The sequence below is a fragment of the Mesoplodon mirus genome (genome assembly GCF_964341445.2).
Source record: "Mesoplodon mirus genome assembly, chromosome: 4".
Classification (NCBI taxonomy): Eukaryota; Metazoa; Chordata; class Mammalia; order Artiodactyla; family Ziphiidae; genus Mesoplodon; species Mesoplodon mirus.
The window spans coordinates 43,334,810-43,456,705 of NC_138979.1; the positions used below are offsets into that span (position 1 = coordinate 43,334,810).

General features: G+C 43.3%; 1 protein-coding gene across 1 annotated transcript; it reads right to left on the minus strand.

The window, feature by feature from the left end:
* Positions 1 to 2,552: 2,552 nt before the first annotated feature.
* On the minus strand, positions 2,553 to 113,035 carry MYO5C (myosin VC). Its single transcript, XM_082618869.1, has 41 exons — positions 112,954 to 113,035; positions 98,826 to 98,936; positions 94,462 to 94,627; positions 93,734 to 93,878; positions 90,294 to 90,450; positions 87,970 to 88,113; positions 87,141 to 87,222; positions 85,904 to 86,011; positions 78,686 to 78,792; positions 75,118 to 75,383; positions 70,694 to 70,775; positions 68,286 to 68,426; positions 66,538 to 66,663; positions 62,389 to 62,472; positions 60,403 to 60,537; positions 59,795 to 59,892; positions 58,805 to 58,891; positions 58,241 to 58,352; positions 57,248 to 57,459; positions 54,760 to 54,925; positions 53,269 to 53,415; positions 51,166 to 51,330; positions 49,849 to 49,942; positions 46,618 to 46,681; positions 43,761 to 43,941; positions 41,752 to 41,845; positions 41,429 to 41,492; positions 41,269 to 41,349; positions 39,880 to 40,060; positions 38,166 to 38,259; positions 37,427 to 37,490; positions 34,945 to 35,113; positions 33,719 to 33,806; positions 23,594 to 23,692; positions 22,166 to 22,320; positions 19,537 to 19,626; positions 16,969 to 17,119; positions 14,641 to 14,923; positions 6,417 to 6,591; positions 5,822 to 5,902; positions 2,553 to 4,608 (listed from the first exon to the last, which is right to left on the minus strand). The coding sequence occupies exons 1-41, from the start codon at positions 112,978 to 112,980 to the stop codon at positions 4,456 to 4,458; spliced, it is 5,229 nt and encodes a 1,742-aa protein (XP_082474995.1). The 5' UTR covers positions 112,981 to 113,035; the 3' UTR covers positions 2,553 to 4,455.
* Positions 113,036 to 121,896: the final 8,861 nt, after the last annotated feature.

Here is a 121,896-nt window from a genome sequence, read left to right on the forward strand (position 1 = left end):
ATATCCATCAACTGAGGTATGGATAAAGAAAATGTGGTCTGTTCATACAGTAGACTCTTACTTGGCAATAAAAAATGATGAAGTTCTGATATGTGCTATATCATGGACGAACCTTGAAAACTTTATGCTAAGTGAAATAAGCCAGACACAAAAGGCCACAAATTGTGATTCCATTTATACGATAAGTCCGGGACAGGCAAATCCATAGAGACAGAAAGTAGATTAGAGGTTACCAATAGGTGGGAGAGAGGGGGTTGGGAGTGACTGCTTAATGAATACGGGATTTCTTTTTTTGGGGTGATGGAAATGTTCTGGAATTAGATAATGTACATTCTTGTGAATATACTAAAAACCTCTGAAATGTATGCATAAAATAGAGAGTTTTATATTGTGTGCAAGCATATCTCAACACAAATTATTTTTTAAGTGCGCAAAAGACTTGGACACTTCACAAGTGCAGATATTCATATGGTCAATAAACAGATAAAGAGGTGCTCAACATCATTAGGCATCAAAGAAACGCAAGTTAAAACCACACCATGAATCCACTACTTACCCACCAGAATATCTAACAGTAAAAAAGACTGATGATGTGAAATGTGGGTGAGAATGTAAAGAACTGGACCTCCTCTGCTGGTGGGAGGATAAATTGGTACAACCACATTGGAAAACTGGTTGATAGGACCTACTATAGCCACACATACATATAATTCTATTCCTTGATATATACTCAACAGCAATGCATACTTACATCCTCAAAAAAAACCCCATGAACAAGAATGTCATAGCAGATTTATTCATAATAGCCCCAAACTGGAGAAACTCAAATGTTTATCATTATACACTAGATACATAAAATGTGATATGTTTATGTAATAAAAAAGAATAAACTGACGATACATATGGCAGTAAATGGATGAATCTCACAGACTTAACTAAAATTATGTGATGTTTAGTGTCAGAAACCTCTATTCCATAAGCTGCACTCAAAGGTTTACTTTAACATGTGAAATGTTACGTGGGTCAGTTTTTTTTAATATCAATTTTTTTGGGGGCCGCACTGAGCAGCAGGTGGGATCTTACCCCAACCAGGGATCGAACCCCGTGTCCCCTGCAGTGGGAGTGCAGAGTCTTAGCCACTGGACTGCCAGGGAAGTCCCATGTGGGTCAATTTTTAACAGATTAAATAATTGTAAATATGCTTAATTTTCCGCTGATGCCAATACTAAATATATTTTGAAAACAAAGCACCTATTTCAAAAGATAAGCATGTGTATTGTGGAAAAATTAGAACATACAGACTAACTACCATACCACCCCTCACCCATACTCTTTACCACACAGAAAGACCACTGTCGACATCTTGGTATGCACACACCTGAACATTTTTCTGAGCATTTAAGGAAGCCTGAGTATTCTAATTTAATGTTAACACATACATACCTTCCAGAGACTCAACACATGGAACCGATCAGCAGACAGTGAGAAGTTAGAGCTGTGGCTCCAAGTGCTAAGGCAATTGCATCCCATCTAACTAATCTCCTTACCTGGGCTTGACAGCTCAGCTGCTCCCTCCTTCCCACCTGCAGCTCCGCGTTCACGTCTGAAGCACGCACTGCAGTTCGCATCACTCACTCACCCCTTGAATCTTCTGACCATCCACGCTGCCAGGTGCCGTCAGAACTCGCGTTGACCAGTTTCTAGGGCTCAGTTCTCTGCCCTTTGCAGGAAGCAGAGTTCAGCAGGTTTGACCCCCGTAAATTCAGACCCTGCTTTACTGAGCAACCCTGACATTCACCTGTAACTGAAGGTTATCAGCAGCTCCCGCCTCTTCACAGTCCTCACCCCGCCAGCACCTCGTTGTTTTGGCCCCTCTTGCTACGTTCAGCTTTGTAGAGCCGATCAAGACTGTGGGGCGAGGGCTCCCCTGCCCCCTTCTCCATGCATAAACTTTTCAGGCTCTGCAGGTCTCCCCATCTCCAAACAGGATCTACTCCTTCCCAGGACTGAACCCTCACAAGCCCTGCCGCCTCCAGTAGGACTTTGCCCCTGCAGCTCTGCTCGCCACATCAGGATGACCACAGGGATGAGCAGGATGGGGACCTGCTCTCCAGGAGCTCACAGGGTAGTGGAGGGAATGGCCAGCATTACTGCCTTATAGCCCAGGATAAATGCTGTAAAACAGACAGGAGCCCTGAGTTACGGGTGCCAAAAAGGAAGGGTGATGGTCTCTTTGTGGCATAGGGGAGACCTGGAAGGGGCATGGAGAAGGCAGTCCGTGTGGACCAAAACCCAGCCAGCTCTCCACCAAGTAGCCCCTCATTCTGGCACAGTCTGGGAGCCCCATGCAGACAGAGCCTGAGCCAGGACTGAAGGCATATTTACTTCCTCTCTAAAAAATTTTATATATGTTTCATGAGATATTATGAATCTATAAAGATTCTAGCATCTTCAAGTATGACCCTTAAAGAAAGGCATAAAACTTGGGCACTTAAAAAAACTGTAATCTCCTAGCAATTAAAAGAATCTGGCCCAATTCATTTGGTAATTTATTTTATTGATTAAAATGTCACCAAGTTCTACTTCTCATTTCTTCATATACAATGTATCTAAATGAACTAAATTCAATCATTTGTAATATGAAAAGACATTACATATTAGTAGGGTGATGTTGCTTCATAATCATGTATTATTTCCACTCCTAAGATACATGCCCATGTTACAGAATCACAGCTATGGCCTGTGACTTTGGGGTGGTACAGAAGAGGCCACAGGCCAGGAGTGCTTATCAAATGATATTTTATGCTCTGAAAGGAAGAAAGGAGAAAACTTGGGGGGAACAAGTAATAGTTCCCACAAAACTTGGGAAACAGATTTCTCAAAAGGAGGAACTGACAAAATTCTTCAGTTATTTTTATGAGAAAATCTAAAAACATATTTGAATGCTGATAAGATAGAGAAAATCATCTATGTTGCCGTTTCAAACTTTTTTTTAAGTTATTTTATGAAGGATATTAAACAGTGAAAAATTATGGCAAATATGCTGGCAGATAAAATTTAAAGAAATCTTCTGGAGGAGGAGATGATAAATGGCGTGGAAATTAAGCTTGAATGATATATTAGTTTTTTTGGTTTTTTAGTAAATTTATTTATTGTATTTATTTTTGGCTGTGCTGGGTCTTTGTTGCTGCACGCAGGCTTTCTCTAGTTGCAGTGAGCGGGGGCTACTCTTTGTTGCAGTGCGTGGGCTTCTCATTGTGGTGGCTTCTCTTGTTGTGGAGCACGCGCTCTAGGCGCGTGGGCTTCAGTAGTTGCAGCACGCAGGCTCAGTAGCTGTGGCTCACGGGCACTAGAGCGCAGGCTCAGTAGCTGTGGTGCACGGGCTTAGTTGCTCTGCGACATGTGGGCTCTTCCTGGACCAGGGATCGAACCCGTGTCCTCTGCATTGGCAGGCAGATTCTCAACCACTGCACCACCAGGGAAGCCCTGATATATGAGTTTTAAATGGATATATACATAAAAATACTTCTAGGGCTTCCCTGGAGGCGCAGTGGTTGAGAATCTGCCTGCCAATGCAGGGGACACGGGTTCGAGCCCTGGTCCGGGAAGATCCCACATGCCGCGGAGCAACTAGCCCCGTGAGCCACAATTACTGAGCCTGCGCGTCTAGAGCCTGTGCTCCGCAACGAGAGGCCGCGATAGTGAGAGGCCTGCGCACCGCGATGAGGAGTGGCCCCCACTTGCCGCAACTAGAGAAAGCCCTCACATAGAAACGAAGAGCCAACGCAGCCATAAATAAATAAATAAAAATTTAAAAAAAGGCAAAATTCCTTAAAAAAAATACTTCTATGATTCATTTCAGATTGAATATTCTCTTAAAAATTGGAGGGGCCTGAAATAAATATTTTTTTTATGCAGGAGCGTTCTTAGTAAAAGGAGTTGGTGAAACACCTCTGCCCCATCAAGCAGGCATGGGGTGAGAGGACTTTGACAGACCGCCATGGCCAAATGGGATTATTTGGAAGACTCAGCCCTAGAACCCATTTGTGGCTTCATAAATGTATCTGGGCTTCACATGAACTTCAGAAAACTTAGGATAAACTGTGTCCCTGGGTCTCACTCCCTCTGGGTGGACCCCTGTCACAAAATAGATCTAGACAAGAGGCACCTGGCAGAAAATACAAAACTTGCAGGAACTCTAGTAAAAGCTGGCTGAGATTCCAAAGGTAGCAGTGGCCTTTCCAACCTCAGCTGGCATGTGTTAATTCTTACAAGATGACAGTGGCAGCACCATCACCATGAGCAAGAGAAGATGTGGCCCATTTGGGAGAATTCTTATTTTCTTCCTTAAATCACATTCCAAAGCATTTCCAGTTCCAATTAATAAGCCACATCCTTCTATCTGACCTTCATTTAGCTTTTGAAAGAAAAGTGCATTTATTCTCTTTTTTCCTGCTATAATCTATTGAGAAAGCCTAGTTTGAAACTGCTGGGGATCTGGATCATTTCCAGAGCATGTGGAGAGGGGCTAAAAGGAAATGTGACTTGAAAGACATATTTGGTATCCAACATCAGGTGTGATGAATCCTCTCGGCTATTGAGGAGAGCCTGAAATGAGAACCAGAGGAAAAATGAGTATGGAAACCAGGGCACTCTGCTTTATGGCTGTCTGGAAGTCAAGAGCAAGGAAAACACAACAACTCTATCTCCAACGAAAAACTCCTTGCAAAATCATGTGAGATAACACACAAAAGGGCTTTTCAACAGCACAACTCCAAGGTGAAATGGTTTATCCAGGTCTTCCAGATCAGCTCTCATGAATACTTAACTTGCTCTGTTTCACTTCAGAAGTTAATTTCCCACAGGATGGACTGACTGTAAATCGATCTACTTTCTATTCTTACCTATTCTCATGGCATAATTCTAAGACCAAACAAGAGTGGAGCTCAGTATTAAATTGTTATTGCATTAATATTTCTTTTTAGTTCAGTGGTTTGCAAACCTTTTTGGTTTCAGGACCCCTTTATACTCTTAAATTACCAAGGACGCCAAACAGCTTTTGTGCATGTGGTTATAACTACTGATATCTATCATATTAGTAATTAAAACAATACTTTTAAATATTTATTAATTCATTAAAATAACAAGCCCAATACATGCTAACATATTTTTATTGAAAAACAACTACATTTTTGAAAACAAATAAAAAAACTAGTGAGAAGTGGTATTGTTTCATAATTTTGTAACTCTTTTAAATGTCTGACTTAATATGACAGGTGGAATCTTGTATCTGCTTCTGCATTCACCTCTAGGGATATGTTATTTTGGTTGAAGTGTATGAAGAAAAGTCTGCCTCATACAGCTATGTATTTGGAAAAAGGAAGACTTTGCAGACTCCCTGAAATCATCTCAAGAATCCGCCCCGCCCACCAAGGACCCTTGAACCAAACTTTGAGAAGTGCTGCCCTAGTTCATTGGGCAAGAAACTTCAGGGATTAAAATAAGAGAAAATGGGTACACAGGTTCTCTCTTTCCATTCAGCCTCTGCTCCCTTGCATATACTCGAAGACTGATGAGAAACAAGACATGCTGAAGGAACACAGAATGTGAGTCACGGTTTTGGTGTTTTTGTTCCCTTTCTACCCGGGCGAAAATGGGTTCTGAAAACAGGGAATTTGACAGGGAGAATTCCTGCTGCTTTTCCTGGGTGCCTTTCCTTTGTATATTTGGTACATGTACTTTAATCCTGAATTTCTATAATGGTAATTAAACAACACTGTCTTATACTAAAAATTAAAAGGCACATCCTTAAGGATCTCACCTGTACTTTGCGAACAAAGGATGGAGTCACTCTTTTCTCGAAGTCATCTATAGGTGTGTATGAGTTAAGGATCTTTATGATCTGCAAACAGTACATAAGATGGTGTGAGGCCACAGAAAAGGACAACTCTGTCCATGAAATAATGGTTCCAGTGGTCTGGGAACAGTTGGGAACCACAAGTGGTTCTTTTAGACTATAATCTGGCTCTAGGAACCATGTGTTATTTTTTTCCAAAAGAGAAAACAAGCTGAGAAGAGCACAGAAGGCAGCAAGGACATTGTATAATTAGATGACCTTAAGAGAATTCCCCATTTCCAGCCTCCTTCCCCGCTCCCACCCCCTCTCCCCACACATACACATATGTGAGTATAGCGGGCAGGGAATGTGTCATATGCACTTTTATGTTTTTAAGGCCTAGAGTTAGTATTTAATAAATGCTTGTTAGATAAGAGGGCAGCCCACGGGAGATACGTATGCTCCCCAAAGAGCACAGAGAGATGCAGATGCACCCCACAGCTGGCTAAGCCAGGAAAGGCAATGCCAATTACATGATCTGTGGGTGAAGATCAGGGAGACACTCAGCAAGGCTGGTCACCTGCACAGCAGACAGGGAGGTACAGCGTTCGTAGATCTCCTTGGCATCGCTGTCTGTGGTCTTCTTGACCTGAAGCAACCAGGCTGCCTGAGAGAGAGCTTCCAAGGTTTCCCTGGCCAAGCTGTTCTGCAAATTCTTATCTTTAAGCCATTCTTCTAAGTAGCTGATGTTGCACCTGGAGTAAACGCCAGAGGAGCAGACAAGAGGGGTGACCTGCTTAGAACACTTTAGGGGAGGGTGCCGAATCCTCCAGTGTGTCCCAGCATGGTACCAGAGCTCACTGAGATCCTTAGGACTACAGCCCAGCAGTTTCTTTATTTGTAACAAGACAGAGTTGGGCCAGATGATCAGCTCTCACGATTCATGGTTCTTAGGATCATGATGGTCTAGGGTGAGGGGCCATAACAGCAATAAACTTTGGAGAAAATCTGAGCAAAGAACAGTGACTACAATAATTTATAATCTATTCAAGTACCCTTAATAATAGATTGAAAATATATTAAAGGAAAAAATCATAGTGGTATTTGAAGAGAAGACTTACATTGGTATAAAAATTGTTTGATCTCTTTTCCCAAATTAGCAGAAAATTTTCAATTGGTAGAGGCTTTCTTTTAGTCCACTGGGGTTTTTATTCTTGTTTCTGTCGCTGATTATCATAGGTTTATGAGTTAAGAGCCATGGGTTTTAATCCCACCAATCCGTTGTGTGAGCCTGGAGAGTTACTCAACCTCTCTTGGTAAATCAGAGTGTTGAGAACACTCATACATTGCTAGTGGGAATGTAAATGGTACAGCTGCTAAGGAAAGCAGTTAGGCAGTTCCTCAAAATGTTAAACATAAAACTACCTTCTGACCTAGCAACTCCACTTCTAGGTACTTACTAAAGAGAACTGAAAACATGTCCACACAAAAAATCATACACAAATGTTCACAGCACCATTAATCATTATAGCCAAAAAAAGAAAACAACCCAAATGTCCACCAGTTGATGGATAGATAAACAAATTGTGGTCTATCCATACAATAGGATATTATTCAGCAATAAAAAGGAGTGCGGTACTGCCACATGCTACCACAGCGGGGAGCTATGAAAACATGCTAAGGGAAAGCAGCCAGTCACAAAATACAACATATTTATGATTCCATTTATTTTAAAAATGTCCAGAATAGACAAATCTATAGAGAAAGAAAATATATTTGTTGTTGGTTAGGTTGAGGGGGAGGGGACTCCCCAGTGGGACTTGGGTAGGGGATACGAGTGGCTGCAATTGGGTGTAAGGTTTCTTTCTGGAGTGATGAAACTGTTCTAAAATTACATTATGGTGATGGCTGCATAACTCTGTAAATATACCAAAAACCACTGAACTATACACTTTAAATGAGTGAACTCTATGGCATGTAAATTATATATCAATGAAGCTGTTTAAAAAATTGAGTGTTGAACTAGGTGATCTCTAAGGTCGGTTCCAGCTCTGACCTTCCAGATTAGCAACTCCCCATGGGTTATAACATTGGGACAATAATGCTGAATTAATGTATTCTATAGGGATGTAATGAGTGTGAGATAACATCTCTTGCACTGGTTACCCCCCCTTTTTTTGCATTGTCAATTTTGTCCCACTAGTTCTTATTACAATAGATTCCTAATGGGAATCTACTGAATTTTGAGCATGTTAATCCTCCCACTGAAAACTCTGGGCTGGAGTTCTGGTTCTTGGTAAGATGAAGCGAGCACTCCATTTTGTTTCTCCCACTGAATGCAGCTATAAAACCTGGATGGAATGCCTGGAACAGCTATTTGAGGACTCTGAAAAGTAAACAACAGTAGCAGGTGGACTGGGAGAGAAGACCAGAATTTGAAGTATCTCCAAATTGACAATGAGTTTACCAGTATCTTTCCCTCTGCTATTCATTGGCCTGAACTCAAAGCAGCCTGAAACTCAGTAGTGGGCATGGGTGCCAACAAAGAGCTCCAGGAGGAGCCCTCTAGTTCTGGCTCGAGGTGCTGAAAAGGGGTGTCCTAATGCTCTGAGAGAGGGTGGAAATTCTGTTTTTCTTTTTTCTCCTTTTCCTTTCTTCTTCTTCATTTTCTCATGTGCAAGCCCCAAACAGTCCTATGGTTGTGGCAACAGGGTCCAGTAGGAAATTAAAACTCTGAGAGAGGGGAACTTTCTTCAGTTGGAGGAGTTGTGGCTCAAGAGGACGGCATGAACTCTCCTTGCTCTTCCTCTCACCACTTGACCCCAGGTGGGGACATTTGCTGGAAGTGCACCACACAGCGAGTTAAGTGAAGCCCCAGTTTTCTGTCTGGAGGACCAAAGAGGGGACCCCCAGGTATCTGGAAAGTACCAGGGGTATTGTGGAGAGGAGGAGCTTAGGAAAGTGACCCTTAAAGTTATTTATGAACTCTTGGACACACCCCTGAGCCCAGGGATGGATCTGACCCTCAAGAGCACACATAAACTTTGAGGACTAAACTATAGGATTGCACACCACCCAGGTTTCAGACTGGCCACTGTGTGTCACACACAAGACAAAACCAAATAGCATTACAAAGGCTTTGAAGACAGAACTGACAGAGGAACCACAACCTGCAGAGCCTGAACCCAAGTGAGCTGATTACCTGATAAAAGTATCAACATTCTCCATAGGATTTAAAGACTCAGTGTCTCATAATATAATAATAAAAGTGTCCAGAATACAATTCAAAATTACTTGGCATATGAAAACCAGGAAAATCTTAAGTCACATTAAACAAGGCAATTAATAGTATCAACTCTGAGATGACACAATGTTAGAATCATATGACAAAGACTTTAAAGAAGCTATCACAAAAATGCTCCAAAAAGTAAGGACAAACTATCTTGAAATATATGAAAAAATAGAAAGCTTCAGAAAAGAAACAGAAGATGTTTCAAAAACATGGAAATTTACAACTGAAAAATAACTGAAACAAAAGAACTCACTGAATGGGCTCAAGAGCAGAATACAGATGGCAGAGAAAAGAGTCAGTGAACTTCAAGGGATCAATAAAGACTATTCAATCTGAAAAGTACAAAGAACAGAACTTTAGGGATAACAAAATAATGAAAGGTCTAACATTTGTGTCATTGAAATTCCAGAAGGAAAGGAGAAAGTGTGATGCAGACAAAACATTTGAAGAAATGGCTGAAAATGCCACATTTGGTGAGATCCACAAACCTAGAGTCAAGAAGTTCAGAGAAGCTCAAAGAGGCTAAACCCAAAGAAATCCACACGCAGATGCATCATAATCAAACTGTGGTAAACTAAACACAAAGAAAAAAAACCTTGGAACTCAGTCAGAGAAAAACTATGCATTATTTATAGGGAAATAATAATTCAAATGACTACATTTCTCATCAGAAACCATGGAAGCCAGAAAAAGTGGAACATTTTTAAACTGATGAAAGAAAGGACTGTCAACCCAGACATTGGTAGCCTATAAAAATACACTTTAGGAATGAAGGTGAAATGAAGGTATTTTCAGAGGAAAGAAAGCTAAGAGAATTTATCATCAGTGAACCTGCTCTAAAAGGACTACTAAAATAATTTCCTCAGGCAAAAGGAAAATGAAATCGAAATGAGATTTGGGGGGAAAATGAGACTTGAAACATTAGAAATGAAGGAATAACAGAAATGATAAGTACCTGGGTAAATACAATAGACTATTCTTCTATTAAGTCCTTTAAAATATGTTGGATGGTTTAAAACAAAAATTATAACATTGTCTGGCAGAGTTTTTGATGTATGTAGATATAATATATAAGACAACAAGCAAAGAGGGGAAAGGGGTCTATGTAATGGTAAGGTTTCTACATTCCACTTAATGTGATAAGATACTGATTCTAAAATGACTGAAAAAGGTAAGTATGTATACTGTAATTCCTAGAGCAGCCATTAAAAAAGATACAAAGAGATACAGTGAAAACACAATAGATAAATTTAAAAGGGGTACCAAAAATGTTCAAAGAACCCAAAAGAAGACAGAAACTGGAAATCAGAGAAACAAAAACCAGAAGGAACAAACAGAAAACAACAAAATGGTAGACTTAAATCTGAGTATACCAATAATTACATTAAATTTAAATGGTCTAAAAACCCCAATTAAGAAGCACAGATTGTCAAACTGGATGAAAAAATAAAACAAAAAACTGGACCCAAATATATGCTGCCTACAAGAAACTCACTTCAGATATGATACAGATAGGTTAAAAGTAAAAGGATGGAAAAAGATATACTATGAAAACACTGATCCAAATAAAAAGTAGACTTTCAGACAAAGTAGACTTCAAAGCAGAGAAAATTACCAGGGAGGGACAAAGAGAGATCCCACATAAGGATAGGAGGGCTAACTCACCAAGAAGACATAACAATTCTTAGTGTGTATACACCTAAAAACAGAGCTTCAGAATACATAAAGCAAAACCTGACAGACTGAAAGAAGAAATAGACAACTCCATAATTATAGTTGGAGACTTCAACACTACTCTCAATAATCAGTAGAACTAATAGACAGAAAATCAGCAAGGATCTAGAAGAAATGAAAAACACCATCAACAAACTGGGTGTGATCTACATTTATAGAACATTCTACCCAACAAAAGCAGAATATACATTCTTCTCAACCCACTGCATGGGGAAGATTCACAAAATAGACCTGGGTCACGAAAGCAAATATTAACAAATTTAAAAATAACTGAAATCATACAAAGTTTGTTTTTTTCAATGTAAAAGTATTTATAAGTTTTTGTTTTTGTTTTTGTTTTTGTTTTTTAGGCCACGCCATGCAGCAAGTGGGATCTTAGTTCTCCTACCAGGGATCAAACTCATACCCCCTACACTGGGAGTGTGAAGACTTAACCACTGGACTGCCAGGGAAGTCCCAAAATATTTATGTTTGTATTTTAAAAATAAACCTGGGATATGGGAACAGATGTATATGTATAACTGATTCACTTTGTTATAAAGCAGAAACATACCACTGTGACGCAATTATACTCCAATAAAGTTGTAAAAATAAATAAATAAAATAAAAAATAAAAAAATAAAAATAAACCTGGGAAAGTCTCGGGCAAAGTGGGATGGTTGGTAATTCTAGTATCACAATCTATGGTACATGTTAACCTGCATGTACCTTGAGATTTTTTTAAAATTGTGGTAGAAAACGCATTACATAAAATTACCATCTGAACTACTGTAAGTGTATAGTATAGTAGTGTTAACTATATGCACCATGTTGTATAACAGATTCCCAGGACATTTTCACTTTGTAAAACTGAAACTGTACATCCATTGAATGAACAACTCCCTTTTTCTCTCTCTCCTCGGCCCCAGGAAACCACCATTTTACCTTCTGTTTCTAAGAGTTTGACAAAGTATGTTCTTCAAGCACGATGAAATTAAACTAAAAATCAATAATAGAAAGGTAACAAGAAACTCTCTAAACACTTGGAAATTAACACACTTCTAAATAATCCAAGGGTCAAAGAGTAAGACTCGAGGGAAATTAGAAAATATTTTGAACTGAACAAAAATGAAAATATAACATATCAAAATTTGTGTGATAGAGTTAAAGTAGTGCTTACAGAGAAATGTATAGCATTAAATGCTTATGTTAGAAAAGAAAGGCCTCAGAGCCAATAATCCAGGCTTCTACTTTAGGAACCTAAAAGAAGAAGAGAAAAATAAATGCAAAGTAGGCAGAAGGAATGAAATCATAAAGACAGTAACAGAAATCAATTAAATTAAAAAAAAAAGACAAAAATCAGTGAAACCAATACACCTCTAACAAGACTGACCAAGGAAAAGAGAAGTCACAGATTACCCACAGAGGAGTGGAAGAGGGGATATCACTACAAATTCTGCAGAAATTAAAAGAATAACAAGGGAATATTCTGAACAGCTCTACACACATAAACTCAACTTTGATGAAGTGGACCAATTCCTTGAAAACCAAAAACTACCAAAACTCATCCAAGATAAAATATATAACCTCAATATTCCTACAACTATTAAAGAAATTGAATTCATAGTTTAAAGCCTTCTGAAAAAGAAAAAACAAAATCTGTGGTGGCTGCCACTCCTGAGGGACTAAAGCATGCATTTCTCATGCTGGCATTCTGCTTTGTCCTTCTAACCCATCTTTCTAGGTCCTCCCATCGCTCCTGGTGCTCCTTTCAAAGGGGGCTGTTCATACCCTGCCCTCAGTTTTCCTTCACTGAGGTCTGTGTTCATTCCTCTGGTTCTGGGTCAGCTGAAATCCTACTTGTCCTTCAAGACCCAAGTCAATGCCTTTCGTATTCCCCCCAAATTCCCTCAGGCCAGCAAGCAATGTTTGTAGTTGGGCCACATTATTCTGGTTCCTAACAGAACTGTCTCCGTCTCCAGGACCCCTACCAAGGTTCTTATCAAAGATCCCTGGGCAAAACAGCCACAGTGGAACTTGCAGCAAAAATGCTATTGTGGAGATGGTGAGATAAAGTTCCACATGAGATAATATTTTTACAATTCATGACTACGCACAAAAAAGAATTACATACTAGGAAAATCTTTATATCTTCCCAGGAACTGGTCTGCCTCACCAAGCCAGATGAGACCAGAGAGCTATGACGTTTGGCTTTTTCTCCTGGCAGTCAGAAAGCCCAGAGCCAGTTTTCAAGCTACTCTGTCTACTGTTTATGTTTTTCTTTTCTGTGGTTTTGATTTTCCACTTGTGTTCATGTTTTGTTATTGTGTTGCTTGTGTTGTCATAGTAAAGTCACTGTAAATCCTGGTGCGCCTTGTTTATGGCAGGAGCTGAGTCAATATCTGAATGAATGAATGCCTCTTAAATGCATGTACTACTTACTCAGACCAACACACTGGAAAGTCAGTACTTCTCTAATAGCGCTTTCAATTGGTGAGAGGAGAAAATACTGAGCACCTATGGGGACAGATGTTCACTCAACTTGGGGACCTACTGGTGGAATGAGAGTTTTTAGCAAAGACTCTGGTGGCACATGAGGTTTATGGCTTTACTTTAAATAGGCCTGAATCCTACCTCAGAGGGCTACAGGGCATCTGCTCAGTGCTCGGGAAATAAACAGAAGTCTTTCCTCTCTCAATGAAGAGGAAAAAAAGCCCAGTCCTCCTGAATACTCCCTCATATCTGAAAACGACAACCTGGTATCATGAGAATTTGCCACAGTGATTTGTAGGGATGTCCACCTCTAATGCTAAAAAGATGTAATGGATGCCTCTTGTTTATTTCTTGGCTTAATAAACTTTTTTGGGTCACTTTTCATTGTATCACTGCCATCATCACCATCCCAGGTTCTCCTATCACCTACAGGTGTCAAATCCCTGCACATATTATAAAAATCTTAAATATCTATCCCATATTATATGCTTTCTAATAATGTGACAGTGTTAATTCAAACAATAGCTAATGGTCTGTGTTTCCTTGGTTTAGAGACAAAGAGAAGTCAACACACCTCAAAACTGGATGACCATGTCCACAGGATGAACTCCCAGTGCTTGGCCTGGCATTCCAGACCCTCCCAGTCTGGGTCCAACTTACCACTCTACTGCGGACCTGTTGTTCCCAACACAAACCTCCGCTTAATCTAGACGGAGCTATTTACTCCTGCCTGAGGATGGTCCTCACTCAGTTCTACCACTGTGCCTTTGCCCACTCATTCCCCTGCCTGAAATGTTCTCCCATTTTTAATCACTCACACACAGTTTTCAGGCTTCTTTAACTTTTCTGTCCACGATAATCTCTCCTCTCTGAAGCACTTCCCTCACCACTTGTTTGTGACTTAATTCTAGTGGTTTTGAATCATCATTTAGCTTCTCAATGGCAGGGATCAAATCACCCTTTCCTCTGTTTCCTGTGTCCCCCACCAGCAGTGCTAGTCACAGAAGTGGTGGTCAATAAATTCTGGTTGAGTATATGATAACCACAGAGGGCCAGAATTTAAAATACACAATTACTAGTTCTTAGTAGAAGACATTCTGCCAGACCGTCAAGTTATCATGGGGTAGAGTGATGGGAAGAGGGCCTGGTATCAGATGGCTGACATTTCCAAGGTTCTAAGAGTCATCTTGCACACCCTCCAGCAGTGCAGCTCTTGTGGAGGGAGGGCAGAGTGTGTGGCCTTGGACTTTAAGAGCATCCTTTCTGGCCAGTCTCTCCGGGATTAGTGGTGCTTTATGGGTCTTACCTTATCTGCATGCCTTTTCTGCAAGAGCACATGTCCTTGCGCAGGAAGAGGCTGTTCAGGGTGACCGCCCCAATCAAGAAGAAGAGCTGCTTCACTGCCTGCCTCACGATCTCGGGGTCCAGGCCGTTCTGGCACATGGTACTGTAAAAGTAGCTCAGCTGCTGCAAGATGGAGGTCATTGTGTAGGCATCCGTGTCATCTATGCTGGATGACCGCTTCCGGAAGCCTGTGGGCTTCAGGCTGGAAATGCCCTGCAGACTCTCATACTCCAGCATGCCTGGCACTATGGAGAAAAACAGGAAGATTTTCTTGCACACACAGTGGGGACACCCAGAGAACATTTCCACTGCTCTCATGTGTCTGTGTCAGGAGGTGGGACATTTTCCACACAAGTTAGTGTGGATATAGCTGTGATAGAGGAAGCAGAAGAATGGAGGGCTGGGGAGCACCAGGATGTTAGGGGTGGATGGGGATGGACCGTCATCTACAGCAGGGCAACAGCTCCTCTTCTTTCAACTTCACAGGAGAGAGAGCTGGTTAGCGTGACAACCCACGGTCTGGAACTACTTAAAGCCTAAAGTATTTAAATTTCAGAAAACTGAAGAAAGTATACAAGAATTTGAGTGAGGCTTTAGAATTTCAAAAATACTTGGCTAAATTTATAAGCAGCTCATGCAGCTCAGTAACAAAAAAACAAACAACCCAATCCAAAAATGGGCAGAAGACCTAAATAGACATTTCTCCACAGAAGATATACAGACTGCCAACAAACACATGAAAGGATCCTCAACATCTTTACTCATTAGAGAAATGCAAATCAAAACTACAATGAGATATCATCTCACACCAGTCAGAATGGCCATCATCAAAAAATCTAGAAACAATAAACGCTGGAGAGGATGTGGAAAAAAGGGAACACTCTTGCACTGCTGGTGGGAATGTGAATTGGTACAGCCACTATGGAGAACGGTATGGAGGTTCCTTAAAAAACTACAAATAGAACTACCATATGACCCAGCAATCCCACTACTGGGCATATACCCTGAGAAAACCATAATTCAAAAAGAGACATGTACCAAAATGTTCATAGCAGCCCTATTTACAATAGCCCGGAGATGGAAACAACCTAAGTGTCCATCATCGGATGAATGGGTAAAGAAGATGTGGCACATATATACAATGGAATATTACTCAGCCATAAAAAGAAATGAAATTGAGCTATTTGTAATGAGGTGGATGGACCTAGAGTCTGTCATACAGAGTGAAGTAAGTCAGAAAGAGAAAGACAAATACCGTATGCTAACACACATATACGGAATTTAAAAAAAAAAATGTCATGAAGAACCTAGGGGTAAAACGGGAATAAAGACACAGACCTACTTGAGAATGGACTTGAGGATATGGGGAGGGGGAAGGGTAAGCTGTGACAAAGCGAAAGAGAGGCATGGACATATATACACTACCAAACGTGGGGTAGATAGATGGTGGGAAGCGGCCGCATGGCACAGGGAGATCAGCTCGGTGCTTTGTGACCGCCTGGAGGGGTGGGATGGGGAGGGTGGGAGGGAGGGAGATGCATGAGGGAAGGGATGTGGGAACAGATGTATGTGTATGACTGATTCACTTTGTTATAAAGCAGAAACTAATAAAAAAAAAAAAAAAAAAAAAAAAAAAAAGAAAGAAAGACAAATACTGTATGCTGACACATATATATGGAATTTAAGAAAAAAAATGTCATGAAGAACATAGGGTAAGACAGGAATAAAGACACAGACCTACTAGAGAATGGACTTGAGGATATGGGGAGGGGGAAGGGTAAGCTGTGACAAAGTGAAAGAGCGGCGTGGACATATGTACACTACCAAACATAAGGTAGATAGCTAGTGGGAAGCAGCTGCATAGCACAGGGAGATCAGCTCGGTGCTTTGTGACCACCTGGAGGGGTGGGATAGGAGGGTGGGAGGGAGACGCAAAAGGGAGGGGATATGGGAACATATGTATATGTATAACTGATTGAATTTGTTATAAAGCAAAAAAAAAAAAAATACTTGGCTAAGAACCAGGATTAGCCACATAAGTAGCAGCAGTTCTCCCAAGTCTTTCCCTTCAGGATGGATTCCCCCTTACAGAAAGAAAACTATGACCTGTGTACTTTTATATATGTAATCATTTTAGCAATCAAAGAATAAAAAAGTGGATATTTACATCAGTAAATCTTCTTGTTTTAAAATTATGTTCTTTGCAATTACACATGCCGTGCACCAGATTTATTGTTTTAAGGTCTCAATGTCATTATAAATATTTCTTGGTCATCGATTCTTTTCTTACCTATTATTGGTTGAATGTTATTTTCCATTACAATAATGAACTGATGATATATTTGTATAGCCACATCACTAAGAATCTGTCTGTATTCTGAAAGGTCAAAATTGTTCAAGCAATTCTTATTCTGTTGTAGACTGTTATTCTTCATGAATTCCTGGAAGTAATTTTGAACACAAATATTAGAATAATGTAGACATGTAGAAAATTAAAATACTATCTCTACTAATGATATTATAATAAGCTTCTACTATAACTCCTATACTTTAAAACTTAATGTCTGATTTATATCGAATGAGTTCTTGATGTTTGTGGTAGCCTTTATTTTCTATAACTAACTATACTTGACGCTTAAATGACATGGGTTTGAACTACATGGGTCTACTTACATGCAGATTTTTTCACTAAATATGTACTATAGTACCACATGATCCACAGTTGATTGACTCTGAGGATGGGTCAACTGTAAACATTACTGTCCTGTTTATTTCCCTGACAAATATGTGCCTCCAGAGCTAGACTACATTGGAAAACAACTCCCATGGAAGCTCACAGAAAAAACTGCAAAGCACCCAAGGAAATAAACTGCTGTAAGAGGTTGGTAGGTGAATAAATGAGATTCATAACTTTATAATTAGAGTATAGACCAATCTGAAATGTTTTAAAATGTGGGTTCTGGGCTGAATATTTGTCCCCCCCTTCAAATTTATATATTGAAGCCCTAACCTCCAGGGTGGCTGTATTTGGAGATGGGGTCTTTACGGAAGTTACTAAGGTTAAATGAAGTAATAGGGTGGGGTCCTGATCTGATAGGATTAGTGTTCTTACAGAAGGAGACAGCAGAGAGCTCAATCTCTCTTTCTACCCCATGCACTGAGGAAAGGCCATGTGACTACATAGTGAGAAGGTGGCTGTCTGCAAGCCCAGAAGTGAGCTCTCACCAGTGAACCAACCATGCTTGCACCCTGATCTTGGGCTTCTGTCCTCCAGAACTATGAGAAAAAAAATTTCTCTTGTTTAGGCCACCTAGTCTGTGCTAGCAGGCCAAGGAGACTAATACAATATGTTTACCATGTTCAAAGAGATAAAAGAAAAAAAATTAAGAATAGGACATTATAAAAGGCAGAAGTGAAAAAGAACCATTGAAATTTTAGAAATAAAAATACAGTAATTAAAATCCACTCAGACAGAGACAAGAACATTGTATACATGGCAGAAGGGGGTAAAGAAAGGATTTGTTTAAATGGTGTTGAATAATGCCTCCCATTAAGGCCTCACAGATGCCAGTTTGTCTTAAATGGGCTGGTCTTCCCCCCTCCCCCAATATTCCTTTTGGTTAGAGGTTGGATTTTCTTTACTTATTTCTCCTTTTATTCAATAGTACCAGTAGGATTATTTTTATATTTTATTTTACTTTCTCTCCATTGGGACAACTGGCTATCCACATGGAAGAAGATATGAGAAAATTACCTCACATGTCAACTTGGGACAAATAATCATACCAATTTTGGATAAAAGCATAATTATGATCTCTAAATTTGAATTATCAGTTTAGAAGAAAGAATAACTTCATGATCTCAGGGTAGGGAAGAATTTCTTGAACAAGACATTAAATCAGGTATCATAAAAGAACAGGACTGATAGGTTTAAGTACATCAGAATTCAAAAATTGTGTCTGACAAAGGACTCCATAAGGAAAAGTAGAAGATAAGCCACAATCTACCCATAATATGTAAAGAACTCCTGCAAATCAATGAGAAAAATAATCACCCTTGAGGAAAATGGAGAACAGATGTGAGTAGGCAATTTAAAAGGCAACCCAACCGACTAGTAAGCACATGAAATGATCCTTGACCTCACTCGTGATCAAGTAATTACAATTTAAGTCAACAAAGTATCATCTTATAGCCATGAGACTAATAAATAATAAAATGTCTGTCAATACCTACTGTTGGTAAAGGTATGAGACACTGGAACCTTTACATACTACTGGTAGGACTATAAAATGGTATAACCGTTTTGCAGAGCAGTGAAAACCCTGAAAGCCATTTTTGCTATTTTAGGTCAATGAAATATTGCTCTGTGAGTACTTGGAGGTGAAGAGCTTCTTTATGATGTCAGCCCCTTGAAAGCAGAGTCAGAATGGCAAAGGATTTGCGGATTACGGAGGAACAATCAGAATCTCATAGTGAGAACAGCTATGAAGAAACAGGCATGCTGAACTAACAGCTGTATTTTACAGTGATAATACTAAAAACTTCAGAATTTTACAACCAGAAGGAAAATGAAAAATCACAGAATCTACCTCATGAATTTTAAGTCAAGAAAACTGAGGCTTAGTACCATGCCCGAGGTCTATACTTCTTTCTAGAAGTTTTTCTGCCTGTGACTTCCATTCAGCTGGTGATGTGAAGCTGGTCTCCTGGGTAAGGGGGGAGTGAGAAAGCCAGCTGGAGCAGAAGCTGCCCCTGGAGCTGGGCATCCCAATTCCTAACTCCTATGGTGAGTTCTGGCTCATGAGGAGGTAGGAGACTGGCAGTCAGCATAGAACACAGAGTGGGCAGGCAATCCTACCTCTTCTCCACTGTACTGCTTCAGGCAATTGAGGAAATGACAAGTATTGGAAAGCCAAAAGGACAGCATCTCAAAGTCTTCTAAATGTTCCTTTAAAAAAAAAAAAAAACAAGAAAAGACAAAGTTGGATTTTGGTGTTGGATTTGGTACCTCTGAGCCAAGAACAGACACATCTTACCTGTTTGGTTAGCTGGTGGCTTTTGACCAAAAAGAATTCTTTTTTTATTCATTAAAGACTTTATTAAATTTATACTATAAAAATAAGCTCTTATATTTATTTAGCACGTTATGGTTTGCAAAGTATTTCTGTACAGGTTGTATCACCTGTTATGATGCTTGAAGCAGGCACTGCAGGAATGCCTGAGAAATGTCTCAGTCCTTGCCCTCCAAAGTTCACATTCTGACTGGTAAGACAGACATGACATATATAGGACACAGTTAAATAGGTGGCCGACAGCCTACATGATGGGCATAGACTGTGCCACAAAAGCTCAGAGGATGCAGAGATGATGTGGAACGTGGACAGCTGAGAAAACCTCGGGAGAAAGGTGGATGACCTCCTTGAAGGAAAGGGGTGGATAGACAAGAGCTCAGGATCGAGGACTCTGTTGGCAAGAACACCCCCGCTTATGGGGCAGGAAGGAGAGGAATGAGCAAAGGAAGCAGAGGTAATAAAGACCAGAGAGATAAAAGGAAAACTGCGAAAGTCCTGGGATTTGAAAGACAATGTCAGAGCATTTCAAGGAGATGGTGCTACTGTTCAGTCCATTTAAAGAGAATAAAAATTGGGCTTCCCTGGTGGCGCAGTGTTGAGAGTCCGCCTGCCGATGCAGGGGACGCGGGTTCGTGCCCCGGTCCGGGAGGATCCCACATGCCACGGAGCAGCTAGGCCTGTGAGCCACAACTACTGAGCCTGCGTGTCCGGAGCCTGTGCTCCGCATCAGGAGAGGCCACAACAGTGAGAGGCCCGCGTACCGAAAAAAAAAAAAAAAAAAAAAAAAATTAAGAAAATACCATTGGATTTAGCAAGAGGAATTACTTGTGATCTTTCTGTGGAGTAATGGGGGTAGAAGACACATTGCAAGGGGTGAAAAAAAAAGGCACGGTGGCCAAGGGGGTATGTGGACCAAGTGAGGGTTGCTTTAATGTGCTGTGCACTGGAAGGGGAGGGGTGGGAAGCCACTGAAGAAGCTGAGATGGAAGATGCTGGCAAGGAAGGATTTACACTCCTCATGCCATGTGTCTTTCAGTTTCTAAGTATTTAAGCATTCCAGAGCAGCAGGATGTGGCAAATACTGTGTGCCCACGACCTGGAACATAATGCAAATGTACCCTGAGAAAACCCAATTTATGAAAATATGGACGGGGAAAACATGAATTTATGGAGGTCTCTTCTAAGAATACAATGGTAGCTCCTGTGAAGACAGTGACTATAAAGCACCCAGCACCAAATCAATGTTAGTTTTCTACTCCTAACTCCTGATGAATACTGGATTCTTAGTATAAAATTTGGTGCAGGGGGGGGATAGGGGGAAGAATTATCCATGCCCTGATGCACTCACTGTTTTTATTCTTCCCTTTTCCTAGAGTATTTAAAATAGGATTTAATTGCTCATGACTTTTCTAGAACACATATTTTAGTAAAAGTGAGATAGGACTTCCCCAACTAAAAAAATTAAATATATCTCAAAATCAAACATTACTTCCCATTTGGAAGGGGAATGAAGAATAATGGGTCTATATTTTACTGGTCCCTTACATACAGCTTATCTTCATTTCTGGGCTGAGAATAAAAGTACATACTGTGGTTTTATAAGGGAGAATTACATAAATGCCAAGGGAAGAGATGAGTAATTTTTCAGTCCTTCCCATTCCTTGGCATTCACACTTGTTATCTGGATAGACACATACTCCTTGCAGCCAGCCCCTCTTTGCAGCCCCGGGGGACAGAAGTGGTGGGCTGGTGGCTACCAGGCTGTAGTCTTGCAGGTAAGGATTTGGGGTCCACTGGCAGATCCCTACCCTTAGGGCTCTCTGACCTAAGTTGTCTTTTCCTAACAGCTTGGATTCTTTTGCTGATTGGGCCTCTGACTGGTTTGAGGAATCATGTGGTTGACCAAAGACTGGAGATGAAGGATGGGAAAAGTACGGGCATCTGGTCATTCCCACAGGTGTTCCTAAGCACCTTTTTTTTTTTTTTTTTGCAAGTTTTATGTGTGTGTATTTTAACACAATAAGAAGGAGAAAAAAAACCCCCAAAGTACATAATATGTACTTCACAGTGCCAATCAGAGCAGACTTTCAGCTGAAGTCCTTTCCCCATTTGCTTCCTTCATAAGTTCTTTCTCTGGTGTGAACTTTTTGGAGCCAAATGAATGGAAGTTTTGGCTATAGACTTTCCAGCATTCACTTCACTCAGAAGGCATTTCTCCAGTGTAAATTCAACAGTGTTTAACAAGACCAGAGTTGTATGTAAAGATGTTCCCTTATTCGCTGTTCTTATAAGGCCTCACATCAACGTGAACTCGCTAGTGTGTACTGGCTCTGGAGTTTTACTACAAAAATTTCCCACATTAGCTGCCCTAAAGTAGCCATAATACCAAGGGCCATGTCAAAGGTAGTTCCTTACCTTAACCACCTGCTTGATACCATTAATGGTGCTGTTCATGAGGGACTTGAGCATGTTGGCGTCATTTAGAGAGTCTGCGTAGCGTACACACATGAACAGGATGTGAGCTGGCAGCCCGGGAATCATGTTCACCACCACACCGCGGGGCTTCAGGTCTGGAGCAGAGAGAGTCAGTGAGGATTACAGCTGACGATCAGCTCTCCCGATAAGGAACCTATAATGATGGGGCAGGGGGTGTCTGCTTTTCTGTACTTGATGCAGTGCCTGAATGCATAGGGATGTCTTTTCCCTTTGAGGAGTTCAGGCTGGCAGTTTTCTTGGCAAAAATATACATGCAGGTGCCACCTGCTTCTCTTACTTCTCATTTGCAAAGTACCTTCTCTTTTCTAAGGTTGAATAAAGGACAGAATTTCATATCTCCAAGGTAACAGAGGAACCCCAGTTCCATGCACCCTCACTTCAGCCTCTAGGATGAGGATGGAATATGATCTCAGCAATCACATGCATCTGCCTTGACAAGGGAAAACAGGTACACAGCAGTCCTGCAGAGGAGGACCAGCTGGTCTTGAGGAGAAGAGAATGGCTGGAAGGCAGAGTGGGAATGAAGGGAAGATAGAAACTTTATAGAACAAGTTAAGGTAAGTAAACACAGACCTCCCCATGTCTGCATTAAGACAGGGGAAAAAAGAGGCCCCACAGCTGTGCACCAGTGAGGGTGGAAAGGAAAGGGTAGGGGTGCTCATGTCCTCTGAAGGGAGTCAATTAGGACAAGAGGAGTAAGGCTACATATGGGCTTTCTGCTTTGAGATGTTACAATCCGCTGATAGGGAGGCAGCTTTTCTCCTTTTCCCTGGAAAACCATGTGGTTTTCATGGTGAAGACAGTCTAGTAAGATTGTTTCTAAGACCACCAACCCTAGAGTGTTCCCACTGGGAGATTCCTGTAACTGAGGTGTGGCTGGAAAGCCTCCACCGTACTGCCTGCAAATAAATTTCTCAGCAGAAGTCAGATGGAACAAAGGAACCACAATTACTTTTCCCATGGCTCCTGTGCTGAGACACAAAGATGAGGAGATGTGTCTTCTACCCTGACCATGTGATGAGACTTGGGAAGAGGTTAGGGCAGTACTTCTCAACTGAAGGCAAGGCACCCTCAGAGGGCATATGGCAACGTCTGGAGGCATTTCTTATTGTCGTGGCTAGGGGCTGCTACTGGTTTCTACAGAATAGAAGCCAACGACACTGCTCAATATTCTACAGTGCAAAGCCCCTCCCCACCCCAAACAAAGAATTATGTGGTCAACAGTGGGGAGGCTGAGAAGAAGCAGTGGAGGAAGAAGAGGAAATACCCCTGCCCAAGACTGTAGCAATGGCTGATGCTCAAGTTCTCAAAGAGAGAGCGAAAATTCAGAGTTCCATGTTTCACTACCAAGAATGAGGTTTTGGATGAGCTTGGCCTCATCTTCTCTCTTGTATTCCAGCATTCCAAGGTACTCCTTGGGTCCTGAGGACAGGTGCACATCATCGGCTGTAGGCAGAGGCAAACGATCAACTAAATACACAAAAACAACTTTCACCAGCATTATCATGAGACTACCCTGTCTCTTTCCATCCCATACTGGCTGGTTTGCCCATGAATTCCTGTGGCTTTCTGATAAATGCAAACTTTATTAAATCCTGAAGAATTTCTTCTGGTAGTGATTCTTATCTGTGAGTATATCAATGAGTATGGCTGCTGGTATATATCCTCATGAGCATCTGGTATATATCGAGCACGGTGGGGATATGAAAACAATCCAAGATGATGCTCTTGCCTTCAGGACGCTGAGGTTACAGTTAAAAAAATGAGATTCACAAAACATGTGGTGTGCAAAACACCAAACTGCATGATCCCAAGGTGGCTGGCCTAGCTTCCTATGTGCCATCACAAGGTGCCACAAACTCAGTAGCATAAAGCACAATTTAAAAATATATATAATTTAAGGCTTCCCGGGTGGCGCAGTGGTTGAGAGTCTGCCTGCCGATACAGGGAACACGGGTTCGTGCCCCGGTCCAGGAGGATCCCACGTGCCGCGGAGCGGCTGGGCCCGTGAGCCATGGTCGCTGAGCCTGTGCGTCTGGAGCCTGTGCTCCGTGGCGGGAGAGGCCACAACAGTGAGAGGCCCATGTACCGCAAAAAAAAAAAAAAAAAAAAAAAAAAAAAAAATATATATATATATATATATACATAAAATTTTAAAAGTTTCACATTTCTGGAGGTCATAAGACTGAAATAGATCTTACACTGCTAAAATCAAAGTGTCAGCAGAGCTGTGTTTCTTCTGGAGGCTCTAGGGGAGAACTCATTTCTTGCCTTTTCCAGCTTCTAGAGGCTGCCCACGTGATTTGGCTTGTGGCCACATCACTCTGACCTCTGCTTCTCTCACCACATCTTTCTCTCTCTGCTTACACTGTCATATCAGCTTCTCTCACTCTGTCACTCCTGCCTCTCTTTTAAGGTCTTTTGTGATTACTGTACCTGGATAATCCACCTGGATAATCCAGGCGACTCTCCCCATCTCAAGATCCTTCACTTAATCACATCTGCAAAATCCCTTCTGCCATATAAGATAACACATTCACAGGTTCTGGGGATTGGGACATGGACATCTTTGGGTGGGCCACAGTCTGCCCTCTGGTCTCCAAAGATTCATGTCCATTCTGAGAGGAGAAGATGTACACAGAAGCACAGGTTAGAGAGTCAGAAAGATTTTAAAGATTCCATGCTACTGAATTCGAAGATGGTGGAAGAAGCCCATAAGTCAGTACAAGTGGGTGGCTTCTAGAAGAAGAAAAAGGCAAGAGAACAGAATCTCCCCCTAAAGCCTACAGAAGCCCTGCTGACATGCTGACTTTAACCCAGTGAAGACCATTTTGAATTTCTGACCTCTAGAACTGTAAGACTCGTGTTTTATTAAGCCACTAATTTTATGGTGATTTGTTAGGCAGCCATAGGAAATAAATACAGGGGACACAAGACTTTACACATAGGTAGGTTGGAACTGTTGAAAAATTCTTCTTGAAGGAGGCAGCACTCCAGCTGGGCCAAGAAAAGTGAGTAGGCTCTGATGGATGAAAAAGAAGATAATCCAGATAAAGAGTTAACAGAACTCTCTTCTACTGCATGAGAGTCTGTCCTGTTGATTTACTAGCTCTGTTCCCTTGGAGACGGATAAAGGTAGAATGTTAACTGTTTTACTAAGCAACCTGCTTATGCTAAGAATAAACTCTGATTGCTGAACTGCATCTGGACTGGGAAGAACAATAAATGAAGCAGAAATACATGATAAGAACATCATACTTTGGGTATTCTTAAGTGTGGTCACTTGTATCTGACAATATTCCTTGGGAGCTAGTGCCACCTATGGAGTGTCCAAAAGGTACTGGCTTCCAGGCCACAGCCATGTGAATGAGCTTGGAGACAGGCACTCCAGACCCAGCTAAGCCTTCAGATGACTGCATCCCTGCTGATGACTTCATTGCAACTCAGAGCCAGGACCACCCAGCTAAGCCACTTATGGATTCTTGACCTTCAGAAACTGTGTTTTGTTTTTTTTTTACATCTTTATTGGAGTATAATTGCTTTACAATGGTGTGTTAGTTTCTACTGTATAACAAAGTGAATCAGCTATACATATACATATGTTCCCATATCTCTTCCCTCTTGCGTCTCCCTCCCTCCCACCCTCCCTATCCCACCCCTCTAGGTGATCACAAAGCACCGAGCTGACTTCCCTGTGCTATGCGGCTGCTTCCCACTAGCTATCTATTTTACATTTGGTAGTGTATATGTCCATGGCACTCTCTCACTTTGTCACAGCTTACCCTTCCCCCTCCCCATATCCTCAAGTCCATTCTCTCGTAGGTCTGTGTCTTTATTCCTGTCTTACCCCTAGGTTCTTCATGACCTTTTTTTTTCTTAGATTCCATATATATGTGTTAGCATACAGTATTTGTCTTTCTCTTTCTGAATTACTTCACTCTGTATGACAGACTCTAGGTCCATCCACCTCACTACAAATAACTCAACTTCGTTTCTTTTTATGGCTTAGTAATATTCCATTGTATATATGTGCCAAATCTTCTTTATCCATTCATCCGATGATGGACACTTAGGTTGAGAAACTGTGATTTTTTTTTAACATCTTTATTGGAGTATAATTGCTTTACAATGGTGTTTTAGTTTCTGCTGTATAACAAAGTGAATCAGCTATACATATATCCCCATATCTCCTCCCTCTTGCGTCTCCCTCCCACCCTCCCTATCCCACCCCTCCAGGTGGTCAAAAAGCACCGAGCTGATCTCCCTGTGCTATGTGGCTGCTTCCCACTAGCTATCTATTTTACATTTGGTAGTGTATATAAGTCCATGCCACTCTCTCACTTCGTCCCAGCTTCCCCTTCCCCATGTCCTGAAGTCCATTCTCTACATCTGCGTCTTTATTCCTGCTAAATTTTGGGATAGTTTGTTATATGACAATAGATACATGATACAGGAAGGAAAGCTGATATATTCCACTTTAGACACACTGGGTTGGAGGTGATAATAGAAAGGTGAAGGAGTAGTCTTAGAGGCAAAAAGGGACTGGGACTCAGGAAAAGTGAGGAATGGCAGGTGGATTTTGGAAGTCCTTATGTAGCGATGGCAGTTCCTTCATTCATTCCAACAACGGGGACACCACTGGGCAATGGGAAGGACAGACATGGTCTCTGCCCCCATGAGGGCAGACTGACCTTTATCATTAATTATTGAAGCAGAAAGATCCTCATTTTGGTTTTGGACATATTAAATGTGAGGTGAGAGCTGAATAAATAATAGTAAAGGAGCTCTTCAAAGAAAGGAATATAGTAAAGAGAACAGAGAATTGAAGATACAGCCTTAGTGATAAAGGTTGGGAGGAAGAAGCAATACTGAACAAAAGAGTAAAGGGAGTTAGAAGAGAGAAGTCAGAAAAGTTCAGTGACACAGAAGTGGGTGAAGGGAGAGAGACCTTCAAGATGGCAGAGAAGTAAGACATGGAGATCACCTGCCTCCCCACAAATACACCAGAAATACATCTACATGTGGAACAACTCCTACAGAACACCTACTGAACGCTGGCAGAAGACCTCACACTTCCCAAAAGATATATATATAAATTTTTTCCTTTTTCTCTTTTTGTGAGTGTGTATGTGTATGATTCTTTGTGTGATTTTGTCTGTATAGCTTTGCTTTTACCATTTGTCCTAGCGTTCTGGTTTTTTTTTTTGTATAGTTTTTAGTGCTTGTTATCATTGTTGGATTTGTTTTTTTGTTTGTTTGTCTGGTTCTTTGTTTTTTTGTGGTACGTGGGCCTCTCACTGTTGTGGCCTCTCCCGTTGCAGAGCACAGGCTCGAGACGTGCAGGCTCAGCGGCCATGGCTCATGGGACTAGCCGCTCCGCGGCATGTGGGATCCTCCCGGACCGGGGCACAAACCCATGTCCCCTGCATCGGCAGGCGGACTCTCAAACACTGCGCCACCAGGGAAGCCCTGTTTTTCAGGTTTTTTTGTGGTATGCGGGCCTATCACTGCTGTGGCCTCTCCTATTGTGGAGCACAGGCTCCGGATGTGCAGGCTCGGTGGCCATGGCTCACGGGCCCAGCCGCTCTGCGGCATGTGGGATCTTCCCAGACCGGGGCATGAACCCGTGTCCCCTGCATCGGCAGGTGGACTCTCAACCACTGCGCCACCAGGGAAGCCCTGGATTTGTTTTTTGGTTTGGTTGCACTCTTCTTTCTTTCTTATTACTATTTAATTTTAAAATTTTTTAAATAATTTATTTTTATTTTTTATTTTAATAACTTTATTTTTTTCTTTCTTTCTTTTTTTCTCCCTTTCTTCTGAGCCGTGTGGCTGACAGCATCTTGGTGCTCCAGCCAGGTGTAAGGCCTGTGCCTCTGAGGTGGGAGAGCCGAGTTTAGGACACTGGTCCACCAGAGACTTCCCGTCTCCATGTAATATCGAACGGCAAAAGATCTCCGAGAGATCTCCATCTCAACGCTAAAACCCAGCTCCACTCAACAACCAGCAAGCTACAGTGCTGGACACCCTATGCCAAACAACTAGCAAGACCGGAACACAACCCCACCCATTAGCAGAGAGGCTGCCTAAAATCATAATAAGATCTCAGGTACCCTAAACACACTACTGGACGCAGTCCTGCCCACCAGAAAGACAATATCCAGCCTCATCCACCATAACACAGGCACCAATCCCCTCCACCAGGAAGCCTATACAACCCACTGAACCAACCTTACCCACTGGGGGCAGACATCGAAAACAATGGGAACTATGAACCTGCAGCCTACGAAAAGGAGACCCCCAAACACAGTAAGTTAAGCAAAATGAGAAGACAGAGAAACACACAGCAGATGAAGGAGTAAGGTAAAAACCCACCAGACCAAACAAATGAAGAGGAAACAGGCAGTCTACCTGAAAAAGAATTCAGAGTAATGATAGTAAAGATGATCCAAAATCTTGGAAATAGAATGGAGAAAATACAAGAAATGTTTAACAAGGACCTAGAAGAACTAAAGCAAACAAACAATGATGAACAACACAATGAATGAAATTTAAAATTCTCTAGAAGGAATAACTGAGGCAGAAAGGATAAGTGACCTGGAAGATGAAAGAGTGGAAATAACTACTGCAGAGCAGAATAAAGAAAAAAGAATGAAAAGAATTGAGGACAGGGCTTCCCTGGTGGCACAGTGGTTGAGAGTCCGCCTGCCGATGCAGGGGACATGGGTTCATGCCCCGGTCCGGGAGGATCCCACATGCCGCGGAGCGGCTGGGCCCGTGAGCCATGGCCACTGGGCCTGCACGTCCGGAGCCTGTGCTCCGCTAAGGGAGAGGCCACAACAGTGAGAGGCCTGCATACCAAAAAAAAAAAAAGAATTGAGGACAGTCTCAGAGACCTCCGGGACAACATCAAACACACCACCATTTGAATTATAGGGGTCCCAGAAGAAGAAAAGAAAAAGAAAGGGACTGAGAAAATACTTGAAGAGATTATAGTTGAAAACTTCCCTAATATGGGAAAGGAAGTAGTCAATCAAGTCCAGGAAGCACAGAGAATCCCATGCAGGACACATCCAAGGAGAAACATGCGAAGACACATATTAATCAAACTATCAAAAATTAACATCAAAGAAAAATATATTAAAAGCAGCAAGGGAAAAACAACAAATAACATACAAGGGAATCCCCATAAGGTTAACAGCTGATCTTTCAGCAGAAACTCTGCAAGCCAGAGGGAGTGGCAGGACATAGTTAAAGTGATGAAAGGGAAAAACCTACAACCAAGATTACTCTACCCAGCAAGGATCTCATTCAGATTCGACAGAGAAATTAAAACCTTTACAGACAAGCAAAAGCTAAGACAATTCATCACCACCAAACCAGCTTTACAACAAATGCTAAAGGAACTTCTCTAGGCAGGAAACACAAGAGAAGGAAAGGACCTAAAATAACAAACCCAAAACAATTAAGAAAATGGTAATATGAATATACATATCAATAACTACCTTAAATGTAAATGGATTAAATGCACCAACCAAAAGACATAGACTGGCTGAATGGATACAAAAATAAGACCCGTATATATGCTGTCTACAAGAGACTCACTTCAGACCTAGGGACACATACAGACTGAAAGTGAGGGGATGGAAAAAGATATTCCATGCAAATGAAAATCAAAAGAAAGCTGGAGTAGCAATTCTCACATCAGACAAAATAGACTTTAAACCAAAGACTATTACAAGAGACAAAGAAGGACACTACATAATGATCAAGGGATCAATCCAAGAAGAAGACATAACAATTGTAAACACTTATGCACCCAAATTAGGAGCACCTCAATACATAAGGCAACTGCTAACAGCCATAAAAGGGGAAATTGACAGTAACACAATCATAGAAGGGAACTTTAACACCCCACTTTCACCAATGGACAGATCACCCAAATCAATAGAATTGGTTCAAATCAATAGAATTAGAAATGAAAGCAGAAGTAACAACTGACACTGCAAAAATACAAAGGATCATGAGAGATTACTACAAGAAACTCTGTACCAATAAAATGGACAACCTGGAATAAATGGACAAATTCTTAGAAAAGCACAACCTCTGAGACTGAACCAGGAAGAAATAGAAAATATAAACAGACCAGTCACAAGCACTGAAGTTGAGACTGTGACTAAAAATCTTCCAACAAACAAAAGCCCAGGACCAGATGGCTTCACAGGCGAATTCTATCAAATATTTAAAGAAGAGCTAACACCTGTCCTTCTCAAACTCTTCCAAAATATAGCAGAGGGAGGAACACTCCCAAACTCATTCTATGAGGCCACCATCACCCTGATACCAAAACCAGACAAAGATGTCACAAAGAAAGAAAACTACAGGCCAATATCACTGATGAACATAGATGCAAAAATTCTCAGCAAAATACTAGCAAACAGAATTCAACAGCACATTAAAAGGATCATACACGATGATCAAGTGGGGTTTATCCCAGAAATGCAAGGATTCTTCAAAATACGCAAATCAATCAATGCGATAAACCATATTAACAAATTGAAGCACAAAAACTATACGATCATCTCAATAGATGCAGAAAAAACTTTCAACAAAATTCAACACTCATTTATGATAAATACCCACCAGAAAGTAGGCATACAGGGAACTTACCTCAACATAATAAATGCCATATATGACAAACCCACAGCCAACATCATTTTCAATGGTGAAAAACTGAAACCATTTCCTCTAAGATCAGGAACAAGACAAGATTGTCCACTCTCACCACTATTATTCAACATAGTTTTGTAAGTTTTAGCCACAGCAATCAGAGAAGAAAAAGAAATAAAAGGAATCCAAATCAGAAAAGAAGAAGTAAAACTGTCACTGTTTGCAGATGACATGATACTATACACAGAGAATCCTAAAGATGCTACCAGAAAACTACTAGAGCTAATCAATGAATTTGGTAAAGTAGCAGGATACAAAATTAATGCACATAAATCTCTAGCATTCCTATACACTAATGATGAAAAATCTGAAGGAGAAATTTAGGAAACACTCCAATTAACCACTGCAACAAAAAGAATAAAATACCTAGGAATAAACCTACCTAAGGAGACAAAAGACCTGTATGCAGAAAATTATAAGACACTGATGAAAGAAATTAAAGATGATACAAACAGATGGACAGATACACCATGTTCTTGGATTGGAAGAATCAACACTGTGAAAATGACTCTACTACACAAAGCAATCTACAGATTCAATGCAATCCCTATCAAACTACCACTGGCATTTTTCACAGAACTAGAACAAAAAATTTCGCAATTTGTATGGAGACACAAAAGACCCCAAATAGCCAAAGCAATCTTGAGAAAGAAAAATGGAGCTGGAGGAATCAGGCTCCCTGACTTCAGACTATACTACTTAAAGCTACAGTAATCAAGACAGTATGGTACTGGCACAAAAACAGGAATATAGATCAATGGAACAGGATAGAAAGCCCAGAGATAAGCCCATGCACATACTGTCACCTTATTTTTGATAAAGGAGGCAAGAATATACAATGGAGAAAAGACAGCCTCTTCAATAAGTGGTGCTGGGAAAACTGGACAGCTACATGTAAAAGAATGAAATTAGGACAGTCCCTAACACCATACACAAAAATAAACTCAAAATGGATTAAAGACCTAAATGTAAGGCCAGGCACTATAAAACTCTTCGAGGAAAACATAGGCAGGACACTCTATGACATAAATCACAGCATGATCCTTTTTGACCCACCTCCTAGAGAAATGGAAATAAAAACAAAAATAAACAAATGGGACCTAATGAAACTTCAAAGCTTTTGCACAGCAAAGGAAACCATAAACAAGACCAAAAGAATGGGAGAAAATATTTGCAAATGAAGCAACTGACAAAGGATTAATCTCCAAGATTTACAAGCAGTTCACACAGCTCAATACCAAAAAAACAAACAACCCAATCCAAAAATGGGCAGAAGACCTAAACAGACATTTCCCCCAAGAAGATATACAGATTGCCAACAAACACATGAAAGAATGCTCAACATCATTAATCACTGGAGAAATGCAAATCAAAACTACAATGAGATATCATCTCACACCAGTCAGAATGGCCATCATCAGAAAGTCTAGAAACAATAAATGCTGGAGAGGGTGTGGAGAAAAGGGAACACTCTTGCACTGCTGGTGGGAATGTAAATTGATACAGCCACTATGGAGAACAGTATGGAGGTTCCTTAAAAACCTACAAACAGAACTACCATGCGACCCAGCAATCCCACTACTGGGCATATACCCTGAGAAAACCATAATTCAAAAAGAGTCATGTACCAAAATGTTCATTGCAGCTCTATTTACAATAGCCAGGACATGGAGGCAACCTAGGTGTCCATCATTGGATGAATGTATAGAGAAGATGTGGCACATGTATACAATGCAATATTACTCAGCCATAAAAAGAAACGAAATTGAGATATTTGTAGTGAGGTCGATGGACCTAGAGACTGTCATACAGAGTGAAGTAAGTCAGAAAGAGAAAAACAAATACCATATGCTAACACATATATATGGAATCTAAGAAAAAAAAAAGGTCATTAAGAACCTAGGGGTAAGATGGGAATAAAGACACAGACCTAATAGAGAATGGACTTGAGGATATGGGGAGGGGGAAGGGTAAGCTGTGACAAAGTGAGAGAGTGCCATGGACATATATATACTACCAAACGTAAAATAGCTAGCTAGTGGGAAGCAGCTGCATAGCACAGGGAGATCAGCTTGGTGGTTTGTGACCACCTAGAGGGGTGGGATAGGGAAGGTGGGAGGGAGGGAGACACAAGAGGGAAGATATATGGGAACATATGTTATGTACAACTGATTCATTTTGTTATAAAGCAGAAACTAACACACCATTGTAAAGCAATTATACTCCAATAAAGATGTAAAAAAAAAAAAGAAGCGGGTGAAGGAAAGAAAGGCAGTGGGTCCTTTTCCCAGGATCTCATGAGGACACTCAGTGTGCAGTTCAGTCCATGTTTAGGGCTGCTGTCCAGCTTCTTAGTTGTCTATTTCTTTTTTCTAATAGAAACTGGGATATTGATTCCATGTCACTGAGAGAGGAAATAAATTTTAAAGCCATTAAAGTTGAAACTTTTTCAGTTTCATTTTTACAAGGAGAGAGCTAACAGAGAAAGAGGTTAAAAGTAGTCATTCCAGGGTGTCCCTTACAATTGCATGAGCATATCTGGTATCATCTGAGAGGTGGTGAGCTATCTTCCTGCCTTGAAGGATCCTTCCATTAGCCCATCACTGAGCCCCAAATCCACCAGTTGAGACCCATTCCTTTGGTTTTCAAATTCTTTGGACCACATCAGGAAATAACATGTCAACACATGTGGACCTTAGCTGAAAGTTCAAAAAATAGGAAAGTGAATGTTATTTTTCCTACCTTTTTCAATTGTCTTGGTTAGAGTCTTCACTTGATCTTGTAACTTTTTAATCACTCTGTCCTTCATGTCTAACACTTCTTCAAGATCCTACAGAAATCAAAAGAAACAAGGACATGAGCTCAGAAGCATCTTAACCTATTTATTTTTATTTTATATATATATATATATATATATATACACACACACACACACATATATATATATATATATATATATATATTGTGGCTGTGCTGGGTCTTCGTTTCTGTGCGAGGGCTTTCTCTAGTTGCGGCAAGCCGGGGCCACTCTTCATTGTGGTGCGTGGGCTTCTCACTATCATGGCCTCTCTTATTGTGGAGCACAGGCTCCAGATGCGCAGGCTCAGTAGTTGTGGCTCATGGGTCTAGTTCCTCCGCGGCATGTGGGAACTTCCTGGACCGGGGCACGAACCTGTGTCCCCTGCATCAGCAGGCGGACTCTCAACCACTGCGCCACCAGGGAAGCCCCTACCTTATCATGTTTTTCTTGTGAGATAGGAAATGGGGGACCCTGACGACAGGGAGCAGGGCCCGTGGACATGTGTAGGCTGACCAACGCCTGGGTGAGCCCTCCCCTGGTCATGGTCTTGGAGGTTGCCAGGCCAGGAAGCGGCCTGTGAGCATCCATCTCCCAGGAAAGCACCCAATCTGCTACTTTGGTGCTTCTCATTCTTGTGGGTTTCACACACCAATAAAATTTCAAAAGAACTGCCGGAAGCTGACAGAGTTGCCAAATATCATTTTGACAAGGGCATTGACAATCTGATGAAGATTTTCACAAGTTAAAAAGTTAGTCATCTACTATCATGACCATTGCATAGAAGAACATTTTGACTCTGAAAACTGCAGGAAGGGCACACCCCCCAGAAGCAAGCAGAGGCCTTTGTTGAGGTAAGCTCTGCTCAGAGGTCACACATCAGCCTACCACCCTCAAGGTGCTCTGGGCCAGGGCGTCATCATCTCAGATGGGTGCCGTCGATGGGACAGTGCTCAGGTCCTCACCACCCATCCTCTCTCAGCCCTTGTCAATCCCCAGGCTCCCCTGAGGCAGCTGTAACCTCAGAGACCACCTGTCTTTTGAGATAAGGAAACAGACTGCTCTGGTGGGAGGCAGATGCTGCTCATTGGATGCTTTAGGTGGCCTGACCCCCTTCAGTGATGCCTGCATATGCAGGCATCGCTTATCAACAAATGACAAAACTCCTCACCGTGTGCTCCACAGTTAGGTAAGATGCTTCCTGCCGGAAACTACTCTTGACTTCACTTTCAGTTTCAAATTGTTTCCTCAGGTGCTTGCTGGCCTCCTGCATTTCATGAATCTTATCCATCAGCTTCTCTTTCTCTTTGGTATGCATTTCATTTGGGGCTTCTATGGTTCTGAGAAAAGGATTAGGAAATTTTGGTATCAGTTTGACCGTCATGGAAATGTCTCTCATTGTCATAGCAAGCAGTGATATTTCCAAAGATGGCAAAATACTTTGGCCACTTTATGTGTAAAGCAGGTGGTACCTGAATAGGGGAGTGCTCAAAGTGGGAGGAAGAGATCAGGGTTCATGGGGTATAAAAGTCCACGTCTGCTCCAGTCTCCTTAACCTGATAAGAAGTTCTTGTCCCCACCTGCCTACACCCTTTGACTGCTCCCACAGGACATCCATACCCACTTACACTCTTATGACCAAAAGCTCGCTAATTATCTCCTTTGTGAAAAGAATGGGAACAGGTACTCCAAAACCCAGCGATCAGACAGAGAAGAAAAACCCATCCAAAGAGTTCCAAAATGGTGCTCACCACTTTCTACTGTTTTGGGCCCTCATTTTGCCCCAATCCTACCAAAGAAGTCACATGATGAAAAATGCTCCCTGGGACATAGAGTGTCCATTTACTGTTCTTAAAATCAAGTATCTCAAGGATTTTTAAATTGGAATGGAACACTGATGACAAATTTGACATCTATTCCTCTGATGATTTAACTAATGATATGGGAGTCAACTTTAATCTGATGAGGATGACTTAGAAATGACTGTGAATAAAATTCACAGTGACGAAGTCAGGGTAACTGACTTTTCTGAAGATTATAAAGTTTTACAAAATATTTTGACCATACAAAACTGCAATCTAATCTAAGTTATAAAAACTATTATTTGTTATAAGCAATGTTTTGTGGTATGGAAAAACACTAGGATGTAAAATGGTACCTTACTAATGAGTGTGAAACTCTAAAACTGTAATTCCAACTTGAGTTACGTATAAATAAGTAAATCTATATTTTATTACAAAAGCATTGAATTAAAATAGCTTCAAAAACATTTTTAGAAAAGGGAACCCTCTTGCACTGCTGGTGGGAATGCAAATTGATACAGCCACTATGGAGAACAGTATGGAGGTTCCTTAAAAAACTAAAAATAGAACTACCATACGACCCAGCAATCCCACTACTGGGAATATACCCTGAGAAAACCAAAATTCAAAAAGAGACATGTACCAAAATGTTCATTGCAGCACTATTTACAATAACCAGGACATGGAAGCAACCTAAGGGCATTGACAATCTGATGGACACCTAAGTGTCCATCGACAGATGAATGGATAAAAAAGATGTGGCACATATATACAATGGAATATTACTCAGCCATAAAAGAAACAAAATTGAGTTATTTGTAGTGAGGTGGATGGACCTAGAGTCTGTCATACAGAGTGAAGTCAGTCAGAAAGAGAAAAACAAATACCGTATGCTAACACATATATATGGAATCTAAAAAAAAAAATGGTTCTGACGAACCTAGGGGCAGGACAGGAATAAAGACACAGATGTAGAGAATGGACTTGAGGACATGAGGAGGGGGAAGGGTAAGCTGGGACGAAGTGAGAGAGTGGCATGGACATATATACACTACTGTATGTAAAATAGATAGCTAGTGGGAAGCAGCTGCATAGCACAGGGAGATCAGCTCAGTGCCTTGCGACCACCTAGAGGGGTGGGATCAGGAGGGTGGGAGGCAGACCCAAGAGGGAGGGGATATGGGGATATACATATGCACATAGCTGATTCACTTTGTTATACAGCAGAAACTAACACACCATTGTAAAGCAATTATACTCCAATAAAGATGCTAAAAAAAAAAAACCCCAAAAACAAAAAACCCCACCATTTTTAAAAAAGTATCTCAACAAGCTGGTGGCACAACATTTTCCTCACAAGGCTCTACCAGGCCCTCTGTTGGTCAGGATTTAATTTGGGGGGGTTTATCGATGAAGATTCTCTATCAACATGGATTTTAAGCCTTACCCTAAGTGGTCTGCTGAGAGAGAAACTGTTCTCTTTCACATGATCTTATGTTATCAATTTTTTCTGAAGAGATAATTCATGCGTATGGCATGATGTTCTAAGGGTATAAAAGTCTACACAGTGAAAAATAAGTCTCCTCCCTCCCCTATGCACCAGCCACCCAGTTACCCTCCCTGCAGGCAACCAATGTTTTGTTTCATTTCTCATACACTCTCCCAGAGAAGGGTGTGTGTGTGTGTACACATGTATTTCTTTTCTTCACACTTGAATGCTAACAAATTATATATCTTAATTAACACCTTGCTTTTTTGGTTTAATAACCTTTCTTTGGTATCACCCACAATTTCAGAAAAGAAAAGCATTACATGAACGTGAACCTGAGGTACATGCACGATGATACTTACTTTCTTTGCGTTCCTTCATCTTCCTGATTGTGATTCAACTGATTACACAACTCTTCTAGTTTTCCTATAATGAGAAGAACTATCAGTCCTTTGGTGGTCATGTCACTGCATTCTGATTTGGGTTTGGTCATATTTTCATATTTTCAGTTATCAGGGGTTCTAAACTGTACCCAGCTACAGATTAGGTTTTATGTGGTCTGAACAGTGTTTAAAAACTTTTCAAGCCATTATTTAAAAATTGTGATATTTCAGGGCTTCCCTGGTGGCGCAGTGGTTAAGAGTCCGCCTGCCGATGCAGGGGACATGGGTTTGTGTCCCCGTCCAGGAGGATCCCACATGCCGCGGAGCAGCTGGGCCTGTGAGCCATGGCCGCTGAGCCTGCGCGTCCGGAGCCTGTGCTCTGCAATGGGAGAGGCCACAACAGTGAGAGGCCCGCATACCGCAAAAAAAAAAAAAAAGTGGTATTTCACATAAAAACCTGGATTTCTGGTTTTTCTTTAAAAATAGGAATATCAAGTAATACTGGGGCCCAAATTCTTACTTGCTAACAATCAATGGACCCTGGAGGCAGCTGCCGCCTTTAAATGCCTATGAACCTTGATGTACTGTCCACCCAGCCCATTTCTCACATTTATGTCACCTGCCTGGCTCCACGGAGAATCAGTCTGATGATGATTTTTTGGTCATTTCCTGGATACAGGAAACCATTCTCTAAAAGCAGCGTCATGGTTTCAGTTACCTTGCATGTTTTCAGCTTGTTCATTCAGGCGGATTTCAAGATCTTGCTTCTCTTTCTGCAGTTCTGCAATTTGCTGTTTGAAGTCTGGGATCATCTTTAGAGAAGAATTAGAAATATTAGAATACTTTCACGTATAAACTTTAAAATCTCAGAGCTGCTCAGAAGCAAACTAAACTGTCTAGGTCATTAACCCCATGGAACATACGTCTAGTATAGTTGTGTAAGAGGGTTAGCCAAAGCATAGACTGGATTGATGGAATGTTGGGTTTTTTTTTTTTTACCTCAAGACCTATATAGTCACAAGAAATACCAGCATGCTCAGGGTGAGCGGTTCTCACATAGCTACAACCCTCCACATCTCCAAGGTCTCCTGGAGAGAAGGAAGTGTACATCTGGGAGGGCATACGGGAATTCTCTGCTGAGTTGAGGGAGGGATGATGTGACGAAATGGCAGCCAGTCTCTTTGGTCCAGGCCCAGAGACATTATCTCTTCATCTAGAAACATCTCAAAGGGGTCCTACCGTGCCCTCTGAATTCCAGGCTGTGCACGGCTCTGTTAGCAGAGGTCTGGAATGATCCAACATGTTTCATAATCCTCTGTCTTTGTCTAGCTAATATTTGTTTAAATGTCCATCATTTCCACCCCTAGTCACATACGGAGAGTTTTTCTATTGTGCAAGTTTATGAAAACACCCGTGCCTCTGAAGTCCAAATGAAAAATACTTGTTTGACTGTGCAATTGGATTTCACTGCAAATTCCTCATTAAAGCATCACCCAAGGAATAAACAAAGATGTGCAGGTCCTTAACTACCGTTCCATACGTCCGCTGTGCCCAGGGTCACATATGCTCACGTGTTGACACAGCACTGAGATTTCCTAATGCTTCCAGGCTATAGGGGGAGGAGGAGGAACCAGTAAAGAAGTAGAGAAGCAGCAGCCAGCGAGGCGGGATGAGAAGCCTGGGAGACCACAGTGTCCTGGAAGCCAGCAGAACAGAGGAGGGAGAGGGAGTCATTAACATCACCAAGTGCTGCTGAGAGACTAAGGGTGGAAAGGAACCCTCTGTGCTCAGCCCTGTGCAGGCAGATTCAGTTAGTGGGAGAGGCAGCCCACAGAATGGGGTGGCCACAGAGTAAACGGGAGGTGAGTGGAGAAATCACAGCCAGGTGGCATGGAGAAGTATGGCCAAGTCCCCCAGAGAAATGGGGTGGTGGCTGCAAGGGGTGTGGGGTTAAGAAAGGATTGTTTTTGTTGAGAAGGTTCCTAAGGTATTTCTTCATGCCAATAGATATGACTGAGAAGAAAGGATGAGACAAATGACCGTGGGGAAGAACAGGCATCACAGAAGAAGGAAGCTGTTGAAACAGTGAGATGAGGGGCATGAGCAGGGCGACTGACCTTCTGAATGCACACCCCTCTCAAGAGGTACCTTTTTACCTTAATGCTTTTTGTTACTTGCGAAGGGGTTAGGGCTAGATTTAAAATGGATAGATTTAAGAGCACACACATCACAGAATTTGGACCTATCCTATGGTAAACCCTCTTAAAATGCTTTCCAGCCTGGGGTAATTTTATAGTTTTATCTTCTGAACCAGCTATTTCACTCCTGGGAAATGTAATCTGTTTTACAGCTGAGACACCGAATTTTATTCCACTAATGCATAATATCTCCGGAATAACGGCCACGACTGGGGCCCGTGGCTGAGACCATACCATGTTTTCTGATGTTAGCCTGGTAACTTCATGACGGATACTTTCATTGATGTCATTCTCTTCTCTAAATAATTTCTGAAGGTGGTTGATTTCCTGACTTAGATGCACCACTTTGAAGTTCAGAGCTTCAATCTCCTTTTCATAGCAATCCTTCTGGGACTGGAGATGGCTCTCCAAAATGCTGTTAGAGGAGGGGTCAAGAAGTTAACTGCAGTCTTTCTTCTGCTGATGACTCAGAGTGTGTACTTCTGCAGCAGTTATGAAAACCCACAATTAAGAGCCAGGCGCTAAGCACATAAAGTTTACTTGTGTACACAAGGTTACAAGCCATGGAATTAGGAACATATAATTATAAACTCCTTCTAGCTGGTTAGGAAGTGTTATGTGGTGTTAACATGCAGTTAGTGATAAGAAATTTTATTTTGGACATTATTAAAATTATATTTTTACTCTAATAATTAAAAAAATATGTTCTGTGTGATGCAACAATGATAAAGATACACGTTATGATACATTTTCCAAAACCCATAGAAGTGTACAACACCAAGAGTAAACCCTAGGGTAAACTATTGACTCTGGGTGATAATGATGTGTCAGCGTAGGTTCACCGGTTTTAAAAGATGTACCCTCTGGTGAGAGATGTTGATAATGGCTGTGCGTGTGTAGGGGTAGGATGTATATGAGAAACCTCTGTACTTTCTGTTCGGTTTGCTGTGAACCTAAAACTGCTCTAAAAATAGTTTACTAATTTTTAAAAAAGCAAACGCCTTAAATTTAAACATATCTATAAGGACTTCCCTGGTGGCACAGTGGTTAAGAATCCACCTGCCAATGCAGGGGACACGGGTTTGAGCCCTGGTCCGGGAAGATCCCACATGCCACGGAGCAACTAAGCCCGTACACCACAACTACTGAGGTCACGTGCCCCAACTACTGAAGCCCGCGTGCCTAGAACCCATGCTCCGTAACAAGAGAAGCCACCGCCATGAGAAGCCCACGCACCGCAATGAAGAGTAGCCCCCCCTCACCACAACTAGAGAAAGCCTGCGCACAGCAACGAAGACCCAACACAGCCAAAAATAAAATAAATACATAAATAAATAAACATATTTATATATCTATAGCAACACTGGCTAACTTATTTGATATAGTCAGTTTTCACTGTATAGGTTATGGGTTTTATTACTTGGCCAGTTATCCCACAAAGAGATTGTTCTTCATTATTAAACTAATTTACTCAATCTTCAAAGAAATATTTCCAGGGACTATTAGACCATTCTACTGTAAGGAATTTATTTTGTCTATCAAATCTATGAAAGATAAACTTTTGAGTTTCCAATAGTACATTATCTCTGAAAAATCACAAAGAACCTGAGGGAAATTTCTCACCGTGTTGCTTTCTTTAGTCCTTCATAAGCAAACCAAAGTTCTCCATCCTCATTTAAATGTTCCAAATCTTCCGGAGAGAGCCTGCAACATGAGGAGGGTAAGAAAATCATCTTTCATGTGTTACCTTTTTTTGAATGCTTGGTAATGCAAAAATGATTACCTGCTTCTTACATCTTCAGTGTTGTAGCTCTCAAGAAGTTGTTTGGTGATTTCTGACATCTTTTCTGAGAGAAAAAGGCAGAACTGGTATAAATTACACTTTTTCCTAATTTCACTTTTCCCATTTCCTTTTTAAGGACCCAGTTCTCTAGCCCTTCAGACTCTCCAGCTAACCATCTCATCAGCTGACTAACCTACCAGCTATTCAACCAACCAACTAACTAACCAGCCTCAGACCAATCAAAGGACACACTGCCTTAACACTGACACCTATGATAAATTCAGCCCGCACCCCAATGGACTCAGTGACTCATATTTTCGTACCTCTCATTTCCCGTTTCTGGGACTGCACATGTTTTTCCACGTCTATCTTCTGTGTCTGAAGTAGCTCTATCTCCTTTTCAAACTCAGAGACTGTCTGAATCCCAGCAATGATGGAACCAGGTGAAGAAAAAACAGCTATCGTGATTTACATCAGACAAAGGGAACACTATTACTGTATTATTTATCTATGCAAGTTGTCCTAACTGCAGTTTCTCAGTTAAAATCTTGTTAAACCATCACTGCCCATAAAGCTTGGCCTTAAAACCTTGTTTAACTATCTAAAATACTGTGCTTCCCAGATGTACTTGGTTGTAGCAATAGAATTAGCTTCCCTACTATAAAAAGGGAAAAAATAAGTACTTACTACAAGCTTGGGGAGGGGAGGGAGAGGGGAAGGAGCTGCGAGAAGTCAAGCACAGGGGCTAAGCTCTCTCTCACTGTATGATGAAATCTTGGATGCAAGGAAGTGGGCAAAGTCAAGGGTCTGGGCTCCAGCTACGTTTAGATGTGGCCCAGTGGCAGGGGCAGGGCATGCTCTGGAGGTCTGGGAGTTGGCAGTGAGGGCATGACCCGGGTCCAAGAGGGGCAGCTCTGGTTGTGGGGAAGAGGCTGTATTCTGCCTCTATTCACCTGTGAGCTCAGGTTTGTGCTTTTGCAGCTATGGGAGCTGTTCAGAGGTGAATAACCCTTCCTGGATATTTTCTCAGTTAGCCTAAGTGTTTTAAAGGTTAAAGCTCTTGTTTCCACAGGGGGTGAAAAGGCAGATCAAGTTGGCATTTACTGATCATTTTACATACACGACCTCATCCTTGTAACAGGCCTATAAGGTGAGTAGAATGACCTTTTATAGATCAGAAAACTGAAGCTGCATAAGCGTTACACGGCACGTTCAGGGTCACATGGACAGTTGACAGGGGACCCAGGACTATCCACCCTCAAGCCCAACTCTTGGTAATGTTTCAGTAAATGTTCCAAGTCATATCTGTATTTACTTACCGGCTTATTATAACATGTATCATGATGAAAATGGGTTTATTTTCTTTGAAAATCAGACTAATCTCCTTAATATACCACATTGGAGAGTGTGGATCATAGTTTTAGCTACCAAAGAGGAAACGAGTGACAAATATTGGTGCCGTACTCCAAGGGCAGCCACATGATTTCCCAAGATATAGACTGCAGCCAGATGACGTGACTCCCAGATTGACATCAGTCTTATGTGGCTGCTAAGAATGTAGGACTCATAGGCATATGTGGTCCTTCCAGATTCCACAGTCCAATCTACTACTTTCAAAGAATAGGAAACTAGGGCCCAGAGAATACTGGCAGTTCTGCTAAGAAATTCAGAGGCAACCCAGGTATGATTCCATGAGAAATCTCCTAAACTATGCACAGGTACTCCTTGATGATTACAGAGGATATTTGTGTAATCATAACAATTATTCTACTAACATGTGTCTCACATATCTAGTGGAAGCTTAAAAGCTTTCCAACCTTACAATAAAATGGTCTGCCTTAAAGAATGGAGGGACAAACAGGTTTGTATTTTCCAATGGGGAAGGAATTTAGTTAAACCTTGATCGTCCAGGCATGGACCACTGCTTGTGTAGATTATCTGATAACACTTTTAAATGGAAGATTCTGATATGGTCATTTAATTTTAATACCGGTATTAACAGATATACAACGTGATGGATTATATAACAGGGGTTCACATCAATTTATAATTTAATATGGAAGTATTCTCTGGGTCAACATACTTGAACTTTATGTAAATGTAATTTTTACAAAGTTAGAAAGCTGACTTTTAAAACATAAAAAAACAGTATTGCTAAGTCAAAGGCAGCGGTGGGGTTTATACTTGGAAGGATTGGAGGAACTGGGGTCCTTTGGCTTTCTGCCCTCACATGGGTACTGTCAGCTGACCCTGCAGGGATGTGGAGTTCCTCCCTCTCATGCAGGTCAGAGGAGTCAGCCAAAGAGCTTGTGGGGGAGTGAGCAGCTCCTACCTTTGCCTGCTTGCTCAGCCGGGCCACCTCCCCTTTCAGGCCATCAGAGGTGGCCCGCTCTCCCTCCAGCTGATGCTGCAGTTGCATTTTCTCATCTCTGAGAGCTTCCATTTCTTCTTTCAAAAACCGGATCTGCTTCTCATAGTCTTGCATTTTCAGTTCAAAACTTTTTTCAAGAAGTCTAAGCAGCAAAAGAAAATTTTGAACCGTCTCTAAAGGCTTTTACCCTGAAGTAGAACTACAGATCATTTGGAAAATCAGAGGCTTTTCCTTCAGAAAGGAAGAGCCAAGTTAAGACCTATTGTGAGGACAATGGTCTTCTGTTTAGCAGACTGCTTTCTGTCCCCTTAGGTTAAGGCAGCTTCTTACACCTTCTGATCAGAGAAGTGTGGCTCTACAGGGGTCACTCCGAGGACGCACAGGAGAGGGAGGCTAAATGTAAAGACTCAATGCTTGCTGGGGGTCGTGTATCCCCCAAGCCGCCCTGGTTCCCCGTGGTCCCCTAAAGGGGCCACTTCACTCAGAAAAGACCGTGGCACATTCTGCTAAGTCCTGTACCCTGCCTCGAACCAAGGATCCTTGGAGCAGTTTGGCTTAGTCCTAAACAAGTTAATACTTAGTCCTAAGCCAGTTAAATGGTTGTTAAATTAATAGCCATTTAATATGTGAAAGGGTTCGGCTCTTCAATCATTTTAGAATAAACTGCAGCAAACCCAGGTGCCCAAAAGGCCACAGAAAGCCAATTCCTTGTACGACGACTGCTCAATTGAGCCCAAGAAAGATAACCGAAGAGAGATACAGAGCCTAGACCAGCCCTACACAGCTCACAGGGGCCCAGTCGGAATTGAAGCCATCCTAGGAGCTCTGTGAGTTTAAGAAATCATCTTCCCACTTGCTGGGCTGTCAACTCAGTCCATTTTATGACTTGCTTTTATAGCAGAAAGGGGAAAATCCTGAAGAAGAGAGTCATATTCCCAATAGGTTTTTGTTTCATTTCTTCTTACAGGTATTAACAAACTTTTAAACTTTGTTTTCAGATTAAAAAAAAAAAAAACTACAGTGCTCCTAAGAGGCCAGGAAAATACATTTGATGAAGCAAACTGCAACCAGAAATCTTATGTAAAGAGAATCTCAGACGTGTAGCCTAAACTGACCAGAAGTGTGTCCACTGACTGTGGCACCTCTGAGCCTCTCAAGGGTTGTGATAGGACCAAGTCTTCCCCAGTCAGCTGACCAGGGACCAAAAGGAGCTGCAGGTGAGGGCTGATGAGGACTGCAAAGGGGTCAAAGTGACTTGGCCTCAGGCTGGCTCTCTAAGCCCCTGCTTGAAATGATCACTCCTAAGTGGCCCCAGAACACTAGCAGATGCCAACAGTTGAGCTCCTCTATCCTAGAGTTTAGAGTTCACTGAAAAACAGACTTTTCAAGGTAAAGAGTTAACTATCCCTATTTAAAAACTGATGTAAGTATGACCCAGCAATTTCAGTCCTAGGTATATATCCGAAGAAAATGAAAACATTAATTCACAAGGATACATGCACGCCAATGTTCACAGCAGCGCTATTTACAATAGCCAAGATATGGAAGCGTCCTAAGTGTCCATCAACAAATGAATGGATAAAGAAGATGTGGCATATGTATACAATGGAATATTACTCAGCCATAAAAAAAGAAAATTTTCCATTTGCAACAACATGGATGAAACTGGAGGGTATAATACCTTAGTGAAATAAGTCAGACAGAGAAAGACAAATACTGTGTGTTATCACTTATATGTGGAATCTAAAAAATAAAACAAATGAATGAATGTAGCAAAACAGAAACAGACTCACAGAGAACAAACTAGTGGCTACCAGTGGGGAGAGGGAAGGTGGAGGGGCAAGAAAGGGGTAGGGGATTAAAAGGTACAAACTACTATGTATAAAATAAATAAGCTAAAGGATATATTATATAACACAGGGAATATTAGCTAATATCTTATAATAACTATAAATGGAGTACAATGTATAAAAATTTTGAATCACTATGTTATACACATGAAACTAATATTATAGATCAACGATACATCAAAAAAAAAAAAAACAACTGATGTAGGATCATGAAACACTCTATGTATCTGTTAACTCTTGGAGATTTTCAGTGACACTCCCTTCCCCTAACTGCTTAGCATCCTGCCCTCTTCATCCAGACCCAGGTTCTCCTGCTAACTAACTTCACAGGGAAGTTGTATATCCTGCCACCCAGGCAGCCCTGTGCCTTCTAGCCTTGGACAGAGATATGCAAGAATGTTCCATCTCTCCCCAACACCCTGCCATGAATCCCTACCTGGAGATCTAAAAACCTGTGAATTGACTTCTTAAGAGAGGGGGGCACAGACTGGAGCCTCTAGACCTTAGCAAAGGATTTGACAGTGAGACAGGAAAGGCAGGGCTGGTACAGTACAAGCTCATGGAACCTGTCTTAATTTTTGTGAGGTGGGTTACACACCTTACTGTCTGAGACAAGAGTCAACTTTACAGATAAAATGTGGGGGGGTGAGGGGAAGGAAGGGAGGTTTATTTATGAGGCAATAATTTTCATTCTTGGACTTGATGGAAGGTGAAGAGGTGGCAGTCTCTGAACTTCTCACTGTTTTGGCAATAAAGGTCCACTGTGCCCACAACTCCAGAACCTGTGCAGTGTCTGAGAGGTGCACACTGGGGACTTAGCTCTCACAAAGCTCAATCTCTCACTTCCTAAAAATATTCACACCCTGCTCTCCTGTATCTGTGATCTGCTACCTGCAAGCTGAGAAGCAAAACAGAAAACAGCAGAGAGAGAAAAAAGCAGTGGCTTTAAGGCAAATGAGGTTTCATACATTCTCTGTCGTTCTTCTTTCTGCACATCAGCAAAGAGCTGCTTGGTGAGGCTGTCCATTTTTTCTGTGAAAAAGAATGAATGCTCTTTGAAATGTGTCTGCAAAGCAATGCCTTGATTGTTTCATGTCACGTTTAAGAAAGTGAGAATGTAAGAACAATCATGTGATATTTATGATTAATGGGACTTAAGATGAGAGTATAATTGTCTTTTTTTTTTTTTTTTTTGCGGTACGCGGGCCTCTCACTGTTGTGGCCTCTCCCGTTGCGGAGCACAGGCTCCAGACGTGCAGGCTCAGCGGCCATGGCTCACGGGCCCAGCCGCTCCGCGGCATGTGGGATCTTCCCGGACCGGGGCACGAACCCGTGTCCCCTGCATCGGCAGGCGGACTCTCAACCACTGCGCCACCAGCGAAGCCCTATAATTGTCATTTTTTATAAGTTTGAAATAGATAAGGGGGTTTCAAAATAATAACCCTCACAAATTTGTTGTGTTGGAATCTATAAATAGTTTCACTCAGAGTACTTTTATTGGTCTGAATACCATTTGCTTTATTAAAATAGATATGTTGGCTTTGAGACAATAAATATTATTATTAAAAATAAATAGAAACCCTTTGGGAAGAAGATGATCAATTTATGATGGGGTTCTCAATCTCAGCACTATTGATACTTCGGGCTAGAGAATTCTTTGCTGTGGAGAGGGGGCCATCTTGCTCATTGCAGGATGTTGACTGGCGTCCCTGGCTTCTACCCACTGGAGGTCAGTAGCACCTCTGCTCTAGCTGTGACACCAAAAATGTCTCCAGACATTACCAAATGTCCCCTGGCGGGGGGTGGGGGGTGTGTGAACAAAAGGGCCTTGGTGGAGAATCACTCATTCATGATAACCAAGAAAATAATAAAGTGTCTGTCTTCATCTGGGGAAGAGGAAGTCTAAAAAGCCACTGTTGCATTTAAATACAATACAAGAATCTAACACAAAGTGTAGGTTAAGTGGGCACCTACCTGACCACTGGGAAACAATCACTGGGGTTCAAGACAGTCTCTGGTTAGGACAGCTCCACGTTCCCAATGTGTCCACACACAACAGGTGCCCTTCAGAATGGGCACAGGATTAACAGATGCAGCCCATCAAAGCCTGACAGCCTGATATGTGCTTAGCTGACACCTCGTCCTTGAGTTCTACCTCATTTCTGAGTCCTGCCCCAGAGGGGAGCCCAGGGATGAGGTGACAAGAGTAATCCTCCACATGACTTTGTATTTAAAAAATTTAAAAAAGCCAACAGTTTAATAGTTTGTCTAATGCAGTGTAAAATGTTGCTGAATCAAAATGACTGCTTCAGAATGTCATGAGTCAGCCAGAAAATACTAGGGAAAATGCTTAAGCTTTAATTTCGAAGATACCGTATTTGGTATAATTTAAGTGTTTAATTCATTCACAGAATTGACTTCAATTCTGGTGTTTACCATCTTGGGCTATTTGCAAATGGGCTAAAGAGGCTGCCCAAATGGGACTTTCTTCCCCAAAGCAATGAGATTTTGCCCAAGGTGGAATCTCAAAAAGGGGAAACAGCATTCGATAATATCCTTGAGTCCCACGTCACAAGAGTAAGTGGAAGTTGGTGCTTTTGTAAAACTCAGTTTGCCATGTGTAGGGAGACCCACGGGATAAGCAGTTTATAAACATGGGGTGTGAAAGCTTTCAGGCACTTTTTAGAAGGAGCTATAAAATTACCCACCCAAACATGTCAATGCTGTCAAGAATATAATTTTCAGGATATACTTGTGGGAATTTAAAATTTTTTGTGGGAAATTCCACTTAAAGAAGTTAGAAAGAAGGACAAACACTCAAGAGGAATGGATTGTAATTAAAAAGCCCTTACCTAATTCAGGTTCAAGGTTTACTCACAGACCTCTAACCTCTTCCTGTCCAATACTGCCACGTACGTAGGCCCCAGCACCCACATCATCAGCCCTTAGAGACAGGGTGCAGGGCACACAGTATCTGCAGCAGGAGGTTATGCTCATCCTGGGCATCACCTGAACACCCTGCCTGCTCTGCTGGCCAGGTCTCAGGATGTTTACTTCCTCCTCCTGACATGTGCTTCTCCTGCACTCTGACCTGAACCCCCAGGGCTTAGTGCTGCTCCAGATGCTGGCACATCCACCAACAGCTGGGCCTAAGGTGTGTGCTAGATCCCCAGGCCTGAACCCTTGCGCTCTTGCCCCCATGCTGGAGCTTAAGGAATAGCTCCTGGACACGACAGATAATCCAGTGTGGTGATTTAAACTACCTGGTGAGGAACCACTAGGCTCATGTTCCTGCTGCCTTCTCTGGGATTTAGCAAGGGCCTGCAATTAGAATTTGGGTCGGACAAGTACAGATGGACAGAGCTAGGCTAAGGATGGCTGCTCCACACTCCAAAGGAAAGTGTTACTGCTGGTCCCAAGGGCCTGCATCTGACAGCTCAGGGCTAATGTAGCTCAGTGCTAAGCAGGGCCCTTTGTTCAGGGCCAGGACAGTGGCAGAGGACCTGGGTACCACTTAGACTAAGTAACTTGGACAGAGCTGAAATCTGAGTGCAAATCCTTGGTAAGCCACAAACATTATCCCAACACTGCCCTGGACAATGTATCAGAATGACTACAAGGTTTAAAAAAATACAGACTCTGGGGCTTCCCTAGTGGTGCATTGGTTGAGAGTCCGCCTACCGATGTAGGGGACACGGGTTCGTGCCCCTGTCCAGGAAGATCCCACATGCCGCGGAGTGGCTGGGCCCGTGAGCCATGGCCGCTGAGCCTGCGCGTCTGGAGCCTGTGCTCCGCAATGGGAGAGGCCACGACAGTGAGAGGCCCGCGTACCGCAAAGAAAAAAAAAAAATACAGACTCTGAACCATACCTGCCACCACCACCCACTGATACTCCCCCACCCCATCTTCTGATATCACAGCTCCAGGCTGACGGCCCACCCATCGGTACTTTGTAAATGGCCCAGGAGGTTCTGAGACAGGGATGGCTGTGCTCCAACAAAAGATGGAAATAAACCAGATGAATCTGTAGGGTACAGTTGCCACGATTTAAATAAAGTTATCCTCTGTGGAGTGAAAGTTTTCTCATTATGCCAGAGCCTCCTGGTCCAGCCTGAAACTCAGTTCCCACCCAGTACCTATTTCCTGAATGACTGGACTTGTGAACGGGTGAATGTGTGTCGGGTCACCTTGGGCTTTACCTTTCAACTCCTCAGTCTTCTCTTGAAGCTTCAGCTGTATTTGTTCTTTTTGTATTTCCAATTCTGAATTACGCTTCTGAAGCTTTGCCAATTTCTAGCAAAGGGAAGAAAAAAATGCTTTTTTGAAAACCTCGCTTTGAGTTTTGTCACCACTGCCTGTATATTTTTAAATTAGTATTTTTTGGTCTCGGCTCCCATCCATAGGTAACAGCCGGCACCAGCCCACCAAGACGTTGTGTTTAGCTCCACGTGCAAGGGCTCCATGTGACTTCAACAGACACTAGTTCCCAGTCTCGCCCCGAAATGGCTGAAATCAAGGAGAAAGAACCAAATCCAAGGTCTTCCCAAAGTCAAGGAAACTTCTCTGTCTTTTTCTTGGCCAGGGTATTTATATATTTAATATAAGAAATTTATGATATAAAGTGGATTCACACTTAGAGACTCAGGAAGGATGTGTGATCACGACCTAAGTTCTCTTGTAAAGTGCCTGCTGGGCTGGCAGCTGGGGGCCCCTGGGTGCTGACGGCTGGTGACTGGCAGTGAGGGGGATGCCAGCAGCCGTGTTGGTGCAGCCAGGCATCTGGTCGTGGGGAGGGCTAAGGGATGCCCTGGGGCTCCAGGCTGCCACTACGGTGGCTGCTGTGGCACTTCAGAAGGTGCAGAACGGATGGTAATAAAGACCACCTGCTTAGAAAACAGCAGTTCACGCTTTTGCAGGGTTCTATGACAGTCACTTAGTTAAATGATTTTATCTGACAATTTTATCTTCACAATAATTCTGTCAGTCCCTTTTTGTTATTCCCATTTTACATATGAGGAAACCAAAATTCAGAGAGGGTAAGTGACTTGTCCAAGGTTGCCCAGAGAAGATTTGAGCCTGGGATATCTGGTTTTTCTGTCTACTGCTCTTTTTACTACACCACAGAGACGAAAACCTGCCCATGCTTTGCACTGCTGCTCTGGGGACGATGCTTCCAGGATGCACACCAGGTGGACAAGTGACAGGAGATCAAGGTCATGCTGGAAGAGAGGGAAGCATCTGACCAGGGCTCTTTCTCAGGCCCTTCATCACTTTACAGACGTGGGAAGGAAGAGGAAACCTTATATTGTGCTTCTTGAAGCATTAGCCTCCTCTTCTGCCCCCCCACCCCAGACTCCAGGCCTCAGATTTCCCCTCCCCTAGGATGCAGGCTCTCTTCGGTAATGGAAGCCAATGGCAAAATCTGATTTGCTCTGCAGAAGTCTACTCTGTGGGAAAGTGCTGCACTGTGATCTCTTTCACGGCACGACTCACAGCCTACGCCCACAGGCACAGACCTCTTCCACGGAAGCCTTGTACCTCCTCCCCTTCTCCTCATAATTCTGCCTGTGGGTGGCTGCTCTGTCCAGCTCTGATTCCAGTTTCTGAATCTTCTCCACGTCACCGGCCTGAAGAGCAGCCAGGCTGGTCAGCTTTTCCACCAGCCCATGGTTCTCTCTGTTCTAGAGGAAAGAAACATCCTATACTTAGGGGTTTAACAAATATAAAGAAGCTGTTCCATTTGCTCCTCACAACTTCTCATCTAAATCGGAGGTTTCTTTACACTGACCCCAGTTATCATTACAATGGCATGTATGAGCACCTTCAACCTAGTGAAATAGGGATGCAGAGCTAGTTAGGCAAATGCCCTCCTGAGCGGGTGGCTCTTTTAGTGCAACCCTGGAGTTCCAGGACAGCCCTAATGTGGTGGGCTGAGCTGTGTCCCCTCCATCCCCCCAAATCCACATGTTGAAGTGCTAACCACCAGTACCTCAGAACGTCACTGTATTTAGAGATTGGGTCTTTAAAGATGTAATTAAGGTAAAACGAGGTCATACAGGTGGGCCCTAATCCAGTATGACTGGTGTCCTTATGAGAAGAGATTAGGACCCAGACACACACAGAGGGAAGATGATGTGAAGACACAGGGAGAGGAAGACCATGTGTAAGCTAAGGAGAAACCCCTCGGGAGAGACCAACGCTGCCAACACCTTGATCTTGGACTTTCAGCCTCCAGCACTGTGAGAAAATAAATGTCTGTTGTTTAAGCCGCCCAGTCTGTGCTGGCTTGTTATGGCAGCCCTAAGCACATGAACACCTAGAAAGGAGCTCAGGGTGTGTGGACACTCCCACGGGCCCTGCTCCCACTTGGCCAGGGCTGTTTTTCAATGCTGTTCTCCACAAGCTATATAACATGCAGGCCTGCTGCACAACAGCACAAGGAGGGGGAACTTTAACAAAACCTACAGTTTCTTGTCTGCACATTCATCCATTCACCAACGACCCCTAGGGCTAAGTTTTTTTTTTTTTTTTTGGACACATGCTTTTTTTATTAGTTTATTGTAGGAGAATCTCAGTATTATTTGAGACAGATGCAGGAGTAAGTTTCATAGAACTGGACACTGCATATTCCACAGCTCTCTCCCACTGGCTGAGGATATATGAAGTTTTTTCCTATCAATGGGAATGGTATGGGGAATTTTCCCAAACTTGGCAGGGCTGTAGCTAGACCACATAGACCTTTGGGCAAGTTAGAAAACGGCAACTTCTCTGGGCCAGTGCAGCTCTGAGGGAGCATGGCTTGGCATGCAGGTAGCATCTTTGTGCAAATTAGAAAAAGGCACCCATGCCTCAAGGCAGTACAGCTTTATACCAAGACTCATGGGCTGGCAAGTGAAGCCAGACAGGATTTCAGCCCCACTTGCTCTCTTGGGCAGGTGCCCTTGTGCAGTGTGCAACCTACACAACCATATGTATCAGCCCTTCACAGTGCGCTTCTGTCTCCTAGCTCAGTTGGTCCATGTAAGCTGTTTGAAGCTCCTAACATGGGCATAAATCTTAACAGTGTTGACAAAAAAAAAATAATTAATCAATATTCAATCTAGAAAAGAAATAAAGTATTTTATTCGAGCCAACCTGAGGAGTATAACCCAGGAGACAATCTTTCAGAAAGCTCTGAGCACTGTTCCACCTGTTAGAGGTCAAAGCACAGTTTAAGTTTTTAAGACAAAGGGCTATACGTCAAAGTAATATATTGACAGTTTACATAGTCCAACAAGACAAGTAGTGGATCACTGTGACCCTTTACAGGATTAAGGAAGGAAAGTTATCTCTTAAGCAGCTACCTTGCTGGCACCAGGAGGAAACTGCTTTTTTGGGGAGGAGGGGGTGGGTAGGCATTCCTGTGTCTTCTAAGAGGATCTAGTTAACATATAATGCAGATGCACAATGCACGCTAAAGGGGACAAGGTTGTGGCTCAAATGGCAGAGAAAATTTTATGTTCAATTTTTCTTGTCCTGCCTTAAAATAATTTCATCAACAGCATAGCTAAGGAACTGGCCCAGAGCAAAATATATCTGTTAGAAAAAGTAAATATGAAAGATGCGTTAGGAACATCTACCTGGTCTTCTAGCTTTTTCTGCAAACGTTGAACTCTGTAAGTAAGCTGAATGTTGAGCACGAATCGTCGGATATTTTGGAATCTGCGCCTGGCCAGCCATGCCCGGGCATACTTCTGAAGGATCACAGCCTTGTGTTCCTCCAGCATCTTTAAAACAAGATTTTGTGAAACGCAAACTGGGTCTCTACTGTTTTTCTCATCAACTCTTCCAGTGTTGGGAGATATAACTACCAAAATATTCCTACAGGGTAAAATTTGAATTTCTTGTAATCAACCCACAGAGCACTATTACCTATCTTTTTTCAAGTTCTTTTTTACGTTGTAAATTACAATTATTTACATTGTAAATAACTATTTACAATGCTGTGTTTGTTTCAAGTGTACAGCAAAGTGATTCAGTTATACCTATATATATATTCTTTTTCAGATTCTTTTCCATTACAGGTTATTACAAGATATTGAGTATATAGTTCCCTGTGCTATACAGTTAAGTTCTTGTTGTTTATCTATTTTATATATAGTAGTGTGTATATGTTAATCCCAAAGTCTTATCTATCCACCTCCCGCTATCCCCTTTGGTAACTAACCCTAAGTTTGTTTTCTATGTCTGTGAGTCTATTTCTGTTTTGTAAATAAGTTTATTTGTATCATTTTTAAAGACTCCACATATAAATGAAGTCATATGATATTTGTCTTTCTCTGTCTGACTTACTTCATTTAATATGATAATCTAGAGGTCCATCCATGTTGCTGCAAATGGCATTACTGCATTCCTTTTTATGGCTGTGTAATATTCCATTGTATATATACATATATACATATACATATATACACATACACACACACACACACACACACACATCTTCTTTATCCATTCCTCTGCTGATGGACATTTAGGTTGCTTCCAATGGCTTAGCTACTGTAAATAGCACTGCTATGAACATAGGCATGCATGTATCTTTTCGAATTAGAGTTTTCTCTGGATATATGCCCAGGAGTGGGATTGAAGGATCATATGATAACTCTACTTTTAATTTTTTAAGGAACCTCCATACTGTTCTCCATAGTGGCTGCACCAATTTACATTCCCACAAACAGTGTAGGAGGGTTCCTTTTTTCTCCACATCCTCTACAGCATTTATTATTTGTAGACTTTTTAATGACGGCCATTCTGACAGGTGTGAGGTGATACCTCATTGTAGTTTTGATTTGCATTTCTCTAATGATTAGCGATGTTGAGCATCTTTTCACATGCCTACTGGCCATCTGTATGTCTTCTGTGGTGAAATGTCGATCTGCGTCTTCTGCCCATTTTTTGATTGGGCTGTTTTTTTGATATTAAGCTGTACGAGTTCTTTTGCATATTTTGGAAATTAATCCATCAGTAGCATCGTTTGCAAATGTTCTCCTACCTAGACTTTTGAAACAATAACCAAATCCCACCTGTAGTGGACATGTACGAACAGACATTCACATCCCAGAAAGCCGCACCTTTCGATACCTCCTCCTCGCCAGGAATCCTCGGGTGTAGGCCTGGATGGTGATGGCGGCCACGCGAATCAGTTGGTACAAACTGCGGACAAGATACGCACGACAGTACTTCTGAATGATTATGGCTGCCCACGCTTCTTTTAAGGCTGTGGCGGTAACAGCTTTCCTTGGTTTAAAAGAATATAGAGTAAATCTGTTACCCACAGGGCACTGACACCTACTCCAGAGCAGCAAGCTTGTGCAACACCTCTTAACTGAGGCATATTCAAATGTTTTGCAAATCTACACATTAAATGCTGTAAGTGGTTTATGCTGATGTCTACTCAAGATCAGTGTCATTACCTCTCCTTTCCACCCTGATCCGAACTGTGGACCTGTTCCAGGAACGAGGCACCACGTGGGAACTGCCACACTCTTCACATTCAGGCCGATCACCCCACTGTCACTCATATACCCACAGAGACCGTCACAACACAACTGTGCTTTGGCATTGCACTCACTCACTCTTCTAGTCATTCTTGTGGGAAATCACGCTGGAGGCTCTAGATCAGGGGTTGGAAAACTACGGCCTGGGGCCAAATCTGCAGCCTCCCACTTATTGTCAACTTTTGTTGGAATGCAGCTGCAACTATTCATTACAAATGGCCCATGACTGATTTCACGTTACAAAGGCAGAGTTTAATAGCTGCATGAGAAACCACATGACCCCAGAAGCCCAAATATTTGTCCCTTACAGAAAAAGTTTTTTGAAGGACCTATCTGAAGGACCGGAGGTGAACACAAAGTTCTTACCTTCAATGTTTGCAACCTCATGAAACAGACAGACTTAGAAATGGTCAAGTGGGAGAAGAAGAAAAGTAAAGTAACTACTAAAAGATCTGTAAGAGAGATCTTATTGAAATATCATTCTGCTTGGGAAGAGCTGAGATGTCAGCCAGCCTGGATGGAAAAGTAGGATTTCTGTAGACACTGAAGGCTGGAAAAGGCATTTCAGACTAAGGGACCAGTGAAGGCATGAAGGCCTAACAGTGCCTGAAATATTCAGAAAAAGGGAATTTGTCTGGAATTGCTAGACTATAAGACACATGGAGAAAACTGGTAGTCTGTGAGGTGAGAAAGATAGATGGGGACAATTTGTTATTTAAAAAAAAAAAAATATATATATATATATATATATATATGTATGTATGTATAGAACACCTACTATGTGACAATCACTGTGCTGGGTCTTACGTATGGATGCAGTGGGAACCAGACAAGTATGGTCCCTGTCCTCACAGAGCTTCCATGCTTATAACTGCATCCAGGCCATGGGGGAACATGAATACCATGTTGAAACCTGAGTGCTCCTCTGTGGGAAACAGGGCCCCCTGGAGGCATTCACGGCAGGAGCAGGGCAGGCCCTGCTTTAGGAAGATGGGAGAGAAAGGCAGCAGGTGGAGGGCTGTGCTGTAGAGTGAAAGGCAAACAATGATGAAGGCCTCATCCAGGGTAGGGGCGCAGGAATGAAATGAACGGGACAGGCACAAGAGGCAAGCGGGAATAGAATCCCAGGCCACGGTGATTCCCAAACGGAAAGGGACTATGAGTTTGGGGAAGAAGCTAACTCTGGAGTTTCCTGCCCTGGAGACTGCTGCTATTAACTGACACCAGAGGCTCAGGAGGGCAAGGCTGGCTGTGTTTCTGTGTAAGATGGTTGCCTGGGAGGAGAGTGGGCTGGGGTGGGGGTAGGGTGGTGGAATGGCGAGTCCAGTTTGGGGTGTGCTGAGACGAAGGCTGTGGTGTGTCAGCCACGTGCAGAAGCCCAGATGCTGCTGTCAGGCTCAAGCTTGGGACAAGGGAGGCTGAGCCACACAGCCTGACCCTTAAACACCTGCGCCCTCAACTACCCTCAGAGCAAGCGAAGGAGGGAGGCAGGGCAGACACAGAGCCACAAAATGCTGTCCAGGGGGGATGCCCGTCTTGCTGGCCAGGCCAGCATGGCCTCCTGGGAGCACTCAAGGAGGGGCAGGGTGGGCGTGGCCGGCAGAACTGCCCTCCACTCAGGCAGCCCCACCCAGGGGCTTAGTGCCTGCGGGCAGAGCCTTGCCATGGTCCCCTCAGGCATGGTTTGCCCCACCACCTGCAAGGTACACTGATGTCTTTACTCTGACGCTTCACTTGGACCTTGATCACCTTAGGTGTTTTCAGTTCCCATGGACCAGCGGCCCAGCCCCTCTACCTGGTCTCACCAGGGATTCTGACCCTCTTCAGCAGCATGCTGATCAGGGCTTCCTCTCTTCAGGGTCCTGGTTGTCACCTCTGCCACGTAGGGACAGCAGGCAGTCAGCACCACCTGCCCCCAAGGACACCCCATCTCACCTGGAGGCTCACGGCCACCTCGGGGGACGCATCTGCACCCGGGTCCCAGGAGGAAGGAGGCCTCGCCCCCCGAGGTGACAGCGAAGAAAGCCAAATGATGGCACACGTCTTCTTGGTTCCAACATACCTCACGGTTTGCTGACCCCGGAAGTACTGCTGGATGATCAGGGCCGCTCGTCTCTCTCGGAGGAATTTTTTCCTCTGGAGCCAGCCACGGATGTGCTTTTGTATCACAACACAACCCTGCCTCAGTTTATCCAACCGGAGTTTCTCTAAATAAGCCACTTGCCCTGCTCTGAAGAAAATTTTGGTTTTACCAAACTGGTACTGATTAGAATCCTGGAAGAGAAAAATGACATAATCAGAAACAAAATCTTTCAGATTTTCTCTAGTATTTGGAAAAGATGTTTAGAGATCCAAACATGCCACCAACATGGTTATTCTGACATCTCTTTGACATAAAGCAGAAAAGCTCTGATTATGACCTAGAAGTTTATACTTTGCCTTGTTTAAAGCTTCTTTCTGGGGAAGAAATGGACTTGAGGGTGAGGCATCCGTCTGTGGGGTGGGAAGGAGTGTGTGCATTGTTGGCTGGGCTACCGGGGAGCTCCAGCCTTTCGCAGGTGGTTTCCACAGAACAGCAGAGGCACCTGGAAAGGCTTGGTTTCTGTCTTCCTTTGGCTTCTCTTCACCACCCATTCCTGGCCATCGTAACTGCTTCCCCCCCCCCTTTTCTGTCACAAGTCATGGCTTCAGCAAACCTCTAAGTCCACACTGAGGGCCATGCCTGGAACCCCCGGCTCAGCGACCGTCTAGCTGACTGTGTAACATAAGCTTGGCCCGCAGAAGCTCCCTAGGCTGTGGGAGAACACAGCAGGACAGGAGGACATGGTGGCAGTGGAGGCCAGGGTTTGAATTCGGGTCCCTCAAGGTGTCTCCTGCTGTCAGGAGATGATGCCCCATGAGTAGGTCTGCTCTGATCTCCTTAGCACACAGACGCGCAGGGCACGTTTCCTTTCTGCTTAGGCATTCACGACAGTTACAGCCCTGAGCCAGAGCCAGAGCCAGAGATGAGGACAGTGTCTGCGAGCCCGTGGTTCCAGGAGAGAGCAGGACTGACCTGGATGAGCCTGTGTAAAATCACTTTGCACACCTCCTTTTTATCGCTGAATGAAAGCTCCTGCTTGGTCATGAGGATCCCAAAGCGGCTGTAGAACTCGATATACGTCCACCTGGAAAGTCAAGGCAGACCTAAGGAGGCGGGCCGGAGGAAACGCATGCTGCCTGTGGACCCCAAGGGCTTACCTACCACTGTTCTGGGGACAATGACCCTGACCTTTGACCCCCTGCCCCCACACCTCACCTGAGCACACCTGGATGGTTATGCTCCCTGGATGCTTCCTGTTAACGTTCCGCTCCGACAGCTGTCTCCCCCTCCAGCTCCCTTTCTCAGGGGCACCGGGGAGGCGGCAGGCAACCCTCACTAGTGCAGAGATGAGGGTGGGGCGTGAGGGTGGGGACGGTGGCCTCTGTCTCACATGCTGCTCGTTCATCTGGCCTTCCCACAGCACAGCGGGACATCTTATGAACATATCTGATGAAAACGCGGCAGCCCCTCCCTTGGATCTCAGCACAGACCTGAAGTCGGGCACTTTTCCCCCCAAACAAGGAACTGACAACGTACCGAGAAGGGTAGCTCTGCGCACTAATGCGAATGGTTTCTAAAACGCCACAGGCTCGCAGCTGCTGAACAATTCTTTTGGAGTCAAACCTGAAAGAAGACGATCTGATCATGTGTTAAGCCATCGCAGTTGATAAACAGGCCCATGAACAGTGTAGCGGACCTGCCCCAACCGTGAGCTCCTGGGCAGCAGGATCTGCCTGTGTAATCCCTGAGCCCAGCAGATACTTAATAAATATGTGTTGCACGTCAAACGAAGATAGCACCTCTGTGAAACAGTTCAGAAAGCTTCACTGAGGACACGGGGAAAGAAGCAGCTGATTCTGACTGAGGGAGGCAACAGCGAGAAGTCTTGTGGGGAAATGGCCTTTGGGCTGAGCTTCGAATGACAACCAGAGTGGAAGAAATGTCCAACCTCACCCATCCCAGTGCCTACTTGTTGCTGAGTTCCCTTTATAAGACACCCCACAGGTGGCCCTCTGGCTTAGGCCTGACCGTCGGAGGGCACACAGACACAGTCACCACCTCCAGACGGACCACTCCCTTAGACACCTCTCAGCTTGAGTCAGCTAAGAGGCTCTCTATAACTTCCACTCGTGGGTCTGAGCCTTTTCCCTGGGGCCCCAGAGAACAAGTCTAAGTAAGGCTTCATGGCGTGTTTGAAGACAAAACTTCAGACCCCTCTACAGCATTTCTCCTGCAAACACATACAAATTCTTACCATCAAGGAAAATGTTCTGGCTTTCTCAGTTGCGTAACCTTTAGCTGTAGAATAATTCTTTCAAATCTAACCCTTTTGCTTAATCCCAGAGATGAGATGGCTTAGCCAGAGGGGTTGTGCTAACATTATATGTAGAGGGCAGGCTTGTTTTGAAATCATTTAAAAACCGAGAAACAGTAAAGTTCACGACAATTGCAAGCAGATTCTCCAACATCAGACAGAAACCATTTCCTCGGTGTTTCTTCCCCACTCTGTTGCAAAAGAACACTTACTCAAAGGGCAATTTCTCATCATTTGGTTTGATGCATCGAACGTAGTGGGGCATGGTGGCATTGAGGGTCTCCATGAGCAAGTACAGAGAGCTGCGGAACTAGGAAACAAGGTCAGGTGACAAACATCGTGCTGAAATTTAATGCTTAGATCCGGGTTAAAAGGAAAAAAAAAAAAAGGTCCAACCTTACTGTAAAGCAATTATACTCCAATAAAGATGTTTAAAAAAAAAAAAAAGGTCCAACCTTGATAAGTTACTCAAGAAGAGGAAAAGTTAACTTCATGCATAAACATCTATTATGAAAGGTTTTAGTCTGTGACTGGGTTTATCAGCATATCCTGCTCTTGTGGACGCAGTTCTCCATCCAATACTCTCAAAAGCAAAGGACTTTAGTGACTCGGGTTACTATGCAAACATATGGTTTGCTCAGATGTGTGTAGCCTTAGAGGTTGAGGCACTATGATGATGAACTACTACTTTTCTTTGCATTTGCATTTATATTAATAGATTTGAAGAAACCCAGCACCCGTGTCCAGGCCCGGAATGGGTCCCACCCATCCCTGGCTCCCTGCCCTCAGCCCCCTCGCCCTCAGAAAACTCTCTCAGTACCTTGCTCCCCACGGTGCTCCGGAAATGCTTGTTGTTTGGCTTGATGACTGGCTTTGCAGATTTAACTGTGATCGCTGAACCGAAAGGTGAAGAAGGAACCGGGTTTTCTTGAAAAAAGTTGGCACAGAGATGAAACTGGGAAGAACAAAGAGGGTTTCAATGTCAAAAGTATTCGCCCACAGTCCTCAGCTGGAACAATCAAGGAAATGGTCACAACAACCACGTCTAAACCAGTGGCGGGGGGTGGGGGGGTAAAGTAACAATCTTGGCCAAAAATCTCAGCTCCACAAGGGGGTCGTCCTCACTCGGGATGACGGTTTCTTTCCCAGGAATGGGAGCAGAAAGGAAAGCATGTGAATGTCTGTAGGTGGGTATCACTCTAAGTGTCAGAACAGGAGAAGCATTTATTCTTCCTCCCTCTGTGCTCTGGCTCACGTTGCTTCTGCACTTGGAATCTCCTCCCTCCTAACCCCACGTTCTCATCCCTGCAGATCCAAACCCTACCCATTACTCAAGGTGCTATTATAATATTCTCTAGCCCCAACCCCTTCACAATAACTTCCCTGGTGTCCCAGAGCGAATTAATCCCAACTTCCTCTGAGTTACCTTAATCTTTCATCTGTACCTCTTTTAAGACACTCACTACTTTCTACCTTGCATCACTTATTTCTTTCAATGTCTTATCTTCCCTCTTGGAGAAGACCTCGTATTTTCTTCTTTTAAATCAGACATTGAGAATCTTCTTTGGGGGAGAATTCCTGCCTGATGCATCCTGTAACCCCTGTGGAACAAGTGAATCTGAAATTCCCAGACCTCTGACAGCTTGTGGGCTTAGTGCAGAGACCCATCTGTGCTTCACCACGATCTGTGTCCCTCTTCCAGACTGGACTCCAGGTAAACAATTGGTGAAATACATCAACTAATTTTGTACACAAATACAGGCTATTCCTACACTGAATTCTCTGTCATAAATCAATTTTAATAACTGAAGTTGCCATGGCCTGTGATTTACTTATGACCATTAGTGGGAAGTGCTCAGGCTCATTTGGGAAATTGTCAAAATACTCGAGCATCTGGTGCTCTGTGATGACCTAGATGGGTGGGATGGGTGGGGAGGGAGGTCCAAGAGGGAGGGGATATATGTATACTTATAGCTGATTCACTTCACTGTGCAGCAGAAACTAACACAACATTGTAAAGCAATTATACTGCATTCAAATAAAATTTTTAAAAAAGAGAAAAAAAATACTTGAGCATCAGCAAAGGGCTGGGGACCTTCTAAAAGAAGGAAAATAAATATGATAACCAAATCTTCACAAAAAATGAAGGACTGTGTATGATATATCCTTTTTCTCAAATTTTAAGAATTTGAATTCTTAAAATTCTTAAATTGAAAGAAATGTTTAAGGAGGAAAAGAAAAAGCCAGAAGTCACTCTTATGGTGACACTTCATCATACAGATCCGTGGATTCAAGGAGCTCACATATGCAGAGCAGCACTCCATCTTGCTTTGGTTTTCCTTGAGCACTTACTTAGCACTACCTACCATTGTTTGCTTTCATGTGTAAGGTATGTTGCTCCCTCTGGGATGTGAGCTCCATGAGAGCAGGAACCCTGTCTGCCCTGTTCACTGCTGTATCCCCAGAATCTAGGACAGTGCTTGGCACATAAGTGCTTTATAAGTGAGTGAATGAATAAAATGTGAATTATGATTCTTTAAATGATTGTATTATCTGTCCTTCGTCTCTGTCATCTGCATATTTGATTTCTGATTTTGCATACAGTGGAAATTTGCATGCTTTCAGAAGCTAGAAACATATTTTAGTACCAATTCCGAAATAGTCATTTTTTGTATGTAGGAGCTACAATTCGCTGCTACAAGACAGTTAACACATACACACACTTCTTACTCTTTCCTGATACACATCTAGATCCACATCAAGTACACAATGAATAACATTAACGACCTCTTAGGACTTTACAAACCTTGCTGGCTCTCAGGATTTCAACCAGCATGTCATAGACGGTGTCTCTGTTCTTCTCAAGGAAACCTTCACATTTATACTCTACCTATGCAAAGAAAGGAATTAGTTCCAAAGAGGCAAACGCAGACAGTGTCTAAGTACCACAGGTTTCTTTTCTTTTTAAAGAAAGATTAATGAAGGGGCTATAAAGGCAATGTTTTAAAAAGAGATTCAGTTTCTGTTTGTCACAGCAACGCCATTACAGAAAGCTTAAAAAGCTGAGAATATGTCATCTGATGCAAAGCGCCAGGCTCTCCCACTGCCTGGACTTCTCACTGGCCGCTGGTCACTCTACACTCACCCATTAGTTCCCACTGGACACAGGTGACTGATTTTTCCCTGTAACATGTGCAGCTAATACAAGAAGACCTGGTTTAGGGTTCCCTTTGCCTTTGAAGCCACCAGGAGGAGGAAAAAAGCTCAGTGGTGTCCTTTGAGTCAAACAGAAATGTTTTCCTGAATCAGCATTAATGTGGCAGAAAGGAAAGAAAAATTGACCAGCTGATCACAAAACCTTCCAGGACCACAAAACCCTTAGAGTCGTTTAGAGTGGGTCAGTGTTTGCCCTGACTGAATTAGGCTTAGAAAAACCCTCTTTGCAGCCCTTTCTGATTCATGAGGCTTCTCAAATCCCTCAAACAACATATCCAGGGTGGCTGCTTAAACATTCAACTCTCCAGTTAATCACAAAGCTACAGTCATCAAAACAGTATTGTACTGGCATAAAGACAGACACATAAATAAATAGAACAGAACAGAGAGCCCAGAAAAGAACCCACATTTTTATGGGCAATTAATCTACGACAAAGGAGGCAAGAGTATATAGTGGGGAAAAGACAGCCTCTTCAATAAGTGATGCCAGGAAAACTAGACAGCTACACAAAAAGAATCAAACTGGACTACTCCCACACCATGCACAAAAATAAATTTCGGGACTTCCCTGGTGGCACAGTGGTTAAGACTCCGTGCTCCCAATGCAGGGGGCCTGGGTTCGATCCCTAGTCAGGGAACTAGATCCCACATGCATGCTGCAACTAACAGTTTGCATGCCACAACTAAGGAGCCAGCCTGCCACAACTAAGACCTGGCACAGCCAAAAAAATAAATAAATAAATAAATATTAACGAGTTAAATGTGATCGCCTTTCAGTGCTTGGAGTTTTTCAGATAGGCTCCTGAAGAGACGCACATGAAATGAGTGATGATGTATCAAGTCATATTTTCTAGTTGTTGTCCTTTATAATTTCACAGTTGTGATCCCAAGGGGAAAAAAAGGATCAGACTTCACGTAAAGCACATATGGGATTTACTTCAAGAGACCCTCTCTATAGTACATGGTTTCTGTACGTTTAATTCTTGTCACCTGGCACTTCCAAGAAGACCGTCTTAAAAGAACTAACAGTGCAGCATTTTGTGTGTACTGTGGATTGGTGAGAAGAAACCACACACACCGTAGGGTCAGCTTAGGTTCTCAATTTCATTAGCCAAGGAAATAAAATGGTTTTGAGAGCGAGGCAGCTGTGCTTAGATGCAGAAAATCAGCACACTTTGCCATGGTCCCCAGTGCCCCCCAACAGAGCCACTCAGGTACCTGCTACCCTGTTCCTGCAAACAGTCTCCTGGGATTGGGAAGGCTCTATATTTGTTACGCCTTTGCTCATTTATACTCGTGGCTCACACACCAGCCTGGAAGACTTTATACAACAGTCCACGTGCTGTACTCACAAGGGCGTGTTTCCAGACAGGATTAAACAGTTAAATGTAAGACCTGAAATCATAAAACTTCTAAAAGAAAACACAGGCAGCACGCTCTTTGACATCAGTCTTAGTAATACTTTTTCGTAAATGTCTCCTCAGGCAAGGGAAACGAAAGCAAAAATAAACAGATGGGACTGCATCAAACTAAAAAGCTTTTGCACAGTGAAGGAAACTATCAACAAAACAAAAAGGCCACCTATTGAATGAGAAGTTATTTGCAGATGATATATCTAATAAGGGATTAATGTCCAAAATATATTAAGAACTCCTACAACTCATCTCCAAAAAAAGAAACAATCCTATTAAAAAATGGACAGAGGATCTGAATAAACATTTCTCCAAAGAAGACAGATGTCCAACAGGCACATGAAAAGATGCTCAACATCATTAATCATCAGGCAAATGCAAAGCAAAACCACAATGAGCTATCACCTCACACCTGTCAGAATGGATAAAGTCAACAAGACCACACATAACAAGTGTTGGTGAGGGTGTGGAGAAAAGGGGACCCTCCTGCACTATTGGTGGGAATGTAAATTGGTGCAGCCACTATGGAAAATAGTATAGAGAGTCCTTGAAAATAGAACTAACATTTGATCCAGCAGTTCCACTCCTGGGTATATCTCTGAAGAAAACAAAAACACAAATTCAAAAAGATACATGTACCCCTAGGTCCTCTGCAGCACTATTTACAATAGCCAAATCTCTGGACTATGTATTTTAAAATGTGATATATATTCTTCATAAATAAAAAAACAAAAATTTACAAACTGTGAACAAACAGGCTTTCAGGGGTGCTGGAATATGGAGGCAGAGAGGGTGTTCAGGGACCCCAGGGCAAGGTCTCTGCTTTGTCCCCTAGGTAGGAAAGTGTCCTTCCTGGTGCACAGTTCGGATTATGAACCAGGAACACTGGCTGTCTGGAAACACGCCCTTGTGAGTACAGCACGTGGACTGTTGTATAAAGTCTTCCAGGCTGGTGTGTGAGCCACGAGTATAAATGAGCAAAGGCGTAACAAATATAGAGCCTTCCCAATCCCAGGAGACTGTTTGCAGGAACAGGGTAGCAGGTACCTGAGTGGCTCTGTTGGGGGGCACTGGGGACCATGGCAAAGTGTGCTGATTTTCTGCATCTAAGCACAGCTGCCTCGCTCTCAAAACCATTTTATTTCCTTGGCTAATGAAATTGAGAACCTAAGCTGACCCTACGGTGTGTGTGGTTTCTTCTCACCAATCCACAGTACACACAAAATGCTGCACTGTTAGTTCTTTTAAGACGGTCTTCTTGGAAGTGCCAGGTGACAAGAATTAAACGTACAGAAACCATGTACTATAGAGAGGGTCTCTTGAAGTAAATCCCATATGTGCTTTACGTGAAGTCTGATCCTTTTTTTCCCCTTGGGATCACAACTGTGAAATTATAAAGGACAACAACTAGAAAATATGACTTGATACATCATCACTCATTTCATGTGCATCTCTTCAGGAGCCTATCTGAAAAACTTTAAGCACTAAACGGCGATCACATTTAACTCTCTGGCCCACAAAGGTTATTATGGCTGGCTGGCTGGCTGTCCCTCCACTGCCCCTGTGGGCATTCAGGTACAACCAGCAGACTGACCCACAGCAATAGCCTCTAGGACAGGCGAGCACAGGCTGTCCCCATGATCCCCAGGCGCTGGCCAAGCCACTGAAGTAACACCCAACCTGGCAATAACACAGAGGGCAGGAGTTTCCTTATGGAAGGAAAGCAAGATGAGAAAGCATGTTTAGGGCAGGTGGTTGTGGTACATTTTCTTTTTTTTTCCTTCCATTTCCTAAGCTTTCTGTAATTTGATTAAAAAAACTTTTTTTTTTTTACTAAACATTTTTTTCATAAGAAATTGGAGACATATAAAGAAAATAAAGATCACTTAGAAAACCCATCATCTTGAGTCAGTCTCTGTTACCAATGTAAAAATATATTATGACAATAAGAAAGGAAAGGGTCAACAAAAAGATATTCTTTTCAATATAGGAAACAACTATGCTGTATTGATTATAGCAATTTCACGGAGATAATAAACTGATAAAAGGTTAATGAACTCACAATAAGCCCCAAATCAGAAATGAGGTCCATTGGCAACACGTTTATCTTTAAAGCAGTACAACTGAAACGCATATATTCTGTGATAAAGACAAATTAAGAACTGTTACGCTCACACACGCGTGCATACACACAGGTATCCTTCATCAAAGCTGCGTGCTAAGCGTGAGGGTTCTGACCAGCAAAGTCCCTGGCCTGCTTGCTCCTCCCAGGAGACAGCTGTGGGCCAGGGGCAGACAGCACTGCTCCAAACTCTCACTGTATGTACCTTATCAGCAAAGTGCTTGATGATAAAGGATGTGTTTGACATTCTGGGTTTTTCAAACAAAGAGTTCTTGTTGACAAAATTATTATACAGCTTTTGAAGCCAGTTTTCGTCAGTCCCATGTGGTAACTGGAAGAGAAAAGCAAACCAAATAGCAAGTAAGAAAACAGAGGGGGGCTTCCCTGGTGGCACAGTGGTTGAGAGTCTGCCTGCTGATGCAGGGGACACGGGTTCGTGCCCCGGTCCGGGAGGACCCCACATGCCGCGGAGCGGCTGGGCCCGTGAGCCATGGCCGCTGAGCCTGCGCGTCCGGAGCCTGTGCTCCGCAATGGGAGAGACCACAACAGTGAGAGGCCCGCGTACGGCAAAAAAACCAACCAAACAAACAAAAGAAAACAGAGGGGAGGAAAAGCGCTAATTCTAAGAAACCAAGATGAGCTGCACCTCAGAGTGAACTGCTCTACATGAGAGGCTCCTGTTTCAAATGCAACTCTAGGCATAAATCTGTCTTTGATCTTATTCTTTAGAGTGATATTTAAATGGACATATCAGTGCTCTTTTAGAAGAACAAAATGTTATTGATGAAAAGGAAAAGGTCATATAATGACGTAAGAATGCAGGATTTTATTTCTGCAAAATTGGCAGTATTTTAACATTTCTTCCTCCCAAAATTATGTGAACGTGATTTTTATTCTTGGTTGAATGGGGGAAGATTGGAACCCAAATGTAGTCCTCCCCACCCCCTGCCTCAGGAAGAAAGTGGTTCTTTTATTTTACTGCCTAGTTAATAACTACCTACTTAAACTAAGCTAGCTGCAAAACTTGTTCTTGATACTGGTGATTGTGAAGCTATCAATTATATTCAGCCTGAACTCTGTGAATCTAATACCCCATATAGGCAATAACTCTGTAGAGTGTGTACAAATATTCCTAGAGGTTACCTTGGCCTCTGCCCCCTGCCCCCAGTAGACCAGTCCAGAATGTTTGGCCCTGATGCCTGTCTTTTAATCTTACATCACTGAAGGGGCTAAAGCATAGGTGGCACCAGAAAGGCTACTCTGGGAGAAGAACCATGGAATTGAGAATTCTAGGGAGAAAATACCAGTAAGTCTTCAACGCTACAAGCATTTGGGGCTGGGGGTGGTAAAAATAAATCTTTGGAAAAGAAACAAGATGTGTGTTTAAACATTAAAATATAACCTTTAAACCAAAAAAAATGAATACTGTCCTAGGGATTATTTTTTCCTGTGGCCTGATGAAGGACACTGCTAGGCTGACTCACTGTAAAGTTGTTCCTCCCAGAGGGTAATAATAGTAGGAAAATTCCTAGAGACTCTTTTGTCAATTGTATGATGTTGATTTTTCAGCTGTACCTCCCAGTGGGTGACTCATGGAATCAGGAAGTAAGAGAAAACTCAGTTCCTATTAGTCATTAACAACTGGTGTGTAGTCACTTGTTGTTTCCATGTCCACTCTATACATACGCCTAACGACAGCTTCAAAGGGCTCCTCCCTGCTGGCCATGACCTAAGAGGTCATGCATGTTACCCAAGGGTGGGCTACACCTGCTGAGGGCGGGAGGCTCACCGGGCCCTCTGGGGCTCCTGCTATGGACTGGTGTCTCAGTATTAACATCCAACCAAATAGTAACACGTCAGGAATGTACACGTACATTAAAAAAAATCCATTTTGCAATATGCTCATCTATGACTACTCAGAAGTTGAAAACAACAATTATTTTAAAAAGTTACCAAGCATTCTTCATCCAGTAACTCCAAAATACCCATTCTTGCTTCAATCAGGTCAATAACTGGTTGGTTGTCATAAAAATCTATCAGAGTCCAAGGAATATCTTCCTTCATATACTCTTCTTGTTCAAGTTTAAAGACATGCTGGAAATCCAGAAGTCAACATAGAAAGTAAAAGAGAATATTAGAGTGTGCTTCTGAAGAACAGGACATAAACATTTGGAAGATGTAGATATATGACTGATTTGATGTTTATGGAAGACCCTTAGGTGCATGCCACCCTCCTTACCCACGATCAGTGCTGCTGAGGTCCTAACGTGGGTGTAGCTGTCATCGTCCAGCCCACTCGCAGCAGGTCCCCACATCCTGGGGTGTAAGGCCTGAGCCAGCCTGCCACCTTTAGCACTCAGGGTGGTCCTGGAGCTCCTTCCTGCTCAGTCACTCCTGCTGTCCAAGGCAGACCCAGCCTCTTTGGCCAGGTGGGAACCAGCCCACCTCAGAATGTTGGCTCTGGGGCCAGTATGAGAAGCTAACAACTTGGAGAGCTTTGTACACTACTTGCTCGGGCCATGAGGGTACCAGGGAGGCTTCCCAGAGGGCTGGCTCAGGGTCATCCTGGCTGCAGGTGGCAAAGGGGGAAGGGCTACGAGGAGAAAGGTGCCCACAGGAGAATCCCAGTGGGAATTGCACAGAAGCCCAATAGGTGGTTGAGAACTGAACGGCACCTGTACAGGCCAGAGAGACAGCACAACAGTGATGGGTTGGGGGGCAATGGATGGGACTGCAAAGGACAGCAGAGGGGAGATGACACCAGCCCCCTGTGGACCCCCAGAGAGTCTCAGACCTGTGGCCTTTTCCTAGGGGCAGTGAGGACCCACAGAGTTCATGATAAGACCTAAGTTCTGGAAAGATAACTTGGTTTGGGGGTGGGGATGGCTTTGAAGAGGGCAGGACTGGAGGCAGAAAGCCCAGTCAGGACTCAGCCCAGGGTTCTGTGGAGGCCAAACACTGTGCAAGGAAGGTGAACAAGAGGAAAGAGGTTGGGATGAACGTGAGGCTCAGGACACTGGGTCAGCGGTGGTGCTTTAATCGCAAGAGGGAGGGTAGAAGGCAAGGAGCCAAGGAGGGAAGGTGGCAGGTTCACTTTGTCACTGCCAAACTCCCAGAGGCCACCCAGATGCAGGGGTCCAGCAGCAGCCAGATTTATGGGACTGGAGCTAGGAGAGGGCTCACTAAGGCTTTTATGTTGATATTTTAAGGTTTTACCTCTTCCAGGAGGATCTATACATTGATAGATGACTCAACCCCCCCCCAAAAAAGTGGGGTGGGGGAGCAGGAGGATGAAGTGGAAAAGGAGGAAAAGCAGAATAAAAAAAGAGGAAAATGGAATTGCAGCCTCTGACATGGCATTTTCAGGAGGTGTCTTGCACATGTTATTCTGAGGTTGAAGTGAATGTGTATGTTGGGGAACAAGATGGCACTGGCGTCCCGGGAGGGGCAGGATCTACAGATACAGTTCGACTTCAGGTGAGTTATGCTGCACACCCACTTGGAATAAATCTTAGTTTCAGTTATTAAATGCTCAACTTCCAGGGAATCCTTGAGAATGTTAACAGAATACAAATTCGCAACAGGGTGAAATCTTATGCTTATACACGACTTAATTCTGGAGCAAGGGCTAGGAAAGCAAAAAAACATTTGCTGGGTATGATTCAACGTTAGGTCTTCTCCTTACAAGGGTATTAGGCAGATACTACTGACCTGTTTTCAAAATAAGAAAAATGAGGCTCAGAGAACCCAAGGTCCCAGAGGAAGGAGGTGGTACAGCTGAGACTCAAACCCAGTTCAGTTTGAGCAAAAGCCCATGCTCTCCATGATGTCACACTGTCTCTTCATGACAGTGGGAGACAGCTGGGAGAAGCTGAATTTCAAACGACAAGTAGGAGTTCTCCAGGTGAAGATGAAGGGATGGGGAAAGGACAGGGGCAGGTGGGGTGTGGCAGAGAGAGCAGCAGGTGCAGATACTGACGCTCGCAAAGACTGGAGCCTTCAGGAAACTAAGTGGTTTGGTCTGGCTGCAGGGGGGGTGGTCTGTGTCCAAGAATGGCAGGTGATGAACTGAAACAGAAGTTGGCAAGTAGCTCCACAAAGATGAAATAGGATGGGAAGGTGCAGTTTCAAGATATGGCCACAAGATGGTGCAGTGACCCAGCATGTGAGTGATCCAGCAAGACTTGAAGAGGGAAGGAACCAGACTGAGCCTCTCTCCATGGTCTGTCTCTGTCTCTGTCTCTGTCTCTCTGTCTCTGTCTCTCTCTCTCTCTCTCTCTCTCTCTCTCTCTCTCACACACACACACACACACACACACACGGCTGAGAGCTAGTTTCAAGAAGGCAGAAAAGTCACTTACCAGGTTAAACTGCTGTTGCAGCTTTTCATTAGCATAATTGATGCAAAACTGTTCAAAGCTGTTCGCATCAAAGGTTTCAAAACTGAAATACAGTTTAAACAAGTTAAGATATAACTTGAAGGATATATACACTCATTTATAGGTTAGCATTTTTTCACATATTTTACAGTTTAAAAGTTTTCAATGTTTTCTGCAAGTTTTAAATATGCCTCAAAGCTTCTGGTTTAAATATCCTAGCATTCAGTTTATAAGTCACCTTTTTCCAGGCTGCCCCAGGAAGGCATCTTGTGTGTACAAAACACCTACCTGAGGCAGGCATTAAAATAGGCATGGTACAATATGGCATATCATTTAATCCACACCATAACACTGACATCAGCATTATTATCCTCACTTTATAAGACTGAGAAGTTGAAAAATTTGTCTGAGGACAAACAGTGTCAGACTGAGCTGTGAGCTGACCTGACTGTAACATTTATGTTTCCAGTGAAAAAGCAACGCTGCTTCCTGTTGCCCCACTCTTTGCTGCACGCAGAGGCAGCACGGTTTTGCCTCCCAAGGGGTGCTTTCATAGTCCTTGGAGGAAAAGGGCAAGGCCATCTAATACCCATAGCCCAGCAGACCCCTTTAGGTCCAAGGCAGACAGCCCCACGTCCATTTTCAGACTTTCAGTGTCTGTCTCTGGAGCTGCAAACTCACAAGCTGAGAGGAGACCAGGAGATGACAGAATGGGGGGCAGGCTGGAACTGTGCGGGGCCCATGATAACCAGGATTGCCCAACGGGCAGGTACTACTCAGCTCCAGCCAGCTGTGGCCATGGATTAATGCAGGTCAGGATGTGAGGTCACCTGATTCTCAAGAGAATCCAGAAACCTGATTTTATGTGAATTACCCCACTCTACGATGTGGGCTGAACAAAACTGGGGCACCCAATTCACCACCTGTCCAGATGAGCGCTCCCGCCAGGAGGCTGAGTACTTTAGGTGTTAGCATTGATGCTCATCACCGCACTTAACCCAACACCGCCGTAAGTGAAGAGCTGCCCTGACCCCACCCACTGTTACACACGAGGGTCAGAAGAGATGGTGACCATTGCAATGTGGTGCCAGACATGCAATTCGACCCCAGCTCTTGGTGCCTCTAAAGCCTTAGTTCTTAATCACTCTAATCCCAAGAGGTTCCTGCCAGGTCCAACCATGGGTCCCCTGGGAATCTCACTTGACTGAGCCCGTTTGGCTCAGTTTAGAATTCCTGGGGAGGTTAAGGGCCCGGACTGTCCTCTGGGCAGCTGCAGGGTGACTTGGAACAGGAGCAGAACCCACAGTCCTGACAGCCCCATTCCACATGCGCCCTGGGTGGTCCAGAGGCTCTGCCGGCCTGGACATTGCAGACAGGCCACGGCTGGGTCTGGAGGGGAGACAAAAGGGCCTCACCGTGCCCTGCAGCCCGCAGCTGGGGCCAAAGGCTGGACTTCCTAGGGCAGGGGCGGAATGTCAAACATCAATGACTGTTTTCCTGTTCACATTTGAACAATCCTTATTGTTCTTAAAATATCTTCACAATTTCTTCCATTTAACCTTTGTAATAACCCTGACAGAGAGGTCCCCTCCGAAACTGAGGTTCAGAGAGGTTCTGTGACTTTCTGGGGGCCACACAACAGGTGTGGTGCCATGCTCACTCCCTGCGGTCTGACTCCAAGCCCCAGGCCTTTCCACCTCTGGGTCTAGAGAACATAAATACCCAACTGGCTGGGGAACCACAAGCCTCCATGTTTTTCCAAGCTGAAATCTCAAGGCTCATAGCTTTGGCTTTAATCACCTTCACAGAGGGTAACTTTTCTTTTCAGGCTGTCTTATTTCCAGGTCACCCTGAGCTCAGTTCTCTCAACAGCTGCAGATGTGCATACACGAGGGCTAACCTAGACATAATAAGCATACTGGAAAAAGGTGTGAAAGGATTCGCCCCAGACAGTAACACTCTTACTTAAAGAGAAGAGCTTATTTTTTTGGAGGGATGAAATGAATTCATGGGTGGCAGTGAGCATGTTACTTTTTAAATTTCCAAGGAGGAATTTAATTTTAAAATATAAATTTAAAATCTACTCCAACAAGTTCTTCAAAATTTACAATTAGTCCTGTCAAAGATTTGCCCACTTAGCCAAAACTTCAACTTCCTTATGACAGCGGTCTATCAGCCTGTGGATCTGACGTCGGCCTGCCATTCTCCTGACTCACTGCTCCCTGTTCTCAGCTGCGCCCTCTCTTCTTCCTGCCCTGCTCACCTGCAGCATATCCATCTACTTATTCCCTGCCCAGAAATCATCCCAACCTCTAAGTATCTGCCTGCCCCCTCTGCTAAAATTTAAGTCCCTAGAGGTCAGAAGCCATGTCTATTTTCTTTATCAATCACACCTGACATAGTTCCTGGCACATGCATATTTGTTCTTGAGTGAAATAATATATTCTTAAAATAAAGGGCTATTTATTTTAAAGACATTTTAAAAACACAGAAAAGAATAGAAAAAATATAACAGTCACATTTCCACCACAATGAGAGAGACTTTTTAAGCAGGGCTATTCCCATTTAAAAGTCTGCTTTAATGATTACTGGCTGCTCAAATCCTACTTTTTTTTTTTTTTTTTTTTTTGCAGTATGCGGGCCTCTCACTACTGTAGCCTCTCCCGTTGCAGAGCACAGGCTCCAGACGCAGGCCCAGCGGCCATGGCTCATGGGCCCAGCCGCTCCGCGGCATGTAGGATCCTCCTGGACCGGGGCACGAACCTGTGTCCCCTGCATCGGCAGGCGGACTCTCAACCACTGCGTCACCAGGGAAGCCCTCAAATCCTTTTTTTTTGAACGGACAAGGTAAATAATTTAATAGCCTACCCCAGCAATGTATCACTAATTTATAACTGTTGACAGATACTATTAATTGGGAGTCATATGTACAGTATTAACTTAGAACCTAAGTTAAACAAGGAACTCCCCTGAGGCACAGCCTCACATTAAAGAGCTGTGGGAAAAGCGATTTCTCTCTATATGGGTAAAAGTTCAGCGGCCCCTTCTGCCTGCCCTCCCAGCTGGCCAGCCGGCTCTCCCCTCCAAATGGGAAGGGGAGGGAGAGCTGCTTTTCCCGGGGTGTGGGGGGATACTCCCCAATCTCGGTGGAATACTCTGTGATGCCTTCCCTGGGACCATCTGCCCCTCCTCCCCCTGAGAAACCAGGGTGGGTCCTGGGAGGGGGAAGGGGTTGGGCGCCCGAGGCCAGTTGCTAACAAACAAAAGCCCGGGTGCTAACTCCCCTCACGCTGGCCAGGCCTCACTCACTCTTCCTGGCTGTTCTACAAGTGTCTTTAGCACAAGTCTGACCTGGAAAAGCAGGACTGGGCAATGAAAAGAAGAAAAAAAACCCAGTGTGGGAACTTGGTCCCCCAAATGTATCACAATTCTTGGAGGGACTTCCTTGGTGGCACAGTGGTTAAGAAGCCGCCTGCCAATGCAGGGGACAAGTGTTCGAGCCCTGGTAAGGGAAGATCCCACACGCAGCGGAGCAACTAAGCCCGTGTGCCACAACTACTGAGCCTGCGCTCTAGAGCCCGCAAGTCACAGCTACTGAGCCTGCGTGCCACAACTACAGAAGCCTGTGCGCCTAGAGTCTGTGCTCCGCAACAAGAGAAGCCACTGCAATGAGAAGCCTGCACACCGCAACGGAGAGTAGCCCCCGCTCGCCACAACTAGAGAAAGCCCGCGCGCAGCAACGAAGACCCAACGCAGCCAAAAATAAATAAATAAATAAATTTATTAAAAAAAAGAATTCTTAGAGAATGGGGCAAACACATGACCCTCATGATCCAAGAATGGAAGAGGATTTTAGGTGTGAGGAGGCTGGTTGATAAAAGGCCTGGGTTTGAGTCTACCTCTGGCCCTGTGAGTGTGGGCAAGGTACAGGACCACTGGGGCTGTTATTTTCACCCTACGAAATGGGAAAGGTATGTCAGGGCTCTACACCTCACAGGGCCTCTATAGGGAAACAGAAGTGGGTGACAGCCTCATACAGTGCTGGGTTTTCCCAGCAGCAGAGCAACTTTGAGTCTTCCTAAGGCTTAGTTGTTTCATCTGTAAAACGAGGGTAAATATAAGGTTGTTTGAGGAATAAGAAGGTGCACGGAGACCACTCAACATGGTAGCTGGCATGTGGCTCTGGATGTTGGCCATTATTGATTTTAAATTTATTTAATATACCCTAGAAAAAAGACACCGTAGCCCAGGGGACTGTATTTAACATCCATATGTATGCAAAAAAAGAGAACACCATCTTTCTGATCATGTGAAACACAGAAGAGCAACCAGAACAAAATGACCTAAAAATAACAGGCATTCGACATTTAAATGAGGAAAGACAGGCTCACTGAAGAAACTCTTACCCATAAATGTCCAAAACACCAATAAAAGTGTGCTGCTTGCCTGAAAAGTGCAAGGCTTGGTTAATTCTCTCCACAATGAAGTCAAACAGCTGAGCGTAGATCTTTTTGGCCAGAGCGTCCCTGGCGTTGATGGCCTGGGACCTGGTCATGGGTTTCACCACCGTCTCGGAGTTTGTGATGATCTTGCGATTACACAGCCACTGAGCGACTCTGCCACTCTCCAGGCCCAGGAGCTCACAGAACACCTCCAGGTGACTGTCGTCCTCCTTCAAAAGCAAGACACAAGCCCTGTCAGGGCCATCGGGCCATCTACACTGGCACTGGCCCACTCAGCCAGGCCCCTCAGCTTCTGCATGACCAGGCCTCAGGACACAGAGCCAGGTCTGGGAGTGAAGCAGGAGGACCTGCAGTGGCACTCAGCCTGCACCTGGTCCCTGGCAGGGCACTGCTGTGGTGATGCCAGGCAGCCCTGGGTTTGGTCCCACCTGGATTTTCGTTCTGGCCAAAGAATGTCAGTAGTGATTTAGGCCACAGGAGCAATCCTCTCCCCTCTTCTGTGCATGTGGACACAGCCTTGAAGCCTCTCTTCCCTTTGCATCACATCCAGGCCACCTGTCAGAGCCTACACTCGCCCTGTCCCTCCCTGTGTTGTTGGGATTTGCCCGGGGGTTCTGGCCCAGGAGGTACCTAGGTGTCATTGTCAGAGACAACATGGTGGGCTCCCTGGACTAAAGTAGCTTCCCAGCCAACTTGAGGGCTGTGGTGGGGACTCTTCCTGGACGTACAAAGTGAATCTTATTTCTCTCCCAAGCCTGGGCAGGAGAGCTGCCCCACTGGCCAGCAGGCAAGGAGAGTTCTCCTCCTGTTTGTCTTCAGGCAGCATGGACTAGGGGTCCTTGTCACTAGACAAGGAGATGTGATCCCATGTGACTGCACACCATCATTCCTCTCGGGAAGGGGAACTTCTGAGGCACGCTGATCTGTAGACACCATCTCAGCCAATCGGGAAAACCACATGATTGCATTTAAAAAGCATCAGATTACAGTGGAGATAAAAACCTAAAAAGTCCTGCCACCAACCCACATCCCTTCTGACCAAGATCACAATAATATGAAGCCTGTCTTTAATGTGCCTGATTCCCTCACTGGGGGAAGGGACTGGCAGAGCCATTGGTTTCCTTCCTTCTAAGCAGGAACCAAACCTTCTGAGTTAAAAACATTCAGCTACAGGTGCAGCTACCGGGGGAAATGCAAAGGGGCAGCAAGTTTTAAAAAGTAAGCTGGCTTCATCCGATTGAATTTGCCCAATATTTCAAGTTCTTGATGCAAATAACTGAAAATTACAGGACTGATAATTTTCTACAAAGATTTGACATCTTTTTTGTGGAATCTGTCTCCTAAGATTGATAGACAAAGGATTTTTAGTCTATCAATTTTAACTCCTCCTCCAAAATACTACCTTCACAACAAACTTCACAGGACAGAGTTCAAAGCAAGGGCATTTGTTGGGTGGAAGTCATGGGAGTTTCAGAAGAAAAAATGCAGCAGCCCATTTCTGGGGTAAATGAGCCAGGATCCAGAGGGAGAACCACACCTACACACATTCCAGGCCTACCATCACCTTTCTCCAAACTTCCCATTCCTTTGTGAACTGACTGACTCTGTCAGGGCTGGATATTGGTGGCGATGGGGGTGGGGCGCTTAGCGTAGGAATCTGAGGAGAGGGAGGAGAATTACTTCCTGGTCATAGGGCAACAGGCCAAAAACACACCCTCCATTTCTGCTCAGCGCTCTCTCCCCTTAAATCACAGGTCCCAGAGTTGAGAAATTACCAGGTGTACAAAATTAACAATTGTTCCCATCCGTTGTTTTGGGGACATGAAAGTAGATATTGTTATGGGCTGAATGTTTCAGTCATATGAAAAACTCATATGTTGAAGCCCTAACCCCCAATGTGATGGTATTTGGAAGTGGGGCCTTTAGGAGGTAATTAGGTTTAGATGAGGTCATGCAGATGGGGCCCCCATGATAGGATTAGTGTCCTTATAAGAAAAGAGACTAGAGCTTGCTGTCTCTCTCTCTCTGCCGTGTGAGGACACAGCAAGAAGGCAGCTGCCTGCAAGCTAGGAAGAGGGCCCTCACCAAGAGTTCAACCATGCTGGTACCTTGATCTTGGACTTTCAGCCTCCAGGACTGTGAGAAAATAAATTTCTGTTGTTAAGCCACCCAGTCTGTGGTATTCTGTTATGGCAACCAGAGATGACTAAGACACACATGTTAATACAAAGCTTTAACGATAAGAAGATTTTGCATTTCAGAGAAACATTTTTAACTGTGTGACTGTCCTCTTTACATGGATATTGTTGAGAATAAGCAAACACATACCCCACCAAGAATCACCACTCATAACGTGTTGCTAAAGAGACACACACATAAACTTATCTTGTGTCCATTAAATAAAGAAATCCATCACAAAACTTACATGGGAATATATTTCCATAGAGTGTTGCTAAAGAGACACACACATAAACTTATCTTGTGTCCATTAAATAAAGAAATCCATCACAAAACTTACATGGGAATATATTTCCATAGAGTGTTGCTAAAGAGACACACACATAAACTTATCTTGTGTCCATTAAATAAAGAAATCCATCACAAAACTTACATGGGAATATATTTCCATAGAGTGTTGCTAAAGAGACACACACATAAACTTATCTTGTGTCCATTAAATAAAGAAATCCATCACAAAACTTACATGGGAATATATTTCCATAGAGAGTACCACTGGTGTTTGAATCAGGCATGTGTCAGGAGGTAGGAGGTGTCCTTTCTACTTAAAACTGTCCAGTGCCCTTAAGGCCCTGCATGATCTGCACCTTTCCCTCCTGCCTACCCCCCATTTTCTGCCCTCATCTACCACCCCTCCTTTCTCTCACTCCTTTCTGCATTTACCAACCTTTTGGCTATTTTTCCAATAACACTTCCTGCCTTAGGGCCTTTGCACCTGCTGTACCCTCTACTTCAAATATTCTTCCTCGAAGTGTGTGTGTGAAGTGACACAATTCACTTCTTGGAATTAGAAGGGCTTTCTCTGAATGCCAGATACAAAAGGCACAGCCCCGCCCCACCCCTACTCTGCTTAATTTTCCTTTTTAATGGCTATCGCCAGCTGCCAGAGCCTGTAACTGTTGATTGTGTCTCCCCCTCCTCCACTTCCTTCCCCCAGATCATAAGCTTCATGAAGGCCTTCTGATCTTGTTTTGTTCACTGCTGTTTCTCCAGAGCCTATAACAGTGTCTGGCACAGAGTAGGCACTCAGTAAAAATTTGTTGAATAAAAGAAAAACAGAGAATGCATTTCCCCCTTCTCTACTGTTCCAAGGGGAAGAAGCTTTACTCTTTGAAGGTAACCCATGGAAACTCCTACCTTCCTTGTTCCTGTTAAACTGGTCTCCCCAGTAGGCCCAATGTGCCTGGTGCTAAAATGCAAAAGCAGGGTAACCATGAGAGGTTTCTACTGATGATCCTCCCAACACAGGAAGGGTGAAACAAACATATCTTACACTGACCGCCGATCTCTCGTTGCCCACTGCTATGATCTGCACATTGCCCAGATGTAGGATGGCTGCCAGGATCTTAAAAACATCCATCTGAAAATCTTCCTTGAAACCTGAAAACAAAATTTTTCCCAAATTAGGAATACTGCATTTCTTCTCTTGCTCAGTTACTAATAAGATAAACACCTGAATTCTCTCATGACACTCTAGTACCATCAGTGCCAAGAGCTGGGACAGGGAACAATGAGTAGACCCCAGGGAAAATCCAGTTCACTGTCTTTCTAGTTTGATGTGTGCAGACACACAATGTGAGCTGTACAACCCACCAGGTTTCCCTTTTGCTGTGGCTGCTAGGAAGTTCAACACAAAAATTAGTACCTGAGTAACCACTTCATGTCGGGTTCCTGGGAGAACCAGCTCTCATTCATTCTGTGTGCTGTGCTTTCTTGACTGTTAATTTTTTTTTTCTTTTTTGCTCATAAGCTCTCTGGATGCTTTTTATGGTGGGTGCTGGAAGGATTTCATTTGCCCCTCCAGCTCTGCACCCTGCTCTCTGCAGGGGACTGGCCTGTTTGGACCAAGGCAAATGGGTAATGGACTCTGGTGGGGTTTGACCAGTGGGAACCCTGGCAGGAGATCAGAGAGCAGGAGGAGACAGGTGCTGGGTACATCTCCCCATCTCTTTCCCTGCAAAGTTGCCTCAGGCTGGCTATGTTGCCGACTGACAGTGCTGACTTTCCCCAACCTTCCCTTCAGGCTCTGTGCCTGAACAGAAAGGGCTGCTGTTTCCAGGTCCCTACTGCTCCTCAGAGCCCCCTTAGCCCTACACAGTTTGTAGTTGCTCCCTTCATAAATAAACTCTCTTCCTTTTATCCTATTTGAATGTGCCCCATGTTTCCTTGATGGGACCCTGACCAATGTATGTGGAATATCACTTGTGAATGAAAAATGTTGCCTGCCATATCAGCAAACAATGGATGCTGTGGCCATAAGACCATCAGCCACTATCGCTGCCCACAATGGTGCACCCTGAGGGGATTCAGGATGGAGAAAAGCAGGATACCGGTCCTAGATAGCTAAGGTGCGTATCAAAGGAATGATTTCAATGAATCCAGACTCTTGTATCTTCCCATAAATAGAAAAGTGCTAAATTCCTTAATTTGAGATGTCTGGTTTTCTTTAATTAACAGTAGTCTTTTGATGTTCTGACTTAAAACTCCTACATATCCTGGCTCCTCCCTTACCTCTTGGGAGCAGTCCTCAGAGCTAGCTGAGAGGCTGTGTGCCAGGCTTAAGTCCTCAGTTTTGTCCTACAAATAAAACATAATTCTCAACCTTTAGGTTGTGCATTTTTTTCAGTTAACAGGAGAACCTCGACTCCTCCAGCAAAAAAAGCAGCAGGCCCTAAACGCCCAGTAAGAGCCTCTGCAGCCACCTGCTGCTTCTAACTTGAGGATATCTGGACTATCTCAACAGCAGCTAGGTCACGTTCTTAAATAATTTCCAAACCTGGAGAGACTTCTCTCTACTAAGATCACACAAAATCAAAGTCATAAAAGATTTCAAACCTATGGGACCTAATTAAACTTAAAAGCTTTTGCACAGCAAAGGAAACCATAAACAAGATGAAAAGACAACTCTCATAATGGGAGAAAATATTTGCAAACAAAGCAACTGACAAAGGATTAATCTCCAAAATATACAAGCAGCTTATGCAGCTCAATATCAAAAAAAAAAAAAACCCAATCAAAATATGGGTGGAAGACCTAAACAGACATTTCTCCAATGAAGACAGAGAGATGGCCAACAAACACATGAAAAGATGTTCAAAATCACTAATTATTAGAGAAATGCAAATCAAAACTACAATGAGGTATCACCTCACACCAGTCAGAATGGCCATCACCAAAAAATCTATGAACAATAAATGCTGGAGAGGGTGTGGAGAAAAGAGAACCCTCTTGCATTGTTGGTGGGAATGTAAATTGATACAGCCATTAAGGAGAACAGTATGAAGGTTCCTTAAAAAACTAAAACTAGAACTACCATATGACCCAGCAATCCCACTACTGGGCATATACCCAGAGAGAACCATTAACTCAAAAAGACACATGTACCCCAATGTTCATTGCAGCACTATTTACAATAGTCAGGACACGGAAGCAACCTAAGTGTCCATCAACAGATGAATGGATAAAGAAGATGTGGCACATATATACAATGGAATATTACTCAGCCATACAAAGGAATGAAATTGGGTCATTTGTAGAGACGTGGATGGACCTAGAGACTGTCATACAGAGTGACGTAAGTCAGAAAGAGAAAAACAAATACCGTATATTAACACATACATGTGGAATCTGAAAAAATTGATATAGACAACCTTATTTACAAAACGGAAATAGAGACACAGACACAGAGAACAAACGTATGGATACCAAGGAGGAAAGGGCGGGGCAGGGGGGAGATGAATTGGGAGATTGGGGTTGACACATATACACTATTGATACTATGTATAAAATAGATAACTAATGAGAACCTACTGTATAGCTCAGGGAACTCTACTCAGTGCTGTGTGGTGACCTAAATGGGAAGAAAATCCAAAAAAGAGGGAATATATGTATACGTATAGCTGATTCATTTTGCTGTACAGTAGAAACTAACACAATATTGTAAAACAACTATACTCCAATAAAAATTAAAAAAAAAATTCAAACCAAAATTACATGGAAGCCTCCAGTTCAATCTGAGTCCAGGCATTTGCAGATGTTCCATTTCACGCTAATGCCTACATTTGAAAGACAGACAATTCTAACAGAAATAAACCCCTGAGCATCACCATGATAAATGACAGGTAAGTGATGAAGAAAAGCAACTAAATATACAAAGTTTGGGAATCTGCTCTGGCACTCCCACTCTCTGTATGATCCATTGCTTACCCCATGCTTTCCAAAACTGACAAAAGTGAAATAATAACTCCAAAGCAATGATGTCAAAGAAAGAACTTAAGACCTCACTTAGGTAATTATTTTTAGTAAGATAAAATCACTGCAAAAGCACCACTGGCCTGAGGTAGATTTCAATGAGAAACATAGTGGTCAAGTTTCTTGAGCCTGAGGTCCAGGATAGGTCTGACTGTTTCCAGAGTATTCTTTCTGTCAGAGATCTTAATGGCTAGGCAAAGATCAAAGGATGAATTAAATGAGAGTCAGCAGAAGAACAAAGGAAATGAGGTCTTGATCAAAATGCACCCCCATTCTGCTTCCTCAGTGGGTAACTTGTGGCTAGCTAAAGTACCTGTGATATTGTGACTTAAACTAAGAAGTATATCCTTGGGCTTCATCCAGTTTCTTAACACACAGAACTTCTAAAACCCCAGGAACTTCCTAACTTCTGAGAGAGATTAAGATGTTTTTTTGTTAAGGAGGCAATTTTGGAATGCCCCTAGGTCATGTGAGGATGGGGGCTGGTTGCCAGGGGAAACAACCCTGTGATTGAGAGTTGGAACTTTCAGTCTCACCCCTCAAACTCCAGGGAGCAGAGAGGGGCTAGAAGTTGAACTAACTGCCAATGGCCAATGATTTAATCAACTGTGCCTATGTAATGAAGTCTCCATAAAAACCCCAAAGCACGAGGTTTGCAAGCCCCCATGTGAATGCATGGGGATTGTGGAGAGTGACACACTCAGACAGCATGGAAGCTCCATGCTCCTTCCCACATACTTGCCCCTGTGTATCTGTTCCACATGACTGTTCCTGAGTTATATCCTTTTATAATAAATTGATGATCTAGTAAGTAAAATGTTTCTCTGAGTTCTGTGAGCTGCTCTAGCAAATTAATTGAACCCAAGGAGGTGGTTGTCAGAACCTCTGATTTACAGCCATTCGGTTACAATCACAAGTGACAACCTGATCTGAAGCGGGGTGGGCTGGGGGCAGTCCTGTGGAACTAAGCCCTCAACCTGTGGGATCTAAGGCTTTCTCCAGGTAGATAGTGTCAGAATTGAGGGCGTGTTGTGAAGTGGACTTGTGTACTGAACTAGATGACCTCACTGCTAACCTTGTCTGTTTCTCCAAACTGTCTCCATAGCAAACCACAGCAATGGACAAATCAACCAACAAGTACGTGTTTAGCAACTACATTTAAAAAAGGTATCTGCCCGAATGTGTTATAAGCCTATGCATGATTCATGTTGGGCAGTCTGCCCTTGAGGGGGTCTCTGTCTAAGATGATAACACTGAGACACAAACAAGGGGACACAGCCAATGGGACAAGCAGTATACACGAGATACTCACATTGTTGGAGACATGCTATTGGATAGAACTTTCCTTGGGGATGAAATGTTCTTTATCTGTGCTGAACAATATGGCAGCTATTTTAGCTACATATGGTTATGAGCATTTGAAAGATGTCTAGTGCAACTGAGAAATGAATTTTAAAATTTATTTCATTTTCATTAGTGTAAACAGTCACTTGTGGCTAGTGGCTAGTAGTTAACTGTGTTGGACAACGCAGGTTTAGAGACCATGAAATCAACACACAGCATGAGATTATTGGCTGTGGGGGTCACAGGATGATGGCAATCTCAAAGTTATAGTGAGTTCCATGCATGAATCTACTCCACAGCAGCAAACAGACCTCTGAAGGCTGCTCAAACTTCTTTGCCTGGCCAGGGGTCCTCAGGGGACATCCATGTTTAAATGCACTGGGGTTGAAGCTTAGCTTCATGAGTCCACCCACGAATCTTTTCACAAATTGCAAGAAAACTATAAGGAACCCATCAACTATGCTCACTCTATCACCTAGGACAAGGGTCAGCAAACGTTTTCTTATTAGGCTTTGCAGGCTATAGAGTCTATGGCACAAGTACTCAACTCTGCCACCATAGCATGAAAACGGCCATAGATCATACTCAAATGAGTGTGGCTGTGTTCCAATAAAACTTTATTTACAAAAACAGGCTGCAATCTGCCAACCTCTGGCCTAGGACATTTTTTAGTGATTCATACTTGGAGGTCATGCTTTCATTAAATGTGTACTGATCTCTCATTCTGACAGAGCATGCCACAGTTCATAAACCAAGAGACGTTATCTCTTAATCCTCACAACATCCCCAACAGCTACTGTGGTGGCTACTCTCCAAAGATGACCCCCAATGCATTACCCTCCCATTGTTCATGCCCTGTGTAGTTTTCTCCCTGAGGGTCATAAGTCTGAGCTGGCCCTATGCCTTGCTTTTGATTATTAGCACACAGCAGCAGTGATGCTGCACTGCTTCCGAGGCTGGTTCATAAAAAAACCTGCAGGGTCCACCTGAGCCTGTCGGAACTAGCTCTAGGAGAAGCTAGCCACATGTGACCGGCATGCTGTGAGGAAGGCCACATGGAGGAAGAGAAATGCCCACCCAGCCCTCAGTAGTTCTAGCCATCCCAGCCCGTGTGACAGAAGAAGCACTCAGCTGATCCAGCCCTTGCCACCATCATACGAGAATCCCCAAGTAAGAAGTGCCCAGGTGAGCCCAGTCAGCCCAGAATCACAAGAGATAATAATAAATTGTCATTTTAAGAAAGATAAAGTTCTTGTTCCTAGAGGACTCATAGCCATGTCCAGTGCATACATGTGGAGGAACATTAAGAGCTGCATATTTCTCTACAAAGATTTTCTTTTGTTCAGTTTAAGGGAACTTTGCAAAATTAAATTTTGTAGCAAAAAAAAAGATCTGATCTTTTTAAAATTAGAAGTTTTGTTAGAATGACTGATTAGGGTAGAAATTGAATGCTAGTTCATAAATTCCTGATGGAAAGGAAGAAGCCCAAAGTTAGACACTTTTTATTTGAAATGTCTATCTTGAGGTTTTCACACAGTTCACAGATGAGAATGAGAAGCTTCGACATGATTATTTCTTCTCTTTTAGGTATATCATTGTTCTCAAATATTCTCATTCAGATTTAGTAGGTCTGGGGTGATATCTAGATATTAGAATTTTTTAAAAAAATCTTCTCAGGTGATCTGATATTCTAGTATTGAGAACCACTGGCAATAAGTCACTTTCTCAAAGAGTTAGACTCTTAGTTAAGATCATTTATTTATTTTTTAATAAAATTAATTATTTTTATTGCTTCTTCAAGGATATTCTTTTTTCCTTTTTTTTTTTTTTATTTGGGGTATGGTTGTTTTACAATGTTGTGTTAGTTTCTACTGTACAGCGGAGTTCCCTGTGCTATACAGCAGGTTCTCATTAGTTATCTATTATACATATTAGTGTATTATGTGTCAATCCCAATCTCCCAATTCATCTCACCCTCCCAAGAATATCCTGAAGTAAAACCTTGTTTTACTGTGAGCCCATGGAGGTGAAGAATACTTTGACTACTGCTGTTATTCGGTGCCCCTTCCATAAGGTTTCTTTTTTTTTAAGGATTTTATTTATTTATTTATTGGCTGTCTCGGGTCTTAGTTGCAGCACACGGGATCTTCGTTGAGGCATTGGGGATCTTTTGTTGTGGCGAGCGGGCTCTTCATAGCGGCATGCGGGCTTCTCTCTAGTTGTGGTGTGCAGGTTTTCTCTTCTCTAGTTGTGGCGCGCGGGCTCCAGGGTGCGTGGGCTCTGTAGCTGTGCACACGGGTTCCAGACTGTGTGGGCTCTGTAGTTGTGGAGCACAGCTTCAGAGCATGTGTGCTCTGTAGTTTGCAGCACTCAGGCTCTCTAGTTGAGGCACATGAGCTCAGTAGTTGTGGCACACGGGCTTAGTTGCCCGGTGGTATGTGGGATTTTAGTTCCCTGGCTAGGGATCAACCCCGCGTCCCCTGCATTTCAAGGTGGATTCTTTACCACTGGACCACCAGGGAAGTCCCTGCCATAGGGTTTTTAAAATTATTTATTTATTTATTCATTCATTCATTTTTATTGGAGTATAGTTGCTTTACAATGTTGTGTTAGTTTCTGCTATACAACGATGTGAATCAGCTATATGTATACATATATCCCCTCCCTCTCACCCCCTCTTCAATCCCACCCATCTAGTTCATCATAGAGCACAGAGTTGATTTCTATATCTTTTAAGGGAAAAGCACCTTTTTGACTGCTTGGCCTCCAAGTATGTTTTTTGATTGGCTAATCTTAAAATTAGAATTTATTAGGTGTCTTCAGAACACATGCATGCTGGGCATCCCAGCCTTTTTGGAGAAAATGGCCACTCCTGGGATAGGATGCTTTCACTTACCCAGTAGTGTGAAGGTCTTCTGAGTCTCTATCATGTCAGCTCTGTCATTCACGCCCTCAATGATGGTACTGCCCCCCATTCTCGTATAATTAAATTCTTCTGCACTCCCTGAAATCAAAAGTAAGGCTGTGATATCTATGACACAGAAATGTGAACATACATGTATATCAGAAGCGAGAAGAAAAGTTCACACTTAATGTGCTGTCTTAAGCACTTTACAAATGTCTTTCCACTTATTCCTTAGAATTCTACATTGCTGACTCAGAAGCTGAGGCTCAGAAAAGTGAAGTGGCCTGCTCATGGACCCACAGCTGACCACAGAGCAAGAATTAAAACACAGACCTGACTCCAGAGCACGTGGTTTTTGTTCCCATATCTAACAATTTTATACAGCATTACTGAGGTTTACTGAACGTACGATTAACTGTAGAAAACTTGATAAGTTTTGATAAACATATACCATTATAAAAACATCACTATGGTCAAGATAATAACCATATATGCATCTAATATTTGAATAGTAGGGGAGCCTTCAGAGAGCTCTTCCATGTTCGCTCTTCACATTCTATTTGGCAGACAAGGCATGGATATTATCATTGTATGAAATCTGAAGAAACTTAGATTCTACAAGTGCAAGTAACTTCTCCAGGATTAGGCAGTGTGCATTCAACTCTGACACACTAGACAATTCTACCAACATGGCACAAACGACCAAGACAGGAGAGCCAAGATACCACCGGAGTTGGGCCATTTGCACTAAATGACAAATAGCTCATTAATTATGGTTACGATTAATAATGATTTTGAGTCATCAAGGAATTTCAAATTATGATAGAGGTACTCTGTCTCAGAAGACACAGAAGTATGTCATAGCTGTTAGAAAAATGACCATCCAAGAAGTTCAGATAAAGAGAAAAGTTTGGGGACTTAGATCAGTAAGTCCCAGTGGTCAGAAGGCCTTCTTCAGGTAGTTCTGGCTGGATGGACCACAATCACTCTGGAGCTTTGAAAAGAACCCTGGAGTTGAAGGGGTCCCCTATTCCTGGACTCACTTTGCCCCTAACTAATCTATCTCCTTAGTTAAATGCATCAATTCCACCCCTGGAACCCAAGGATCTTATATTTTTGGACAGAATACTTTTTTTTTTAAGTGATGATATTATAAGAAGACGAAATTAACCTAGAATTAAAATTCCTACATAAAAAAGAGACTCTTCCAACACCATGCATTACATACCCAATTTAAGATGTTTAAATTCCGACTGCTGTGCAGATGCACAAAGCTGATAGAAAATGTGGTAATTTCGCTCATTTTCTGACTGTAAAATAAAGAAAAGCCCTGAAATTACACAAGCCCTTTACAAATGAAAATGTGAGGTTTTCAACAAGAGGGTCTTAGATGGCTAATCTGTATTGACAGTTCTGCTCTCATGGACACGGACATCTACATGTTTTTGCCGTGACCCAACTTCTTGCCTCCACTGGCTCACAGAGGGAGAACTGGTGGCCCAAGATCACCTTCCAAATAACCACCGCAGAGAAAATGTTATTAAACAAAACATTCTACGAAATGGAAATAATGTAGTTAGTACCAGGTGACATTTTAAAGAAACTCCCTGCAATACAAGGTTTACTGTTACTCTCCTTCTGGGCCAAAACAATGAGAATTTTCTCCATTTTATGGACAGAAGCCTTTTTCTTAAACCCCGCCTCTCTAGATCTGATCCCATTCCCTTCCTGATACAAAAGCCAGTCTAACAGCTTTGTCTATTTCAAGTAGTCTTTGTGTTCTAGAAAGATAAACTTGATTTTTAAATGCTAAGGATTTAAGTGCCTAAAATTGAAAGTCATAAACTTTTCCCTCAACCATACAATTCCACTAATACTGCACCTATTCATCAATTTTCATTTTTAAGAAATAGAAAAAAATAACCCAAACTGCAAATGTAATATAGGAAAACTGTATTCTTCAAGTCACAGAACAATGTAGGTTGTCTAATGAATATATGAATGTGAACCATACTACAAAAGATGGGGAAAAGGAAATTTAATATTTTTATCCTTACTTGAAAGACAACTCTGGATTTCTCCAGCAGGTAAGTTCTCATGTTGGCTCCTATAATTTGATATTTCTCATCAAAACTGATTTCTGTGTATTTCCCAAACCGACTGCTGTTGTCATTGCGGGTGGTCTTGGCATTTCCAACAGCCTACAAAACATAGTAACAACATTAAAAAAAACCTTTGCATCAATATTATTGGAGCAGTTACAGTAAAATCCAATCCTGTATGCTGGGGAAAAGTCTGATTATAGAGGGAGGCCGGGAGGCAGGGGCTCGCAGGGAATAAGACACATCCTTAGGTCTCCTCAGTCTCACCTCAAGGCTCTCCTCAATCTTACTGGTAGACACTGAGCGGGATCAGAAAACACACGGGTTCTGATGTTTCAAGGCCCTAGGTTCCTTTTTTACTATCTGTGTGATGCTAGAAAGTTATTTCACCTTTCCAAGTCTCAATTTCTCTAGCTGTAATATGGGGAAGTATGCGTCTTACAGAGTTGGGAGAATTAAATGAGATAATATACAGTGACTCAACTCATCTACGCCTAAAATATTAGAGATGCTCAATTCGAAGTCTACATCCTTCATCCAACCTTTATTTCTGTCCTTATCCCTTACCACTTCCCTACTCGAACTTTCTACTCAACCAAAAAACTGCCTTCTTCCATCCCTCTCACACTGAGCATGATTTTTTCTTTTTACTTCTGCTACTGAATTCTGTCTCTCCTCTTGCCCACCCTGCTCTCCCTTCCTGGGCACCTTCCATCTCGAAGTACCTTTCCTATGCACACACATCGCATTCCTGTCCAGGCCATCATGCTTTTGGACAACGTGTATTTACCGGCAGGCGAAGGTAAACCAAGTAGACATGGTCCTGCCTTCATGGAGTTTACAATAGTGGGTGAGACAAACCCTAAACAAATAACCACACAATATCATCCACCGGGCATTTAACAGGGTAGTGCTTCTTGACAACCTTTTTACTGCCATCTTGGATCATGATTTATCTTTCTATTCCAATTTAAAATATGTTATGTTAGAGGAGTCTTAAAACTTGGGGATTGGACCTTATTTTCATTACTTCCTGTATTATATTTTGGCACAGTGGCTTAAACAAAATAGGTGGTCTGATAAATATTCATGGAGGATTTTGATTCAAGAAAACAGGGAGAAAGGGTCTAGGAATCTAACGTTCTTAATTATTTGCTATGCTTCCAAATAAATCCAAATCAATCCTCTTCCCAATTTGCAAGGCAGCCAGGGTTGGCCTTTGGGCCCTCTCGTGAGCTGTCAGATGCCCCTTCTTCCTTGAGGCTTGTCTCCTTACCCATGGGTGCCATTGTGGTTGGCCTTGCCCACATATCTGAGCCAGTCAGTGGTGTGCTGATGAATCACTCTAGGGGAGGGGAAGATGAACAGCCTGGATATGTGACATTTGCCAATTTATAAGGTGTAAATACTTCCACCATGACTGATTTCAAACTACCAGAGGTTTAACAATAACTTGCAAAAGAACTCCTGAATGTTTAACAATCAGCCCATGAAAGTTGGTGATGGTTCGCTGGAGAACACCACTGGTCTTGGTGTACCAGTCGTCTCTGTGGTTGAGGAAATTTCCCCTGGGATATAAACGTAAACAGGGGACTCCTGAAATCCTGATGGTAGAATTTCTAGCCCAGCAGGTAGAGGAGAGAGGCCTTGAAAGCAGCAATCTATGCCCCAATCTCCTTCAAATCCCACTGGAGAACAGACTTCCTTGCTCCTTCCCTGCCCTCACTTCTTTGGTTTTTAAAGGAAGGGAACTCAAGTTAGCAAGGACAACATACAGGCATACCTTGAAGATATGGTGAGTTTAGTTCCAGACCACCACAACAGAGCAAATGTCACAATAGAGCAAGTCGGACGAATTTTCTGGTTTCCCAGTGCATACAAAAGTTATGTTTACACTATACTATAGTCTATTAAGAGTGAAATAGCATTATGTCTAAAAAAACAATGTACACACCTTAATTTTAAATATTTTATTGCTAAAAAATGCTAACCACCATCTGACCCTTCAGCAAGTCAGAATCTTTTTGTTGGTGGAGGGTTTGAAATACTGTGAGAGTTACCAAAACGTGACCCAGAGACAAAAGTGAGCAAATGCTGTTGGAAAAATGCACTGATAGACTTGTTTGATGCAGTATTGCCATAAACCTTTAACTAGTTAAAAAAGAAAAGAAAAAAAGCAATATCTGCAAAGCGAGGTATGCCTGTATACACGAACCAGCCCACTTCTCCATACACGCCTCTGCCTCTGTCCCCACTCCCCACCCCCACGGGGTACACACCTCAGTTATGGGGTTCGACGCCAGAACCTTGTCTTCCACGTGAGCATTAGTGCTGGACTTGCTGACGGTGGCGAAGTACCTCATGGCATAGCGAGCAGATACTGTCTTTCCAGCACCCGACTCCCCGCTTACAATTATTGACTGATTTTTATTATTTCTAAAGCAAATACATAAAAGGATTTTTTTAAATATTCATTTCTTCCTATTAGGCAATATATACTCATCAAGAAAAATGTAGATAAGCCCGAAGAAGGGACTTTGTTTTATCACTTGAAAGTAACTGCTTTTAACATACCAGTGAAGTTCCTTCTAGTCTTTTCCTCTGTGATCCTGCTGAACACACAACTTCGTTCCGTGTTGTGTCCCCTGTGCTGAGCGTCCCCAAGACCAATCCCAGATCAGTGATCCTCTAGCAGGACTCACAGGACTCAGCACACATGCGCACTCATGGCTGAGATTCATTACACCAGAAGGATACAAAGCAAATCAGCAAAGGGGAAAGGCATACGGGGCCAAGTCCAGAGGAGGCCAGGTGTAAACTTCCAAGAGTCCTCTCCCAGTGGGGTCACACAGGATGCACTTACTTCCTCCAGCAACGAATTATGACAACACACGGGAAACACTGTCTACCAGGGAAGCTCAATAGAGACTCAGTGTCCAGGGTTTTTACTGGGGGCCGGTCACATAGGCATCCTCTGCTATCACACACCAAGATTCCAGATGCCCAGAAGGAAAGAAGATATTCAGCAGGAACCACATTGTTCACACAAACAGTTTAGGTGCAGTGAGCCACTCTCAGCAAATAGGAAATGCTGAGAACCTTCCTGAAATCCAAGTTCCCAGAGGTTTGCCACAGGTCAAACCTGCAAGCAGGTTTCTAAAGATAGCAGTCTCAAGCCTATGTCAACTCCTTTCTGTATATCCCCACTTAAATATAAAAACATTTTAAAGATATCATCATTTGGAGAGCAATTACTTGAAATGTGCTTGGGAACACGTGTGCTCCATAAGCCAACATGTTGTGTTACACAACTTAGAGATCTTAAAAAATGCATTAAACTTTTTGTGTCATAAGATCATGATGGTAGAACCTTATTACAGTGCTGTCCTAACACCACTTATGTGCCAGGTGCTTGGTGAAAACTTTACAGGGATTCTCATTTAAGCCTCACAAAAATCCTATGCCACATACTGTGTACCCATTTTACAGATGAGTAGAACAGTGACTCAGCGAGGCACAGAACACACATCCTCCCTGTGAACACTGGAGAGGACCTTAGAGAGAGAGCTCCTGGCCTCAGTGAGGAAGCTAAGATGCTCAGGAGGTGAACGACACTCCCCGCGCCCCTCAGCTGCATGGAGTGGGACTGGGGTAACTAAAGCTGGGCTCTCCGGACTCCTAGTCTAGCATCAGCAAGTCCAGTAAGAGCCTGCCTTAGGTTTGGTTCTGCTACTACAGTTAGACAGACCTCCAGAGGAAACTGGCTCTCAAGCTTGAACCTGGTTCAGTCCTGCAGCTCTAACGAGCTCATGCTACTGACACCCAGGAGCAGTCCTGGCCTGTCAGGCTCTGAGCCACACAGACTCTAATCTTGCAGATGCCCTGGAGACCTACAGGGGCCAGGGTAAATCCCAGAACCACGGGTGTTTTAGCACTGGAAAGAACCTTGCTGTGGCAGAAGCCAAGGTAATTGGCAATTTTTTTTGGAACCTCCAGGATCTTTCATTTTCTGGTACCATCGGGCTTGGCTGCCCTCTGCTCATGAGCCTCCACACTACCCGCAGGGCTCAGGAAAGGGGGGAGACTTTTACATCATTCATCACAGCACCAGAGTAGGGACGGCAGGTTCGGGTCCAGCTGGTGTCCTCAGGAGCAGAGCCTGGCTTGGCTCCCAGCCTCTGATGTGTTTACAAAAGAGAGGGAGTCACACAATCCGTTGTGACCTGACAGGTGCATCGAGGCATGGAGGGCGCCTGCTGAGACTGAGGACGTGGGGTTCGGGTGTCCCAGGTTACTGGTTTTTAATCAGTAATTCTCTACCCAACATTCATCCTCCCCTGCTTCTTAGGGACTAGGCCCCAATTCTTAGCGGACATGTTGCTGCGTATATGAAAGACTACATATCCCAGCCTCCCCTGTGGCTAGGCATGGTCATGTGAGTAGGACCTGACCAATGAGCTGTGGGCAGAAGTGCTCTGTGGGGGCTTCTGGGAGGGCTCCTTAACCAGGAGGGGCACACGCTTCCCCTGGGACATTCTGTAGCCTAGAAAAGAGAGAAAGAAGGCTGAGTACTTGCTTGGCCCTGAGGCCAAGGATCCCGCTCCAAGGATTGGGAAGCTGGAAGGCACTGATCCTTGATGACTTGGTAGAGCTGATGTGCTAGCCCTGGACTGCCCATCAGACTTCTCTGCAGGAGAGAACCATGCATTTCTACCTTGTATAAGCCACCATTATTTTTTCCTGGTTATAAGCAGTAGAGCTTGGAATGGGTGCTCTCTGAGCACCTAGCTCACAGATGAGGATCCTGAAGCTGAGGGAGATCAGGGCTGTGCCCAGGGTTATGAAGTAAATGTAGCAGACCCAGGTCCTGTGTCTCAGGTTTTATCTGTGAAATAAGGGCATGATGGCGGTTCAAAAGACTTCACAGAGGTGTTCTAAGACTCAAAGGAGACCACTGTCTGTGAAAGTTCTTTTGCAAACCGTAAGGATTTACAAAGATCCTTTTACAGATCAGGATGTTGAAGCCAAAATAGGATAGTTATGGGGAAAAGAAATTACACATGGAGTCTAGAAATCTGAGCACAAATCCCAGCTCTGCCTTTCTCTTGCTGGGTGACCTTGGGTGGATGGCTTCACATCTCAGTTGTCTGACTACTGCTCAGGCATCCTCATCACACGCTCTTTTGAGGGCACTCAAGATGATGTGTGAGAGTGTGCGCACAGTGCCTGGTCCACAGGAGGCTTTTCATAAAAGCCTCCTGGTTTGCTAGCAAAACAATAACTTCACAGGCCATACAAAAAACAAGTGGCAAAATTAGAATAAAACCCCCAATCTCCTACAGCTAAAACCTGTGCTCATCTATCATTAGAGTCTGCTGCCATGGATGGGTAAAAATGCTTAAGCATCTCACAGTGAAGAATAAATCAATTTTCTTCCAACCAAACACACTGCAAGAAAAGCATCGGCTATTCCCAGATTGGTAGGACTGACTTGACTACCTAGAAGGGGCAAAACCAGGAAACTTGGCTTAGACAGTTATATAGCAAACAGTCATTTGCTACTTGGTACAGTCAGTCTGCTCTACCAAGCACCCCCACCGGTCTGATTGATGGTCACTTTTAATGAGACCCGGCCAGATGTCTCCCTACCACTGTGAAGGCCCAGCAAATGCAGGAGCACTGGGAGAGCAAGAGGAAGCCCTGCCTGGCAGGAGGCTACCTGGCCATCTGCTTGTATGCCTCTTCCGCCACAGCAAATATGTGCGGGTCCATATCGCCCATGTTCTGCCCGCTGTAGGCGTGGATGATGGCATCTCCATATATCGGCAGCTGCTTGTAAGGATTCATGGCCACCAGGATGATTCCTGAGGAAAGATGTCAGATGCAGTGATGGGATTCTTAGTGTCACCTCTTTCTCTGAGTTCTTTTGAGAAACCGCAGCTCTGTCACTTATTAAATCTCCTGTGTGACTTTGGGCAGGTCACTTAATGCTCCGAATCTCAGTTCCCTGCCGAGGTCACCTACATTTCTAGGCTACTCTGAAGGTTACATGAGATGACAGATGGCAACACCCTAAAACTGAGAGGCTCTTACAATTCTCAGTGTAAACATAATGATAATATCACTGCCCAAAATAAGTAATAAACTTATCACATCCAATGAGAAACTCAAACACAAGCTTTATCCACATACATTTTTCTTGGTAGTCCAATCTTAGTTTTTGTTGAAGACTCTCCCCACCTAGATACTTCTTTTTATAACAAACTCTAAGATCAGATGTGTGTACCTTTTAGATAGAAATCTGGGCAAATTTTTAGGTGTGATTACACATTTTGACAGAGTCAACATTTCTAACATAAACGTAATATAAAACATGATCAGGATGCTCTAGACAATGAGCATGAGGTTTCAGTGTCATTCCTGCACTCCTAGAATTGCTCTCCTTACCACTGTAGGTGTAAATGAGTTTGGATTCTGCAAAGCGGATTCTGAGATTGTGGAGCACAGCGGGCTCGTGGAGATAGCTGAGGGCCGTGAGGTCATTCTCACCCACGAGGATGTCAGGATTCCGAAGTGGAGGCAGAGATTCTGGATCAACGGAATAATCCAGCTCCTGTGGACAAAGATGAAATTAAAGTTCTGGAAGTAAAAGTTTTTTGGTGTTTCTGCTGAATCACTGTCCTCTTTCCTATCTACCCCACTTTGGAGTGATCCCTGACACTCTAAAAAAACAAATTTAAGTATAGCAATGAGAAAATAATCTTCGTGGCTGACTTTTGGCAGCCAGGTGATCAAGGTATTGGCTGTGTGCCTTAGGGTGTGTCACTCACCTTCTCTGGCCCTCCCTTCTCTCATCTGTGAAAAGACTGGCTGGACCAGATCAGGGGTCCTCAGAGCTACAGAGGCCTCAATGAGGGGTGACAGGGAAGTTACATGGTCAGGGACCTGGGCATCCCATCCCAATTCTACCACAGGGGCTCTACTTGCACGTGGTTTAGCTGCTGGTGCCATGAAAGTTTTCATTTGGAAACAGGATTCTGTTGCTAAAATGACTCAATGATCTAAGGTCCCTTGAAGCTCTAAGGTTGCCGAATCTCTGTTGGAAGTTGACATTCTTGGTGGTGAGAAGTGTCTAAAGGAGCCTGCGTGGGGTGATGGTCTCTCTGTGAGAGGCCCCCTGTACAGGTGACTCCTGTCTGCAGCCACCTGTGTTCCCAAGGGCTGCAGGGCTGCCTATTTCTATGATGCTCAGCCCTGGGCTGAGTAACTGGCCCAGGATGGCCTCTCATCTGCTAGATTTCACCAATGTATATTCTGAAAGTAGCTGCCTGAGCAGAATGAAGGCAAGGTCAGCATGCCTTGTGGGCCTTGCAGATGTCAGAGCATTAAGGGACCTTATTACCATCTGTTCTACCTTCCTTCACTTTCACTTCACAGCTTGGGGAAGTGACTAGAGCAAGGACACCCAGCAGGTTTGTTTCCCTTCCACCTCCCAGGCTGCCTCCTTTTCCATACCTGGTCCTGGACCACCTGCACAAAGTGACCCAGCTGCCCTTAGCAAGAGCCCACTCTGCAGGCCCTGTGCCAAGTATTCAGCACTGGTTTTTCATCTGATCCTCAAAACTGCTTTCTAAGGAGGGCATGACATCCCTAACTAAGAGTTAAGGAGACAGGTTCAGAGAAGTTAAGCTCCTGTTGAAGGTCACAAAGTTAATATGGGCCTGGCTGACTCTGAAGCCTGCGTCATGATGCCTGGTCAACGCTGACAGGGGTTTGGTTTGTTAGCTGGTTGGACTGTTTTCCATAAGGAGAGCAGCTCAGGGCAATCCAGAACAACTGGGCATGGATCCTCATAGCAGCTGCCTGCTCATTATCAATGCAATTATATTTATGGACCTGCCCCAAGCAGGATATTTTTAACCCACACACTTTCGAGAATAAGACAAAGTGCTGCTCATACATAATTTATACTTACCCTGAGTTTTTCCGTTATGTTTTATTTATTATTTATTTATTTATGGTGTTTTTTTTTTTTGCGGTACGCGGGCCTCTCACTGTTGTGGCCTCTCCCGTTGCGGAGCACAGGCTCCAGACGCGCAGGCTCAGCGGCCATGGCTCACAGGCCCAGCCGCTCTGCGGCATGTGGGATCTTCCCGGACCAGGGCACGAACCCGTGTCCCCTGCATCGGCAGGCGGACTCTCAACCACTACGCCACCAGGGAAGCCCTCCGTTATGTTTTAAATCAACAACCTCCTTTTCCAGTTCAGCCACTGTGTGTGTGTGTGTGTGTGTGTGTGTGTGTATGTCTTATGTGTGAAAGAAACAGAAGGAGAGAGAGAGAAAGACAAATAGAACAGACAGTCTTTGGGGGAGGGGAGAAAATATGAATGTGAAGAACATGAGATAGACAGCTGGAAACAGAGGTGATATTTTCTTACATAAAGCAGGCTTTGTCCTTCATGGTATAGATAAAGGGTTAAGTTAAAAAGCAACAGATGAATGGATAAAGATGTGGCACATATATACAATGGAATATTACTCAGCCATAAAAAGAAATGAGATTGAGTTACTTGTAGTGAGGTGGATGGACCCAGAGTCTGTCATACAGAGTGAAGTAAGTCAGAAAGAGAAAAACAAATACCATATGCTAACACATATATATATGGAATCTAAAAAAACAAAGTTTATTAAGAACCTAGGGGCAGGACAGGAATAAAGATACAGATGGAGAGAATGGACTTGAGGACACGGGGAGGGGGAAGGGTAAGCTGGGACGAAGTGAGAGAGTGGCATGGACATATATACACTACCAAACGTAAAATAGATAGCTAGTGGGAAGCAGCCACATAGCACAGGGAGATCAGCTCGGTGCTTTGTGACCACCTAGAGGGGTGGGATAGGGAGGGTGGGAGGTGGGGAGACGCAAGAGGGAGGGGATATGGGGGTATATGTATACGTATAGCTGATTCACTTTGTTATACAGCAGAAATTAACACACCATTGTAAAGCAATTATACTCCAATAAAGATGTTAAAAAAAAAAAAAAGCAGTCTGGCCACCTGCCATCTTACCTGCCTCTCCCCCTCCTCCTCCGAGCAGCTCATTCAGGGCCAGGAATGTCACCACCTGAAGCCCTGCTCATATTACTAAAGCAGAAAACTGCCACTGCAGCTGCTGCCCTCAGATTTTTCTCCCCAAAGCCATCTGATCCCTAATCAGAACCTTGACTGTGCATAGGAGATACTCAACAAATGCCCCCAAGGAGTTTCTGATGGGAAGGGAAAGGCTAAATGGAAACAGCAGCTCCTCTGCCTCGCCCCTTGCATTTACACACGCCCCCATGGATGATCTCATCTGATCTTCAGCAGCCCTGTGATATGCTGTTACTAACTCCATCTGACATGTGAGGAAGCCGAGGGGCTCACTGTCACAGACTTAGTGGGATCTGAACCCAGATAGTCTGCCACAGACTGGGCAGGATTTGAACTCAGACAGTCTGATTCTAGAGGATGTGCTCTTAACTGCTATGTTTATCTCCCTTCCCAGGATCTCAGGAGATGACTCCAAATCCAGGACAGTCTGATTGGCAGTAATATGTCCTGTCTCTGCAGAGACCATTTCCATGCCTTGGAAATTCCAGCATTTTAATATTCATGTGAAATTCCCAGGACTAACTCTGACATCCAGATGGATCATGAATCCTTTGTCCAGCTCTGCATCCAGATACTTGATTCTAAAAACCTAAGGTCAGCCTAACTATGGGTCCAGTGGGATGTCATTACAGCTATGGGGGGAAAGGACAACTCATCATGGAAACTTAAAGCGGAGATAAAATCTGTAGAAACTGGTCATCGAAAGCCATGACCAGCCTTTGAGAGGAACTCTTCACGAGCATGCTCTACCATGGGGACAACTGCCCAACCTCCTGCTCATCCTTTGCCTCTCCCTTGCCACACCGGCACCACAGAGCTTCCTCATAATGTCCTACCCAGCTGGGCTTCCTGTCCCCTTGTCCCATCTCCCGTCACTCCTCCAACTGCCCTGTACACTCCCTCCTGGAGGTCCCAATTCTTACCTGTTTCTATCCATCCATAGACTGACTCTCCATTCTCCCACACCTCCCTCTCCCCTCCTGTTTTCTTTTTTTTCTTTTTTGCGGTACACGGGCCTCTCAGTGTCGTGGCCTCTCCCGTTGCGGAGCACAGGCTCCGGAAGCGCAGGCTCATCAGCCATGGCTCACGGGCCCAGCAGCTCCGTGGCATGTGAGATCTTCCCGGACCGGGGCACAAACCCACGTCCCCTGCATCAGCAGGCAGACTCTCAACCACTGCACCACCAGGGAAGCCCTCCCTTCCTGTTTTCTATCTCCCTTATTCTGTGTCTCTTCCTCTTCCCATCTTGATGTTTTGCTCTACCAGTTTATGTCTTGGGCTCAAACTACCTCCTCTCCAAGTTTCTCATCTTCACCCAGTCTCTGTGCTGAGACCCATAAAACCAAAATGGTAATCATTTTTCAGCATTCTCCCAACATTGCTGAATCCCCAGAAAGGCAGCACAGAGCACAGACCTGTCCACTGCATCTCATTCCAGAGAGGCCCAGCTGACACAGGGCACTTTATGTCTTCATTAGGGTAGTGGGGGGTGGAGGCAGGGAGGTGGGGAGGGGTACAAGCACACGGGTGGATCCACAGCACCAGCTGGCCATGTCAGGTGCCCCCTCATGTGCCCTCCGCCGAAGGTGCTCCCCTCCCACACACACCCTACAGTTTCTCCTTTATACATTATGGTAGTTATGATCGAGGACCCTCACCGTTCCATCCTCCAGCAGGAGACACAGGACTTTGTCACCAACTCTATAGTCCTTTGCTATTTCGGCAGACTTCCAAACTTCTTCAGGATCAGGAATCCAAACCCTGTTGTACTGACCAACAGAATAAGAAAGGCTTAATTTCAGCACTTTAAAAGCAAAACACAAATCGTTAGATGATTAGACTCAGGGAGATTTCTTTCTGTCCACTACGTCAGTAAATTCATTAGGAATACTTTTATTTATTTTTTTTGTGGTACACAGGCCTCTCACTGTTGTGGCCTCTCCCGTTGCAGAGCACAGGCTCCGGAAGCGCAGGCTCATCAGCCATGGCTCACGGGCCCAGCAGCTCCGTGGCATGTGGGATCTTCCCGGACCGGGGCACAAACCCACGTCCCCTGCATCGGCAGGCGGACTCTCAACCACTGCGCCACCAGGGAAACCCAGGAATACTCTTACCTAATTTTTGCTTGTGAGCTAATCGTTAGTGTATCTGCAATGCACCTAGGCCTAGCTGCTTCATTTCACAGGTAATAGAATTCCCAAAGCCTCTTAAATACATATTGAAAAAGGAAAGCCTGGGAGTGGAAAGGAAATCTGTGAGTCTCTTAATGGGAAGATCTGAGCACTGTCTACAAGAGCTGGAGAAGAGGGATGTGGTTCACCACTGATGGAACTATGGGGCTCTGGGCCAGACACTTAACTTCTTGTGCTCATTTTTCTCATCTATAAAATGGGCACAACAATACCTACTCAATACTTTACAGGTTTGCTGGGAGGTTAAATTGGACTGAGTAGCTGACAGCACTTTGCAAAATGCTGTGGAAGTAGTGTTACAGCAGTGTCATCACAGTCTTATCACACTGGTCAGCAGCCAAGGATTCCCACCGTGGGAAATGTGGAAGTCCTGAGCTCAGTGTCCCACCTGGCTCAGTGCTGATGTGCAAGTTCTTAAGCACAATTACATTGCTATGAATTATCCCCCCAAAATTCATATGTTGAAGCCCTAACCCCCAATGTGAATATATTTGGAGATAAGGTCTTTAAGAGGTAATTAAGGTTAAATGAGGTCATAAGGCCCCGATCCAATAAGATTAGTGTCCTTATAAGAAGAGATAACAGGGAGCTTGCATGCACACTCTCTCTCCACCTGCATGCACAGAAGAAAGGCCATGGGAGTTCAGTGAGAAAACAGCTGTCTGCACCCAAGGGGAGAAGCCCTCACCAGACCAACCCTGCCAACACCTTGATCTTGGACTGCCCAGCCTCCAGAACTGTGAGAAAATAAACGTCTGTTGTTTAAGCACCCAGTCTGTGGAATATTGTTATGGCAGCTCAAGCCGACCAATACACACATCTAATATTCACACTCACACACTGGGAAGGGGGCAGGCTCACTCTCCAGAAGTCATCAGGGGCACCTGAATGCAGCTTGAGGTAAACACAAAGTGACTGCCATGTCTCTATACTGCAGCTGTCACAGGGCCCCATGAGTCATTCTTCTCTCTCCTGCATGCATGCTGCAGCATCATGCACTGACTACTCTTGCTTTCACCCAGACCCCACATTTCATATTCTCCTGTGGTCATCTATTTGTTTGTTCATTCACTCTTTCGTTCATTCATTCACCCATCCATCCATCCCATCCCATCCATCCATCCATCCAACACCTGGGCACCTCCTGGGACTTTCCTGGTGACACAGTGTTTAAGAATCCACCTGCCAATGCAGGGGACATGGGTTCAAACTCTGGTCTGGGAAGATCCCACATGCCAAGGAGCAACTAAGCCCATGTGCCACAACCAGACTCAGGGAGAGTCTTTGTTGCAGTGCAACAAAGAGCAGCCCCTGCTCGCTGCAACTAGAGGAAGCCCGTGCACAGCGACGAAGACCCAACGCAGCCAATAAATAAATAAAATAAAATAAACCTAAAAAAATTTTTTAAAAAAAGAACACCTGGGCAACTCTTATGTATGCGTCTGGCACAGTGCTGGATTACCAAGAAAGAAAGGCATCTCCTCTTAATCATCATGGTCTTCCTACTAACTCAGCCAATCTCTAACCTGGAGCTGCATTATGTGTATATTTGCATCTCTCTGCTCACATATCGGTGGTTTCTATCAATGGGGGCACCCCTACAGGATACCCTGATGTCCTGGGACATAACCAGGCCAAAAGGAACAAGAATTGGGAAGCACTCACATGGAGACATGAAGTAGCACCCAGGAAAGCTCCTGAATCCAAAGGCTCAATAGCTCAGGATCCCAGATCTAGATGAAGCCTAAGAAGCCGTGCAGCGTCTAACCCTCATTTCCCAGAGAAAACTGGCCTCAGGACTCCAAGTTCTCCAAGAGCAGAGCTGAGATGAAACCCATATGTTGGGTGGTGGAGGTAATATGGCTGGTGCCTACAGTGGCATCTCCTTTCCACCTCCTTACATTCACAGGCCAAAGGAATATTGGTCCTCTGGCATTGTCCCTCAATGGGACAAATGGACCTTCTGAAGGTAATTGTCGAGTGTGTAAACTCTTGTAACAGGCAATGTTTGTGCCTTTAGGAGAGAATGCTGCACTTATTTATTTATTTATTTATTTAGGCTGCGTTGGGTCTTCGCGCGGGCTTTCTCTAGTTGCAGCGAGCAGGGGCTACTCTTCATTGCAGCGTGCAGGCTTCTCATTGCGGTGGCTTCTCTTGTTGTGGTGCACGGGCTTAGCTGCTCCACAGCATGTGGGATCTTCCCGGCCCAGGGCTTGAACCCGTGTCCCCTGCATTGGCAGGCGGATTCTTAACCACTGCACCACTAGGGAAGCCCACTAGGAATGCTGCATTTTGCCTAAGTGCCTGCCATCCTTCTGAGTACAGTTCCTGGGCACTGAATTGGCACCAGGCATCATCCTTGACTCTGGGGATAGTCACAAACAAGACACTGCCCTTTGTGAATCTCTGCTTCTTAACAGCTGAGAGGGCAAACATCGTGATCAAATGACGTCCTGGATATGAGCCAGCTGAACACGTGGCTTGTGGACTGCTGGGGCCTTTCCACTGTGAGGAAATCTTCCCTTGGGTTGAGAGATTGCACCTTCAGGAGTTTTCAGTTACAAAAAAATTCTGGGCAATAATTATGACATTTTACTTTTCTTCTTTATATTTTTATGTACTTTCTATAATTTGCATATTTTACTTTTATAATCAGAATATGCCATCTTTAAAGGCAAATATCAAAATATATGTTCACAAAAAGAATTGTACATGAACGTTCATAGTAACTTTCTTCATAATGGCTAAAAACTAGAAACAGACTCTATGTCCACTAACATGAGAGTAAATTAAAAAAACATAAAACTGTGGTATACTCATACAATGGAATACTACTTACCAATAAGAAGAATCAACTACTGATACAAGCAAGAACATGAATGACTCTCCAAAGTATTAGGCTGAGTTAAAGAAGCTGTACACAAACGAGTACCTTCTGTATGAGTCCTTTAAATGAAGTACTAGAACAGGTAAAACAAATACAATGTGGGGAAAAGAATCAGAACAGTAGTTGCCTCTGGGGGTAGGTGGGTCTGGGGAGGGAATCTTGTGGGGTGATGGCAACATTCTATACCTTGAAGGGGTCTGGGTTACATAAGTGTTAAGCCCTTTTTCAAACCTCAGAGAACACACACTTAAGATTTGTACCTTTCATTGTCTGGAAATTTTACAGAAAGAACTAAACAGGGCTTCCCTGGTGGCGCAGTGGTTGAGAGTCCGCCTGCCGATGCAGGGGACACGGGTTCGTGCCCTGGTCTGGGAAGATCCCACATGCCACAGAGCAGCTGGGCCCAAGAGCCATGGCCGCTGAGCCTGCGCGTCCGGAGCCTGTGCTCCGCAACGGGAGAGGCCACAACAGTGAGGCCCGCGTACCGCAAAAAAAAAAAAAGAACTAAACAACTATGGAACTCTTAACAATACGCATACTAATATTTAGGAGGACACGTATTGATGTATGCAATTACACTAAAACGCTTCAAAAAATAAGATGGGCTGAGGACTGAAGTATAAAAAGATGGATAGACATGTGATATAACAAATATGATAAAATATTCATGCCAGAATCTAGGTGGTGGGACAGATACTCGCCATAAAATTTTTTCAATTTTTTTGTATACTTTAAATTTTCATAATAAGATGTTGAAGGAAATAAAGAATAAGTATAAAACAAAGTTTGGGGTGTCAGGACTAGACTAGGACAAAGTTGGTTGAGGAGCACATTTATTAAACTACTAGTTAATACAAGCTGCCTCACTTATCAAACAAAAAATATATGTATATCATTGGTTGAATATCAATCATGACTCCCTAAGTTATTTGGGTTTGCTTTAATTCTTGACAGCTAGCTAAGAGCAGAAGTTTGCTGAAATGTGGCACGGGATAAGGGATACTTGTGAGAGAGAGAGGGAGGGAAAGGGAAAGAGAGAGGGAGGGAAAGGGAAAGAGAGAGAAAATGGAAGAATGACTTGGCGGGCAAAGACACACACTCAGAGACACGCACCCACGCAAATAGGTGGAGAGAAGCCTCACAAGCACACTGACACACACACCCACACTCCACACATACTTGTTGCCATGGACTACTATTTTCTATGTCAGGTCTGCTCTTGAAAGTATTTATTGCGAACCTCATAAAGCTGAAATCATTAATACTTTTTTATAGGATAATATTTTTATGATAATTGGGAATATCTCATTTATCAAGAATTGGCCACTACAGAATTTTATAGCTGAAAGGGTCCCAGGAGATTGTCTACTCCAAGCTGTCAAAGTTCTTTTCAAAGCTTGCTTCAAATGAAATGGTGGTAGCCCACCATGTTCTGCAGCTGAGGTCCCTCAGGCCCTTCCATGGAAACCTGAGGCTCTGAGAAGTGATGCAAGTCACTAAGCTAACCCAAGGCCTTTGTTTTCCTGATCCCCAAACTCAAGCCCAGAGAGGTCAATAACTCACCAAATACCACACAGAGAATCTCAAAGGCCAGGACTCCACGGAGCCAGAGCTTGGGACTCCTTCTTTGAACTACTTGTTAATTAAATGAGTCTGGCTCTGAAAATAATCCTGAACTCTCAACTGCAGCCATCTACTTGAGAGTGCACAGGCTGGTCTGTTTCAGCTAAAAGTAGCCTTAAATGCATTAGGACGTATGGAACCAAAAGTCTGCTTCTCTTCTGGCGTGAACACAAATGGCTTCCTCAGCCCCGGATTCCCCAGGCTGCGCACACCCAGCCAGGCCTGATGCCTCTGCTGGCAAGGCTGTCGGCTGGTTTAGGGCCCCGCAGCTGAGACCCAGCCTGGTAAGTAAACATGCCCATGTTTACCTGGTTCCACCTCAGTTACACCCATTCCGTCTCTCCCTTCTGCCTCACATTCCTCAACCCACAAGGCAATGCTTCAAACCGGAGAGAGAGCTAACTGCAGTGTCTGGACAAACGACATGACCAGCTCTCATAGGACCTCCCCAGGGTGGCTCCTTCTTGTGGGTCAGGAGCCTCCTGACTCAGGTCACTTGCCAAGCCCTCCGGGGGCTGCCTGCAGCAGGGCCAGGAGAGCAGCGAGGCCTGCCGCCCACGCCTGTCCTGGGAATCTTCCCCTGTGGAGGGAGATCATGGTGCATCCACATCCGGGGAGGCTCCGGAATGAGGTAAAGGCTTCAGGAGGAAGGGACACGTCCTCAGGAACAGGCCAAATCCGCCCACCCCACACGCTCAGATATGGCGAGAGTGGCATTTTCTCATGTCTCCCGCCTATTTGAGGGGTCTACCGGCATCAGCCACAGAAATGGCTTGGAGACTTTACATGGCGTATGGGATGACAGGGGTTTTCTCCTAGCCACTCTCTGGACTGGAAGGGGGTCTCCACGCCCTCAGTCAGCCAGGCCAGAGCAGCGACACCATGCTCCCTCTCTTCTCCTCTTCACTCGTCCCTCCAGGCCTTCCCAGCTCCCCAGCCTCCTCCTGTGTCTCCCAAGGTCCCTCCCGGCCTCTCCTCATGACAGGCTGTTTCTGGAGAGTTTCACCCATTCCCGCAGCTTCCACAACTGCCCTGGCACCTGTGCACCACTGAGGCCTCCAGCCCAGATCTCTCAGTGGGTCTAGAGCACATTTCCAACTGTCTCCCAGACGTCAGCCCCTAAATGTCTTCTGACACTCACAAATCCCAAGCTTGAGTGATCATTATGCCTGCCCCACACACAATCTTCCTGCTCAGTTCTCTTGCCCGTCAAATCAGAAACCTGGGACAGCGCTGGACAGCCTCTCCCTCCTTCCCTTAGCCCGCAGCAATCAAATGGTTATCAGGTGCTAGGACGCCTATATGTACACAGGTCTCACCTGTCTGCCCCATCCACCTGCAATGCCATGGCCATCAATCAGCTCCCCCTATGCTGCTCCCACTAACCTTCTCTTGATGGGTACCACGACCTGCGGAATGCTTCCTCAACCAGGCTGAGTACCGGTTTCTGTGGATAGACAGATTCCTTTACCCACACCTGAATCAGAATTTCCGCGGGTGGGGCCCAGCAAGATGAAAGTTCCCCGACGGATTCTGATGAACATCCAGGCCTGGGAACCACAGTCCTAGCCAGTTTTCCTACTCAGGCCTCACCTTCTTTTCAATCCATCCTCTGCCTGCTGCCACCCAAACCACCAGCAGTTTCTACAACATGCCAAGCTCTTCCTGGCTCTCTGCTATGCACTTCTGTTCCTTCCACCCTCAGTGCCATCCCTCCTCTCCCCATCTGTGAGCAAACTGCTCTGAGCAGTCGAGAGTCAGCTCAAGATTCCCACCTTCGTACTTTCCCCACCACCCTCCACCCCAGGCAGGACTGGATGCTTCCTCTTTAGCGCTCTCTGCTCCCTCCCCAGGTTTCAGGTAGCTTCCCATCTCCCCCACTGGCATGTGAGCTTCAAGAGCCTTGTCTTTGTGCTCTGGAACTCAATACAATGATTTCCCCACAGCTAGCACTCCATAAAAACATCTACTGAACAAAAACTCAAATTCCAAGTAGTTTGCACCAATAAACTTGGTATTTTAGTCTTTATGTCCCTTTTTTACTCTTTTGAACTATCCATATATAATACAGTAGAAAAATCTAATTTTCCAGGGTGGTTAATGTCACATAGAAATCTAAAAGCTGCTTAGAATAGCTAAATGGAAAGTTATTAAACTGAGCTTTGACTTTATTTTAGACAGAGGCCCTGGACTGCATTTCTCTTGACCTTACATACCTGAGTTTCTGCAGAATTTCTGTGAAGATGTCCTGTGAGTTCCTCAAGCACAAGGAAGAGAAAGAGATGGGTGAAGGATAATATGATTTGTGAATCTGTGGCTAAAACCGGAGTTCTGAATAATTAGAAAGGTCTTTGGAGGCATGCTATACAGCTCCACTGCCTCACCCTCCATTCATCACGTTCACCAGTATCTTAGACAAAAAACCAGAACACATGTGTATCAAATATGCAGATAAAATGATCAGCTAAAGATGATCAAGATACAAAAAGGTTTTAAAAAAGCTTCAAAAAGATTTTGACAAGTTGCAGAACATTAAACACTAAACAACAAGATGGAAAATTTAAAAGGAATAAATGTAAAGTCCAATAGTTAGGTACCAAAAATTAACTGTATTACAATAGCATCAATATAAAAAACAACTTTTATTAAGCATTATGTGTCAGATATTGTGCTAAGGATTTTACACAGGTAACTTAATCCTTACAATGACTGGTAAGACTTAAATCCATTCTACGGGTGTGGAAATTCAAGAGAAATTAAGTTACTTGCTCAATGTCATCCAGTTAGCAGAACCAAGACTTAGCCCCAGCCACCATGCATGTGCATTCCAGGGGCAGCATATAGCAGCTCTGCTTAAAACAAACAGAACACTGACTTAATGCTCGCCTACACTGAGGGCAGCTCACAGGAGGCTGCAAACCCACAAGTTCCACGGTACTCTGGCTGAGCAGACCAGATCTAGAGAATAGTGCCACAAAGATAGGCATCAAGGAATTGAAATTCACCCAGAGGATGGTGGCCTTGATGGTGAAGGGTCTGGAATGATGATGTAAGAGAAAAAGCTGGTGGTATCGTCACTCTCCTCAAGCTCTCAGTCCTGCCCACAGCTCATTCTAAAGAGCTCCATGTCTTTCAACTCCTGCCACCCAGCCTCAGGTCCACCATTACCTTCTGAAGCTATTCCATGCCTGGTGCCTTTCTTACATCTTCAGATTCCAGTCCTCCACCAGTTCCATCCCTTCAGCCTGTGACCATACCCAGGTGTCCCCTCTCTCCCTCACAATTCTACTAAACGAGAAGCAATGCCAAGGACCTCCTGGTGGCCAAATCCCATGACACTTCCTCAGCCTCCATCCTCCTTGACTTCTCTGCAGCTCTAGAACTGACTGCTGAATTGTTATTGATACACATGGTCTTCTTACTTTGCATATTTTATATGTTTATGATCACAGAGCAGATGCATTTTTGTGCTGTCATTTTCCACATAACAAACATTTTCCCATGTTGTTATGAACTCTTCACAGTAGCATTTTTTTTTTTTTTTTTTGTGGTACAAGGGCCTCTCACTGTTGTGGCCTCTCCCGTTGTGGAGCACAGGCTCTGGACGCACAGGCTCAGCAGCCATGGCTCATGGGCCCAGCCTTTCCGCGGCATGTGGGATCTTCCCGGACCGGGGCACGAACCCGTGTCCCCTGCATCGGCAGGCGGACTTTCAACCACTGAGCCACCAGGGAAGCCCCACAGTAGCATTTTTAATGGCTTCATACTATTCTATTCTTCTATCTATAATTCACGTAACTCTAGCCCTCTTCCTGGACATTGGGGTTGGTTCCATTTTAGTTATTAGGAGGAATAATCTGATAAATAACCAGATGTCAGAGGAGGCAGCTATGAAATGAATGGACTTTCCAAAAATCCTCTGTGTGTTGGGGGAAAGGTCAGATCCCTTGAAGAGAAGGAAGATGATAAGGTCGTTGAATAAGGTGGTGAGAGTAGGAGGTATTAAGAAGATAGGTGTTTAATCCTAGCTCCATCACTTCTATGTAACCTTAGGCAACTTACTTAACCTGAGCCATCTGTAAAAATGGGATAGCAATAACTAACACATGGCATTGTTTATTCAGATTAAATGAAAGACGTTCTGAGGATAAAGTTCACAGAGTTCTGAGGATGCCATCTGGCACATAAGAAGTACTCAGTGACTATAAGATAAAAGTAACTATCATCAACATCATCATTGTCATGACCATAACTCTTTCTGAAAGCAAAAAAACTCATTCATTCATGCATGCACACATCAAACATTTACTGAGTCCCTACTGCTCCCTGTTCTCTAGAAACCCTTGGTCCACAGGGGAGACAGAGTTAAGGAGCTGTTATAAGTCATCATGAAAAGTGCCTGGATGGAGGGCCTGGCTGCAAAGATTGCTCAGAAGACGCACTGCTCAACAATGTGACTGACAAGGGGTTAATATCCAAAATACACAAACAGCTCATACAACTCAATATAAAACAAACAAACAACCCAATCAAAAAATGGGCAGAAGACCTCAATAGACATTTCTCCAAAGAAGACACACTGATGGCCAATGGGCACACGAAAAGATGCTCAACATTGCTAATGACTAGCAATTAATTATTAGAGAAATGCAAATCAAAACCATAACGAGGTATCACCTCATACTGACCAGAATGGCCGTCATCTAAAAGTCTACAGCTGGGACTTCCCTGGTGGTACAGTGGTTAAGAATCCACCTGCCAATGCAGGGGACACGGGTTCGAGCCCTGGTCCAGGAAGATCCCACATGCTGCGGAGCAACTAAGGCCGTGCACCACAACTACTGAAGCCCACATGCCTAGACCCTGCGCTCCGCAACAGGAGAAGCCACCGCAGTGAGAAGCCCACGCACCACAAGGAAGAGTAGCCCCCTCTCGCCGCAACTAGAGAAAGACCACATGCAGCAACAAAGACCCAACGCAGCCAAAAATAAATAAATAAATTTATTTATTTAAAAAAAATAGTCTACAGCTAATAAGTGCTGGAGAGGGTGTGGAGAAAAAAACCCTCCTACACTGTTGGTGGGAATGTAAATTGACGCAGCCACTATGGAAAACATTATTGAGGTTCCTTAGAGCTACCGTATGATCCAGCAATCCCACTCCTGGGCATATATCCAGAAAAGATGAAAACTCTCATTCGAAAAGATACAGGTACCCCAATGTTCATAGCAGCACTATTTACAATAGCCAAGACATGGAAAGTGCCCATCAACAAACGACTGGTTTAAGAAGATATGATATATATATATATATATATATATATATATATATATATATATATATATATCTCACACACAAAAGACTGTGTATATATACATATATATATATATTACTCAGCAGTAAAAAAGAATGAAATATTGCCATTTGCAGCAACATGGATGGACCTAGAGAATATCATAGTAAGTCAGAGAAAGACAAATATTATATATCATTTATATGTAGAATATAAAAAATAATACAAATGAATCTATATACAAAACAGAAACAGACTCACATAGTAAACAAACTTATGGTTACAAAGGGGAAAAGGAGAGGGGGAGGGAGAGATAAATTAAGAGTATGGGATTAACAGATACAAACTACTATACATAAGATAGACAAGCAAAAAGGATTTACTGTATAACACAGGGAACTGTATTCAATATCTTGTATTAACCTATCATGGAAAATAATATGAATAACTTTGCTGTATACCTGAAACGAACACAATATTGTAAATCAACTATACTTTGATTAAAAAAATAGGAAAGAAGAAGAGGCACTGCTCAAATTGAATTTGAAAGGTGCAGGCACCGGTGAGCAGAACAGACATAGAGTGGTGACACTGCAGGATGGCAAGAAGTGAGCCAAGGTAGGAGCTGGCAGGCAGCGGGGGCAGATACAGAGGCGAGGCCTTGTGGCTGGTCAGTGAGTCTGAAAGTGACAGGGGCCTCCAGAGGGGCTCAATTAGAGGATGGCCGGACCGGTTTTTCTCAAGAGAGATTTCAAACAGTGGAACTGCTGAACAGCAGCAAATGCTCTGAACATTTCTAAGGCACGTTGCCAAAGAGCTTTGGAAAAGGGGTGGGTCGTTTTACACTTCAACTGGCAGCAAGTACTCTCAACACACTTCCTCCCTAGTGTCCCCTTTCTCAGAACCTCTCTTCCTGTGGTTCCCGTGCCAGGCCTCCCATGTCCCCTTCCCCGTGACGGCTCCATCTGCGGCCCCTCTGCCTCCTTTCCTCCCTGAACAGATGCATCCTCAGTGTCCTGTCTTGGCCCTCTTCTCTCCCTTGATGAGGTCCTCATGCCTGGGCTTCAATTACTACCTTTGGGGAAAACTCCTGGCCCATCTTCTATACCAACCTCCAACCACTCAGGGCACTCTCCCTTGGAAGCCCCTTCACCACAACAACCCCCGCAGGTACAAACCTTGCCTCATGACTTCCCTAACGTCTCCTCCTCCTGAAGTCCCTGCGTCAACAGCACCAGCCTGCTTGGATCTTTCAGAGTCTAACCTCATGTCAGCCTTGGGTCACCCCTCTCCCTCACACGCCCCAGTGCCATCTCCCATCCTCACCTACCTCTCCATGCTCTCTGCGAGCTCCTTCCATCCTCCATGCCTAACACTGCAGCCCTAATTTTTTTCCCCGTGCACTTAGGATGAGCTGAGAATTCAGCTACCTGGCTCCAGCCTCTCTCCCATGGGCACAGAGTCTCATGGTCACTGCTGGCATATCTGACTTACACCACCCTGGATCCTGTCATCCCCATTCAAAATCTTCAATGGACTATAAAGCCCTGACCTAACTCTTTGGCTGCCATGACTCTCCCCTGCTAAGCCCCATCCCCCAGCAGGCTCCTCCATGCCTTCCAGGCCTCAGCAGATTGAATTACTTGACATTTCTCACTCATCAGAAAACTCCCTGAGGCAAGACTAATCATTTAAATTTTCTTTTTCTAACCTTCCCCAAGCATAGTGTTTTATATACAAAAAGTGCTAAACAAATGCTTTATGGGAGATAATATGCCTGTCTTCAATGCAGGAAGGGAAATTAGTCAGGGGCCAGGCAGGTAACAGCAGTGTAAAGTGGGTGAGTGGGGCAGCGGGCAGATCATAGGGTGGGTCTGGATGTCACACAGGAACTGGCTGCCACACCCGGATCCCTGAATGGACAGTCCACCCATCACCCTGCTACAGGGTGACTACTTGCCTCTGAGTGCAGCAATGGGTTTCAGGTTGTTTTAAAACATTATGTGGCTAAGATTGTGCAGGGAAACAGAGCATTCTTGCGGGTTCACTGTGGCCAAGGTTCCCCCGTCACAAACTTTGACTTAGACTAATTGGCTAGATCTGCAGACTCGGGAGTGTGGGAGGGAGTGGGAGGGAAGCAAGGGAGAGAGCTTAAGATTTTTGTGTCCGTTTAAGGAAGAACTCTTCAACAAAGAAGTTCTCTAAAACCTAAACAGGCAGCTCCACAAATGGGGGAGCTTCCCACCTCTGGAACTGACAAAGTGTTGGCTGATGGGACACTGGGAAGGGAGGTGCCTGGACACAGGTGCTTACTTGGACACAAAGTGGGTAGAGATGGCCATCAAGACTTCTGGCTCTGCGATTCTCAGTCTTTGTCCATCCAAGCTCACCTCTAGAAAACTCTTCCATATTAGTTTTCCTACATTGTGCCTGGTACCTAGTTGGTATTTAATAAATATTTGTGGCATGAGTCACTTGATGACAGGGTTATTCACACCTGTGTATTTTTGCTTCAGGAAAAATTGTTACTTAGAATGGATTAATCAGCATTTTCCTCCGACCTCCAAAGTATCTTCCAAGTATAGTTTTTTTCAAGAATTTATTTTTAGCTCCAGTAAGCTGAAGATCTAAGAAGCATTGCTGGATAGTTGATGTCTCACATTCTCACTGGTAAAACTATTCTAACACTGCCATTTAGAACTCTAGTTAACAGAGGGGGAAATACTGTTTGGTTAATTTGTATTTGTACTGTTAACTAATTAAAGTAGAAGAAAAAACACTTGCTTAAACCACTGAAACAATTTACAGCCATCGTTTATATCTACAGCAAAAGTGTCTCTTTAATATAAAGCTAGGGCACTTGTCAGGGGAAATGGATGAATTCTAGTCTCATCTATCTGAATACTGGGTACCATAGATTTCCCCCACTGGGGTACAGAAGTATCTGGCTTTATGGCTATTCGAGTGGATTTTTTCCAACACTTTCACACTTTTTATCCAAATAATTAACCAAGCTCATCTCAGAAGGTTCTGGGCACCATGTGGGAATCCTGGCCTTCCCAGAGAAGGGGGGGAGCCCTCGTTTGCGGGAAGAGGAGGTTTCAGAGGAATGCTCTAGAGTGATTCCCGGACTTGGGGTGTACATGAAAGGGTTTATAAGCTGTAAAGCACCTTATAAATGTGAGTAAAGAGTCTGTGACTGCAGTGTCAGGATCCCTGGATTCCCAGGAGCCCTCAACTTCTACTACGGGTAAGGCCTGGGCCACACTCCCAAGCACCCGCAGCTTCAGGCACCAGATGAACTTAAGTACATGCGCAGGTATTTTGAAGACCCGGGAATTCTAGAAAGCATCCTGAATACTGCGGTCCGAGCTTCTGTGCCGAGTTGTTCAAGAGGGAAGATTACAGACGTTATTCTTCGCCTGTGTCTGAGGTTTCTGAGTTTCCGTGGGCAAGTCTGATTCCCTCTGTGGCGCGGGAGAAGGGACGGACCCGCAACTCCTGGACACCGGGAAGCTCGGGTCCGGCCGGCGAAGCAGCCCCTAGCACTCGGTCTTCCCATCCCGAGGGGACCCAGGCTCCCGGGGGGCGCCTTCCCCACGGATAAGGACCCGAGCTATCGGCGGGGCGGGGGGTACGACGCTCCCCGGACCCCCATTGTCTCCGCGGCCCCTCCCCGCGGCGAGCGCGCCAGGTGCACAGGTGTGGGCCGGGAGCCAGGTACAGTCAGCACTAGCGCCCGGCCGCTTCCCTCCCGCGCGCCTTCCCTTAGGTCGGGCCACCCTGCCTACCTGCGTGTACAGCTCGGCCACCGCCATGGGCGCGAGAGGACAGCTCGAGGGCTGCGGAGGTGCAAGGCTCGGGGGCTGGGCCGGCGGCTCTGTGGCCCCGGGGCAGGTAACCGTCGCTGCGGGCCCCGCAAATCAGCGCTGGGCCATCTTGCGGAAGAAGTTTCCCAGTAACCGACTAACTTTGCCGACGGTTGGCGGCCCCAGAGGCGAGAAGTCGCGGATTGGTCCTTCCCGGCCCGTGGCGAGGCCTCGCTGTGATTGGCGGGGCGGGGGCTGCGGGCGCGGCGCCCCTCCTCCGGGCGGGTTCCCGCGCCGAAGTGGGTCCACCTGGCTGGGGCCGAACGCTCAGCCAAGAACCTGCGAGTCAGGGGATTCGCTGGCTCTCGAGGAAGGAAGCAGGTGTGTTCCGAGGCGTTCCCGACCCAAGTTTTAGCTCCCTTAGGTCTCAACGTGCTTATTGGAAAGAGCAGAGGATGTAACCATTTGCATAGAAAGTCCAAGAGAATCAGCCACTAGAACTTGTTAAAGAGTTCAGCCAAGTGACTATATTCAAAATCAGATTTTAAAGTGAATGTTTCCTTTGTATGAGCAATAACCGGTTAGAAAATAAGATATTTGAAATATAAACAAAACTATAAAGTGTCCACTAACAAAAATGCACTTGGCCTTTGTGGAGAAAATGTTTGAATTTCTCTTCAAGGGTATAAAAGAAGGCCCGAATAAATGGGGAAATGTGCTATTCTCATGGATGGGAATATTTAACCTTGTACAGGTGTCAGTTGTACCCAAATTAATATATAAGCCTAATACAACTGGAATCAAAATCCTAGCAGGGGGACTTGCCTGGTGGCACAGTGGTTGGGAATCTGCCTGCCATTGCAAGGGACATGGGTTCGAGCCCTGGTCCGGGAAGATCCCACATGGGGCAGAGCAACTAAGCCCGTGGGCCACAACTACTGAGCCTGCATGCCACAACTACTGAGCCTGCATACCACAACTACTGAAACCTGTGCGCCTAGAGCCCATGCTCCCCAACAAAGAGAAGCCACTGCAATGAGAAGCCCTCACACTGCAATGAAGAGTAGCACTGGCTCGCCACAACTAGAGATAGCCCATGCACAGCAACAAAGACCCAACACAGCCAAAAAATAAATTAAATAAAATTTTAAAAAATCCTAGCAGAACTTTTGGAGAATTGTAAAGTGATTTTATATTTTTTACAGAATAATAAAAGTCCGTGAATAATTAAGACAATGCTCAAAACAAAGAACAAAGAGATTAGCCCTACCGTGTATTAAGGGATATCACAAAGCCATGGTCATTAAAACAATGTGACACCGGCATGGGAATGGATAAATGAATAATGGAACAGAATGGAGTCCACCAACAGGACCCTGTGTTATATAGTGGCCTGGAGAACCAGAGGAGGAAGGGAAAGATTATTTAATAGAAGGGCCATTATATGAAAAAAATATAAAAATAAAAGCAAGTGCATGGCAAACAGTACACTCAAAAATAAACTCTAGATGGATTCATGATTAAAACTTAAAAGTAAAATGAGGAAATTACTAGAAAAGATATAGGGGTAATATCTTTTAAATGTTGGGTTAAGAAAGAATGAGTTAAGATACAATGTAGCACAGCTATAGAAGGAAAGAAATGATGGATTTGAGGTCATCAAAATGAAAGATTTCTGTTCAGTGAAGAACACCATTTGCAAAGAAAGCCAACAGATTAGGAAATATATTTGCAATTTAAAAAACAAGTGATTAATATCTAGAATATTAATCTAGAGTATATAAGAAACTACTGTAAATTGGTTAAAGAAAAGATAGGAACTCCAGTTTTAAATATTGGACAATTAGCAAAGGAAATGAATAGGCAATTTTCACATGGGGATGCTCAAATGGGTGGTTAGCATATAAAGAGATGTTAACTTTATTAGTAGAGAAATACAAATGAAAACAATGAGATCACTTCACATCCATAATGGCAACAATTTTTAGGTTGGACAAAATCATATGCTGCCTAGGATGTGAGAAAACAAGAATGTTTTTCCTCACACAGCTGGTGGGAACTATACAGTCATCCCTTGGTATTTGGGGGAGGATTGGTCCCAGGACACCCAAGGATACCAAACTCCTTGGATGCTCAAGTCCCTAATATATTGATATAATAGCATGGTATTTGCATATAACCTACACACATCCTTCTGTATATTTTAAATCATCTCTAGATTACTTATAACACCTAATACAATGGAAATGCTATGTAGATAGTTGCTGAAGCATGGAAATTCAAGTTTTGCTTTTTTGGAAATTTATGGAATTAAAAAGTGTATATTTTGGATCTGAGGTGGTTGAATCTGTGTTTGCAGAACTGTGGATATGGAGGGCTGACTGTACTGATCCTCCCATTTAAGATAACAATTTGAGAATATTTATTGAAAATAAATTCAGGCTGAAAAATTCTCACATAGTCACCCAAAGAGATAATTATGTAGACGTTCATCACAACACAGTTCTATATCAAAGAGTTGGAAACACTTAAATATCCATCAAAAGGGGTATGAATAAGTAAAATAGTGTATACATACAACGTAAAACTGTACAGCTGCTAGTAGGAATGGACATGATCTACCTATACCACTCTGAGAGATATAAAAAACAATGCTGAATAGATGTCTAGCACAAGTCATATATATATGTATTTTTGTTATTTTTTATTTTTATTTTTTATTTTTTACACATCTTTACTGGAGTATAATTGCTTCACAATGCTGTGCTAGTTTCTGTTGTACAACAAAGTGAATCAGCCGTACGCATACAAGTGTCCCCATATCTCCTCCCTCTTGAGCCTGCCTCCCACCCCCTCATCCCCCCTTCTAAGTCGTCGCAAATCACTGAGCTGATCTCCCTGTGCTATGCCGTTGCTTCCCACTAGCTATCTATTTTACATTTGGTAGTGTATACATGTCAATGCTACTCTCACTTCGCCCCAACTTCCCCTTCCTCCCCCGTCCCTGTGTCCTCAAGTCCATTCTCTACATCTGCATCTTTATTCCTGCCCTGCCACTAAGTTCATCAGTGCCATTTTTTTTAGATTCCATATATATGCATTAGCATACTGTATTTGTTTTTCTCTTCCTGACTTACTTCACTCTGTATGACAGACTCTAGGTCCATCCACCTCACTACAAATAACTCAATTTGTTTCTTTTTATGGCTGAGTAATATTCCATTGTATATATGTGCCATATCTTCTTTATCCATTCATCTGTCTATAGACATTTAGGTTGCTTCCATGTCCTGTCTATTGTAAATAGTGCTGCAATGAACATATATATTTTAAAACTCACAAAAACTGCAATACTATATGTTGTCCATGGATATCAGCATGTGTAAATAAAAGTGTGGATGATAACTTGCAAAGTCATCCGTTAAATATAAAAAAGTGGATATTCATGAGGTTGAAGGAAGTGAGACTGGGTATAAAGAAAAAAGGGAAACCAAAAATTTGAAAAAGGGCTTGACATGGACCAACCAAGATAGGTGCCAGAAAAAGAGAATTATGGTAAATTCAATTTTGTACACTTATTTTTCAAAATAACATTAAAAAAAGTCATAAAGTGGGTAGAGACAGCTGCATGGTTCCTCAGAGTTAAGACAGGAATCCAAATGTCTAACTACTTTTTTCTTTATTTTTAAATTTTTTTAATTTTTTCTTTTTTTTTTTTTGGCCATGCTGCATGGCTTGCAGAATTTTAGTTCCCTGACCAGGGACTGAACCTGGGCCACAGCAGTGAAAGCACCAAGTCCTAACCACTGGACCACCAGGGAATTCCCTACTTTTTTCGTTAAATAGAAATTTTATTGAAGAATAAAATTATATACAGAAAAGTGCACAAATAATAAATGTATAGCTCAATGTATTCTTATACATGGAACACAGCAACACACTCAAGTAAGCACCACCCAACCCAGACAGAACATTTTCAACATCCTCAAACCTTCAATGTCCCTTCTAGCCATTACCCCTCAAAGATAACCGATGTTATGAATTCTATCACCATGAGTTAGTTTTACCTATTTTGGATGTTTTTATAAATTGAATCATGTTTGTAATTTTTTGCATTGGTTTTTTACATGACATTTATCCATGCTGTTGCATGTAGCTGTAGTTTGCTATTTTTTGTCATGTACAGTATTCCACTGTATAAATATTTTACAATTTATTTATTCATTCTCTTATTGATAAATATTTGGGTTCTTTCAGTTTGTGGTGATGAGGCTCTGGGCAAGCTGCCCCAGTATGTGCTGCTCTGGCATGTGGATTATTTTTAGCTGAAAAGAAGCAGGGCCCAAAAGACTACAGAAGAACCTTTGAAATCCCCCCCTTGCTGCCTGAAAGAATTTAAGATAGAGGCCTGTCCCAGGAAGAAGCTATCACCATAGACAACTATAGTAAAGTATGAATTAGGTGTGGTAGGCAGGGAGGAACCTAGCAAGGTCTGTTTACTCAAAGTCCTCTCGGTGCCCAGTTGCCTTTGGATGGGCCAGCAAATATTTATTTACCAAACATCAACTATTTTTATCTTCCTGAAATTACCTTACTTCCTTTTGAAGTCTCAGATCCCCCCACCTCCTTCTTCTTAGTCCAGAATATATATATACCTCATCTTACCTTGCTGTTTTTGGAATTCTTCATGCATATGTGGTTACCCCACGCACATGTAATAAGTTTGATTTTTTTCCTGTTTATCAGCTTTATTTCATTTTAATTGCCAGCCCAAAGAACTAAAAGAAGAAAACTCCTCTCCCCAAAGTGGCTATTATGAATAATGCTGGTATGAACCTTTTTTATATGGGTCTTTTTATATGGGTCTATGAACTTTTTATATGCACAGATCTATGCATTTCTGTTGGGTACATAAAAGGAATGGGATTGCTGGATCATAAGGTATGCAATGCTCAACTTTAGTAGATATTGAAAGAGTTTTCAAAACTCGTATCAATTTCTACCTCTATCAACAGTATATGAAATTTTCAGTTGCTTAATATCCTCACCAACCTTGACATGTCCGTTTTTTAAATGTTTGCCTTTCTAATGAGTGTGTTGTGATATCTCATTGTGGTTTCACTTTGCATTTCCACGACGACACTTCGTTGACCATATTGGTATTCTCTTTTGTGAAATATCTGTTCGAGCCTTTAGGCCACTTCGATTGCTATTTAAACAGAAGTTCTATTTTCAGCCCCACATCACTTTGTGTTGCTGTCTCTGAGTTCTATACCCGAGTGTTTCAGACTTCTGCTCTGTGAACTAGGCTACTACTTTGGACTGCCCACCTTTGCAAGTTTAGGTTCAGCCTTCCTGTCATTTATGAAAATAAGCAACAATTGTCTGGTTTTCATCCTCCAAAATTTGTTGTCACTTCTCTTCCGTTCTCTTTCTTATATTGTGTTTATCATCGTTTATGGGCATTTCAGGAGGAAAGGAAGGTCAATAAAAGCATTGAATCCACCATCTTTCTTTATATATTTTGGTCACAAATCCTTTATCAGATATATTATTTGCAAATATTTTGTCCCACTGTGTAGATTATCTTTCCATTTTCTTCATGGTGTCTTTTGCAGTACAAACTTTCAAATTTTGATGAAGCCAATTTATCTATTCTTTTTCTTTTATGGATCATGCTTTGGGTATTGTATCTAAGAAATCTTTGCCTAGCTTAAAGTCACAAAAATTTTCTTCTACAAGTTTCATACTTTCAGCTCTAACATTTAAGACTATGATCCATTTTGGGTTAATTTTTGTGTGTGCTATTGAGGTAAGGGTCTAAATTAATCTCTTTCTACATTTGGATATTGAATTGCTCTGGCATCATTTATTGAAAAGAATTGTATTGAATTTCCTTGACAGCCTTGTCAAAATCAGTTGACCATAATTTCAGGATGTTCATTTCTGTTCCATAGATTTTATGTCAACACATATGCCAGTACCATCCGTGCCTGTCTTGATGACTGTAGCGTCAAAGCTTTGAAATTGGAAGGTGTAATTCCTCCAACTTTGTTTTCCTTTTTCAAAATTGTTTTGACTATTCGGAGTCCTTTGCATTTTCATATAAATTTTATATAAATTTTAATTTCAGCTTGGGATTTTATTAGGGACTGTGTTGAATCTGTATTTCAATTTGGGGAGAACTGCCATCTTAGTAGCACCGAGTATTCTAGTTCATGGAATTCCTCTTATTCCTAGTTTATAAGATTTTTAAAAAAACATTCAATGGGATTTTGTTAAATGCTTTTTCTGCATCTATTGAGATGATCATGTGGGGTTTGTCCTCTATTCTATTAATATGGTGTATTATATTAATTGATTTTTGAATGTGAAATCAACTTTGCCTTCCTGGAATAGACCCCACTTGATCATGGTATGTAATCCTGTTTACGTATTGCTGGATTTGGTTTGTAATGTTTTGGGTTTTGTAATGTTTTTTGCTCTATTTTCATGAGGAGTATTGGTCTGTAGTTTTCTTCTCTTGTGGTGTATTTTGTTTGCCTTTGCTGTCAAAGTTGGTTGGTGTTATTTCATCTCTAAATATTTGATAAGAGTTGCCAATAAAGCCATCTGGGCCTGGTCTTTTCTTTATAAGATTATTAATTACTCATTTAATTTTTTTACTTATACATATATTCAGAGTTTTATATCTTTTTGAGTCAGTTTTCATAATTTGTATCTTTCTAGGAATTTGTCCATTTCATTTAAGCTGTTTAATTTGTTGGTGTGAAGTCATTCACGGTATTCTACTATAATTCTTTTCATTTTGTTAGGGTCTCTGTAGCAGGGCTGGTACTAAAGTGAGGTGCCTAGGGGGAGGTTACTCATTCTCAGGTACTGAGCTTGTATTTGCCTGACCCTGCCTCTCTAAATTTTGCACCCTAGAAATGATGATGCTCAGAAATGTTGTTCCCTCTTTCATTCCTGATTTTGGTAATTTATATCTTTTCTCTTTTTGTGTGGTTAATCTGGATAAGAGTTTGTCATTTTATTAATCTTTTCATCAGTTTCATTAATTTCATAAATTTTTCTCTTTTGTTTTCCATTTCATTGATCTCCACTCAAACCTTTAGTATTTCCTTCTGCTTGCATTGGGTTTAGTTCTTTTCTTTTTCCTAGGTTCTTAGGATATAATCTTAAATTATTGATTTGAGACATGTCTTCTTTTCTAATAAAGCAAACAATTTCCTTCTATAACCTGCTTTGGCTACATCCCATAAACTTTGATTTGTTGCATTTTTGTTTTTTTCAACTCAGAATATTTTCTAACTTCCTTTGTGATTTCTTCTTTGTTATTTAGAAGTGTCTTACTTAATTTCCAAATACTTGCATATTTTGCAAATTTCCTTCAGTTGTTTTCTAATTTGATTCTGTTGATTTCTAATTTGATTCCATTCTCTATTGTAGTCAGAGAACATACTTTATGTGATTTCAATATTGTTAAGTGTGCTACAATTTGTTTCATTGTCTTGCATATAATTTATCCTGAAGAATGATCTGTGTGTGCTTGAAAAGAATATGGGTAAAATGTTCTATAAATGTCAGTTAGATCAAAGTGCTTGATATTATTTTCAAGTCTTCCATATTCTTGCTGATTTCCTGTCTAGTTCTGCTAATTTTTGAGAATAGGATATTGATGGCTCCAACTATTATTGCTGAGTTGTCAATTCTCCTTTCAATTTTGTCACACTTACTTCATGTATCTCGGGGTTTTGTTAGGTGTCTACAGTTTTTTGTTTTTTTAAAACAAGGGCTCAGGCAAGGCTTATTTCTTTCTCATATAGAAGGTGGACACAGGAGTCTGAGTTAGGGTGGTAATCTCAGTGCCAGAGACAAAGAAACTTCTGTTTTGTGCTTCCACTATCCTTCAAACAAATGTGAAAAATGTGAAAAATGTCAGTGGTAGTTTGATAGGGATTGCATTGAATCTGTAGATTGCTTTGGGTAGTAGAGTCACTTTCACAATGTTGATTCTTCCAATCCAAGAACATGGTATATCTCTCCATCTATTTGTATCATCTTTAATTTCCTTCATCAGTGTCTTATAATTTTCTGCATACAGGTCTTTTGTCTCCTTAGGTAGATTTATTCCTAGATATTTTATTCTTTTTGTTGCAATGGTAAATGGGAGTGTTTTCTTAATTTTCTTAATTTCACTTTCAGATCATTAGTGTATAGGAATGCTAGAGATTTCTGTGCATTAATTTTGTATCCTGCTACTTTACCAAATTCATTGATTAGCTCTAGTAGTTTTCTGGTAGCATCTTTAGGATTCTCTATGTATAGTATCATGTCATCTGCAAACAGTGACAACTTTACTTCTTCTTTTCTGATTTGGATTCCTTTTATTTCTTTTTCTTCTCTGATCGCTGTGGCTAAAACTTCCAAAACTACGTTGAATAATAGTGGTGAGAGTGGGCAAACTTGTCTCGTTCCTGATCTTAGTGGAAATGGTTTCAGTTTATCACCATTGAGGATGATGTTGGCTGTGGGTTTGTCATATATGGCCTTTATTATGTTGAGGAAAGTTCCCTCTATGCCTACTTTCTGGAGGGTGTTTATCATAAATGGGTGTTGAATTTTGTCGAAAGCTTTCTCTGCATCTATTGAGATGATCATATGGTTTTTCTCCTTCAATTTGTTAATATGGTGTATCACGTTGATTGATTTGCATATATTGAAGAATCCTTGCATTCCTGGAATAAACCCCACGTGATCATGGTGTATGATCCTTTTAATGTGCTGTTGGATCCTGCTTGCTAGTATTTTGTTGAGGATTTTTGCATCTATGTTCATCAGTCATATTGGCCTGTAGTTTTCTTTCTTTGTGACATCTTTGTCTGGTTTTGGTATCAGGGTGATGGTGGCCTCGTAGAATGAGTT

Excerpts from the sequence above, each read along its gene's own strand:
- MYO5C (XM_082618869.1), bottom strand. The coding sequence starts at position 112,980 with ATGGCGGTGGCCGAGCTGTACACGCAG. Across the intron at positions 88,114-90,293 it reads CGTCGAACCCCATAACTGAG|GCTGTTGGAAATGCCAAGAC; the intron begins GTGTGTACCCCG and ends TATGTTTTGTAG. Across the intron at positions 19,627-22,165 it reads GTATCAAGCAGGTGGTTAAG|GAACATTTAGAAGACTTTGA; the intron begins GTAAGGAACTAC and ends TTTTTTTTAAAG.